A 144179-nucleotide genomic window follows, 5' to 3' on the forward strand; every position below is an offset into this window, starting at 1 on the left:
CAGTAGATCCGGCCATGGATCCCGCTGAGGTTCCCCTGCCAGTTGTCTCTGATATCGCCCGACAGATCGCCCATCTAACCCACCAGCTGTCGGAAGTGTCCACCATTTTGCACCAACATCCCCTGCCAGTTGCCTCTGATATCGCCCGACAGGTCGCCCTTCTAACCCACCAGCTGTCGGAAGTGCGCCAACATTCGCAACTTCTTCTGCAATCATCTCCTCCGCCAGCTCCTGCACCCCTTCCGCAGCGAGTGGCCACTCCTAGCCTCCGCCTGTCCTTGCCGGACAAATTTAATGGGGACTCTAAGTATTGCCATGGCTTTCTTTCGCAATGTTCCCAGCACTTGGAGATGATGTCGGACCAGTTTCCTACTGAAAGGTCTAAGGTGGCTTTCGTGTTCTGCCTTCTGTCTGGAAAAGCCCTGTCATGGGCCGCACCGCTCTGGGACCGCAATGACCCCGTCACTGCCTCTGTACACTCCTTCTTCTCGGAAATTCGAAGTGTCTTTGAGGAACCTGCCCGAGCTTCTTCAGCCGAGATTGCCCTGCTGAACCTGGCCCAGGGTGTTTCTTCCGTTGGCGAGTACGCCATTCAGTTCCGTGCTCTTGCTTACGAGTTGTCCTGGAATAGTGAGACTCTCTGCGCGACCTTTAAAAAAGGCCTATCCAGCAACATTAAAGATGTTCTGGCCGCACGAGAGACTCCTGCTGACCTACATGAACTCATTCATCTAGCCACTCGCATTGACATGCGTTCTTCCGGATGGCGTCTGGAGCTCCGCCTGGATATGGACTTTGTTCGCACGAAGCGTTTTTTCTCTCCGGCTCCTCTCTCCTCTGGTCCTCTGCAATCTGTTCCTGTGCTTCCCGCCGCGGAGGCTATGCATGTTGACCGGTCTTGCTTGACACCTCAAGAGAGGACACGACGCCGCATGGAGAATCTTTGCCTGTACTATGCCGGTACCGAACACTTCCTGAAGGATTGTCCTATCCGTCCTCCCCGCCTGGAAAGACGCACGCTGACTCCGCACGAAGGTGACACAGTTCTTGATGTCAACTCTGCTTCTCCACGCCTTACTGTGCCTGTGCGGATATCTGCCTCTACCTTCTCCTTCTCTACTATGCTCTTCTTGGATTCCGGATCTGCAGGAAAATTTTTTTTGGCCTCTCTCATCAACAGGTTCTACGTTCCTGTGACCAGTCTCGCCAGACCCCTCTACATCTATTGTTTTTACAATAAAAGATTGGACTGTCTTGTACGTTTCCACACTGAACCCCTCCTAATTTGCATCGGACCTCTTCACGGAAAAATTGAGTTTTTTTTCAGGTTCTTTGGCCCCAAGAAGAGGGGGAGACCCAAGGGGGGGGGTACTGTTACGCCGAGCGCTCCGGGTCCCCGTTCCTCCCCGGAGCGCTCGCCTCATCTTCGTTGTTGCAGCGCCCCGGTCAGATCCACTGACCGGGTGCGCTGCGGTCCCGCCTTCAGCCGGGGTGCGATTCGCGATGCGGGTAGCGCCCGCTCGCGATGCGCACCCCGGTCCCCGTACCTGGCTCGCTCTCCCTCGGTCCTGTCCCGGCGCGCGCGGCCCCGCTCCCTAGGGCGCGCGCGCGCCGGGTCTCTGCGATTTAAAGGGCCAGTGCGCCAATGATGGTGCCTGGCCCAATCTTCCCAATTAGCTTAATTGGTAATCACCTGTGCACTTCCCTATATTACCTCACTTCCCCTGCACTCCCTTGCCGGATCTTGTTGCACTTGTGCCTAGTGAAAGCATTCCTTGTCTGTTCCTAGTCCGTGTTCCTGACCTCCTGCCGTTGCCCCTGACTACGATCCTTGCCGCCTGCCCCCGACCTTCTGCTACGTCCGACCTTGCTTCTGCCTACTCCATTGTACCGCGCCTATCTTCAGCATCTTCAGCAGCCAGAGAGGTGAGCCGTTGCTAGTGGATACGACCTGGTCACTACCGCCGCAGCAAGACCATCCCGCTTTGCGGCGGGCTCTGGTGAAAACCTGTAGTGACTTAGAACCGGTCCACTAGCGCGGTCCTCGCCATCCCTCTCTGGCACAGAGGATCCACTACCTGCCAGCCGGCATCGTGACAGTTTCGCTTGAGTCTCAGTTTGTCTTTCCTTGTGGGTTCCTTCTGTTCGTGGTGGTATTCCGGAGGGTGATTCTCCTGTGCTCTACGCTTGTTGGGGTGTGGTTTGTTGCTGTCTTCCGCATGCTGCATTGGCCTGCAGCTTTCCTGTGGACAGGGAGTGATTGCGTTTTCTCTGTTTTGGTTTCCTCGGGGCTCGCCAGGTCCCCCTGTTCCGGTTCCTGTGGTTTACGGAATGTTCCACTTGGAATATGGTTCTGGGCGGAGTTTTTTCCTGCAGGTTGTCTCTGGCCACCGAGGGTGTGTGGTATCTGTGCCCCCGCATATGTGCCCCTGGTACGCTATGGGCTGACATTTCGGTTGGTTGGGGTTTTTCTGGAGTCGTGCAGTGGACAGGCCTGCTTTCAGTCCCCCATTGCAGCGCACAGGGAGCTCGCTCTGTTCTCAGATGTGGCTGGTTTGGTCGGTTGTTGGTGTGGTGGTTGGTTTTCCAGCGGTGCTGCGGGGTGGTTTACCCCTGGGTCTTGATAGTCAGTGGGTTTCTGCCATGCTTGGGGTTTTGTTTGCGCTTTTCCCTTGGTGTTGGTTGTGGGACTTTGGGTGCTTGCTTCGGCAGCTCATGTTCTGGAATTGTAAAGATACTGTGTGGGTTGGCATGGCCCCTGCGCTTGGTTGCGCGCTAATTTTGTGATGCTTTTCTTCTTTTCTAGGGTGTGATTTGAGTGATTGTGGGGCGTGTTGTCAGTGTGACATTAGGGGCGTTGTCACTGTTCATATCTCTTTCGGCTTTCTTCCTGTGCTTGGCTTGTTGCACCTAGTGCTTCGCTGTTTGGAGTTCCGATTTTTTTCAGGGCTACGCTCCCTGGGGTCGGCATGGGTTTTGACGCTTTGTCCCGCTCTTTTTCGTAGTAGTTCCGGATGTTGCTCCCTCGGGCGGAGTTGGAGGGTTGCTTGTGTGGCTGGCCCGTGGGTCATCGTGGAGAGTGGTGTAATTCTTGGTCCGCTTTGGTGGCTCCTGCGACTTGGTCGCACTCACGGTACGGCGCTTGCGAGTGGTTGGTGTGGAGGTTCCGGGATGTCTACAGTAGAGGAGTGTCCCGGAGGTTCCAAATGTGTCTGTGGATAGGTATTTGTTTTTTCATGCCTGGAATGCCCCTTGAAGTAACCTTAAAAGGCTCGGATGTTTTAATTTCCTTTTTCATTTTCATAGGATGTGATCACGGACGTTAACTTCTGTGTCAACTCTCCAAGGCGGTTTGAGATTTGGGCTGTGTTATCAGTACATCCAAATAACATTCTTAGTGTGTGACGCTGGGTACTCTTCCCCTGTTCATGTGAATAACCTACTAAACAATAAAAAATAAAAAATTAAGTTGGGTGGCTTTAAACCTGCTGTACTGCGATCCAGTGGGGTGCGGTTGCCGCACGGCGCATGGCGGTGGGGGGGGGGGGGGTGATTTTTTCTTTTCTGCTCTGCGGTTGGTGGGATGTGGGTGTATACTTAGGGGCTGGGCCCGGGAGTGGGTGGCCTTGCTGTCGGCGACCTGTTTTTCCTATCAGTTTTTGGGTCGCTTGTTGGCGGCTGCGGGTCGGATTTTTGGTCATCGCTTTTGCGTCGTTTTTTCTGATCCGAGGTTTTGCGCTGGCTTTTTTCGGGGCTATGTGGATGGGGCACTTCCTTTCTCCTCATCTCCTTCCATAGGACTGGGTGTGTGGTGTGTATTTGGGTGCCTATTTTCTGCCGTTGTAGGCCCGTCGGTCCGAGACTGCTTAGGCGATCCAGGACACGCAGCTTGTGCTGCATGAAGGTCCGCAAATGACTTTTTTACCGGTTGTCGTCCTATTGTTTGACTAGCCCCCCCCCCCCCTGTTTGATTTTTTGCTCCCGTCCCCGATTATTTCTTCGGGTTTTGGACTGTTTTGGATTTTTGCTTTTCTTTGATGGGATGGGGTGTTGTGAGTTCGGGATTCTCGCTCTTTTGTGTCGGGGTCGGCGGAGGTGGCTGGGTTTCCGGAGAGGGTAGTGCAGCGCGTGGGGAACTGGCGATCTGCATGTGGTGTTGCTATTTTTGCCCAGTTTGATGTTTCCCATTTGGTTTTTGTTTTGCGAGCGGCTTGCGCAAGGTGGTGTGAATGCTGCAGCACTCTTCGATGTATGGGTGAGTCAGAGAGATGAGTTCACGCAAGAGTTATTTAAAAGAAAAAAAAAAAAAAACACAAATAAAAAAAAAGGTCCTGGCGGCAGGTACCTCGGATTTCCTGGAGAGGAAATGTGTTGGGTGTATTTCCTGGAGAGGAAATGTGTTGGGTGTATTTCCTGGAGAGGAAATGTGTTGGGTGTATTTCCTGGAGAGGAAATGTGTTGGGTGGATTTCCTGGAGAGGAAACGTGTTGGGTGTATTTCCTGGAGAGGAAACGTGTTGGGTGTATTTCCTGGAGAGGAAACGTGTTGGGTGTATTTCCTGGAGAGGAAACGTGTTGGGTGTATTTCCTGGAGAGGAAATGTGTTGGGTGTATTTCCTGGAGAGGAAACGTGTTGGGTGTATTTCCTGGAGAGGAAATGTGTTGGGTGTATTTCCTGGAGAGGAAATGTGTTGGGTGTATTTCCTGGAGAGGAAATGTGTTGGGTGTATTTCCTGGAGAGGAAATGTGTTGGGTGTATTTCCTGGAGAGGAAATGTGTTGGGTGGATTTCCTGGAGAGGAAACGTGTTGGGTGTATTTCCTGGAGAGGAAACGTGTTGGGTGTATTTCCTGGAGAGGAAACGTGTTGGGTGTATTTCCTGGAGAGGAAATGTGTTGGGTGTATTTCCTGGAGAGGAAATGTGTTGGGTGTATTTCCTGGAGAGGAAATTTGTTGGGCGGATTTCCTGGAGAGGAAATGTGTTGAGCGGATTTCCTGGAGAGGAAATTTGTTGGGCGGATTTCCTGGAGAGGAAATGTGTTGAGCGGATTTCCTGAAGAGGAAATGTGTTGGGCGGATTTCCTGGAGAGGAAATGTGTTGGGTGTATTTCCTGGAGAGGAAACGTGTTGGGTGTATTTCCTGGAGAGGAAACGTGTTGGGCGGATTTCCTGGAGAGGAAATGTGTTGGGCGGATTTCCTGGAGAGGAAATGTGTTGGGTGTGTCCGGGGGGCTGAGGTGGCCCCAGATGTTGGCTGTCCGATATCTCTTGGGTGGGGGTCGGAGCCCAGTGTAGGGCTAACTGGTCTCCTCCGTGGCGGTAAGAAGACGGTGAAAGCGGGGTCAACCCGGGGTAGACCTCCACACAGGACAGTGTGGCAGCACCTCTCGGGTTGGTAAGAAGCCAATCGGTGTCCTTGTTACAGTTAAATTGTTAATTATATAAGTAATTTTATAAATAAAGCTGTGGCCGATCCCCACCCATGGAAAAGTTACATTGTTGATGTGTCAGTTATTATTTAATTATTTATTGTAGTAAAGGGGGAGGGGTAGTTATAGCCTGCTAGGAGCTAATTGTGTCTCAACAGTCTTACCTGTCCTCGGGGCTCCGGCACGTCCTCTTCGGGATCCCCTGCATCGTCGGCGCTCTCCATCGTCGTCATCACGTCGCTGCGCGCGCCGTCCCGTCATCCAATAGGAGCGAGGATGAGCGACGGAGAGCGAGGATGCCGGGGAAGCAGAGGCCTTGCCGGAGCGTCGGGGACACCCCGGGGACGCAGCGACAGCGATGGAAGGCGACATCCTGGGCAGCGGTGACGGTCCGGAGCGGCGGGGACACGTGAGTATAACCTCCAATACCAGTGGTCTTCAACCTGCGGACCTCCAGATGTTGCAAAACTACAACTCCCAGCATGCCCGGACAGCCGTTGGCTGTCCGGGCATGCTGGGTGTTGTAGTTTTGCAACATCTGGAGGTCCGCAGGTTGTAGACCACTGTCCTATACTTTACATTGCACGGATCCCTCAACATGCGATGGTTTCAACAAACGATGGTCCATTTGGAACGGATCACCATCGTATGTTACGGGATCACTGTATTGTGCCCATTTGCACCCAAAAAGGATCTTTTTAAATTAGGAAATTTTTGGTGGCACTAGGGTGATGACATAAACGTCCTATGACTATATTTCTAATCATTACACCTGACCTTATAGACCAGTGATTTTTCTCTTTTGGAATTGATTCTTTCGGGGTTAAATTGACACCGTGAACTTCTGATAAGTGAACGTCTGGAAACCTCAGACACCGAAGAGATGAAATGTAACCTTTGGCAGGAAAATATTTCTGTTTTCTTCCACCAAAACATAAAAGGCCGCGTCTCTCATCTCTGACAGAAGAGATTCCCAGGGGAACAAGAAGAAGAAATAAAAAAATTAAAAAAAATAAAAAGTACAGATACAGAAAAAATGCAAAAAGACTGAAATGTGTCTGGAAGACGTCAGGTGGCTGCCAGAAAGTCCGACTAATACTTCAGATACTTTCCCACTAGAGATGAGCGAACTTACAGTAAATTCGATTCGTCACGAACTTCTCGGCTCGGCAGTTGATGACTTTTCCTGCATAAATTAGTTCAGCTTTCCGGTGCTCCCGTGGGCTGGAAAAGGTGGATACAGTCCTAGGAGACTCTTTCCTAGGACTGTATCCACCTTTTCCAGCCCACCGGAGCACCTGAAAGCTGAACTAATTTATGCAGGAAAAGTCATCAACTGCCGAGCCGAGAAGTTCGTGACGAATCAAATTTACTGTAAATTCGCTCATCTCTATTTCCCACATTCAGTCAAAAGATGCACAAGAATTTTTCATATAATAATTGTAGTGTGATAAAAATTTGTGCAAAAACAGAGAAAATTACATAAATACATTATTATTATTATTATTATTATTACGATTATTATTATTAATATTATTACGATTATTATTATTATTAATATTATTATTACTATTATTATTACTATTATTATTATTATTACGATTATTATTATTAATATTATTACGATTATTATTATTATTATTATTATTATTAATATTATTATTATTATTATTACGATTATTATTATTAATATTATTACGATTATTATTATTAATATTATTACGATTATTATTATTATTATTAATATTATTATTATTATTACGATTATTATTATTATTAATATTATTACGATTATTATTAATATTATTATTACTATTATTATTATTATTATTACGATTATTATTATTAATATTATTACGATTATTATTATTAATATTATTATTACTATTATTATTATTGTTATTACATTTATCTTAACTTTTTAGTTTTTTCATCTTTCCCTATCCTGAGAAATAATATTTTCCTGCACCACTGACGGAGGTAAATTTTTTGCACAATAAGTATTTTTCGATGGCTCTATTGAATACCTGTTAAAACTTTTCGTGCGGTTTACCTACTTTTGCAAAACACAAAAAAAAACTTTTAAGAAAAGTTAACTGTGTGTCACCACATTTGAACCAAATTGTACCTGCCCTATCACAGAAAAAAAAAAAACAAGGCTTATACGTGTCACGCAGATTATTTACACGTCTATTCTATGTCTAGCTTCTGTATTGGGCTCACAAATCCCTCTGTTCTGCTGCTCACTCATTCTGACATCCACTGCTCAGGGAGGGGCGTGTCTAAAAACAAACACTGACCCGGCCCTGGTTCACCCTGCCTTCACTTCATCCCTGAGTCTGCTGTGCTGCGCTGGGTCTCTTCATCCAATCGCTGCAGGCTGCTCTGTAACCCCCTCCTTTCTGTTTTCATGCTGCAGTCTGATAGGACAGGAGTGAGCACAGAAAAGTGTTAGTCCACCCCTCACTTTCTGGTCTTTGTCCCGGGTCTGTGCTTCAGCTGGGACAAAGATAATTATTATTATTATTAGGATTATGTTCTGGATGGTATGGGGACCCCTTGTGGTCTTTTTTATTTATGATTTCTATAGTAAGGAGAGAACACTTTTTATGAAGTATATCAGAAAGGTGAATGTTTTGCCAAGATTTACAACATATAAAAAGTTTTTGATTCTCTCTGTGCCCATTTAAATGTTTCCCTCTATGGAGCTGTGTGAGGGCTCGTTTTTTGCGAGGCAAGTTGTAGTTGGTATTGGTACTATTTTGTGGGTAAAAACGACTTTTTGATAATTTTTTATTCCATTTTTAGAAAGCAAAAGGACAAAAAAATAAATAAACAACAACAATTCTTGCAATATTATTTTAATCATCTTTTAGGGTCTTAACCGCATAGGATATTTTTTATTTTTTCATTCTTATATTTTTTTTTATCACACGATGAATGTAAATAGTACTGTATTGTATTATGGACTACTAGGTGTACTAAAATGAGAAATGCCAGGGCATTTATAAGGCCCCCGACTGCCGGCAGATCATATCGGGAGAGACGTCAAAGGTGCGGTCGGGTGACAGACGGAGTCCCTGATTTAACCCCTTAAGGACGCAGCCCTTTTTCACCTTAAGGACTGAGCCCTTTTTCGCAATTCTGACCACCGTCGCTTTATGAATTAATAACGCGAAAAACGCTTTTACCGAATATTCTGATTCTGAGATTGTTTTTTCGTGACATATTCTACTTTATTTTGGTGGTAAATTTTCGGCGTTACTTGCATCCTTTTTTGGTGAAAAATCCCAAAATTTCATGAAAATTTAGAAAATTTAGCATTTTTCTAACTTTGAAGCTCTCTACTTGTAAGGAAAATGGATATTCCAAATAAATGTTATTTTTCTTCACAAATACAATATGTCTACTTTATGTTGGCATCATAAAATGGACATATTTTTGCTTTTTGAAAAAATTAGAGAGCTTCGAAGTAGAGCAGCAATTTTCAAAAAATTCATGAAAATTGCTAAATCTGAAGGGACAGATGTTACAGAACTATAACTCCCAGCATGCCAGGGCAGTCCAGGCATGCTGAGAGTTGTAGTTTGGCAACATCTGGAGGGCTACCGTTTGGGCACCACTGTAACAGTGGTCTCCAAACTGTGACCCTCCAGATGTTGCAAAACTACAACTCCCAGCATGCCCAGACAGCCTTTGGCTGTCTGGGCATGCTGGGAGTTGCAGTTTGGCCTTCCTAGTGGTTGCCACAGTAAAGATCGTTTTACTTTCACTTTCAATTCCCCCCCCACCGATGATTCCCTACCTGAGCCAGGATCTAGCAGTCTCTGAGCCAGGTCCCCAGGCATTTTTTCCAACCCCCTGTGCTGCGCTGCCATTGGACAGAACTCCGTTCTGCTAATGGCAGGGGATAGGAGGAGATCGCAGCTCTGCAACCTCATTCCTATCCCTTAGGCTGATCGGGGCTGTCGCTGACAACTCCGATCAGCCCTATTTTCCGGGTGATCGGGTTACCAGAGACCCGATCAGCCTGGAATTGGAGAAAATCGCATGTCTGAATTGACATGCGATTTTATCCGATCGCCGACATGGGGGGGGGGGGGGGGGGGTGAGGGGGACCCCCCGGGCGATGTGCCGGGATGCCTGCTGAATGATTTCAGCAGGCATCCCGATCCGGTCCCCAACCGGCTAGCGGCGGGGACCGGAATTCCCACGGGCGTATCCTTAAGGACAGGTTAAAGGGGTGCTCCGGTGGAAACATTTTTTGTTTTTGTTTTTTAATCAACTGGTGCCAGACAGGAACTGTCCAGAGCAGGAGAGGTTTTCTATGGGGATTTACTCCTGCTCTGGACAGTTCCTGACATGGACAGAAGTGTCAGCAGAGAACACTGTGGTCAGACTGGAAAGAACTACACAACCTCCTCTGGAGCATACAGCAGCTAATAAGTACTGGAAGGATTAAGATTTTTTAATAGCAGTAATTTACAAATCTGTTTAACTTTCTGGCACCAGTTGATTTTTTTCCACCGGAGTACCCCTTACATTTTTTTTTTCCTTTCTCTCTTTCTTTTTTTTTTGTATCTTTATGGGTGCTGCCATCTTGCCTGATATAGACAAGCTCCATGGACATGTGACCTTTTAGAAGTCATTCCACAGGGAGGGGCAGGCTGATCTGTGAGCCCTGTGGTGTCACCTTTTACTGTCATCATGACCAATTGTTGCATTTTTATTTTATTTTAAATGCAATGGTTGTTACACCTGGTCTTCTACGCATTTATTAGCCTTTTTCAAAAGTCAGAAACCTAGTGGATCCCACTATCTCTAACACAGGGCTGCTATGCCAGCCTTGGGGGCCTTGTGAGACCACTGACTGCAAACCATTGGCACCCAGAGGGGGCACAGATTGCTTCATAAAGGGAGGTGCCCCTCCCCTTGTTTACAATCAATACTGATGTCGTCTTTAAAGGGGTACTCCGGCCCTAAGACATCGTATCCCCTATCCAAAGGATAGGGGATAAGATGTCTGATCGCGGGGGTCCCACAATCTAGCATACAGCACCCACCTGTAAGCACTGCTGGAGTCTCTCCGTGTTATGCCTCCCGACCACGGGGACGGAGTATCGTGACATCACACATCCGCTCCCATGTGACGTCATGCCCTGCCCCCTCAATGCAAGTCTATGGGAGGGGGCGTGACGGCCGTCACGCCCCCTCCCATAGACTTGCATTGAGGGGGCGGGGCATGACGTCACATGGGGCGGATTCGTGATGTCACGATACTCCGCCCCCGTGGTCGGGAGGCATAAGACTTGGAGCCTCCAGCCCTTCCTGCAGTGCTCACAGGTGGGTGCTGCATGCTAGATTGTGGGACCCCCGCGATCAGACATCTTATCCCCTATCCTTTGGATAGGGGATAAGATGTCTTAGGGCTGGAGTACCCCTTTAAAGGTTCTAGAATTATCTCTGATTCTGGCTATTGCAGCATGATGTTGGCTGCCAATCCCATTTGGATCCTACTACTCCTGTGCCTGTGCCATCACGGCTTACCATAAAGTACTAATACATTGTGCAACACTGTGTAGATTGGTGCAACAGACAACATAAAGGCCAATGTAGCTTTAAAGGGGTTATCCAGGGAAAAACTTTTTATTTTTTTTTATTTTTAGATATCAACTGTCTCCAGAAAGTTAAACAAATTTGTAAATGACTTCTATTAAAAAAAATCTTAATCCTTTCAGTACTTATGAGCTGCTGAAGTTGAGTCGTTCTCTTCTGTCTAAATGCTCTCTGATGACACGTCTCGGGAACCGCCCATTTTAGAAGCCAATCCCCCCATAGCTAACCTCTTCTACTCTGTGCAGTTCCCAAGACAAGCAGAGATGTCAGCAGAGAGCACAGAAAAGAACAACTCAACTTCAGCAGCTGATAATTATTGAAAGGATTAAGATTTTTTAATAGAAGTAATTTACAAATTTGTTTAACTTTCTGGAGCCAGTTGATATATATATAAAAAAAAGTTTTTCCCTGGAATACCCCTTTAAGATAATGGTTCTATGTATGGGAAGAAATGTGTTTTTTTATGTTGGTTGGCATAGGTGGTAGATGTTATTGACCAATGAGTGATATGGGATTGTTCTGGATATCATGATCCGATAATGTGAGTATACCACGAAGATCAATACCCTGACATTGGCAAGGTAACATTCATAACCTACAGACTTTGATGTTAGATCAGTCATATAAAGAGGAGACAATTGCCTGGAATGCAGCTCAAGTGCAACACATTATAATGCTGAGCAGTAAAGCAGTAAGAGGTAAGTATATAATGTAAAACAATCCATACCTACATATGCAAAGGGGGAATCCACCCTTTGCGAACCTCCTTTACATCACTGATAGACATTGATAAATTTTACCTGCAATACCATGTCTTACCACTTGGTGTGCTGTTAGAAGGAAGTGCGTGTAGTACATTTCTCTACAGCTCCACCTAGTGCTGGAAAGTTGCAATACAGTAAAAAAAAATAAAAAAAAAATAAAAATACTGGCAAAATAGGAGACATTAAAAGGGGTACTCCGGTGGAAAACTTTTTTTTTATTTATTTATTTATTTTTTAATCAACTGGTGCCAGAAAGTAAAACAGATTTGTAAATTACTTCTATTTAAAAAAACTCTTAATCCTTCCAGTACTTATTAGCTGCTGAATACTACAGGGGAAATTCTTTTCTTTTTAGAACACAGTGCTCTCTGCTGACATCATGACCACAGTGCTCTCTGCTGACATCTCTGTCCATTTTAAGATCTGTCCAGAGTAGGAGGAAATCCCCATAGCAAACCTATGCTGTTCTGGACAGTTCCTAAAATGGACAGAGATGTCAGCAGAGAGCACTGTGCTCGTGATGTCAGCAGAGAGCACTGTGTTCCAAAAAGAAAAGAATTCCCTCTGTGGTATTCAGCAGCTAATAAGTACTGGAAGGATTAAGATTTTTTAAATAGAAGTCATTTACAAATCTGTTTTACTTTCTGGCACCAGTTGATTAAAAAAAAAATAAATAAATAAAGTTTTCCACCGGAGTACCCCTTTAATAGAGAATAGGGCAAACATATGCTGCTCTGGACAGTTCCTAAAATGGACAGCAGAGGTCAGCAGAGAGCACTGTGGTCATGACATCAGAGAAATCTAAAAAGTAAAGCCTTTCCTCAGTAGTATACAGCCCCTAAAAAGTACTGGAAGGATTAAGATTTTTTTTTTTAATAGAAGTAAATTACAAATCTGTTTAACTTTCTGGCACCAGTTGATTTAGAAAAACAAATATTCCACCGGAGAACCCCTATAACTAAATAAAATTGTTAAAAATTGTGCCAAAATGTGTAGTTCATGGCATAAACCAAACAAGGCTGGGTTCACACTACGTTTTCTCCCATACGGGAGCGCATACGGCAGGGGGGAGCTAAAACCTCGCGCTCCCGTATGTCACCGTATGCGCTCCCGTATGTCATTCATTTCAATGAGCCGGCCGGAGTGAAACGTTCGGTCCGGTCGGCTCATTTTTGCGCCGTATGCGCTTTTACAACCGGACCTAAAACTGTGGTCAATTTTACATGCAAGGTTTTAGCCCCACAGTTTGGTTCATGCTACATTTCTATGTTTTTTGTTACTTTTGTGTAGATGTTGGCGTGTCGTACATCATCACTTCATGGTCGGAGTTCCTTTTTGTTCTCTTTTGTTTTAGTTATCATCATGTGCATGCATTCAGTGCTGATCGGAGGCCAAGAACAAGCCACCTTTCTAATAAAGGCTCATGAGATGGGACTGACAGACGGGAGATATGTCTTTGTACCATATGACACTTTACATTACAGCCTTCCTTATAAAAACAACTCGTACCCCATCTTGGATCAAAACAGTAAACTGCAGGAAGCCTACGATGCGGTGCTGACCATCACAATGGACTATGAGGAAAAGTCATTTTATGATGCATTTGCCGAGTTCAAGGAGAAGGGAGAAATAAACACGTCTTTGGAGCCACAACAGGTGAGTTACAATAAGACTGTGCTGCCACCTAGTGAGCAAGTTATTGTGAGGATAAAGCTTAAAGGGGTTATCCAGGAAAAAACTTTATATATATATATATATATATATATATATATCTCAACTGGCTCCAGAAAGTTAAACAGATTTGTAAATTACGGTACTTCTGTTAAAAAATCTTAATCCTTTCAGTACTTATGAGCTTCTGAAGTTAAGGTTGTTCTTTTCTGTCTAAGTCCTCTCTGATGACACCTGTCTCGGGAAACGCCCAGTTTAGAAGCAAATCCCCATAGCGAACCTCTTCTAAACTGGGCGTTTCCCGAGACAGGTGTCATCAGAGAGCACTTAGACAGAAAAGAACAACCTTAACTTCAGAAGCTCATAAGTACTGAATGGATTAAGATTTTTTTTAATAGAAGTAATTTACAAATCTGTTTAACTTTCTGGAGCCAGTTGATATATATATATATATATATATATATATATATATATATATATATATATAAAAAGTTTTTTCCTGGATAACCCCTTTAAAGGGGTTCTCCACTGCCCTGTCTTCCGGAGCTCCGCTCGCAGCGTCCAGAAGTTTATTACTCCGGACGCTGTGTGCGGGCTTCCTTGTTCAAGGCCGCCCCCTCGTGACGTCACGCCCGCCCCCTCAACGAAAGTCTATGGGAAGGGGGCGCGACCGCTGTCGCGCCCCCTTCCCATAGACTTTCGTTGAGGGGTTGGGCGCGACGTCACGTGGGGTCGGGCGTGATGTCACGAGGGGGGCGGCCTCGAACACGGAAGCCAGCACACAGCTTCCGGAGTAATAAACTTTTGGACGCTGCGAACGGAGCTCCGGAAGACAGGGCAGTGGAGGACCCCTTTAAAGGAGTACTCCAAGGAACAAAACCCGTAGCCCATCCTTTCCCTCTCATCAACGTATTTAATTGTCTTAATATCATTCATTAGCTATATGGGGGGAGATTTGTCAAAACCCGTGCAGAGGAAAAGTTGCCCAGTTGCCCATAGCAACCAATCAGATCGCTGCTTTCATTTTTAAAAGGGCCTGTACAAAATGAAAGCAGCAATCTGATTGGTTGCTATGGGCAACTGGGCAACTTTTCCTCTGCACAGGTTTTGATAAATTTCCCCCATAGTGTAGTTTCCCCTCTTTCAGTTGTCACTTGCATGCAGGGAGTGAGGCAAATACGTCCTACAGTCATCCTCTGTGTCTCAAACCACTAGCTTAAAGCAGCCCCCACCCTCCTGAGAGACGCAGATGTGGTAGAGGGTCTGATGCAGGGTAGATGGAATTACCCTAGGGGCAGATGGCATTAACCACTTGTATTCGTGACGCCAGGGCGTGGTTTATCGTCAAGATCACCGGAAGGTATAACGCTAGATACTGGGCTAGGCACGGGGGCAATAATGACGCCGACGCCAAGTTACGGACAATGGTAGCTTTACTGAGTGACAGATGGAACAGTCTATACAGTTCAGCCAGGCCCACAGAGGTGACCAGTGACTTCAGAGACCTTAAGGGCTGGGGCTCGCAGTGGATTTGGACAATTTTGGTGCAGGCCACTCTGACTTGACAATAGATGACTGTGACTGACTTGACTTGAGACTGACTAAGCTGTGACTGAAGCTTACTCGTAGACTTAAAGGCTTGTGGCTGCTGGACTGACTTGAGGCTCCTATGGACTCCAAACACTCTCTAGGACTTGACTGCACTGGACATAAGCAAAAACCTAACTGGAAATCAAGAGAGTGAGCGAGCTCCTCCCAGGGCTTTTATGGGGAAGACTAGGAGGGGTCCCATAGGTCACCCTAAGGTCACATGGTCACTGGGTTACAATCACATGACGGATGTTCTTAAAGCTACAACATTTTATATACATTACATAGCATAACAATGACTGTACAATGGGAACAGATGTTTGGGGCCCAGGGGACACTGCAGGGAAGCTGCCTGACAGGGCAGCAAGGGTACAGGGGTACAACTCCTGTACCGGGCCACCACACAGACCACGTGGTTTCTATCCTGCACTGATGACTCATTCTCCTGCTAAGAGCTGATAGGTGTGTGTGCAGCCTCAGCCAATTAGACACTTAGTCTCTCTCTGCTGCTCAGAGCAGAAGGATGGGGGCTGCTCTCAGACATTATAGCCCCACCCCCTCATGACATCATGCCATGCCCCACCCCCTTAATGCAAGTCAATGGGAGGGGGCGTGACAGCCGTCACGCCCCCTCCCATAGACTTGCATTGAGGGGGTGGGGCGTGACATCATGAGGGGCCCGAGCTATGACGTCACGAGCTCCCGACACCGACTCCAGTGTTTGGAACAGTTTGTTCCAAACGCTGAGCAGCGGAGTACCCTTTTAAGCCTCCTCAGTACCCCATAAAATCTATCTAGTGTAAAACAGTAAATACTAGAGAAGGAGGAGGGGAGAGGAAGAGGGAGCAGCATCTTTTTCACCTTCCAGCAGCCTGTACTTCTCTTTTCCATGATTGTGAGTTCTCAGCGAGTGATCACAAACCACCGCAGTCTACGAAAAATCCACCTAGTGTAAAAAAGTAAACACTATACAGGGAGGAGGGGAGAGGTGGAGCGAGCAGCTGCAGCCTTCCTTTCTTTACTCGACAGGGAGGAGGGGAGAGGAGGAGCGAGCAGCTGCAGCCTCCCTCCCTTTTCATCAATCTGTAGTTATACTTTCCCCTTTTAGTGAGCTCTTTGTAAATATTCTTAAAGGAGTACTCCGCTGCTCAGCGTTTGGAACAAACTGTTCTGAATGCTGGAGCCGGCGCCAGGAGCTTGTGACATCATAGCCCCGCCCCCTAATAACGTCACACCCCCTGCCCCCTCAATGCAAGTCTATGGGAGGGGGCGTGACAGCCGTCACGCCCCCTCCAATAGACTTGCATTGAGGGGACAGGACGTGATGTCACGAGGGGGCGGGACTATGACGTCACAAGCTCCTGGCGCGGGTCCAGCGTTCAGAACAGTTTGTTCCAAACGCTGAGCAGCGAAGTACCCCTTTAAGCCTCCTCAGTACCCCATTAAATCTATATAGTGTAAAACAGTAAATACAAGAGCGGGAGGAGGGGAGAGGTGGAGCGAGCAGCTAAACCATTAGAAGGAGGGAAGAAGATCTACAATCTGCAGGTTATACACATTTCAGGACACTCTACCCATCTCTAGTGTTACTCTTATCCACAAGTATGGGGCTCAGCTGTAATAACACACACAGCACTCCTAGATGGGCGCTGTTCTTGGAGAGTAGCAGAGGTAATTTTGTCATTCTGAGGGTTCCTGGACAACATTACTAATTTTTTTCGCATTTCTACAGGTTTCCCCTCTATTTGGAACCATCTATAATTCCATATACCTAATGGCCAAAGCTATGAGCAGCGCATGGAAACAAGGGGCCTGGATCTCCGGAGCGAACCTTGTGACATACACCAAAAACTTGGATTATCCTGGATTTACTCACATGCTTTACACAGACGGGAAGGGGAACGGCCTCAGCAGCTTCGTGGTCCTGGACACAGATGGTACGATGAATCAGCTCTTCCCCACCTACTCGGTGGACATGGCCTCCAATATAGTGCGCTTCTTGGGAAAGACCATACGTTTTCCAGGCGGGACTCCTCCTGCTGCAGACTCCAGCTGTTGGTTTGATCCAGACACTTTGTGTATTGGAGGTAAGTCGTCCCAATGGGCATTCAGTGTATTTATGCAGACCAAGATGTGCCCATGCAGGGTTCTCCAGAGTGGGAACCTCCTTTATTTGCTTTCTGTTCTGACTCATGGAGGAGAAAACCTTGGAACCCATTTTAGGGTGGGTTCACACCCCGATTTGTCCCCACGGTTTCCGTGTACGGTTTCATAGTTGAAACCGTATGCAACTGTATAGGAAACCGTATTCATAGACAATGCATTGGAAACCGCGTGCAACCTGATGCATCCGGTTGCGTACAGTTTGTTTGTAATACATTTTTTAGTTATTTTTCCCCCATACTCGAATCCGTGTTCTACCACGGTTTTTAGTCCGGGTGAAAAACCGTATTGTAACCGTATACAGTTTTTGTAACATGGAAGTCAATGAGAACCGTAGTGAACCGTATGTGTCTACGGTTCAATCCGGTTTTCCCTATATGGTTTTTAACTTTGCACATGCGCATTTTGATTCTAAAGTAATCTAAATAGAACAATTGAAACTTTATTTAAAAAAGAACAAAAATCTTAAAACCGGAATTTGATTGAATTGTTAAAAACCGTATGAAACCGCATGCAACTGGGCACAAAATTTTCAAACCGTATACGGGTTCTTTTTATACACACAGTTGCATACAGTTTGGTCCTGTTTTTGAGGAATACGGTTTAGAGTAAAAAACCTGATAGAAAACCGTGGGGACAAACCGTGGTGTGAACCCACCCTTATGTCACCCTTGTACCCTAGAAGGAAATATGGAGTTGACTTAGGTGACCCTTATCTTTGAGCTGAAAAGAAGATGGCAACAAACACAACACTCACTGGCAACAAACACAACACTCACTGGCAACAAACACAACACTCAATGGCAACAAACACAACACTCACAAAAAAAGCAAAAACAAAAATTATGTACCATTGATTTAGAGCTGCTTAGTGGACAGGAGCAGGAACTTCTGTAGATACATTCCGTGGCTTCCTATGCCAATAGCGTAGCATGCCCCAGAAAGTATGTACAGGAGGAGCAGGGACACCTGTCATAAACAGGAGTCTTTAACCCTGTACACTATCTGAGGGACAAAACATACACTGTAGGAGCAGTAAATGTTGCTAATATGCACCTATGCATGAGGCATTATTGTTGACCTTTGGGCGGGCGCTCACAGGTGGTCTCAGTGGTCAGTACATTCACAGAGTGGTGAATCATGTAATAGGGGTAGAACAGTTACAGTGTAGGCTTCACTGCTTAGTGTACAGGAGCAGGGACTCCTGCCTTTGACAGGAGTTCCTGTTCCTGTACTAACGTTTTGGTTGAAATGAATGCCAATAGTTTTGGATTTGGACAGATCCAAATTATTTTGAAAGTTCAGAAGGAAATTGATTAATTCTGAACCACTTCACTCATCTCTAAATGGAACCTGTGCTGTCCAAACAGCTCCGCCATTGGCTTAGTTTCCATCGGTATTAAAGGGGTATTCCGGCTTTATAAATCTTATCCCCTATTCAAAGGATAGGGGATAAAATGTATGATCGCAGGGATCCCACCACTGGGGACCCCCACGATCTCGGCGCAGCCTCCGGCGTTCTGTGTCGGGCGCTGCCTCTGAGATGAGGACGTGACCCCCACATGAATGGAGGAGGCGTGGCGTCACGTCACTAGGGGCGTGGCGTGATGTCACATCCCTGTCTCGGAGGCAGCGCCCAGCACAGAATGCCGGAGGCTGCACCGAGATCACGGGGGTCCCCAGCAGCAGGACCCCTGCTATCCTTTGGATAGGGGATAAGATATATAAAGCCGGAATACCCCTTTAAGGATAAGGAATCTCAGTGAGTGGTGTGATTACATTTATCTGTGACTTACGTTTTTGTTTGCCCCCTGGTGAACCGAGACTGAATATCCCTATGCAAAAACCAAGGCGAAGCAGCACTTTCCAGATGATAAGCAGGTGCCCGCAGTTCAAACCAGCGGTACTGTATCAGGAACGTTGCGCCCTATGTGTGCCGGCGTATAACTCAGAGAGAAGAAATACATGGAGGGCCAATGAAAGGACCGTATGAGTAATGTGATCCTAACACGTCATGATGATCCACGTGCGCACTGAGGTGCAATGTCCATTGGCGGCCATGTTGGTTAAGGGCAAAAGTATGCCAATATCATAGAAGCAGCGAGAGCAAACAGTTTTAGTGATCGGTATACCTTTCCCATAGGGTTCTCTCAGCCCATGGATCACAGCAGTTTAATTGCGTTTTAGTACCTTCAAAGTCACCCGGGAACCATGGGAAACCCACAGTTCACCAGGGTTGCAAATTTTTATCGCAAATATCGGCACTTCGCGATTTCGCGAATATTTAGAATATGCTTTCATATATTCATTTTTTTGTGTTTTTTTCCACATGCAAATTTTTATGCGAATTTTCCATGCGAATTTTCGCATTGGAATAAAAAGTGAATGAATATAGCGAATATGCAAATTTCGCAGACATTAGACGAATAATCATCAATATATTCGAGAAATATCGCTACTTTGAATATGGCCCCTGCCGCTCATCACTCGTGCAATCAACATCCTCCAATCATGGATCAGGAGTGCGGGGAATAACTAGTATATAGTTTTAGGGACAGTGACCCCATTAGAGGCATAACCGCAAAAAAAAAAAAACGCAACACAACCGCGTAAATGTGAACAGGGGCAGATATTATACTGTAATATATATATTTAAAAAAAAAAAAAAAAAACAACATATCTGCTGAATAAAGACTGGCTCTGCTGCTTACCCCTGCTGCTTACCCCTCTCGGCAAAGTGTTTATCCATCCGCAAGTAAATCTATCCACTTTTTGCGGCTGGTGTATCTGTATTGATTAATAGTGTTGACCGCGAATATTCGCCATCACGCCCCCTCATTGAGGGGTCGGGGTGTGACATCATGAGGGGGTGGGGCTATGATGTCACAAGCTCCCGGTACCTGCTCCAGCGTTCGGAACAATTTATTCCAAATGCTGAGCAGTGGAGTACCCCTTTAAAAATATCTTGCTTGACATATTGCATTATGTGGACACAAATGCAATCCTAGGTTTAGTTTCTGTGTATTTTCTAACATGATGAATAAGAGTCTATCCAGAGATATAACCTTATTTTTACTATCATGGAGAAGATCCAGTGGGTATACCCTGTTGGAGAATGTCCATTCGATCAAGTGCCGCCTTAACTAGTGTTTCTGAGCCGATGATACACTTAGCCCGCATCATTTGGCTCCTAGGCAAAGACCTGATCATAGGTCTAGGATGACAACTATTAAAGGAGTACTCCCTTGGAAACTTTTTTTTTTTTAAATCAACTGGTGCCAGAAAGTTAAACAGATTTGTAAATTAGAAAAACTGTAGAAAAGCCAGCAAAAGCCAGCTGACGCGTTTCCGATCTATTGATCCTTACTCATTGATCCAGGCTATGAGTAAGGATCAATAGATCGGAAACGCGTTAGCTCTGTTTGGGACCCCTATCTTTTTGTGCAATATATTATATTTTTGATATGTGCATTGTTTGTCTGCCACCGTGAAGGTTTTTTAAGGAAGATACCTGAATAAAGATTTACAAATTTTTTACTTCTACTTGCTGGCTTTTCTACAGTTTTTCTACATGTCCGGAGGCAGCCGTGCAAGTCCCAGGTGAGCTGAGACTTTTTCTATTTTTCTAGATTTGTAAATTACTTCTATTAAAAAATCTTAATCCTTCCAGTACTTTTTAGGGGCTGTATACTACAGAGGAAATGCTTTACTTTTTAGAATTCTCTGATGTCATGACCACAGTGCTCTCTGCTGACCTCTGCTGTTCATTTTAGGAACTGTCCAGAGCAGCATATATTTGCTATGGGGATTTTCTCCTGCTCTGGACGGTTCCTAAAACGGACAACAGAGGTCAGCAGAGAGCACTGTGGTCATGACATCAGAGAAATCTAAAAAGTAAAGCATTTCCCCTAAAAAGTACTGGAAGGATTAAGATTTTTTAATAGAAGTAATTTACACATCTGTTTAACTTTCTGGCACCAGTTGATTTAAAAAAAAAAAAAAAAAGTTTTCCACGGGAGTACCCCTTTAAAGTGTAAAACCGAATTGATGTCCTTGGGTTTCACATATAACTATTAAGATCAGGAACAAGAAGGAGGTCCAGCGCAGCTTCTCACAGAAATGCGGCTTTATTGTATCATGCAAATAACACACAGTACATACACGGAGGTGGCGCGTTTCGGCCGGTGGCACCCGGCCTTGGTCAAGGCCGGGTGCCACTGGCCGAAACGCGTCACCTCTGTGTATGTCCTGTGTGTTATTTGCATGGTACAATAAAGCCGCATATCTGTGAGAAGCTGCGCTGGACCTCCTTCTTGATTACCACAAGGTGAATCCGCACCTGTCCGTGCTGCAGCGAGTCTATGCCGGGTGAGCTGATCCTACTCTTTCTTTACTATTGAGTATTAAGATGGTTACTTTCAATAGTCACTAAGGTGTCGAGGAATTGTACGGAAGTGTCAGAGAATGTCAAAGTGAACTTCATGTTAAATATTCATACTGTTCATGTTCCATGAATCTATACTGTTGAGAAAATGGTTAAAGGGTACCTCTCATCAAAAAAACTATTGATATATTATAGATTAATGTATGCAGAATAACTTCACAATTGCATGTTATTAAAAAATATGCTTCTTTCTATTTAATTTTCCACTTTGAAGAAATGGCCACTAGGGGTCTCCCTACCAGTCCTGGCAGCAAGCATTTCAGACTCATGCTGGAGTCCTAAACACTACGAGCTGCCAGTCTGCTTTGTTCACAAAGGAGAACACTCAGAGCTGCCAGCCTGCTTTGTTCACAGCCTGTTTGGCTGTGAACAAAGCAGGCTGGCAGCTCTGAGTGTTTAGGACTCCAGCATGAGTCAGAAATGCTTGCTGACAGGACTGATTGGGAAAAATACAATAGAATGAAGCATATTTTTCATTAACATGCTATTGGAAAGTTATTCAACATTCATTAATCTAAAATATATCAAAAGTTTATTTAATGAGAGGTACCCTTTAAATTCCTGTAGATCTGTGGCACTCTCTTAGATAAAATCAAGACGTGAAACAGCTGGACCAAATTAAAAAGAAATTATTATTTATTAATTAATTAGGCAAGATTACAATGAAACATGTGTATACATAGCATCTCCCAAATATCCTACCGGCATATGCCATTTGATCAGATAACAGCACTGTCTTTTATAGTGTAAATTGTCCATAGTTCAGCCAATCCGGAGACAAAAAAAACAACTTCTACCTTGTATAGTCTTCTTATCTTATCTACATATGGGTCTTGGCAGGGCGTGATGATATGGGCGTATTACACTCATAAGCAAAATTTAGAAGGAGTACATTTTGTAAGAAAGACAAAATCCTCATGACAAAGCAAAGTGTAATTGTTTAATTGTCTCTTAAGAATCAACTTGATATTATACTCGGGAAAGGTGGTAGAAATTCATTGATTTCTTTAACACTTTCCAGATGAGGAAGACATCGTCTATGTGTCTCCACAACCCCAGCAGAAGGCGTAGGTTGGGGCGAGGTTAGTCCCCATAGCGGTACCCGCTACCTAAAAAAAAAACTGATCATTGAATGAAAAGTAATTGCAAGTCAAGACAGTTCAGTGATCCCTCAACTTACAATGGCCTCAACATACAATAGTTTCAAGATACAATGGTCTTTTCTGGACCATTGTAACTTGAAACCAGACTCAACATACAGACAGTCCAGATCTGTGAAACGTGTCAATGACTGGAAGAACCAACCAATCAGAATGGGCATTTCACTGGTAAAACCCCTGTATTCTTAAAGTGCAAGCACTGACTGGTGTCTGGTAGCACCCCCTACAGTACAGGGAGGTATTACATGTTCTGTATTCTTTACCTATATTACTGAAGTGTATACACTGACTGGTGTCTGGTAGTGCCCCCTACAGTACAGGGAGGTATTACATGTTCTGTACTCTTTACCTGTATTACTTAAGTGTATGCACTGACTGGTGTCTGGTAGCGCCCCCCTACAGTACAGGGAGGTATTACATGTTCTGTACTCTTTACCTGTATTACTGAAGTGTATGCACTGACTGGTGTCTGGTAGCGCCCCCTACAGTACAGGGAGGTATTACATGTTCTGTACTACTATTTACCTGTGACAGGGATAGTTGCTCCAGATGAGGGCGGCTCCATTTAAACATTTTTGGGACACTGTGTGTACTGTACAGGACCCTGAAGAAGCTCCTGTCCTCTACATAGACAGTGATTACAGCTCCCAGCAGATCTTTCTTACTTTTATATATATAAGGATTTGCTTTATCTTAATTACTTATCTACTAATTTTTCCTTAATCCTCACTTTTACCTATTTTTGGATGACATTTTGGGGCTTCAGAACCAATTACCAGGTTTCCATAGAGTTATGGTATCAACAATGGTCGTCCTGGAACCGATTAATATTGTAACTTAAGGGACCACTGTATATAGCCTAGATAAGATGAAGTCTATTTTAGCTGGAGAAAAATCGTGCTGTGTGGCATCCCAAACCGCCTCAACACCTCTGTCCTTGGGATGAAATAAATTCAACTTTTTTCATCTTTAATTTTGTTTGGAGTGCTGCAGTCCTCTTTTGTTACTTGAATATCCCTATCAACATGTTTCATACACCCCGGGGAACTCTTGTATTGAATTTGTCAATTGCTCAGAAAAATGATTTATTATTAAAGGGGTTCTACCGTGCTGACAACTTATCCCCTATCTAAAGGATAGGGGATAAGTTGCCTGATTATGCGGGGTCCCGCCGCTGGGGACCCCCGCGATCTCGCACTCAGCACCCCGCTCTCATCAGGCCCCGGATCGAACATCGCTCCGGGTCTGATAACTGCTCATCACGGGGGCCGGAGAATCGTGTCGTCAAGCTTCCGCCCTCTCAATGTAAGTCTATGGCAGGGGGTGAGACAGCTGTCTCGCCCCCTGCTATAGACTTGCATTGAGGGGCGGAGCGTGACATCACACGGGGGCGGAGCTGTGACATCACGATCACCGACCCCGTCATCAGACCCAGAGCAGATGTTCACTCCGAGGCCTGATGAGAGCGAGATCGCAGGGGTCCCCAGCGGCGGGACCCCGATCGATCAGGCAACTTGTCCCCTATCCTTTAGATAGGGGATAAGTTGTCAGCACGGTAGTACCCCTTTAATGCATTTTGTAAATGTTAGGTTTTAGTAGGTTGTGTGGTTCTGTGATGAGATGGTTCTACTCATGGGCCTCTATGTTGAATTATCTTTAATCATTTGCTCTCTGATCATTTGCTCTCAGTGATAGATCTGGACTATTTAATTTTGGGGGAAATTCAGACCAAATCGGTTTCTAAACTGTTCTAAACTGATTTACTTATCTCTAAATAGATCCCGTCTTGTCTAGACAGCTTTGTCCAGGACTCCGCTGTTAGCGCCTCTGTTCATAGGACGGTATCTGATCAGTCATATTGCTGATTCAGGGTTGCATGGTGATGGTTCTGTGGTGAATATAGATGTTCCACCTGGATGTCTTGTTAGCCTTGCTACTCTTGCTTTTTTGTTTTGGACATTGACCTTACACAGAGAAGACTAAAGCTCTTACGAATTGTTCTGCAGCTTCTTGAATGAAATGTTGCAGTTTACTGTAGACCGACACCTCCTGCTAAGATTTGTACCAAGTCTGTTCAAAGTAGAAAAAAAGAACCTCAGAGACTCCTACAACCTTAGAGACTGTTAGCCAGCCCTTAGAGACTGTTAGCCAGTGTAGTGACTGGTATAGGGGGGAGACATCAGTGTAGTGACTGGTATAGAGGGGAGATATCAGTGTAGGGACTTAAAGAGGAGGAGACATCAGTGTAGTGACTGACACAGGAGACATCAGAGTAATGACTGACACAGGAGGAGACATGAGTGTAGTGACTGACACAGGAGGAGACATCAGTGTAGTGACTGACACAGGAGGAGACATCAGTGTAGTCACTGACAAAGGGGGAGACATCAGTGTAGTGACTGACACAGGAGGAGACATTAGAGTAATGACTGACACAGGAGGAGACATCAGTGTAGTGACTGACACAGGGGGAGACATCAGTGTAGTGACTGACACAGGAGGAGACATCAGAGTAATGACTGACACAGGAGGAGACATCAGTGTGGTGACTGACGCAGGGGGAGACATCAGTGTAGTGACTGACACAGGGGGAGACATCAGTGTAGTGACTGACACAGGAGGAGACATCAGTGTGGTGACTGACACAGGGAGAGACATCAGTGTAGTGACTGACACAGGAGGAGACATCAGTGTAGTGACTGACACAGGGGGAGACATCAGTGTAGTGACTGACACAGGAGGAGACATCAGTGTAATCACTGACAAAGGGGGAGACATCAGTGTAGTGACTGACACAAGGGGAGACATCAGTGAAGTCACAGGCTCAGGGAGAGACATCAGTGTAGTGACTGACACAGCAGGAGACATCGATTTAGTGACTGGAACAGTGGGAGACATCAGTGTAGTGACTGACACAGGAGGAGACATCAGTGTAGAGACTGAAAGAGGAGGAGACATCAGTGTAGTGACTGACAAAGGTGGAGACATCAGTGTAGCGACTGGCACAGTGGAGAGACATCAGTGTAGTGACTGACACAGGAGGAGACATCAGGGAAGTGACTGACACAGGGGGAGACATCAGTGTAGGGACTGAAAGAGGAGGAGACATCAGTGTAGTGACTGACACAGGAGGAGACATTAGAGTAATGACTGACACAGGAGGAGACATCAGTGTGGTGACTGACGCAGGGGGAGACATCAGTGTAGTGACTGACATAGGGAGAGACATCAGTGTAGTGACTGACACAGGGGGAGCAATCAGTGTGGTGACTGACACAGGGGGAGACATCAGTGTAGCAACTGACCCAGGAGGAGACATGTGTAGTGACGGACACAGGAGGAGACATCAGTGTAGCGACTGACACAGGAGGAGACATAAGGGTAGTGACTGACACAGGAGGAGACATCAGTGTAGTGAATGACACAGGGAGACATCTGTGTAGTGACTGACACAAAGGGAAGACATCAGTGTAGTGACTGACACAGTAGGAGACATCAGTGTAGTGACTGACACAGGAGGAGACATCAGTGTAGTGACTGACACAGGAGAAGACATCAGTATAGTCACTGACAAAGGGGGAGACATCAGTGTAGTGACTGAGAAAGGGGAGACATCAGTGTAGTGACTGGCAGAGGTGGAGACATCCGTGAAGTGACTGACACAGGGGGAGTGTCAGGGTTCGGCAGGCTGGAGGTGGATCCTCTGTGTCAGAGAGGGATTGGCGTGGACCGTACCGGTGGACCGGTTCTAAGTTGCTACTGGTATTCACCAGAGCCCGCCGCAAAGCAGGATGGCCTTGCAGCGGCGGTAGCAACCAGGTCATATCCACCGGTAACGGCTCAACCTCTCTGACTGCTGAGATAGGCGCGGTACAAGGGATTAGGCAAGAGCAAGGTCGGACGTAGCAGAAGGTCAGGGCAGGCAGCAAGGATCGTAGTCAGGGGCAACGGCAGGAGGTCTGGAACACTGGCTTGGGACATACACAAAACGCTTTCTCTGGCACAAGGCAACAAGATCCGGCCAATCAGTGAAGGGGAAGTGAGGTTATATGAGCAGGGAGCAGGTGGAGGCTAATTAGACTGATTGGGCCAGGCACCAATCATTGGTGCACTGGCCCTTTAAATCTTAGAGAGCTGGTGTGCGTCCTAGAGAGCGGAGCCGCGTGCGCCAGAACGTGACAGCCGGGGACTGGGACAGGTAAGTGGCTTGGGATGCGATTCGCGAGCGGGCACGTCCCGCTATGCGAATCGCATCCCCGTCATTAATGTCAGTGCAGCGCTCCCCCGGTCAGCGGGTCTGACCGGGGCGCTGCAGAGAGGAGAAGGCCGCGAGCGCTCCGGGGAGGAGCAGGGACTCGGAGCGCTCGGCGTAACAGGAGACATCAGTGTAGTGACTGACACAGGGGGAAGACATCAGTGTAGTGACTGATACAGGGGAAGACATCAGTGTAGTGACTGAGACAGGGGGAGACATCAGTGTAGTGACTGAAACAGGGGGAGACATCAGTGTAGTGACTGACACAGGGGGAGAAATCAGTGTGGTGACTGACACAGGGGGAGACATCAGTGTAGTGACTGACACAGGAGGAGACATCAGTGTAGTGAATGACACATGGGGAGACATCAGTGTAGTGACGGACAGAGGAGGAGATATCAGAGTAGTGACTGACACAGGAGGAGACATCAGTGTAGTGACTGACACAGGAGGAAACATCATTGTAGTGACTGACACAGGGGGAGACATCAGTGTAGTGACTGACACAGGGGGAGACATCAGTGTAGTGACTGACACAGGAGCAGACATCAGTGTAGTGACGGACAGAGGAGGAGACATCAGTGTAGTGATGGACAGAGGAGGAGACATCAGAGTAGTGACTGACACAGGAGGAGACATCACTGTAGTGACAGACATAGGGGGAGACATCAGTGTAGTGACGGACACAGGAGGAGACATCAGTGTAGTGACTGACACAGGGGGAGACATCAGTGTAGTGACTGACACAGGGGGAGACATCAGTGTAGTGACTGACACAGGGGAAGACATCAGTGTAGTGACTGGCACAGGGGGAGACATCAGTGTAGTGACTGGCACAGGGGTGGGGTCATTACTGAAGGTAACAGGTGTGGTGGATCACCGGGTGAATGGCGATACCACGGCTGTAGCAGTGAAAGTGGTGGGGTTGGATGGTATTAACTAGGGATCGACCGATTATCGGTATGGCCGATATTATCGTCCGATAATCACGATTTTGGGCATTATCGGTATCGGCAATTATCTTGCCGATAAGCCAATAATGCCCCGCCCCCCGCACCGCCCCCACCGCACCGCGACCGCCACCCCCTCGACCCGCCGCACCGCACCGCGTCGCACCCCCCACCGTGATGCTAGGCGGTATACCGTTATGGATTTTTTCCCATACCGCTATACCGGTCGGGCCCCTCCCCCACCCTCCGAGTGAATAAAAAAATTAAACTTACCCGTAATGGGGGTGGTCCAGGCCATCCTTCCTTCATGTAGTGTCCGGGGGCGTTCCGGGTGGAGGGTGGTCCGGTCCGGGCTGTCCTTCTTCTCCTACGGTCATCTTCTCCACTCCGGGCAGGCTCCGGCCTAGTACGCTGCATAGACGCCGCTACGCCGTGACGTCAGGTGCGTCGCTGCGCACGGGCGTCACTGCGCAGCGACGTCTATGCAGCGTACTAAGCCGGAGCCTGCCCGGAGTGGAGAAGAGGCCCACCGGAGAAGAAGGACAGCCCGGACCGGACCACCCTCCACCCGGAACGCCCCCGGACACTACAGGAACGATGGATGGATGGCCCGGAGCACCCTGGCAGGTAGGGGAGAGAAGCGGGTGGTGGCGGTGGCGGCCTATGGCCCCGCAAAAGCCACTGCAGATCATTGATTTAAAGCGCCCGCTTTAAATCAATGATCTGCAGCGGTGTCGCAGGGGGTTAAATAGCCGATAACTTATACCGGAATATCGGTATAAGTTATCGGCCCTAACCTGCACCGATTATCGGTATCGGTATCGGCCCTAAAAAAACGATATCGGTTGATCCCTAGTATTAACCCCTGGTGCAAAATGTTGTTAACCCCTAGTGTTCGTGACACCAGCATGTGGTTGTTTGGTGTAGGGCACCGCCGACAACATACCCAAAATGGCATATATAGTAAATGAGAGTCCAAAGCAGGTTTTGATGCAACTGGCACTTTACTGAAGAAGGCTCTATTGCATTTCTTACATTCCTTCCACAGAGGTGACCGGGACACAGGGAACCTCTCAGGTTTGCTAGGACGTATAGTGTTAATAATGATGATGCGGCCACTGTGCTACTGTTATGACTTTGGTAGGGACATTGGAGACTTGACTTGTAGACATAGAAGACTTACAGATTAGATGTGGCTGCAGGTTTGTAGGCTTTGGCCTAGCTGGACTGGACTGAACTTGTACAGGACTGATGCTTGATTTGCTTGCTGGAACTAAAGTGAGCGAATGTGGAGACTACAGCCCCTTATCTATCAGTGGGCTGGACTAAAGCCCATTGGTAGCTGGTTGCCTGTGTCTCTGGAACTCTGGGTATCATGTGATCACATCGCCCTCGATGTCTGTCCCCTTAGGGAGTGGAGCAAAATGGCCACTGGGCCGTATGCAGTCCTGAAGCATTACATACAATGTCCAATTCAAGGCTGATGAAACGAAGTTACACCTGCTGTGATCTCTCTATTAATGCTGGTACTACAGCTCCCAGCATGGAGCAGAGTGTGCTCCATGTTGGGAGTAGTAGTACCTGCAGATAAGGACACATAACAGTGGGTGTCACTCCTGACACCCGATGCGATCGTCCTATCTATTGCAGAGATGGAGCGGCTCTATACAGCGCTCGCATCTGTGCACTATACTCCGGCCAGTCATGTGAATAGAACATCACTCATTCATATTTCCCTCAGAGTTGGGATTGGCTGCAACCATCCGGCCAATCACAACTCTGGGCGGAAAATATGAATGAGTGATGTTCTATTCCCATCACTGGAGTATAGTGCAGAGGTGTGAGCGCTGTATAGAGCCGCTCCGCATCTCTGCTATATTAAGGACGATTGCATCGGGTGTCACGACTTACACCCGGGGCGATCTGTCTATTAGTACAGGTACTACTACTCCCATAATGGAATAGTGTGTTCCATGCTGGGAGTAGTAGTACTACCTAAAAAATGGGAAAAAAAAGTGAAACACACACACTTTATCAAACATGTATTAAAATTTCATTATAAAAAATATTAATTTCATTAAATACATTTTTTTTTCATCACCACTGCATTCTTTTTTTTTTTTTTTTTTTTTTTTTGGTACTCAACAAATTTTGGGTACCAAAAATACGCCAAAGGGGCCAAAAATGTAATTTCCACTCAAATTTAAAAAAACGCCAGAAAAAACACAAGAAAAAAAATGCTGTGGCGTTTTTTTTGGCGTTTTTTTTCTTGCATTTTTTTGGGCCACAAAACAGCATCATAGTCTTGTGCAGGGCCGGACTGGAAATGAAAACCAACCCTGGAAGTGATTGCATACCAGCCCCACAGCCAGATTTATCCCTTTACAATAGACTATATATCTATCAAGGAAATAAATCACTACTGTATTTAACTATATTGGAGCCAAATTACTTATATTTACATATATATGTGTGTGTGTGTGTGTGTGTGTGTGTGAATATTATCACTATACATATTACCATCATACTGTTACTGACCAAATCCTGTATACTGAGATCAATAATACCAATAATACCAGTAAACAAGGGGGAATATTATTACCATACATATTACCATCATACTGTTACTGACCAAATCTTGTATAACAAGATGAATATTACCAATAATGCCAGCATACAAGGAGGAACGTTATTACCATACATATTACAATCAAACTGTTACTGACCAAATCCTGTATACTGATACCAATATTGCCAATAATACCAGAAATATGCCCTCTATACAGTGACCATATAGTGGTAGATATCAGCTCTACACAGGCTCTGCAGACCATATAAGTGATTGCATACTGTTACATCCTGTGATATCTTATCTGATCGGTGTTGGTCACTTTCCATCCGGCTCAGACTGTCATGAGGATTTATTCTAGCCACAACTCGTCTCGGCCTCACAAATATTTTAGACTCCCACTTTTCCAGCACCTGTAGAGCGCTATACAATAATAATAACCTAATTAGTGTCCTACACAGTAGAGTAGGTAGATATGTGGGTTGGGTAGGTAGGTAGGTAGGTCCCCCCCCCCCCCCTCATTAAGTACAGTGCTCAAAATAAATAAATAAAGGCAACACTTAAACAACACAATGTAACTCCAAGTCAATGACACTTCTGTGAAATCCCACTGTCCACTCAGGAAGAACACTGATTGACAATCAATTTCACATGTTGTTGTACAAATGGAACAGACAACAGGTGGAAATTATAGGCAATTAGCAAGACACCCCAATAAAGGAATGGTGGTGGCCACAGACCACTTCTCAGTTCCTATGCTTCCTGGCTGATGTTTTGGTCGCTATTGAATGCTGGCGGTGCTTTCACTTTAGTGGTAGCATGAGACGGAGTCTACAACCCACACAAGTGGCTCAGGTAGTGCAGCTCATTCAGGATGGCACATCAATGCGAGCTGTGGCAAGAAGGTTTGCTGTGTCTGTCAGCGTAGTGTCTAGAGCATGGAGGTGCTACCAGGAGACAGGCCAGTACATCAGGAGACGTGGAGGAGGCCGTAGGAGGGCAACAACCCAGCAGCAGGAGCGCTACCTCCGCCTTTGTGCAAGGAGGAGCACTGCCAGAGCCCTGCAAAATGACCTCCAGCAGGCCACAAATGTGCATGTGTCCACTCAAATGGTCAGAAACAAAGGGCCCGATGAGGGCCCGATGTCCACAGGTGGGGGTTGTGTTAACAGCCCAACACCGTGCAGGACGTTTGGCATTTGCCAGAGAACACCACATTGGCAAATTCCCCACTGACGCTCTGTGCTCTTCACAGATGAAAGCAGGTTCACACTGAGCACATGTGATAGATGTGACAGAGTCTGGAGATGCCGTGGAGAACGTTCTGCTGCCTGCAACATCCTCTAGCATGAGCGGTTTGGCGGTGGGTCAGTAATGATGTGGGGTGGCATTTCTTTGGGGGCTGCACAGCCCTCCATGTGCTTGCCAGAGGTAGCCTGACTGCCATTAGGTACCGAGATGAGACCCCCCAGACCCCTTGTGAGACCATATGCTGGTGCGGTTGGCCCTGGGTTCCTCCTAATGCAGGACAATGCTAGACCTCATGTGGCTGGAGTGTGTCAGCAGTTCCTGCAAGAAGATGGCATCGATGCTATGGACTGGCCCGCCCATTCCCCAGACCTGAATCCGATTGAGCACATCTGGGACGTTTCGCTCCATCCACCACAGACTGTCCAGGAGTTGGAAGATGCTTTAGTCCAGGTCTGGGAGGACATCCCTCAGGAGACCATCCTCCCCCTCATCAGGAGCATGCCCAGGCGTTGTAGGGAGGTCATACGGGCACGTGGAGGCCACACACACTACTGAGCCTCATTGGGACTTGTTTTAAGGACATTACATAAAGTAGGATCAGCCTGTAGTGGGGTTTTCCACTGTGATTTTGAGTGTGACTCCATATCCAGACCTCCATGGGTTCATACATTTGATTTCCATTGATAATTTTTGTGTGATTTTGTTGTCAGCGCATTCAACTATGTAAAGATGAAAGTATTTCATACGATTAGTTCACTCATTCAGTTATCTTAGTGTTCCATTAATTCTTTTGAGCAGTGTAGATAGTTCGCTCCAGTAGGTACACAGGTCCCTTCATGTGGTTTCCCCCATTATAGAGGTGCCCGAAATAGGTAGATCGTTTTCTACTGTAGGTGGTTACTCCGTGTACGCTGTAGCAGTCCCCCATAAGTAAGGGTTACTCCCAGTAGGTAGGGCCCACTGTAGATAGTAGCCCCCTGTAAATAGGTTTTAGGAAGTAATAGAAGGCACCTTTAGGTAGTAGTAGCAGCATCCGACTTCAGGTAGTAGAAGTAGAAGCCCCCCCCCCCCCTTTAGGTAGTGGTAGTAGCATTCCTTCTTCAGATAGTAGCAGCAGCAGTCCCCTTAAAGTAGTACTCCGATTAAAAAATGTATACCTTCCAAATGTTCCCCATGGCTGTACCTCTCTGCGCATGTACTTATTTCTTAAATTGGTCCAGCCATTCTCCCACTGCGGGGCCCTGTATTTTCTGCCACTTCCTGGTTGTGGTGGTGAGGAGGACGACGTAAAAATCATCATTCCCCATGTTGCAATGCTACAATTTCCTGTCCCTCCGTGCCTCCCTCCTCCTCAACCCCTCCTCTCTCTCCTGCTCTCTCTTACCTAATAATTTTAATAAAAACGCAAAAAAATCCTATTGACATCCACTGTTTGTAATCTGTTTACAAGCAGCAAGAACAGAACCTAATTGGGGAAAAATAAAACGGGGACACATGGGGCAGCGTTGTCAAAATAATAAAATACAAAAACTGTAGGAGTTGGAAAACAGCTGGAGGCACACAAACTAAGGCCCCTTTTACACTACCATTGGTCACCTGTAAAAACTCCCGTCATGAACTCCTGTCTGAAAGTCCCTAAAATGGCCGTCAAAAATCCCATTCATGTCAATGGGATTCTTTGACCATCCTTCAGCACTAGTTATGTCCCGTCGTGACTAACGGCCATTATTTTTGATGGCACAAAAGACGGTGCATCCACTAATTTTTGTGCCGTCAAAAATAATGGTGGAATAACGGACGCTGAAATTTTAACATTGAAGTCTATGGGTGCCGGATGTTCACAATTGACATCTGTTAGTGCCCGTTATGAGCCGTTATTTGTACTGCGCATGCTCAGAACATGGAAATAAAATAACAGGCATAAAATAATTGACTATAACGGTGCATGACGGATGAAATAACGGGTGATAACGGATGGAACATGTTAGTTATTTAGACAGAATCCCTGTTAAAATAACGGACATTGGTCATCCGCTATCATCCGTTATCATCCGTTATCATCCGTTACGTTCAGTTATTTTGTCTATTTTTTCATGACCTCTTTTTTTTTTTAAATCAACTGGTTGCAGAAAGTTAAACAGATTTGTAAATGACTTCTGTAAAAAAAAAAAAAAAATTAACCCTTACAGTACTTTTTAGCAGCTGTATGCTACAGAGGAAATTCTTTTCTATTTGAATTTCTTTTTTGTCTTGTCCACAGTGCTCTCTGCTGACACCTGATGCCCATATCAGGAAGTGTCCAGAGCAGAAGAAAATCCCCTTAGCAAACCTATGCTGCTCTGGACAGTTCCTGACACGGACATCAGGTGTCAGCAGAGAGCACTGTAGACAAGACAAAAAAGAAATTCAAATAGAAAAGAATTTCCTCTGTATCATACAGCTGCTAAAAAGTACTGTAAGGGTAAATATTTTTTTTTATAGAAGTCATTTACAGTATCTGTTTAACTTTCTGGCACCAGTTGAATAAAAATAAAAAAATAATAAAAATGTTTTCCACCGAAGTACCACTTTAAGGACCACTACCTTATATGGGCACTGTCAGACACAAAAACTCTTCATATGTTGTAAAGCATGTATAACCAATAGGTTTTGCAATTGCTTTCATTAGAAAATTTTCAGTATTTCATAGTGAAAAAGCCAGTCAAACAACTGCCCCCCCCTGCCTGCTTGGACACATCCTAGTCCTGCTGTGTCCATGCATCTTCACCTATGTCATGGACACACTTCCCTGATTGACAGCTGTGAGCGCAGTGCTCAGAGCTGGAGGAAAACTCCTCCCACTGTCAGCTTGGGTCCAACTACTGTCAGTGAGGACAAGCTGGGAGTTGTAGTTTTGCTAATGCTAAGGGAGATGTGAGCAGACAGCATACTGAGGGAGGGGGCGGAGACCTGCACAGTGAGGCCACGCCCCCTCCCTTTGAGAGGAAATCAGACTAGTGAGCTAAATTAAAAGTGTAATAAAAAAATAATAAAGGTGCTAGACACATTAAATTAGATGTACATGGTCAGGATTAGGTACTGAGTGATATATTTAAAAAAAATGTTTTTTGGTTGGATCTGACGGGTAGGCTTTAAGGAAACTGCTGCTGTTACTACCTAAAGGGGAATTCTGCTATTACTATTACAATAGCAGAAGCCCCCTTTAGGTAGTAACAACAAGCAGTCCTCTTTAGGTAGTATTAAAAGCACCAGCCCCCTTTAGGTACCCCCCCCCCCCATAGGTAGGTAGGGAGATAGGCAGGTAGTCCCCCCTTTACTTCTATATTAGCTAAGTAGGTTTCTTTATAAAAATAAAACAACAAAATAAAACTCACCTTCCCACCGCGCTCACGCAGAATCATTCCATCTGGGTCCAGGCCGCACGTACCGTATGTCATGGCACCGGCGGCACCATGATGTTACGAGCAGACCTCTCCCGATGTGCAGGTACTGGAATGAGTGGCAGGGGGGTGAGCTGATAGCTCTTAGCTCCACCACTCTTCAGCCGCTGCACACAAGGTCCTGACACTAAAGTCAGGACCTTGTGTGCTAGTGTGAGGGAGTGGCCGCCTGGTGGCCTCATACGGCCAGCCCCTGGCGGCCCTCTGGGCAGCCGGCCTACTGGGAGTTTTCCCGATAGCCTGGTAGGCCAGTCCGGCCCTGGTCATGTGACTTGAACTGCCAGTGTCCTCAGGCCTCTGCAGGCTTCAGTAGAGTTACCACCAAGACCGTTATTTGGGTGCGGGGTGCTTCTTTTTAAGCAGGCTTCCAAAAATAAGACTGAGCATCATCTTTGCGTGCCCCACCCTCATGACACATCGTTTTTTTGTTCCAGCTGGATTGTTTACAGCCATTGGGCCTCATTGATCAAAACCGTCCAAAAAATTAATTGACTTTGTTGCCCGTTGCCCATAGCAACCAATCAGAGCACAGCTTTCATCTCTTTAAAGGAAATCTCTCACCAGTGTCACCTGCACGGGAGAACAGCAGCGGTGACGTCAGTAAGCTCCACCCATTCCCGGAGCGAAGCTAATGAAGAGATTACAGGAGATCCCCGCCACGGAACGGGACAAGGTAAGTACCATTGTCACCAGTGTCAGCTGCACTACCTGTCGGTACTGACAGGTTAGTGCAGGTGACGACACTGGTGACAGTTTTCCTTTAAATGTTCTGGCAAAATAAAAGTTTTATTGTGATTGGTTGCTATGGGCAGCAATTGTTTTTACAGTTTTTATTTTCGGCTATGTTCACATAGTATAAAATGAGTTGTTGTATTTATATATATATATATATATATATATATATATATATATATACTTTTTTTTCTATAAAATGAGTTTAAAAATGCTGTATTTTGGTACATTTTTGTTTATTGTTACAAAGTGTATTGAAAAACAGTCAGTGCACACATTGGGGTGAATTTACCATTAGTGCAGATAGGTTTTTATGCAGTGCAGCACAAGTGTGTGGTGTTTCCAAGCGGCTGCACAAAATTCATCCCTGCCATGGAGCAGTGCTGAGCTTGTCTGTGTCCCGGCTGCAGTCTGAGATTTAGGACTCCAGCATGAGTCTGAAATCTATAAAAAAAAAAAAAAGGCTTGCGGCCAGGACTGGTAGGGAGACCCCTAGTGGTATTTTTTTCAGTGGAATATTAAATAGAAAGAAGCATATTTTTTAATAACATGCTATTGGAAAGTTATTCTGCATACATTAATCTATAATATATCAAACCCTTTGAAGGGGTACTCCAGGTAAAAAATAATTATATATAAATAACAAAAAGCTCTAAAGCCACCATACTTCCTGTAAATGATCCTGTCTGACACGCATGGCTCCTGTGGCCCTGGTCTTCTCTGGCTGCTTGATATTCTTCATATCCCACCCTCCAGCTCTGAGCAGCAGGGAGAAGTTCAGTGTGTGATTGGCTGAGGCTGCACACACCTCCCAATTCTCAGTACTAAAGAGAGAATGAGTCATCAGTGCAGGACAGAGAATACATGGTCTGTGTCTCTCAGGAGGGTGGGGGCTGCTTTCAAAGAGGGACTTGGACAGAGCCAGAGAGGATGGCTAAATGATGTATTTTCCTCACTCCCTGCATGCAAGTGACAACTGAAAGAGGGAGAACCGCTCTATATAGCTGTTGAATGATACTTAGACAACGGGATCACAGGTGTGTGGGAGGGGAGGGAAAAGGTAAAGGCTCACCCTGCCAGGTTGTGTGCACTCCCACACAACCAGGATATGCATTTGATAAGATGATCCCGGTCTGCAGCCTTCCAAAAAACAGTAAGGAGATGTATGGCAAACTTCAAGAAGGATAGGAATTCCGGCGCTGACCAAGGAGGAGACAATGGAGCCAGGTGTGTAATGAACAGATTTAGTCCAATGTAACGCGTTTCACCGTGCTTGCGCGGTTTCATCAGGCCTGATGAAACCGCGCAAGCGCGGTGAAACGCGTTGCATTGGGCTAAATCTGTTCGTTACACACCTGGCTCCATTGCCTCCTCCTTGGTCAGCGCTGGAATTCCTATCCTTCTTGAAGTTTGCCATACATCTCCAAACTTCTAAATATGACGCTGAACATGTGCACTCAACTTTGGTCGACCATGGCAGGGCCTGTTCTGAGTGTCACCTGTCCTGTGAAAGTGCTGTATGGTCTTGCCCACCGTGCTGCAGCTCAGTTTCAGGGTCTTGACAATCTTCTTATACCCTAGGCCATCTTTATGTAGAGCAACAATTGTTTTTTTTAAATTCTCACAAAGATTGTTGCTATGAGGTGCTATTTGAACGTCCAGTGACCAGTATTAGAGAGTGTGAGAACGATAACACCAAATTCAGGACACCTGCTCCCCATTCACACCTGAGACCTTGTAACACTAAGTCACATGACATCCAGGAGGGAAAATGGTTAATTGGGTCCAATTTGGACATTTCCATTTAAGGGTGTAGTCACTTTTGTTGCCAAGGTTTAGACCTTAAAGGGGTACTCCGGCCCTGGACATCTTATCCCCTATTCAAAGGATAGGGGATAAGATGTCTGATCCCTGCTGCCAGACTCCCTGTGATCTCTGGGCTCCACCATTTCTGTTCAGAACGCTTAGTTTGAGCCTCCTGTGGTTGTGACATCACACCATACTCCCTCCATTCATGTTCAATGGGGGGGGGGGGGGGGGGTTGGTAGCAACTTTGGCTGCTTGTCACACTTCCTTCCATAGACAGAAATGGAGGGAGCGTGGCGTGAAGTCACAACCACAACCACCGAACTTAGCGTTCTGAACAAAAATATTCAGAACACCGAGGTGCGGCTCGGAGATAGCAAGGGGTCCCAGCGGTCAGACCCCCTAAGATCAAACCTCTTATCCCCTTTTCTTTGGATAGAGGATAAGATGTCCAGGACCCCTTTAATGGCTGTGTTGAGTTATTTTGAGGGGACACAATATTAAACACTGTTATACAGGCTCAGCCAAAGTGGAGAGGTTATGCAATTTGCCTAACTCCCATTGACTTGAGAGTTGCACAAATGGCATAGCTCCAATAGCTACGCTGATTACGTCACTTCGGACAACCCCTTTAACTCCTTATAATCGATGGGCCAAGTTCTCTGTGCCCGGCCCAGTGAGTAGACCAACTAAACCTGTGGCTATATAGCTATGTGTTTCCAACTCTGGAGCGGAACTTGCGCCACAAACTTGCTCACCTTGTGGTTGAAAGCCAGTATAAAGCAGGGACTCCTGTCCTTTTGACAGGTTCCCCTATTTTTACAGAGTAAACAAGAGGTACGCTTTGCATCCCTGTCTACTGTGTGGAGGTTAGTCGAAATGTTATGCACCTTCCCATCACTCCTAACACTTCATGGCCCTGCCGACCAAAATCATGGATTGTAGGGCTCGATCTGAACCAACCGTTGAATCAGAAACAAATTTGATGGTCGTTTATAGTATAACCTCTAAAAACAAAACCCAAGACATCAGTCCCACAAATAATTAGGATGTCGTCGATATACCAACCATACCAAGCCACAGAAGATGAAAAAGATTTCTAGTAATCCATGAGGGATCCAGTGATCAGATCATCAATCGAACATTTTTCTAGTTGACTGATCCATTTTATTAAATTCTTATATGAATCCATATCTTTTTTTATTTATTTGCCTTCTACGGCAAGAATACAGATCTTTAATAAGGACCCATATCTCCTCTCAAAGATAATAACGTCTATAATATTAAATTTGAAACTTTTTGTATTTATATTATATTGAATATTTCAGGGATTGAACCATCTATTGTCATCCTGGTGTTCGGCTTGGTGTTCGCCTTGGCTTTATGTGGCGTTGGTGTCTCTTACCTCATCAGGTAAATATTTATCCTTTTTGTAATATTTATATTGTTCCGTCGAACCTAAAAAAGAAAACAAAGCAAATAACCTAGCTAAAAAAATGTCCTGCCGTTTTGTGCTTACAGCTCCAATGCAGGCCTTTATGTCTCCATGGTTACAGTGGGATGAGCCTGCAGTCATGAGTTACTCTACTCCTTTCTTTTAAGGGCTACTCCCATGGCCCGGCCTTCTGAACATCCGGCTCAGAAGGTCTGGAAGAGCGGCCGCGATGTCATGGCCAGGGCCCCTCCCATAGACATCAATGGAGGTGGCATGGCGTGACGGTACGAGGGGGCCAGGCCATGACGTTGCGGCCGCTGCTCCAAGCCTTCTGAACCGGATGTTCAGAAGGCCGGGTCACGGGAGTAGCCTTTTAATCTACAAAGAATAGAAGAAAAGGAGGCAGTACATAAATAGGATCAGACTACACAGGGTTTGTTTGTAGTCTGTAACCATGGAGACACAAAGGTGTACAGAGATTTGTATTCAAGATTATTCACATTCATCTAGATTAGATATTTTAAAGGGGTACTCCGGTAGAAAACTTTTTTTTTTTTTTTTTTTTTTAAATCAACTGGTGCCAGAAAGTTAAACAGATTTGTAAATTACTTCTATGAAAAAAATCTTAATCCTTCCAGTACTTATTAGCTGCTGAATACTACAGAGGAAATTCTTTTCTTTTTGGAACACAGAGCTCTCTGCTGACATCATGACCACAGTGCTCTCTGCTGACACCTCTGTCCATTTTAAGAACTGTCCAGAGTAGGAGAAAATCCCCATAGAAAACATATGCTGCTCTGGACAGTTCCGAAAATGGACAGTGATGTCAGCAGAGAGCACTGTGCTCGTGATGTCAGCAGAGAGCACTGTATTCCAAAAAGAAAATAATTTCCTCTGTAGCATACAGCTGCTAATAAGTACTAGAAGGGTTAAGATTTTTTAATAGAAGTAATTTACAAATCTGTTAAACTTTCTGGCACCAGTTGATTTAAAAAAAAAAAAAAAAAAAGTTTTCCACCCGAGTACCCCTTTAATGATAGGTTCTACATGTCCTTATATTCTCTCTATGTTGTTTCTTCTCTGAGAGGACCACACTGTGGAACACCATTTTTTTTTTTTACTGCATTTTTTTGGGTGGTTCGCTCAGAGAGGATTCACTATGTTTACTGGGGGGCAATTCTTTCTGATAACACCGAGGGCCATCTGACTCTTGATCATTGGGCCTGTGTAATTCTGCTACATTCATGACAGCTCTGTAAATCCATCTCTTACACACGATTTAGCCCCTTTGACACTCATAGGTCCAGCTGGGCCGGTGGCTCATCTGTGATTGACGACACAATGAAATAATCTGTGGGGTTGAATCTGGAATCATTGTTTTACTTGTTCCAAATCCTCAAAACATGAAAATCTAATGGACTGTTTTTTTTTTTTTTTCAAGATTAAAGGGGTACTCCTGCCCTAATACATCTTATCCCCTATGCAAAGGATAGGGGATAAGATGTATGATCACAGGGAATCTGCTGCTGGGGACCCCCACAATCTGTCATTGCGCACCCACCTTTGGGAGCTCTCCGCAGCGCCGGAGGCTCCATGTGTGTAGCGTGATGACCACGGGGCCGAAGTATCGTGATGTCACAACTCCGCCCCCATGTGATGTCACGACCTCGCCCCCTCAGTGCTAGTCTATGGGAGGGGGCGTGACGGCCAGTGTACCCCGGGTGTGGGTTTTGGGGGATATAGCAATGGTAATACACAGGATTTAATGTCAGTATCTATAAGACATTGTACAGTGTCACTGATCCCATAACATTACAGGCACAGCCTCCTGCAGATACAGCTGGTGAAGGGGCCCAACAGAATCCTATTGTCTCTGGACGACCTGACCTTTATCAACCCCAAGCTGAGTATAAAGGTGAGATGGGGGCAGCCATCTTCTTATCATTCTTCTCATCTTCTTCCCTTTTCCTGATTAGTTCTTCTTCTCCATCATCTGATTCCTAACTTTACTTTTCTTCTTCTTCTTCATCATCATTTTTTAATTCTTATTCATGATCCTTATCTTTCTTCTTCTCCATCTTCATTCTCTGTCCTTCTTACATCTTTTTTTTTAAATTTATCCTCTTTGTACTTCTCGTCCTCCCTTCCTTTTTACTTTTTTCTTTTTCGTCTTTTCTCCCCATCTCTCATTCTCTTCCTCCTCGTCTTTTTCTTCTCCTTTTTTTCCTCCTTCTCCTCTTCCTTCTTTTCCTCCTTCTTTTCTTACTCCATTTCCTCCTTCTTTTTCTCATCTTCCTCTTCTTTCTTCTCCTCCTCTTCCTCCCCATCACTTCCTCCTCCTTTTCCTTTATTTCCTCTCATCTCTTCCTCCTTCTTATCTTCAGCTTCTTTTTCTCCTCTTTCTCCTCATTTCCCCCCTTTCTTTACCTGCACCATCTCATCTACTTTTCCCTCCTTTTCCTTTATTTACTCCTCCTCTTCCTTCTCTTTCCCCATCTCTTCCTCCTTCTTTCACCATCCTTCTCTTTTTCCTCCTCCTCCTCTCCTTTTTATTTCCACCTTTACAATTGTATATAGATTGTTACTTAATGGATACAACGTTTCAGACAGATACTCTACTTCTGCGTATTATAATGTGTGGTGTCCTGGAGTGGAACACCCTTGTCTACTTGCCCTGTCAGGTGGATGTCACTATATGGTGCCCGCTTCTGCCACTCCAGCTCCATGTCTAAATGTTTTATGCCATGAAAAATGCCGGTATTGTGTTTCTCACTTTCTACTGTCATTGTACCTTTCATGTCTTGTAAAAAGTTAAAGGGGTTATCCAGGAAAAAACTTTTTTATATATATCAACTGGCTCCAGAAAGTTAAACAGATTTGTAAATTACTTCTATTAAAAAATCTTAATCCTTTCGTACTTATGAGCTGCTGAAGTTGAGTTGTTCTTTTCTGCTCTCTGATGACATGTGTCTCATGGAACCGCCCAGTTTAGAAACAAATCCCCATAGCAAACCTCTTCTACTCTCGAGTTCTCGAGACAAGCAGAGATGTCGGTAGAGAGCACTGTTGCCAGACAGAAAACAGCAACTCAACTTCAGCAGCTGATAATTATTGAAAGGATTAAGATTTTTTAATAGAAGTAATATACAAACCTGTTTAATTTTCTGGAGCCAGTTGATATTAAAAAAAAAGTTTTTTTCCTGGAATACCCCTTTAATGTTATTTCTTTGTGAGGATGGGTAAGAAACAACATGAGCAGTCCAGCCAATCAGGGCCCTCCTGCCCTGCCTCCACCTGGGTCTGACCAGACAGGGAGGAGTTTAGTCCAGTCAGTTGAGGGTTTAGTGTGAAAAAGGAGAGAGATAAGTAATCTTCTGTGTGACCTGTCCCTCCCCTCATGGGGACAGGCCCAAGAGCGACTACTCTCTTCACACAGATCCCACCAACCAGGTCATCAGTCCAGTCTTGTCAAGCTTTGGGGACAATAGAAGTGTCTGACAGGCCCCATAGCACCCAAAGGATAGAGGTGTGAAAATCCTTAGGCCGCACCTGTCCATTATAGTCCACACTGGCGGTAAGCACCAAAATAGGAATTCCTATTGTGAAGCAGCACAAGTCAGTGTTAGTCGGCTCCCAAAGACAAGTCTAGTCAAGTCAGAGTTGGTCAACAAGTCCCAGCAAGCCCTTGAATGCAACTGTGACTTCTTGCCTCTGCAATTGTTCCAAGCAAAGTTGCACGTGGTTTCCCTAACCTGGCACTTGAGGAATCATTTTCCTGGTGGTTTACCTTGGAGTGTGGTGGGTGTCCTGGCGTCACGAACATTCTCTAATAGCCACATCATTCACAAGTCTACACTATACGCCAGTCATAATTTACCATAAATATATTAATATTCTGAATACTCAGTAACAATTCTATGAATCCCTTAAATAAAAGCGTCTTGTGTAGAGCCTTTTCCAGACTGAAGAGATTATGAGGCTGTCATATGTCCATCCGCATTAGGCCGGAATTATGTCTGTATTTGTATCATAAGCCCTGAGACATGGATTAAATCCTAATGGATCCTAAAGGAGACTTGTGTAATAATAATAATATTAATATGTTCATGGAAAGGGCTCATAACTGTGCATTTCTTCTGTCTTCACTGTGGACGCTTTAGGGGTGTATTCACATGTACAGTATCTGCGCAGATTTGAAGCTGCAGATTTCAATGTAGACTAAATGATTGAACACAGCTTCAAAGCCGTAGCATTAAATATGCGCCAGATCCTGCACGTGTGAATAGACCCTTATGGTGGGGGTCACACGTAGTACATCCGCAGCTTATTTCCCGCTGCGGATGCGCCGATGACTGTTCCCCAAAGTGAGCCCCCTGCTGGGCCCATGTGTCCTGCGGATGCACTACTACTATTTAAGGGGTACTCCACTGGCTAGCATTTGGAACATTTAGTTCCGAATGCTGTGTGCGCACTGCATGGGTTGGACACGCCCCCTCAAAGCAAGTCTATGGGAGGGGGCGTGGCGGCTGCCACGCCCCCCTCCCATAGACTTGCATTGAGGGGGCATGGCCAGATGGCACAAGGGGGCGTAGCCGACACCTGCAAAGCGTACACAGCGTTGGCAACTAAATGTTCCGAACACTGGCCAGTGGAGTACTCCCTTAAGTGGAGTTTTTGTATTCTTAGTGATACAGATGCTTTCTATTTGCCCTACAAGGACATATGGTTATCACAGAATCTGCATAAATATGTCATGTGACTTACCGCCATGTAATTTTACATTTGACCTGGACCTGGACTCACATTTCCCTTTATTCCTATCCATAGAAGCTGAATATTGATAACTTAAGTGACACCAAAAGTGTTTCTGACTGCAAAAGCCTGAAATCTATCACTCGCTCGCTGTCTGTCAACTACGAGAACTCCAACGTGGCCGTGTATGAGGTGAGGTGCTGAAATCAATGTACGCTCCGCCCCCTAAAGGTGAAATAAAGAATATACACAGAAGTCACATAACCAAACAAAAACTCACAATGGACCCCATCTCCAAACATAGAGCTCCACCAATACCTCCAAACATAGAGCTCCACCAACACCTCCAAGCATAGACCTCCACCAACACCTCCAAACATAGAGCTCCACCAACACCTCCAAACATAGTGCTCCACCAACACCTCAAAGCATAGAGCTCCACCAACACCTCCAAACATAGCGTTCCACCAACACCTCAAAGCATAGACATCCACCAACACCTCCAAATATAGAGCTCCACCAACACCTCCAAGCATAGACATCCACCAACACCTCCAGACATAGGGCGCCACCAACACCTAAAAACATAGAACTCCACCAACACCTCCAAACATAGAGCTCCACCAACACCTCCAAACATAGAACTCCACCAACATCCCAAACATAGAGCTCAACCAACATCTCCAAACATAGACCTCCATCAACACCTCCAAACATAGAACTCCACCAACACCTCCAAACATAGGGCGCCACCAACACCTCCAAACATAGGGCGCCACCAACACCTCCAAACATAGAGCTCCACCAACACCTCCAAACATAGAACTCCACCAACATCCCAAACATAGAGCTCAACCAACACCTCCAAACATAGACCTCCACCAACACCTCCAAACATAGAACTCCACCAAAACCACCAAACATAGAGCTCAACCAACATCTCCAAACATAGACCTCCAATCACTCCTCCAAACATAGATCTCCACCAACACCTCCAAACATAGAACTCCACCAACACCCCCAAACATAGAGCTCAACCAACACCTCCGAACATAGAACTCCACCAACACCTCCAAACATAGACCTAAAACAACACCTCCAAACATAGACCTCCATCAACACCTCCAAACATAGATCTTCACCAACACCTCCAAACATAGACCTAAAACAACATCACCAAACATAGAGCTCCACCAACATCCCAAACATAGAGCTCAACCAACACCTCCGAACATAGAACTCCACCAACACCTCCAAACATAGACCTCAACCAACACCTCCAAACATAGACATCCACCAACACCTCCAAACATAGAGCTCAACCAACACCTCCAAACATAGAACTCCACCAACACCTCCAAACATAGAGCTCCACCAATACCTCCAAACACAGACCTCTATCAACACCTCCAAACATAGACCTCCAACAACACCGCCAAACATAGACCTCCACCAACACCTCCAAACATAGAACTCCACCAACACCCCAAACATAGAGCTCAACCAACACCTCCAAACATAGACCTCCACCAACACCTCCAAACATAGAACTCCACCAAAACCACCAAACATAGAGCTCAACCAACACCTCCAAACATAGACCTCCATCAACACCTCCAAACATAAATCTCCACCAACACCTCCAAACATAGAACTCCACCAACACCCCCAAACATAGAGCTCAACCAAAACCTCAAAACATAGAGCTCAACCAACACCTCCGAACATAGAACTCCACCAACACCTCCAAACATAGACCTCAACCAACACCTCCAAACATAGACCTCCACCAACACCTCCAAACATAGAGCTCAACCAACACCTCCAAACATAAACCTCCACCAACACCTCCAAACATAGAGCTCAACCAACACCTCCAAACATAGACCTCCAACAACACCTCCAAACATAGAACTCCACCAACACCTCCAAACATAGACCTCCAACAACACCTCCAAACATAGACCTCCAACAACACCTCCAAACATAGAGCTCCACCAACACCTCCAAACATAGAGCTCAACCAACACCTCCAAACATAGAACTCTACCAACACCTCCAAACATAGAACTCTACCAACACCTCCAAACTTAGAGCTCAACCAACACCTCCGAACATAGAGCTCAACCAACACCTCCGAACATAGAACTCCACCAACACCTCCAAACATAGACCTCAACCAACACCTCCAAACATAGAGCTCAACCAACACCTCCAGACATAGACCTCCAACAACACCTCCAGACATAAAACTCCACCAACACCTTCAGACATAGAGCTCCCACAAAACTACAAAACATACAGCTCCACCAAAACCTCCAAACGTAGAGCTCCCACAAAACTACAAAGCATACAGCTCCACCAAAACCTCCAAACATAGAGCTCAACCAACACCCCTGAACATAGAGCTCAACCAACACCTCCGAACATAGAACTCCAACAACACGTCCAAACATAGAGCTCCACCAACACCTCCAAACATAGACCTCAACCAACACCTCCAAACATAGAGCTCAACCAACACCTCCAGACATAGACCTCCACCAACACCTCCAAACATAGAGCTCCACCAATACCTCCAAACATAGACCTCTATCAACACCTCCAGATATAGACCTCCAACAACACCTCCAGACATAAAACTCCACCAACACCTTCAGACATAGAACTCCACCAACACCTCCAAACATAGAGCACCACCAATACCTCCAAACATAGAGGTTGGTGGACCTCCCAACATAGAGCTCCACCAACACCTCCAAACAGAGAGCTCCACCAACACCTCCAAGTATAGAACTCCACCAACACTTCCAGACATAGAGCTCAACCAACACCTTCAAAAATAGAATTCCACCAACACCCCCATACATATACCTCCAAACATAGAGCTCCACCAACACCTTCAAACATAGAACATCACCAACACTTCCAAATATAGAGCTTCACCAACACTTCCAGACATAGAATTCCACCAACACCCCCATACATAGAGCTCCACCAACATCACCAAACATAGAGCTCCACCAACATCCCAAACATAGAGCTCAACCAACACCTCCGAACATAGAACATCACCAACACTTCCAAATATAGAGCTTCACCAACACTTCCAGACATAGAATTCCACCAACACCCCCATACATAGAGCTCCACCAACATCACCAAACATAGAGCTCCACCAACATCCCAAACATAGAGCTCAACCAACACCTCCGAACATAGAACTCCACCAACACCTCCAAACATAGACCTCAACCAACACCTCCAAACATAGACATCCACCAACACCTCCAAACATAGAGCTCAACCAACACCTCCAAACATAGAACTCCACCAACACCTCCAAACATAGAGCTCCACCAATACCTCCAAACACAGACCTCTATCAACACCTCCAAACATAGACCTCCAACAACACCGCCAAACATAGACCTCCACCAACACCTCCAAACATAGAACTCCACCAACACCCCAAACATAGAGCTCAACCAACACCTCCAAACATAGACCTCCACCAACACCTCCAAACATAGAACTCCACCAAAACCACCAAACATAGAGCTCAACCAACACCTCCAAACATAGACCTCCATCAACACCTCCAAACATAAATCTCCACCAACACCTCCAAACATAGAACTCCACCAACACCCCCAAACATAGAGCTCAACCAAAACCTCAAAACATAGAGCTCAACCAACACCTCCGAACATAGAACTCCACCAACACCTCCAAACATAGACCTCAACCAACACCTCCAAACATAGACCTCCACCAACACCTCCAAACATAGAGCTCAACCAACACCTCCAAACATAAACCTCCACCAACACCTCCAAACATAGAGCTCAACCAACACCTCCAAACATAGACCTCCAACAACACCTCCAAACATAGAACTCCACCAACACCTCCAAACATAGACCTCCAACAACACCTCCAAACATAGACCTCCAACAACACCTCCAAACATAGAGCTCCACCAACACCTCCAAACATAGAGCTCAACCAACACCTCCAAACATAGAACTCTACCAACACCTCCAAACATAGAACTCTACCAACACCTCCAAACTTAGAGCTCAATCAACACCTCCGAACATAGAGCTCAACCAACACCTCCGAACATAGAACTCCACCAACACCTCCAAACATAGACCTCAACCAACACCTCCAAACATAGAGCTCAACCAACACCTCCAGACATAGACCTCCAACAACACCTCCAGACATAAAACTCCACCAACACCTTCAGACAAAGAGCTCCCACAAAACTACAAAACATACAGCTCCACCAAAACCTCCAAACGTAGAGCTCCCACAAAACTACAAAGCATACAGCTCCACCAAAACCTCCAAACATAGAGCTCAACCAACACCCCTGAACATAGAGCTCAACCAACACCTCCGAACATAGAACTCCAACAACACGTCCAAACATAGAGCTCCACCAACACCTCCAAACATAGACCTCAACCAACACCTCCAAACATAGAGCTCAACCAACACCTCCAGACATAGACCTCCACCAACACCTCCAAACATAGAGCTCCACCAATACCTCCAAACATAGACCTCTATCAACACCTCCAGATATAGACCTCCAACAACACCTCCAGACATAAAACTCCACCAACACCTTCAGACATAGAACTCCACCAACACCTCCAAACATAGAGCACCACCAATACCTCCAAACATAGAGGTTGGTGGACCTCCCAACATAGAGCTCCACCAACACCTCCAAACAGAGAGCTCCACCAACACCTCCAAGTATAGAACTCCACCAACACTTCCAGACATAGAGCTCCACCAACACCTTCAAAAATAGAATTCCACCAACACCCCCATACATATACCTCCAAACATAGAGCTCCACCAACACCTTCAAACATAGAACATCACCAACACTTCCAAATATAGAGCTTCACCAACACTTCCAGACATAGAATTCCACCAACACCCCCATACATAGAGCTCCACCAACATCACCAAACATAGAGCTCCACCAACATCCCAAACATAGAGCTCAACCAACACCTCCGAACATAGAACTCCACCAACACCTCCAAACATAGACCTCAACCAACACCTCCAAACATAGACATCCACCAACACCTCCAAACATAGAGCTCAACCAACACCTCCAAACATAGAACTCCACCAACACCTCCAAACATAGAGCTCCACCAATACCTCCAAACACAGACCTCTATCAACACCTCCAAACATAGACCTCCAACAACACCGCCAAACATAGACCTCCACCAACACCTCCAAACATAGAACTCCACCAACACCCCAAACATAGAGCTCAACCAACACCTCCAAACATAGACCTCCACCAACACCTCCAAACATAGAACTCCACCAAAACCACCAAACATAGAGCTCAACCAACACCTCCAAACATAGACCTCCATCAACACCTCCAAACATAAATCTCCACCAACACCTCCAAACATAGAACTCCACCAACACCCCCAAACATAGAGCTCAACCAAAACCTCAAAACATAGAGCTCAACCAACACCTCCGAACATAGAACTCCACCAACACCTCCAAACATAGACCTCAACCAACACCTCCAAACATAGACCTCCACCAACACCTCCAAACATAGAGCTCAACCAACACCTCCAAACATAAACCTCCACCAACACCTCCAAACATAGAGCTCAACCAACACCTCCAAACATAGACCTCCAACAACACCTCCAAACATAGAACTCCACCAACACCTCCAAACATAGACCTCCAACAACACCTCCAAACATAGACCTCCAACAACACCTCCAAACATAGAGCTCCACCAACACCTCCAAACATAGAGCTCAACCAACACCTCCAAACATAGAACTCTACCAACACCTCCAAACATAGAACTCTACCAACACCTCCAAACTTAGAGCTCAACCAACACCTCCGAACATAGAGCTCAACCAACACCTCCGAACATAGAACTCCACCAACACCTCCAAACATAGACCTCAACCAACACCTCCAAACATAGAGCTCAACCAACACCTCCAGACATAGACCTCCAACAACACCTCCAGACATAAAACTCCACCAACACCTTCAGACATAGAGCTCCCACAAAACTACAAAACATACAGCTCCACCAAAACCTCCAAACGTAGAGCTCCCACAAAACTACAAAGCATACAGCTCCACCAAAACCTCCAAACATAGAGCTCAACCAACACCCCTGAACATAGAGCTCAACCAACACCTCCGAACATAGAACTCCAACAACACGTCCAAACATAGAGCTCCACCAACACCTCCAAACATAGACCTCAACCAACACCTCCAAACATAGAGCTCAACCAACACCTCCAGACATAGACCTCCACCAACACCTCCAAACATAGAGCTCCACCAATACCTCCAAACATAGACCTCTATCAACACCTCCAGATATAGACCTCCAACAACACCTCCAGACATAAAACTCCACCAACACCTTCAGACATAGAACTCCACCAACACCTCCAAACATAGAGCACCACCAATACCTCCAAACATAGAGGTTGGTGGACCTCCCAACATAGAGCTCCACCAACACCTCCAAACAGAGAGCTCCACCAACACCTCCAAGTATAGAACTCCACCAACACTTCCAGACATAGAGCTCCACCAACACCTTCAAAAATAGAATTCCACCAACACCCCCATACATATACCTCCAAACATAGAGCTCCACCAACACCTTCAAACATAGAACATCACCAACACTTCCAAATATAGAGCTTCACCAACACTTCCAGACATAGAATTCCACCAACACCCCCATACATAGAGCTCCACCAACATCACCAAACATAGAGCTCCACCAACATCCCAAACATAGAGCTCAACCAACACCTCCGAACATAGAACTCCACCAACACCTCCAAACATAGACCTCAACCAACACCTCCAAACATAGACATCCACCAACACCTCCAAACATAGAGCTCAACCAACACCTCCAAACATAGAACTCCACCAACACCTCCAAACATAGAGCTCCACCAATACCTCCAAACACAGACCTCTATCAACACCTCCAAACATAGACCTCCAACAACACCGCCAAACATAGACCTCCACCAACACCTCCAAACATAGAACTCCACCAACACCCCAAACATAGAGCTCAACCAACACCTCCAAACATAGACCTCCACCAACACCTCCAAACATAGAACTCCACCAAAACCACCAAACATAGAGCTCAACCAACACCTCCAAACATAGACCTCCATCAACACCTCCAAACATAAATCTCCACCAACACCTCCAAACATAGAACTCCACCAACACCCCCAAACATAGAGCTCAACCAAAACCTCAAAACATAGAGCTCAACCAACACCTCCGAACATAGAACTCCACCAACACCTCCAAACATAGACCTCAACCAACACCTCCAAACATAGACCTCCACCAACACCTCCAAACATAGAGCTCAACCAACACCTCCAAACATAAACCTCCACCAACACCTCCAAACATAGAGCTCAACCAACACCTCCAAACATAGACCTCCAACAACACCTCCAAACATAGAACTCCACCAACACCTCCAAACATAGACCTCCAACAACACCTCCAAACATAGACCTCCAACAACACCTCCAAACATAGAGCTCCACCAACACCTCCAAACATAGAGCTCAACCAACACCTCCAAACATAGAACTCTACCAACACCTCCAAACATAGAACTCTACCAACACCTCCAAACTTAGAGCTCAACCAACACCTCCGAACATAGAGCTCAACCAACACCTCCGAACATAGAACTCCACCAACACCTCCAAACATAGACCTCAACCAACACCTCCAAACATAGAGCTCAACCAACACCTCCAGACATAGACCTCCAACAACACCTCCAGACATAAAACTCCACCAACACCTTCAGACATAGAGCTCCCACAAAACTACAAAACATACAGCTCCACCAAAACCTCCAAACGTAGAGCTCCCACAAAACTACAAAGCATACAGCTCCACCAAAACCTCCAAACATAGAGCTCAACCAACACCCCTGAACATAGAGCTCAACCAACACCTCCGAACATAGAACTCCAACAACACGTCCAAACATAGAGCTCCACCAACACCTCCAAACATAGACCTCAACCAACACCTCCAAACATAGAGCTCAACCAACACCTCCAGACATAGACCTCCACCAACACCTCCAAACATAGAGCTCCACCAATACCTCCAAACATAGACCTCTATCAACACCTCCAGATATAGACCTCCAACAACACCTCCAGACATAAAACTCCACCAACACCTTCAGACATAGAACTCCACCAACACCTCCAAACATAGAGCACCACCAATACCTCCAAACATAGAGGTTGGTGGACCTCCCAACATAGAGCTCCACCAACACCTCCAAACAGAGAGCTCCACCAACACCTCCAAGTATAGAACTCCACCAACACTTCCAGACATAGAGCTCCACCAACACCTTCAAAAATAGAATTCCACCAACACCCCCATACATATACCTCCAAACATAGAGCTCCACCAACACCTTCAAACATAGAACATCACCAACACTTCCAAATATAGAGCTTCACCAACACTTCCAGACATAGAATTCCACCAACACCCCCATACATAGAGCTCCACCAACATCACCAAACATAGAGCTCCACCAACACCACCAAACATAGAGCTTCACCAACACTTCCAGACATAGAACTCTATTAACACCTCCAAACATAGAGCTCCACCAACACCTTCAGACATAGAACTCCACCAACACCTCCAAACATAGAGCTCAACCAATACCTCCAAACATAGAGCTCAACTAACACCTCCAAACATAGAGCTCCACCAACACCTCCAAACAAAGAGCTCCACCAACAACTCCAAACATACAGCTCCACCAACTCATCCAAACATAGAGCTCCACCAACACCCCCAGACATAGAACTCCACCAACACCTTCAAACATAGAACACCACCAAGACCTCCAAACAAAGAGCTCCACCAACACCTTCAAACATAGAATTCCACCAACACCCCTATATATATATACCTCCAAACATAGAGCTCCACCAACACCTTCAAACATAGAACATCACCAACACTTCCAAATATAGAACTTCATCAACACTTCCAGACATAGAATTCCACCAACACCCCCATACATAGAGCTCCACCAACATCACCAAACATAGAGCTCCACCAACACTTCCAGACATAGAACTCCATTAACACCTCCAACCATAGAGCTCCACCAGCACCTCCAAACATAGAGCTTCACCAACACCTCCAGACATAGAACTCCACCAACAACTCCATCATAGAGCTCCACTAACACCTCCGAACATAGAGCTCCAACACCTTCAAACAAAGAACTCCACCAACATCTCCAAACATAGAACTCCACCATTTCATCCAAACATAGAACTCCACCAACACTGCCAAACATCAAACTCCACCAACACCTCCAGACATAGGACTCCACCAGCACCTCCAAACATAGAGCTTCACCAACACCTCCAGACATAGAACTCCACCAACACCTCCATCATAGAGCTCCACCAACACCTCTAAACATAGAGCTCCAACACCTCTAAACATAGCGCTCCACCAACACCTCCAAACATAGAACTCTACTAACACATCCAAACATAGAACTCCCCAAACACCTCCAAACATAGAACTCCACCAACACCTCCAAACACTGAACTCCACCATTTCATCCAAACATAGAGCTCCACCACCACCTCCAGACATAGAACTCCACCAACACCTCCAAACATAAAGCTCCACCAACACCTTCAAACAGGGAACTCCACCAACACCTTCAAACATAGAGCTCCACCAACTCATCCAAACATAGAGCTCCACAACACCCCCAGACATAAAACTCCACCAACCCATCCAAACATAGAGCTTCACCAACACCCCCAGACATAGAGCTCCCCCAACACCTCCAAATATAGAGCTTCATCAACACCTCCAGACATAAATCTCCACCAACACCTCCAGACATAGAGCTCCCACAACACTACAAAACATACAGCTCCACCAAAATCTCCAAACATAGAGCTCCCCCAACACCTTCAGACATAGAACTCCACCAACACCTCCAAACATAGAGCTCAACCAATATCTCCAAACATAGAGCTCAACAAACACCTCCAAACATAGAGCTCCACCAACACCTCCAAACAAAGAGCTCCACCAACAACTCCAAACATAGAACTCCACCAACACCTCCAAACATAGAGCTCCACCAACTCATCCAAACATAGAGCTCCACCAACACCCCCAGACATAGAACTCCACCATCTCATCCAAACATAGAGCTCCACCAACACCCCCAGACATAGAGCTCCACCAACACCTTCAAATATAGAGCTTCACCAACACCTCCAGACATAAATCTCCACCAAAACCTCCAAACATAGAGATCCACCAACACCTTTAGACATAGAACTCCACCAACACCTCCAAACATAGAGCACCACCAATACCTCCAAACATAGAGCTCCACCAATACCTCCAAACATAGAGCTCAACCAATACCTCCAAACTTAGATTTCCACCAACCCCTTCAAACAAAGAGCTCCACCAACAACTCCAAACATAGAACTCCACCAACACTTCCAAACACAGAACTCCACCAATACCTCCAAACATAGAGCTCCACCAACACCTTCAGACATAGAACTCCACCAACACCTCCAAACATAGAGCACCACCAATACCTCCAAACATAGAGCTCCACCAATACCTCCAAACATAGAGCTCAACCAATACCTCCAAACTTAGATTTCCACCAACCCCTTCAAACAAAGAGCTCCACCAACAACTCCAAACATAGAACTCCACCAACACTTCCAAACATAGAACTCCACCAATACCCCCAAACATAGAACTCCACCAACACCTCCAAATGTAGAGTTCCATCAACACCTCCAAATGTAGAGCTGCACCAACATCCTCCAAACAGAGAGCTCCGCCAACACCTCCAAATATAGAGCTCCACCAACACTTCCAAACATAGAACTCCACCAGCACCTCCAAACATAGAACTCCACCAACACCTTTGAACATAGAACTCCACCAACACCTCCAAACAGAGCTCCACCAACGCCTCTGTACATAGAGCTCCACCAACATCTCCAGACATAGAACTTCACCAACTCATCCAGACATAGAACTCCACCAACACCTCCATCATAGAGCTCCACCAACACCTCCAACATAGAGCTCCAACACCTCCAAACATAGCGCTCCACCAACACCTCCATAGAACTCCACCAACACCTCCAAACATAGAACTCTACCATTTCATCCAAACATAGAACTCCACCAACACCGCAAATATCGAACTCCACCAACACCTCCAAACTGAGCTCCACCAACAACTCCAAACATAGTGCTCCACCAGCACCTCCAAACTTAGAACTTCACCAACACCTCCACACATAGAAATCCACCAACACCTCCAAATATAGAACTCCACCAACACCTCCAACCATAGAGCTCCACCAACTCATCCAAACATAGAACTCCACCAACTCATCCAAACATAGAGCTCCAACAAAACCCCCAGACACAGACCTCCACCAACTCCTCCAAATATAGACCTCCACCAACACTTCAATCCACCAACACCGCCAAATATAGAGCTCCACCAACACTTCAATCCACCAACACGTCCAAATATAGAGCTCCACCAACACCTCTTAACATAAACCTCCACCAACACCTCCAAACATAGAGCTCAACCAACACCTCCAAACATAGAGCTCCACCAACACCTCCAAACATAGAGCTCCACCAACACCTCCAAACATAGAGCTCCACCAACACCTCCAAACATAGAGCTCCACAAACACCTCCAAATATAGAGCTCCACCAACACCTCCAAACATAGAGCTCCACCAACACCCCCAAACATAGAACTCCACCAACAGCTCCAAACATAGAGCTCCACCAACACCCCCAAACATAGAACTCCACCAACAGCTCCAAACATAGCGCTCCACCAACACCTCCAAACATAGAGCTCCACCAACCCCTCCAAACATAGAGCTCCACCAACACCTCCAAACATAGAGCTCCACCAACACCTCCAAACATAGAACTCCACTAAGAGCTCTATGTTACTCCGCTGGCCTTTTTTAAAAGAGTTCCATTCAATACATATTTTGTCTTCTGCCTTTGCATATAATTCTGAGTTTACATTATCATTTTGTAGGGAGACTGGGTTTGGCTGAAGAAGTTTGAGCCTGGTGTGTACCACGAACTACGGCCTAGCACGACCAGCACACTGCGCAAGGTGAGATTGGTGCGACAACCATGTCCAGACACTCTACGCAGCTTGTAATCATGTACTGTATTGCACGCACAATGAAATAGCATACTGAACCATGCTAATAATCATGTATTGTGCCGTACAGTTTTTGTAATCGTATAGTGTACTGTATGGCGGTTATAACATGTAGTGTACTGTGCATCACTTATAGTCATGCCCTATATTTTATAGTTAATTATACACTATGGGGGAAATTTATTAAACCTTATGTGTGGTAGTAGTTCTGGGTGTAAAGATGGTTATGGTGTAGCTGAGAGTTGTAGTTCTTTAAAGGGGCACCACCACACTACCTGAATATGTTCCCTGTAAATGATTCTGCCTGATATGTATGGCCCCTGTGGCGCCTGTTGTCTTCTCTGGCTGCTTGATATTCTTTGCCATCCTTCCTTCCCCTTTTCTACATCTCCCAGCAATCATTGCAGCCCTGCTCTGTCAGCTCACTCTCTGAGAGCAGCCCCCAACCTACTGCTCTGAGCAACAGAGTCTGATCGACTGAGGCTGCACACATGTCCCAGTTCTCAGCACTGAAGAGAGCATAACTCATTAGTGCAGGGCAGAAACCACGTGGTCTGTGTCTCTCAGGAGGGTGGGGGCTGCTTTTAGAGAGGGATTTGGACAGAGAAAGAGCAGGTGACTGTATGATGTAATTCTCTCACTTCATGCATACAAGTGACAACCGAAGAGGGGGAAACTGCTATATAGCTAATTAATTATATTTGGACAATTAAATAGGTTGATAAGAGGGAAAGGAATGGGCTATGGGTTTAGTCCTGTGCGATTCTAATACAATACAGTTACTTTGTCACAGCTCAGAACGGTACAGCTTCTTTGCCAGATGAATTGATATTTGGGGATCGCCCCTTCAAATGATGCTTTTAGCAGCGATACTGTAACAATCTTTATGGTTCTTTTAGTATGTATAATGACTAATACAGATGTAATATGTTCTCAGTCCAATCCTACTGAAACCACTGATGGGGATCATCACAGGTTGTCTCACTGTGGTGTGATATGTAGATTTCTCTTTACTCACAACTCTGGTCTGTGACACTATACCTGGAAGGTCGTGGCAGAAAAGCTTCTCATTATGTGGTAGCCAAGCAGTAAAGAGCAAAGAAGAGATTAGTGTATTGTGGAGAGGTCCTTGTTCAGCCTTCTTCTCTCTGATGTAGATGATACACTTTTCTGCACTTTAATCCTCACAGTAAGAGCAAGAACACAAGCATGAACAGTCATCTAGATTAAAGACATGTGGTTTTGGTGTTAGAATGCCTAACCAATCAGGAGCTGAGCTGAGAGACATGTGGCACTGGCCTCAACTGAACTAACAGGTTTGGGTCCACCTCTTCTCCTGGGATAGGGAGGTTGAACTAGGGACTTCTCCTGCAATAATTGGCTAGTAGCATCATGTGACCAAGGCATCATTCGTCTGTGTACAATAATGCAGAAATATTAACCATTTACACACTGTAAGCCCTCAGTGTTCGCAATAAAAAAAAGGTGCAACACACATATAAACATTTGTAAGAACTTTCTGGTACCACATACACATTGATGCACTGTGCAAAACGTTTTACCCTCAGCCACACGACAACTTTGTGGGGAAAGTATCTGGAACAGTTGTACTGGGACACCGCATATGCAACAGTGGAGCCATTGCGCATAACAGCCAATCAGATTCCAGCTTTCACTCTTTCAAAAATTAAAGACACAATCTGATTGGTTGCTATGGGCCCCTGCTCCACTGTTCCCAGGCAAAAGGCTTGATAAATCTCCCCCTATATGACCGAACAAGATATAAGTGTCCATCGGGTCCTGCGTGTTATTGACCCATCCGGTTGTGTCTACAGATGAAGGATTTGAGAAATGAAAATGTCAATCCCTTTCTGGGCTTCTTTTCCGACTGCGGCATTTTTGCCATTGTGACCGAACATTGTTCCCGAGGAAGTCTGGAGGACCTGCTGAGGAACGAGGACGTCAAGCTGGACTGGATGTTCAAATCTTCTCTACTCTTAGATCTGATTAAGGTATGTGTGATGTGTATAACATGTATATAATGTAAACAAGAAACTGGATGTCCAGCGCCAGGATTCGTGCAAAACAGATTCTTTAATGCTTAAAAAGCCATAACAGGGGTCAATGTGACGCGTTTCAGGTACGATTAAGGGTGCTAACGCACCTGAAACGCGTCACATTGACCCCTGTTATGGCTTTTTAAGCATTAAAGAATCTGTTTTGCACGAATCCTGGCGCTGGACATCCAGTTTCTTGTTTGCCTAAGTGGTGCTGCCTCGCACAGTCCGTGCGCCTGGGGCCCTGGAGGGTGAGCTGAGAATTCCATTACTTCTTATGTATATAATGTGTATTGTATATGATGTGTATGTATAATGTGTATGTATGTATAATGTGTCTGGGGTCTCTGGGGTCCCTTACCCTAGTTACCTCCCTATGTCTGACAGGCAGATCCTGAGCCTCCGCTAACTGGGAGCTGGGGTACATGTCTGGGGCAGTGCCTCCACCCAGTGGAGCATCCGGGGTAGGGATGTGGGGTCTCACTGGAAACATACTTGGTACAATAAGACAGACACAACCTATAATGAATTAACTTTATATAGTAAGTAGCAAATGAACAAACATACATAGGATAATACAATAGTTTAACACCGATAACAATGCCTTGTGGATTTTCTTCACCCACCCACCTGCGGCCCACCCCCTTATCTTCGCCATAATGGCTGTTGGTGCACATAGGAGTGTTGGGGCCCTTATAAGTCCTGCTCTGCAGCGTCACTGAAGCAGCCTGAGCTGTGTAACATCCGCCACTGGACCTCAGAGTCTTTACTTTGAGTAAGGAGACAGGTGCCTGGTGGTGGAACAGGGAAGAGGCTTTAGCTTACCCTCACAACACCATTAATCAGGTCAGTTCAGCAGCAGTCTCCTCTCTGCATTCACCAGACTTAGTGCTTGTCTCTCCAGCTCTGCCAGCAGGTCTCTCTCTCAGCTGGTGTGGTCCCGTGTGAAGAAAGTTCTCTCAGCTAGGTGCTGTCTCTGTGGTGCAGTCTCTCACAGCTAGAAGCACATCCCTTCTCTGGCTGGGCTTGTGGTAGTCTGAGCAAATCCTCAGGGCACAGGACCTGTGTGATGTCACATTCATGTGACTGAAGTCTCCACCAATCTGAATCATCTCTCATGAAATGGCTGCTAATCATGTGATCACAGCTCCAGTCTTTATACAGCATACTAAGTTCATTTTTTTGGTCTCCATCCGCCATCTACTGGGCATTTCAGATAATGCAGCCAACTCCATAGAGGTTACATGAATGATGTGTATATATGTATGTATAATGTGTATGATGTGTATGTATGAATAAAGTATATGATGTGTATGTATAATAGGTATGATGTGTATGCATGTATGAATAAAGTATATGATGATGATGTGTATGTGTAATATGTATGATGTGTATGTATGTATGAATAAAGTATATGATGTGTATGTATAATAGGTATGATGTGTATGCATGTATGAATAAAGTATATGATGTGTATGTATAATATGTATGATGTGTATGTATGTATGAATAAAGTATATGATGTGTATGTATAATAGGTATGATGTGTATGCATGTATGAATAAAGTATATGATGTGTATGTATAATATGTATGATGTGTATGCATGTATGAATAAAGTATATGATGTGTATGTATAATATGTATGATGTGTATATATGTATGTATAATGTGTATGATGTGTATGTATGAATAAAGTATATGATGTGTATGTATCATATGTATGATGTGTATGTATGTATGAATAAAGTATGTGATGTGTATGTATAATATGTATGATGTGTATGTATGTATGAATAAAGTATATGATGTGTGTATAATATATATGATGTGTATGTATGTATGAATAAAGTATATGATGTGTGTGTATAATATGTATGGTGTGTATGTATGTATGAATAAAGTATATGATGTGTATGTATCATATGTATGATGTGTATGTATGTATGTATGAATAAAGTATATGATGTGTGTATAATATATATGATGTGTATGTATGTATGTATAATGTGTATGATGTGTATGTATCATATGTATGATGTGTATGTATGAATAAAGTATATGATGTGTATGTATAATATGTATGATGTGTATGTATGAATAAAGTATATGATGTGTGTGTATAATATGTATGATGTGTATGCATGTATGAATAAAGTATATGATGTGTATGTATAATATGTATGATGTGTATATATGTATGAATAAAGTATATGATGTGTATGTATAATATGTATGATGTGTATGCATGTATGAATAAAGTATATGATGTGTATGTATGTATGAATAAAGTATATGATGTTTATGTATAATATGTATGATGTGTATGCATGTATGAATAAAGTATATGATGTGTATGTATAATATGTATGATGTGTATGTATGTATGAATAAAGTATATGATGTGTATGTATAATATGTATGATGTGTATATATGTATGTATAATGTGTATGATGTGTATGTATGAATAAAGTATATGATGTGTATGTATCATATGTATGATGTGTATGTATGTATGAATAAAGTATATGATGTGTATGTATAATATGTATGATGTGTATGTATGTATGTATAATGTGTATGATGTGTATGTATGAATAAAGTATATGATGTGTATGTATCATATGTATGATGTGTATGTATGTATGAATAAAGTATATGATGTGTATGTATAATATGTATGATGTGTATGCATGTATGAATAAAGTATATGATGTGAGTGTATAATATGTATGATGTGTATGTATGTATGAATAAAGTATATGATGTGTGTGTATAATATGTATGATGTGTATGTACATAGAACAATGAGACTTGGCATTCAAAAATTGCAATTTAGAGGATTTATTTCATATGCAATCCATAAGGTAACTAGATAATGTTTCGGTCAAACACTGACCTTCATCAGATCTAGAATCATACAACATGGATGTCATTCATTATACATATGTCCAAAATTGTGTATAGAACAGATGTCATATAGTGACAATAGGTAAACAAATAAATAGATAGACAGTGCCCTGTTATAAATCAAAGGAAATCGAATTATAGCATATGAAGCAATGGGGATAGGGTAATATCTGGAATAAGTTGTCAAGGAGAAATGTGGACATCGTGACTGTAATGAGTGTTATAGCAGAACTACTGCAAGAAAATGTACAAAATGTGTGATGAACATGTTATAGAAGAGATAGCATGTAGGAAATAACCAGTGTGTCTCAATATAATCATGTATGTATATCTGAGTGCAGAGTAGAAGGTGTATGATATGGAGGGGAAAAACAGAATTATGTAACAATGGTATTTGATATCTAAAAGTCATCATGTGTCTCTATAAATAATAGTATAGAAATATGCAGAGTTATGAATGATGAGAAAATGAGAAAAAAATTAGAAAAAATGAGAAAAAGAGTAAAAATGGGCATACAATGAAAATGAGTGGAAAATAGGCATTAACACATTGTAGGATAATGATGGTAATGTGCAACATTATATGCATCAGGTGAGATATGAATATTAGTGTTGAGCGGCATAGGCCATATTCGAATTTGTGAATATTCGCGAATATGTGGACGGATATTCGTCATATATTCGCGAATATTCGCATATTCGTAATATTCTCGTTTTATTTTCGCATATACAAAAAAATCGCAAATGCGAAAATTAACATATGCGAAAATTAGTAGATACAAAATTAGCATAAGCGACACCAGTCTCACACAGTAGTATTAGAGCCTTCTTTACACCACACAAGCTGGAAGCAGAGAGGGGTGATCACTGTGATGTGAACTGGGAAAAAAAAAACAAAAAAACCCCGAATATTCGTAATTACGAATATATAGTGCTATATTCGCGAATATTCGCGAATTCGCGAATATACGATATTCGCGAATAAAATTCGCATTGCGAATATTCGCGAGCAACACTAATGAATATCAAGGTAGGTATTATATGTCAGGTAAGATATAAATAGCAAGATAGATATTACATATGGAACATAGGACACATAGCATGTTAAATTGTGCATCAGGTAAGATACGGGTATCCAAGTAGGATAATGCATATAGGACATAGGATATACAGGTAACAGATTCTGCAGTCTTAATGCACCTAAGGTCTATGCCGTGCAGGTCATGTGACGCATAGTAACGTAGCGAATGAAATGATAAACAGAATCCTATAAAACTCATTACAGTCACAATGTCCACATTTCTCCTTGACAACTTATTCCAGATATTACCCTATCCCCATTGCTTCATATGCTATAACTCGATTTCCTTTGATTTATAACAGGGCACTGTCTATCTATTTATTTGTTTACCTATTGTCACTATATGACATCTGTTCTATACACAATTTTGGACATATGTATAATGAATGACATCCATGTTGTATGATTCTAGATCTGATGAAGGTCAGTGTTTGACCGAAACGTTATCTAGTTACCTTATGGATTGCATATGAAATAAATCATCTAAATTGCAATTTTTGAGAGCCAAGTCTCATTGTTCTATGAATTTAAGGAGTGGGATCCTACTTGTGCACCTACGTTGATCAGGAGCGCCATATTCTACTAGCTGATGTGTATGCACAGTCGTGGCCAAAGGTTTGAGCCTGGGAAGTTTTTTGGCCGTGGACCCAAAATGGCACCGAATGTTTTGTCACTTGTGACATGGTCTCCATCATGCTGGAGAATACATTGTTCCTCATGAATCGCTCCTGGATGGTTGGGGGAGAAGATGCTCTTGGAGGATGTTTAGATACCAGTAAGTGCCCGGACCGTCTCCTAAAGAGGATTCAGCTCCGGGATGGGATCAGTACCAGTGCCGAGCTCGGGAATGGCAACGGCCGCTGTTATCTGCACGTACAGTGGGGAGAAGGCATTTGGAGGTACATGGTGGCAAGAAGGACGGAAAAGAAGCCACTTATCTCCAAGAAAACCATCAAGGAACGACAGATGAGATTCTGCAGGAAATATAGGGACTGGACAGCAGAGGACGGGGGGGGGGGGGGGGGGGGGGGAGTTATCTGACTCTACCATGAATCCTGTGTCATGTCTACAGAGAAGACTCCTGAGACCATCATGTGTGGGGCGGCTTCTCATCCAGGGGAGCAGGATCACTAATAATGTTACCTAAGAACACGGCCATGAATAAAGAATGGTATCTGGGCTTACTCCAAGAGTAACTCCTCCCAACAATCTCGGAGCAATTTGGTGATGAACAAGACTTTTCCCAGCATGATGGAGATCCTATCACGAGGCCAAAGTAATAACTAAGGGACTCAACAAGTGTTGGGTCCATGGCCAGAAAACTCCCCAGATCTCAATCCCATTGACAACCAGTGGTAAATACTCATTAAGTAGATGGATGAAGAAAAAAACACAAAAATTGAAAAAACACAAAAATTGGAAGAAGAAGAATGGTCAGTACTGGAAATATTAAGTCTTTTCATAAACTTGATGTATTTGTCAATTAAAGTGTAAAAACTAATATTGTCCCTCAGTAACCATAGAAACATCTGACTTAAAGGGGTACTCCGCCCCTAGACATCTTATCCCCTATCCAAAGGATAGGGGATACGATGTCTGATTGCGGGGGTCCCACTGCTGGGGACCCCACAATCTCCCTGCTGCACCAGCCGTTCATTTAGAGCATCGGGTGCAGCGCCAAAGGCTCGTGACGTAGACTTGCATTGAGGGGGCGTGGCCATGACATTACGGGCGAGGCATGGCCGTGACGTCACGAGCCTCCGCCCTGCATTGCCAATCAGCCGACATGGAGCAAAGTTCGCTCCGTGCATCGGATGTCTGGGGTGCTGCAGCCAAGATCTCGGGGGTCCCCAGCGGCGGGACCCCCGCGATCAGACATCTTATCCCCTATCCTTTGTATAGGGGATAAGATGTCTAGGGGTGGAGTACCCTTTAAAGATCTAAAATCACTGAATCAGTAAAAGCTAAATTTGTGTCAGTCTCAAATCTTCTCACTCTCACATGGCGCCCTCTTGTGGCCGGATATGGTTATATAGTTTTTCATGTTATTTTTTGTTTATATCAGTTGAATAGTTTACTCTCTCCATCACAGGGAATGAGATATTTACATCACAGAGACTTTCCTCACGGACGGCTGAAGTCACGGAATTGCGTGGTGGATGGCAGATTCGTCCTGAAGCTCACAGATTATGGTTATAACGAAATTGTGGAAAATCAGAAAGCCCCCCGCAGCACTCTTCCCCCTGTAGGTGAGAACGGCACTTGTCAATATCAGGAGCCAAGAGTCACACAATAGTCATTTCACCTGATCTTCCCGAATTTTAGCTACAGTATTTTGCAAATAGGTCCACAAAGGGTCTATTGTGACTCCATGGTAGACAGGAGGGACAAACCTACGGAGGTAAAGACACGGTAATAGCAGTACAACAGATACATGTCAGTGTATAGATGAGTGTCCACACCCCATGATCCCATGTGGTTATTAATTTTTGGTGACCAGGACCAGTAAAATACCTGTAAAATACCATCTACTGTCCCTCATGCAGTATATACCTAAAAAATCCTATACAGTGCCTAATGTAAGTGCCATAGGGTACTGTGTCCAAATAGTGTCATACTGTTATCTAGACCAACATGTCATAGAATGCTCACACCACCATATTCTGCAAAATTATAATACTGCAGCAGTGCCCCACAAAATAAATACAGCCACACAGTGCTCACATATTACCACCATCTCATACTCAAATAATACCACTACACAATGCTAAAATAATGCCACCATATAATGCTCTAATAATTTCACCACACGGTGCACAAATAATACCAACGCATAATACTCAAATAATACCAGTATACAGTGCTAAAATAATGCCGCCATATAACACTCTAATAATACCACCAAACAGTGCTCAAATAATACCAATATATAGTACTCAAATAATACCACTATACTGTGCTTAAATAATACCAACATCTAGCACTCAAATAATACCAGTATACAGTGCCGCCATATGACACTCTAATAATACGACCAAACAGTGCTCAAATGATACCAACATATTGTACTCGAATAATACCACTACACAGTGCTCAAATAATGCCACCATACAATATTCTAATAATACCCCCAAACAATGCTCAAATAATACCAACATATAATACTCAAATAATACCACTACACAATACTAAAATAATGGCACCATATAATATTCTAATAATACCACCAAACAGTGCTCAAATAATACCAACATATAGTACTCGAATAATACCACTACACAGGGCTAAAATAATGCCACCATATAATTTTCTAATAATACCACCAAACAGTGCTCAAATAATACCAACATATAGTACTCAAATAATACCACTACACAATACTAAAATAATGCCACCATATAATATTCTAATAATACCACCAAACAGTGCTCAAATAATACCAACATATAGTACTTAACTAATACCACTATACAGTGCTAAAATAATGCTGCCATATAATACTCTAATAATACCATCACACGGTGCTCAAATACCAACATATAGTACTCATATACTTTCACCACACAGTGTGTAAGTAATATCACCATATAGTACTCAAAATATCACTCAAATAATACCACCATATAGTGCTCAAAAAACATCACTACACAGTAGACATGTGCAGAACCAAAAATTGGTATTTTTTTTGTTTTGTTCGTTTTCATTTTTTTAAAAATTTTTGGTTCTGTGAATATTCGGAATGCTGTGCATTCGTCATATTCGGTCTTCGGATGCATCCGCAAAAATTTTTTCGTTTCCGGATGCATTCGTTAATAACATCGAATGCATTCGTTAATTCGGATCTTTCATTATATCTGTAGAATTCGTTGAATTTAGCATTCATTACTAAACGAAATGCACATTAGTTTCACTTGCTGATCCTCCTTTGTAATAAATAGCAGGTGTTACCTTAGGATTCTTGTTGTTTTTGCCTTTTTTTGCAGTTTTCTCTGTGTAGGAAGACAAGTGTTCCTCAGGTAAACCCAATGAAAAAAATCAAATTCATTCCTTACATTCAGTTTACTGATAACGAATGCATTCTTTATTCGTTAACATGCATTATTCGTTATGCGTTACTTAACGAATGCATTCGTTAACTGTATATTTGTATTCGTATTTTTTTTCGGAAATATTCGATTTTTTTTTTTTCGTGCATTCGGATTGTAACGAACACCCGAAAACGGGAACATTCGTTAAGTTTAGTATTCGTTCCGAAACGAATTGCACATGTCTACTACACAGTATTAAAGGGGTACTCCGGTGAAAAACTTTTATCTTTTAAATCAACTGGTGGCAGAAAGTTAAACATATTTGTAAATTACTTCTATTAAAAAATCTTAATCCTTCCAGTACTTATTAGCTGCTGAATGCTACAGAGGAAATTCCTTTCTTTTTGGAACACTGATGACATCACGAGCACAGTGCTCTCTGCTGACATCTCTGTTCATTTTAGCAACCATGTATAGCAGATGTATGCTCAGTGCAGCATGGTGGCTCAGTGGTTAGCACTCAGTGGTTAGCACTGCTGCCTTGCAGTGCTGGAGACTTGGGTTCAAATCCCACTAAGGACAACAATAAATAAAGCGTTATTATTATAACGTCAGCAGAGAGAACTGTGCTCGTGATGTCATCAGAGAGCATTCCAAAAGTACAGGAAGGATTAAGATTTTTTAATAGAAGTAATTTACAAATATGTTTAACTTTCTGCCACCAGTTGATTTAAAAGAAAAAAGGTTTTCACCGGAGTACCCCTTTAAAATAATGTCACCATACAATACTGAAATAAGGCTATGTTCACATATAAGTTGGAGGTTCTGTTCAGGGCCCTCCGTCACAGATTCTACCTACACATCTGTGCGCCCTCCAGCTAGGGATTATTTGCCATTTTTTACCGTTTTTAACATTGTACACAATGTAAATCCCTCCCATAGTGCTTAAAAGGGGTACTCCGGCGAAAACCTTTTTTTTTTTTTTTTTTTTTTTTTTAAATCAACTGGTGCCAGAAAGTTAAACAGATTTGTAAATTAAGTCTATTAAAAAATCTTAATTCTTCTTGAACTTATTAGCTGCTGAATACTACAGCGGAAATTCTTTTCTTTTTGAAACACAGAGCTCTCTGCTGACATCACGAGCACAGTGCTCTCTGCTGACATCTCTGTCCATTTTAGGAACTGTCCAGAGTAAAAGGAAATCCCCATAGCAAACATATGCTGTTCTGGACAGTTCCTAAAATGGACAGCGATGTCAGCAGAGAGCACTGTGCTCGTGATGTCAGCAGGCAGCTCTGTGTTTCAAAAAGAAAAGAATTTCCGCTGTAGTATTCAGCAGCTAATAAGTACAGGAAGGATTAAGATTTTTTTTAATAGAAGTAATTTACAAATCTGTTTAACTTTCTGGCACCAGTTGATAAAAAAAAAAAAAAGTTTTTCACCGGAGTACCCCTTTAAATATTACCTCCATACAATGGTCACAGCAGTGCCACAGAAAGAAAATACCACCATACAGTACTCAAATAATACTACAATACAGTGCTCTTAGCAACACCACCAAACTGTGCTCAAATAATATCACCGCACAATGCCAATAGCAATGCTTTACAAATCAATATCGTCATATAGTACGTAAACAATACCATAATACATTGCATCCCCTTCCCCCCATCAAAGAGATTGGATTACGATTGGTCTGGTGTAACCTTCAACAGGCACCTGGTGGTGGGATCCTGATCATGTCATGTGCACCAGTGACATCACAAAATCAGGCCCCTCCCCCTCCTCATGTGTTATCTGTGACATCAGCTCTGCGGGGGAGGAGCTAGATATTTTGCTAATAATAAGCTTCCTGTGATTCTCTCATGCAGAATTGTTTTGGACGGCTCCAGAACTCCTACGAGATCAGAACCTGGCCCGGAGGGGAACCTTTAAAGGCGACGTCTTCAGCTTTGCCATCATACTGCAAGAGGTGGTCGTACGGGGTCCGCCATACTGCATGTCGGGGCTCTCAGCTGAGGGTAAGGACCCTAATCTGTGCCCGAGGTGAAAGGCTAGCCATGTATATTCTCCCTCCATATTGTAATATATAACATTTTCTGTACATTGTGAGATCACCAGATCTCCGGAACGGCACCACGGCGCCCTAATGTTCCGAACATAAATGTTGGCTGTGCTAGGCTTCAGGCAGCCGTGGTCTTAAAGGGATAATCCACACCTAGACAGCATATCCCCTATCCAAAGGATAGAGGATAAGATGTCTGATCACGGGGGTCCGATGCTGGGGCCCCCCTCGCAATCTCCCTGCTGCACCTGGTGTTCGTTTGGAGCGTTGGGTGCAGTGCCGCAGGGTCATGATGTCACGGCCACGCCCCCTCGTGAAGTCATGGCTACGCCTCCTCAATGCAAGTCTATGGGAGGGAGTGTGACGGCCGTCACACCCCCTCCCATAGACTTGCATTGACCGGGCGTGGCCGTGACGTAATAACTTTGTGATGCTTATACTGAGCGACGCCATTCCGAGATAGTTTTTTCGTGACATATTGTACTTTATATTAGTGGTAAGTCTTTGTTGATACATATGCAGCATTTTTTTGTGAAAAACTATAAAATACCGTGAAAAATTGGTAAATTTCCATTTTTTATGGCATTCACTGTGCGATAAAAATGATGTACCCTGTATTCTGTGGGTCGGTACAATTATGGCGATACCCAATTTCTAGAGCTTTTTCTTTTCTTTTTCCTTTTCACAACAAAATCCCTTTTTTTCCCCTTTTTTTGTGTCGCCATGTTCCGGCAGCCATAACTTTTTAATTTCTCGTCCTTCCCCATTGTGTGAGGGCTTATTTTTTTGTGGGACAACCTGTACTTTTTATTGGTACCACTTTTTCCATACATGCTACCTTTTTGATCATTTTTATTCCACTTTTGTTGTTTTGTTTAGTTTTTATGACATAAATAGAATTATTGTTTTATTACGAACGTGGCAATAACTATTATATCTATTATGTCTTGTGTATATATATATATATATAAATATATATATATATATAAATATATATATATATATATATAAATATATATATATATATATATATATATATATATATATATATATTGTTTATATATTTTTTTGTTTGATTGTTTTTGTGATAATACAGGGCTTTAATGGGAAGGGGGTGTTTATTTATTTATATTTATTTAGTATTATATTTTATTTATTACCGGTATGTCTTGTGTGTATGTATATGTATATATACAGGGGGACATGTATGAAAGATTTTACCCCTGTTTTGGGTGTATTTTTTTGCGCATTTTTTTTGCGCACGTTTTGGTAGAGCATGTCCTCCAGATGTGGCCTAATCAGGGTACCTTGGAGTGACATATATAGTACACATGGATTTATTAACTGTGTACTTTTCCTTTACACCAAAAATTTTGCCGCAAGAGCTTTTTTTGGGGCGAAAATATACCGGGTAAGCCGTCTTGGACTTAACGTAGCAAGATGCTCTAAATCATCGATTCTATTTTCCAAAGAGTGGATTGAGGCGATTACTATATTTACCCGCAATTTATGAAGCTCATTGTGCTTGGTTGATAAATTTAGCGCTTCTGCGCATAATTTAGAATAGGGAAAAGGGGTAAACTGCTTCTACCATACACAAATAATGATACATACCCCCATATTGTTTATATATTGTTTATATATTGTATATATATATATATATATATACATATATATATATATCCGTACTGGTGCATAGTATAACTGTCGTATAACTGTCAGTATTACGCTGAGACTTAGCCTGTGAGATTCCGCCTACGGCTGGACCTCACAGGCTTCCGTACTGTTGCCATGACAACCATCGGGACCCCACGATCGCATCACGGGGTTGCCGATGGGGGATGACGGGGGGAGCCCCTTGTCCTGTCAATCCTATAGATGCCGTGGTAATTACTGACCATGGTATCTATAAGTCTAATACTGCAGAGACTGGCGCAGTTTTGGTCTCGGCAGTTATGGCGGGATCCCAGCTGTGGTTAATAGCCGAGTCCCGTTTTTGATATTCCGCGCCATATTCGTAATATGCAAAACGCATGGGTACATCCGGGTGGTGTGATGGACAGTAGTTACAGTACATTTACTTAAGTTTTCTTCGTAATGCCTGCAAGCAGAGATCTTGAAAATCATAATGTGAATGTGCTTAATGGGGGGTTGTTACCCAGGAATTGAAAAGCAGAGCTTATTTCTCCCAAAAAACAGCGCCACACCTGTCCTGGTTGTGTGCGGTATTACAATGTGGCCCCATTCACTTCAATGGAACTGAACTGCAATCCAACACACGACCTGAGGACAGGGGTGGTGCTGTTTTTTAAGAAAAAGAAATCAGCTCTTTTTTCTAATCCAGGATAACAAAGCAATAGAGGCCCATTCACACTACGGAGATATATTTCTGAGTGGAATCCGAAATTTAAAAATTTCACCACGGAAATTCCGCGACTTGCACAATTGAAGAAGATGGGAGGCTGCTGCACTGGAATTTCTGTGCGGAGTAAAATCCTGTAGTGTGAATGGGTTCTAAGATTTTGACACCATTTATGTATTTCAGAAATCATCAGGAAGGTAAAGAAGCCACCCCCCTTGTGTCGCCCGACTGTGGCCCCTGACCAGGCCCCGCTGGAGTGCATTCAACTCATGAAGCAGTGTTGGAGTGAGTTAGCGGAGAGGAGGCCGACGTTCGATGAAATCTTCGATCAGGTAAGTGGTCTCCAGTGTGCCTCCAGATGTTACAAAACTACAACTCCCAGCATGCCCGGACAGCCGTTGGCTGTCCGGGCAAGCTGGAAATTGTAGTTTAGTAACATATAATGGGAATGGAGGGGTTAAACATTTAAGCAATTCAAGAGACTCAAAGTAGTCAAAAGAGCATAAGAAAAAAAAAAGGAAAAAGAAAAATTGCTTTATGTTGCCATCTGCTGGCCATAAGGTGGTATTGCAATTCTGCTAAATGAATTTGAAGCGGGAGCCATTCTGATCGGTCCTCATTCAGTGCATTTTAGCCTTAAAGGGGTACTCCAGTGGAAAACTTTTTTTTTTTTATCAACTGGTGCCAGAAAGTTAAACAGATTTGTAAATTACTTCTATTAAAAAAAATCTTAATCCTTCCAGTACTTATTAGCTGCTGAATACTGCAGAGGAAATTATTTTCTTTTTGGAACACAGAGCTCTCTGCTGACATCATGAGCACAGTGCTCTCTGCTGACATCTCTGTCCATTTTAGGAACTGTCCAGAGTAGGAGAAAATCCCCATAGCAAACATATGCTGCTTTGGACAGTTCTTAAAATGGACAGAGATGTCAGCAGAGAGCACTCTGCTCGTGATGTCAGCAGAGAGCTCTGTGTTCCAAAAAGAAAACCATTTCCTCTGTAGTAGTTCGCAGCTAATAAGTACTGGAAGGATTAAGGTTTTTTAATAGAAGTCATTTACAAATCTGTTTAACTTTCTGGCACCAGTTGATTTAAAAAAAAATAAAGTTTTCCACCGGAGTACCCCTTTAAGGAGGGTTTATTTTTGTATTTTCAAATTTTTTCTAGGCTGCATTGTATATATGGCTGTCCCCCTAATAGCTCCGGGCTCAGGAATAAGGGTTTGACATATTTTTTTTTTTTTTTATTTCAGTTTAAAACCATCAACAAAGGAAAGAAAACCAACATCATCGACTCCATGCTGAGGATGCTGGAGCAATACTCCAGTAACCTAGAGGATCTGATCCGGGAGAGGACTGAGGAGCTGGAGGTGGAGAAACAGAAGACGGAAAAACTTCTCTCGCAGATGCTGCCTCCGTGAGTAGACACCGCGCTATTGTGCAAATGTTCAATCACTAGACCTACGTTCACACTAGTATAATGCAAAGCAATTGGAGGAGTCCCGGACTGGCAGCTGTCGGCTCAGGTCATCAGGCCCTTGGTGGGGCCAAGACTCCCACATAAAGGTCCCACATAAAGGTCCCACATAAAGGTCTGTCCACTAGAAACAACCCTGTCCAAAGGGCACGAGTCACAAACTATTAGCTGATCCCGAGGGGCCCACTGCCTGGGCCAGTCGGCTGACACAAAGACTTCTGTAGCAAGGGTTTTGGAAGAAGACTTCTGTAGCCAGAGTTTTGGAAGAAGACTTCTGTAGGGGGGGATTTTGAAGAAGACTTCTGTGGCCAGGGTTTTGGAAGAAGATTTCTGAAGCCAGGGTTGTGGGAAAAGACTCCTGTAGGCAGGGGTTTGGGGAAAAAAAAATCCTGCAGCCAGGGTTCTGGAAGAAGACTTCTGTATCCAGGGTTTTTGAAGAAGACTTCTGTAGGGTTTTGGAAAAAGACTTATGTAGCCAGGGTTTTGGATGAAGACTTCTGTAGGGTTTTGGAAAATTACTTATGTAGCCAAGGTCCAGTTCTTCAGAATACAAGGTTAAACTCAAGAAGTAATATTTAGTCACTGTCCCTTTATAATTGTGTGTTATATGCAGACTTTGTGCAGATCTGCTACTTTAGTGCAGTGTTTTCCAAACATTGTTCCTCTAGCGGTGGCAAAACTACAACTCCCAGCATGCCTGGACAGCCGAAGGCTGTAGACTTCTGTAGACAGGTTTTGGGGAAAAGACTTCTGCTGGGAGGGTTTTGGAAGAAGACTTCTGTAGCCAGGGTTTTGGAAGAAGACTTATGTAGGCAGGGTTTTGGAAGAAGACTTATGTAGGGAGGGTTTTGGAAGAAGACTTCTGAAGGCAGGGTTTTGGGGACATGACTTCTGTAGGCAGGGTTTTAGAACAAGACTTTTCTAGGCAGGGTTTTTGAAGAAGACTTCTGTAGGCAGGGTTTTTAGAAAATACTTTTGTAGCCAGAGTTTTGGAAGAAGACTTCTATAGGCAGGGTTTGGGGAAAAGACTTTTGTAGGCAGGGTTTTAGAAGAAGACTTCTGTAGGGAGGGTTTTAGAAGAAGACTTCTGTAGGGAGGGTTTTGAAAGAAAACTTCTGTAGGGAGGTGTTTTGGATGAAGGCTTCTGTAGGGAGGGTTTTGAAAGAAGACTTCTGTAGGGAGGGTTTTTGAAGAAGACTTCTGTGGCCAGGGTTTTGGAAGAAGACTTCTGTAGCAAGGGTTTTAAAAGAGGACTTCTGTAGCCAGGGCTTTGGAAGAAAACCTCTGTAGACAGGGTTTTGGAACACGACTTTTGTAGGCAGGGTTTTTTAAGAAAATTTCTGTAGACAGGGTTTGAGGAAAAGACTTCTGTTGGGAGGGTTTTGGAAGAAGACTTCTGTAGCCAGGGTTTTGGAAGAAGACTTCTGCAGGCAGGGTTTTAGAAGAAGACTTCTGCAGGCAGGGTTTTAGAAGAAGACTTCTGTAGGGAGGGTTTTGGAAGAAGACTTCTTTAGGCAGGGTTTTGGGGACATAACTTCTGTAGGCAGGGTTTTAGAACAAGACTTTTCTAGGCAGGGTTTTTGAAGAAGACTTCTGTAAACAGGGTTTGGGGGAAAGACTTCTGTTGGGAGGATTTTAGAAGAAGACTTCTGTAGCCAGGGTTTTGGAAGAAGACTTCTGTAGACATGGTTTGGGAAGAAGACTTCTCTAGGCAGAGTTTTTGAAGAGGACTTCAGTAGGCAGGGTTTTGGAAGAAGACTTCTCTAGGCAGGGTTTATGAAAAGGACTTCTATAGGCAGGGTTTTGGGGGCATGACTTCTGTAGGCAGGGTTTTGGAAGAGGACTTCTCTAGGCAGGGTTTTGGAAAAGACTTCTAAAGGCAGGGTTTTGGGGACATAACTTCTGTAAGCAGGGTTTTGGAATAAGACTTCTCTAGGCAGGGTTTTGGAAGAGGACTTCTAAAGGCAGGGTTTTGGGGACATAACTTCTGTAGGCAGGGTTTTGGAAGAAGACTTCTGTAGACAGGGTTTTGGAAAAAGGCTTCTGTAGCCAGAGTTTTAGAAGATGACTTCTGTAGGCATGGTTTGCGAAAAAGACTTCTGTATGCAGGGTTTTGGGGGACATGACTTCTGTTGACAGGGTTTTGGAAGAAGACTTCTGTAGGCAGGGTTTTAAAGAAAAGACTTCTGTAGGCAGGGTTTTAAAGAAAAGACTTCTGTAGGCAGGGTTTGGGGAAAATACTTCTTTAGGCAAGGTTTTGGAAGAAGACTTCTGTAGGTAGGGTTTTGGAAAAAGACTTCTGTAGACAGGGTTTTAAAAGAAGACTTCTGTAGGCAGGGTTTGGGGAAAAGACTTCTGTAGGGAGGGTTTTGGAAGAAGACTTCTGTTGGGAGGTTTTTTGAAGAAGACTTCTGTGGCCAGGGTTTTGGAAGAAGACTTCTGTAGCAAGGGTTTTAGAAGAAGACTTATGTAGGGAGGGTTTTTGAAGAATACTTCTGTTGGCAGGGTTTTAGAAGAAGACTTCTGTAGGGAGGGTTTTTGAAGAAGACTTCTGTGGCCAGGGTTTTGGAAAAGATTTCTGAAGCCAGGGTTGTGGGAAAAGACTCCTGTAGGCAGGGGGTTGGGGAAAAAAAAAATCCTGCAGCCAGGGCTCTCTAAGAAGACTTCTGTAGCCAGGGTTTTGGAAGAAGACTTCTGTAGGGTTTTGGAAAATTACTTATGAAGCCAAGTTCCAGGGTACAGTTCTTAAGAATACAAGGTTAAACTCAAGAAGTAATATTTAGTCACTGTCCCTTTAGAATTGTGTGTTACATGCAGACTTTGTGCAGATCTGCCACTTTAGTGCAGTGTTTTCCAAACATTGTTCCTCTAGAGGTTGCAAAACTACAACTCCCAGCATGCCTGGACAGCCGAAGGCTGTCCAGGCATGCTGGGAGTTGTAGCTTTGCAACAGCTGGAGGCACACTGTTTGGGAAAACACTAATTTAGTAAAATTCTTGTACTTGTAGTTCTACTTTAGTTCTTTTTGGTCAATATCTACTCTAATACTCTCTCTATACTAGGACCTGAGAATGTCCCTTGAGGATGTAGACCGACTTTGTGTTACGTTAGCTTGTGTCCTATTAGGAGCCCCATACACACCTGGCAGATCCCCATTAACCCTTCAGTCTGCGTCTTCCAGATCTGTCGCTGAAGCTCTGAAGACCGGAGGTACGGTGGAGCCGGAATATTTCGATCAGGTCACCATCTACTTCAGTGATATCGTCGGCTTCACCACCATATCGGCCCTGAGTGAGCCCATCGAGGTGGTCGACCTTCTCAATGACCTTTATACTCTATTCGATGCAGTTCTGGGAAATCATGATGTATATAAGGTAAGGGAAGGATGAGGACCATTCAGGGTAACCACTGCAATACCCAACATTCTGTAGACTCTGCATGGCTCGGCATAGTTACCTGTAGTTGCCTCCGTAGGTATGAGGAAAAGTTGAGGAAAAGTTGCTGAGTTGCCCATAGCAACCAATCAGATCGCTGCTTTCATTTTTAACAAGGCCTCTGTAAAATGAAAGAAGCGATCTGATTGGTTGCTATGGACAACTGGCTCCAGAAAGTTAAACAGATTTTTTGAGAAAACACTCGACAATTATACTAGATGTAAAATTAAATGCATGATTTAAAAAAGTCTTTTGTTTTTACTTTTTTTTTTATAAATTTTTATTTTTTTTTGCATTTCTGGCACTTTTTTTTTTCTGTTTGTAAACATTATAAAACCATTAAAGGGGGTATCCAGGGGAAAACTTTTTTTTATATATATATCAACTGGCTCCAGAAAGTTAAACAGATTTGTAAATGACTTCTATAAAAAAATCTTAATCCTTCCAATTATTATCAGCTGCTGAAGTTGAGTTGTTCTTTTCTGTCTGTCAACAGTGCTCTCTGGTGACATCTCTGCTTGTCTCGGGAACTGCACAGAGTAGGAGAGGTTTGCTATGGGGATTTGCTTCTAAATTGGACAGTTCCCGAGACAGGTGTCATCAGAGAGCACTTAGACAGAAAAGAACAACTCAACTTCGGCAGCTCATAAATACAGAAAGGATGAAGATTTTTTTTATTTTTTTTAAAAGTAATTTAAAAATCTGTTTAACTTTCTGGAGCCAGTTGATATATATAAAAAAAAGTATTTTTCCTGGATTAACCCTTCAATGGTTTTATAATATTTACTAACAGAAAAAAAAGTGCCAGAAATGCAAAAAAAAAAAGGAAAAACAAAAGACTTTTTAATCATGCATTTCTTTTTGCATCTAGTATACCGTAATTGTTGATTGTTTTCTCATAAATTTAAATGCAAATATTTTCGCTTTTTTTTTTTTTTTTTTACACACATGTTTTTGCATGTAAATGCTTTAAAACACTTTGAAATTGTGTGGTGTAAAGTGTAACTACAATATTGTTGTGGCGACACAAACTCCCAGCGACTATGCTGCGACAAGTGAGCAATCTGCGGATTGTCTATGGGACTGCCGGAAAATGCCGGGAGCTTTAAAAGTGTATCCTGCCACCACAACAGCATTGTAGTTTCAATTTGATTTGCACAGAATGCCCAAAAAACACCCAGAAGAACAAAAAAAAAGTGAAAAAGTTATAAAAAAAATAAAAATAAATAAAAAAGATCAAAAAAGCAATAGAAAAAAAAAGTTTACAAAAATTTGAGGCTCAGTTTCCTCGTTTGAGCCTCAAGATTAGTTAATTAACTAATTAAATAAACAAATAAACAATACAGAATTGAGAATCCACTGATCGCCCCAGGTTTCGGCTCGGCAGGTTCAGCTGATGTATTTGTCCTGCAGCGGCCACTACTGGAGAAATTTGGTGTTACATGCTGTCCATAATAGAGAGGGATTCAGGGTGTAACATCCCTTCTATAATTACTATATTTATATATCGCCAACATATTCTGCAGCGCATCTCAACACTCAGATCAATCCCAATCTCTACTGGGGCTCAGAAGCTAAATTCCAAATTACCCACCATAAGACCTAATAGCGTATAAGGACAGACTATCCTTATGGGACAACCCCCTTTACAAAAATTACCATATGATGTCTTCCTGTCATGAGAAGTAGAGATGAGCGAACTTACAGTAAATTCGATTAGTCACGAACTTCTCGGCTCGGCAGTTGATGACTTTTCCTGCATAAATTAGTTCAGCTTTCAGGTGCTCTGGTGGGCTGGAAAAGGTGGATACAGTCCTAGGAGACTCTTTCCTAGGAATGTATCCACCTTTTCCAGCCCACCGGAGCACCTGAAGGCTGAACTAATTTACGCAGGATAAGACATCAACTGCCGAGCCGAGAAGTTCGTGACGAATCTAATTTACTGTAAGTTCGCTCATCTCTAATGAGAAGCTTTCTGTCAATGACCAGAAGTCAATGTTCCCCAGCCTATGGCTGTCAGAGTACTATGATAGTTTTGCACTGGCTGGGTCTAGGTTGAGGAACACTGCTTTAAGTAATAGGCAAAAAATGAAAAGAAGGACAGTGGCTGGCACTCACCAATCAGGAGACTTTATTTTCTAATGCGGTGCATGGATGAAGTAGCAGTGGGCAGGGGTCAGAGGCAGGGGTCTAGAGACCCCTGCCTCTGACCCCTGCCCACTGCTACTTGATCCATGCACCGCATTAGAAAATAAAGTCTCCTGATTGGTGAGTGCCGGTCACTGTCCTTCTTTTAATTTTTTGCCTGCATATGTACCTATTTGGCTACGTGCACCACCGCTAACAGGATAGGTGCCTGAAGTGGATTGACTATTGGGACTGCTTTGTATACTTATAGTGGTGTCAGTGCCGGTGCCATTTGCATCTCATTGAACTGCTTTAAGTAATAGGACTACTGTACTAAGACCCCATGTACTGTCTCCTCGTAGGTGGAGACCATTGGTGACGCCTACATGGTGGCCTCAGGGCTTCCCAAGAGGAACGGAAACAAGCACGCGGCCGAAATTGCCAACATGTCTCTAGACATCCTGAGCTCTGTGGGCACCTTCCAGATGAGACACATGCCGGACATACCGGTCAGGATCAGGATAGGTTTGCACTCAGGTATAGAATTCTCTACGGTTACAGTGGTAATAGTGGACTATCCAGGAAAGTAGAATGTCCTCAAGTAAAATGGTCTTGTCTCTGTCTTCTCCTCCAGGGCCTTGTGTAGCTGGAGTGGTCGGCCTCACTATGCCACGATACTGTCTATTCGGAGACACTGTTAACACGGCTTCACGGATGGAATCCACCGGACTGCGTGAGTTGCAAGAACTCTTTGAGAGATATATATAGGAGATGTATAGGATCCCTGGAGGTCTAGGGGGATAACTGGGTTAATAAGGATATGTTTATATGTTTTCTATAGCAGGCTATGATTATGTGTTATTATCTAATATCCCTGGAGGTCTAGGGTGATAAAGGGATCATTTTGATATCTATTACTCATGGTGGTCTAGGATGGGTCTGGGATAACATCTTACATCCCTGGTGGTCTTGAAGACTCCAGAAGCCATTAAAGGGGTACTCCACTAGCCAGTGTTCCGGCTGCGTTCGGAACATTTAGTTCCAAATGCTGTACGCGCGCTGCGGGGGTTGGACATGCCCCCTCGTGATGTCAGGCCACGCCCCCTCAATGGCCTGTGGAGTACCCCTTTAAGTGCCAAGAAATACTTGACTGATCTGATCTTTTATCCTTCTACAGCTTATAGAATCCATGTCAACCAAAGCACGGTGGCCACGCTGCGCACCCTCAAGGAGAACTACCAAATACAGCTTAGAGGAAAAACGGAACTGAAGGTGAGATACAGAGCGGATACAGTTTGCACCGTATGGGGTAATCCAGCCAACATCACCGATGGCGGCAAACAAAACTCCGTCCGTTATGGGTGACTCAGATTCATGACTGGACTTGTCTACTTGCCATTAGATGACAATGGGCCAATACTGTAAATTGTATTTGGATAATAAAACTTTAAGTTTTCAAATATAAAGAAGCACTCTGGAACATATTTCTTATGTATGCCTTGTTAGGTGATGTGGTAGGCATGGGTTTCCAGCCAAACAGATCCCTATTCAGGGCTGGTGCAAGGATTTTTGCCACCCTAGGCGAAAGCTTATTTTGATGGCCCTTGACCCCACCCATTGGCTCCACCCTTTGACACACCCCAACTTACTACTGGGGTGACACACTGTAACAAACCTCCTCCTCATATAATCACCTACTACTGGGGTGACACACTGTAACAAACCTCCTCCTCATATAATCACCTACTACTGGGGTGACACACTGTAACAAACCTCCTCATGTAATCTCCTTACTACTGGGGTGACACACTGTAACAAACCTCCTCATGTAATCTCCTTACTACTGGGGTGACACACTGTAACAAACCTCCTCCTCATCTAATCTCCTTACTACTGGGGTGACACACTGTAACAAACCTCTTCCTCATATAATCACCTACTATTGGGGTGACACACTGTAACAAACCCCCTCCTCGTGTAATCTCCTTACTACTGGGGTGACACACTGTAGCAAACCTCCTCCTTATATAATCACCTACTACTGGGATGACACACTGTAACAAACCTCCTCCTCATGTGAAGGCGGTTCTGGCTTGGCTGTTGCTTCGGATGAGCGGTGGATGCTTCAGATCCTGGCTGGTTACCAACTTTCTTGCATCAAAGGGCGCTCTAGGCGGCTGCCTATTTTGCCTATAGGCAGAACTGGCCCTGTCTCTATTCCATCTCCAAATGGCTTCTCATGAATTCCTCTGGCTTTGCAGAGAGAGGGAGGGGAGTCTGATCACTGCCCCTGGTAATCTCATTATGCTGCTGGTGCTGCTGGTGTGAACACAGCCTCTGCTGATGTGTATAACTACTATGTATCGTAATTTCATAGTAGCAGCAGTATACAGATAGAGCTAGAGGGGGAGTTGTATACCTACTATATATCCTGATCCCATAAAGATAACAGCAGCAGTATACAGATAGAGCTGGGGGGAGGTGTATAACGACTATATATCCGGAACCCAAAGAGATAACAACAGCAGTATACAGATAGAGCTGGGGGGAAGGTGTATAACTACTATAAATCCTGATCCATTGAGATAGCAGCAGCAGTATACAGATAGAGCTGGAGGGGAGGTGTATAACTGCTATATCCTTATCCCATAGAGATAGCAGCAGCAGTATACAGATAGAGCTGGAGGGAAGGTGTATAACTACTATATATCCTGATCCCATAGAGATAGAATCAGAATGCAGATAGTGCTGGAGGGGAGGTGTATAACTACTATATAGCCTGATTTCCTATATAGATAGCAGCAATATGCAGATAGAGCAGAAGGGGAGGGGTCTGGGAGCTATCGGGAGGGATCTGGGAGGTAATGATATTTTGTAGTTCATAGGAAGTCAGCTGCCCCGGGACTGACCATCTCTATGACACATTAAACACTGTGATTTTCTGTGGGTCCGACTGGTGATCACATGACCCAGTTAGAGTTATGGAATTCATGGATGCAGCGGTGCTGTAATAAAAAAGATGGCGCTGTAGAACTAGTAATGGTGAGTGTGCAGGAGTGCTTGTTGTTTCCTTATGTGAACTTTACAAGGGCGACCACCAGATGGCAGCATACTAAAATAATGTTATCATCTGGGAACATAGCCACGCCCACTTGTCGACTATATCTGGAGTAATTGATCTGAAGTAAATCCATGAAAACCATCCCTATCTGCTCTTACATTTCTATATTTTTTCCTTTAGGGTAAAGGTATAGAAGAAACGTACTGGTTAGTAGGAAAAGATCATTTCACCAAACCATTACCGATACCGCCAGATATAAAGCCGGGGTATGTATATTTTATCTAGTACCAATACATTATATATTTTTCTTCTGGGAGTTTCAGTCAGCCCATGGGATGTGTGATATGCCATCAGCGGTGTCTGGCAGCGGCTTTCTATTCTGTCCCTATTTAGTGCACACGCACACTCAGGGGATCTAAGCATGCATATACATATGGGGGAATCGGGCGATCTGAAATGTTTGTCCAGCCTGCGTCCTAGTCATGTTTTATGCTCTTAGATCGCACAGAAGGGATCCCATAACATACTGTGCCTATGAAAACCATACTGTATGATACTCAAATAATACCGCAACTAGATAACAATGCTATACAGTGCACTAGATAACAGTGCACCACCGCCATGTGCAAAACAGTGCTATGTAAATATGAATCTATTGTCTAACACACCCTTAGAGAGCCATACAGTATCTAAATAATACCGCCATACAGTTATTATAAAAAGGGTTGTCCCACTATCAGCACTTATCGCCTGTCTACGGGATAGTATATATGTATTTGATCGTTGCGGCCCCAGTGATCTCAAAAACAGGGCGCTCTTACCATTCCATACGTTGTTTATTGGACAGTGGTCTCCAACAGCCTCCAATAGAGAATGCATTTGTGGTATGGGGGTGTGATGCAGGGCAGATGGAATTACCCTAGGGGCAGATGGCATTAAAGTGGTACTCCGCTGCTCAGCGTTGGGAACAAACTGTTCCGAACGCAGGAGCTGGCATCGTGAGCTTGTGACGTCATAGCCCTGCCCCTTCATGACACCACGCCTCGCCCCCTCAATGCAAGTCTATGGGAGGGGGCGTGACGGCTGTCACGCCCCCTCCCATAGACTTGCATTGAGGGGGCGGGGCATGGTGTAATGAGGGGGTGGGGCTATGATGTCACGAGTTCCCAACGCTGGCTCCAGCGCTTGGAACAGTTTGTTCCGAACGCTGAGCCGTAGAGTACCCCTTTTAAACCCTTGTATTCGTGACGCCAGGGCGTGGTTTATCCTCAATACCACCCGAAAGTATACCGCTGGATCCTGGGCTAGGCACAGGGGCAACAATGACTCCGACACCAAGTTACGGACAACGGTAGCTTTACTGAGGTTGGACAGGTGGAAAAGTACAGTGTAGCCAGGCCCACGGAGGTGACCAGTGACTTCAGAGACCTTAAGGGCTGGGACTCGCAGTGGATTTGGACAATTTTAGTGCAGGCCACTCTGACTTGATAAAAGATGACTGTGACTGACTTGACTTGAGACTGACTAAGCTGTGACTGTAGCTTACTCATAGACTTGTCCCAACAAGCCCTAAAGCCTACAAGTCTACAAGTAAGCTACAGTCACAGCTTAGTCAGTCTCAAGTCAAGTCAGTCACAGTCATCTATTGTCAAGTCAGAGGGGCCTGTACTAAAATTGCCCAAATCCACTACGAGTCCCAGCAAGCACTTAAGGTCTCTGAAGTATAGATACTGTATAGATACTGGAGGACTGGAGGCCTCCTATGGACTCTAGACACACTCTAGGACTCGACTGTACTGCCACTCAGCAGGAAGCATAAGAGAGTGAAGAGACTCCTCCCAGGGCTTATATAGGGAGACTCTGGTGGGGTCCCATAGGTCACCCTAAGGTCACATGGTCACTGATACCTCCTTGGTTACACTCACATGACAACTCACATGCCAACATGACAACTGATGATCACATGATCACACTTTCTATATGCATTATACAGTATAACACATAGCAAACAAACAGGTGACCCTGCAGGGAGGCTGCCTGACAGGGCAGCAAGGGTGCGGTGTAACAACTCCCGTACTGGACCACCACAAATGGAGCAGCAGAGCCCGGAGAGAGCCAGGGTCCCGTACAGAAGATCGTGGGTGTCCGACCGCTGGTCTCCTGTACGCCACCCTGGCTCTCTTCAGGAATGGGGCGTGTCAACCCCGCACAAAGCAGCGGCCGACATGCCCCCTCCATCCTGCGCATAGGAGATATCTTTTTGTTCATGATACTTCTCCTTTAAGAATTTTATATTGAAAATTCAATAGAATACGGTTGCTTTGGCACAGCCAGATGAATGGTTATTTGGTCACTGTTCCTTTAAAGGCTGCTTTGTTTTCAGCAGCTTTACTGAATTTGGCAATCTCTCTGATGCTTTTTAGCTAGTGTATGTGTAATAACTAATATAGATGTAAATGTTCACAGTCCAAATAACTAAAACTACTGATGAGGGTCTTCACATGACGCTCGTTTGAGACACGATACCTGTAGGAAAGTTATCGATGACGTGACAAACATCCAACACTTACTCCGACCATAGAAAACTGAAGACATAAGAATTTTGCAGAGAGGTCCTTGTACATCCTTATTCTCTCTGACAAAGATGAAGAAAACTCCTTCTTGGAGATGTAGAACTTGAGCACTTCATCCTCACAACCTGGACAGGAACAGGGACTTGGTAGTAGAACAGGACATGTGGTCTAGATGTATGTATGGCGAGCAGGAACATCAGCTAGTAGAAGTTTCTCTGGCCAAAGCCAAGCCTAGCCTACTGACTTAAAGGGGTACTGTGGTGGAAAATTTTTTTTTTTTTTTTTTATCAACTGGTGCCAGAAAGTTAAACAGATTTGTAAATGACTTCTATAAAAAAAATCTTTATCCTTCCAGTACTTTTTAGCAGCTGTAGGCTACAGAGGAAATTCTTTTCTTTTTGAATTTCTTTTTTGGCTTGTCCACAGTGCTCTCTGCTGACACCTGATGCCCGTTTCAGGACCTGTCCAGAGCAGGAGAAAATCCTCATAGCAAACCTATGCTACTCTGGACAGTTCCTGACACGGACAGAGGTGTCAGCAGAGAGCACTGTGGACAAGACAAAAAAGAAATTCAAAAAGAAAACGATTTCCTCTGTAGTATACAGCTGCTAATAAGTACTGGAAGGATAAAGATTTTTTAATCGAAATAATTTACAAATCTGTTCAACTTTTTGGCACCAGTTCATTTAAAAAAAAATATTTTTTTACACCGGATTACCCCTTCAAAGGTTTTGGGTCCACACCTTCTCTTAGGAGCAGGAGGTTTGGCAAGGGATTTCTCCCACAACATGACTTAAATCGGATTTAAAGGGGTACTCCACTTTCCAAGCGTTTGGAACATTTTGTTCCAAATGCTTGGAGCAGGCAGTGGGGTCGTGACGTCATGACCATGCCCTCTCAATTCAAGTCTATGGGAGTGGGCATGGCGGCCGTCATGACCCCACCGCCGCACCCAGCGCTCTAAACGAACGCCGGGTGCAGCACAGAGATCGCGGGGATCAACTGGGACATCTTATCCCCTATCCTTTAGATAGGGGATAGGATTTCTAGGGGCGGAGCATCCCTTTAAACAAGATTTGAACTGCCCAATCCTTTCGCTCCTTTCATTCTTGGGAAATAAGCCCCCACCAGAGCACCAGAGGAGTCTGGCATTGGATAGGAGCATCACGTGACCAAGGCATTGTTAACTTGATACATGAAGATAAGTGTTAACGCTCAACTCTCTCAGGCACACAACTTCTGAAGGATAGTAGCTAGACCATTGTTACTGGGACACTACACAAGCATGGGCAGTGGCATTCCCCTAAGGCCAATATTCAGGTCTATATGGCGGCATTAAAATCGCAACATTACCATGACACAACTTCATTCTTCCATGTTTGAGACTGCCCATTGCACAAAATCTTAAAAGGCCAGACTTGCCATGATTTTAGCGCAACTAGCAAATGGGTTACCACCTATCTCTAGTTTAAAGGGGTCATCCAGGAAAAACCTTTATATATATATATATATATATATATACTAGCTGAGTACCCGGCGTTGCCCGGTTTTTCCTTCCTCATCCTTGTTGGGGAGGAAAATCAACAGAGGAGGAAGCTTTTGACTTCAAATCCCATCCCCATATATTGTTTTCATATCCAAACCCCATATCCCGTCCTCATACCCCGACCTCCTATCCCGACCTCCTATCCCGTTCTCCTATCCTGTCCTCCTATCCCGTCCTCCTATCTCGACCTCCTATCTCGACCTCCTATCCCGTCCTCCTATCCCGACCTCCTATCCCGTCCTCCTATCCCATCCTCCTATCCCGTCCTCCTATCCCGACCTCCTATCCTGTCCTCCTATCCCGACCTCCTATCCCATCCTCCTATCTCGACCTCCTATCCCGTCCTCCTATCTCAACCTCCTATCCCGTCCTCCTATCCCGACCCCCTATCTCGTACTCCAACCTCAACCCCATATCCCATCCTACTATCTCCACCTCCTATCTCGTCCTCCTATCCCGACCTCCTAGCCCGTCCTCCTATCTCAACCCCCTATCCTGTCCTCCTATCTCCACCTCCTATCCCGACCTCCTATCCCGACCACCTATCCAGACCTCCTATCCCGGCCTCCTATCCCGTCCTCCTATCTCCACCTCCTATCCCGTCCTCCTATCCTGACCTCCTATCCCGTACTCCTACCTCAACCCCCTATCCCATCCTACTTTCTCCACCTCCTATCCCGTCCTCCTATCCCGTCCTCCTATCCCGACCTCCTATCCCGTCCTCCTATCCCGACCCCCTATCCCGTCCTCCTATCTCAACCCCCTATCCCGTCCTCCTATCTCCACCTCCTATCCTGTCCTCCTATCCCGTCCTCCTATCTCGACCTCCTATGCCGGCCTCCTATCCTGTCCTCCTATCCCGACCTCCTATCCCGTCCTCCTATCTCCACCTCCTATCCCGTCCTCATACCCTGAAGTCCTAACTCGACCTCCTATCCCGACCATTCCGTCCTCCTATCTTGACCTCCTATCCCGACCTCCTATCCCGACCTCCTATCCCGACCTCCTATCCCGACCTGTAATATGTGTACCAGGTATTGAAATATCTCCAGCCAAACAGAAGTTATGTGAGAACATACATTTCCCATTGATTTGCATGGGACTTTAAACAAAAACACCAACCCTCACAAATGGGGGTAGTTAAGGGTTAAATTAACTATTCTATATTTTAAGTGGACGTATAAGTAACATGTGACCAAGTATTATGGAAATATCTCCAGACGTTTGGAAGTTATGCAGTAACATATATTTCCCATAGACTTGTATGGGACTTTAAACATAAATCCCGCCTCTGGCAAATATGGGTGACTAAGGGTTAAATCACCTATCCTATGTTTGTTGGTGACATATAAGTAACATGTGACCAAGTTTCATGTTAATATCTTTAGCCGTTTGGAAGTTTTTGTGGAACATACATACATACATACATATATATATATACACACACACACACACGTTGAGTTTTATATATATCAACTGGCTCCACAAAGTTAACAGATTTGTACATTACTCCTATAAAAAAAATCTTAATCCTTTCAGTACTTATGAGCTGCTGAAGTTGAGTTGTTCTTTTCTGTCTAAGTGCTCTCTGATGACACCTGTCTCAGAAACTGTCCAGAGTAGAAGCAAATCCCCATAGCAAACCTCTTCTACTCTGTGCAGTTCCCGAGACAGACAGAGGTGTCAGCAGAGAGCACTGTTGCCAGACAGAAAAGAACAACTCAACTTCAGCAGCTGATAATTATTGGAAGGATTAAGATTTTTTTTATAGAAGTAATTTACAAATCTGTTTAACGGTGTTGAGCCAGTTGATAATATATATATATATATATATATATATATATATATGTAGTAAATTTGAGTAGCCGCATTAGTCCAGTGATGCAGATGCAAATCATAAAATGTTGCAGTATCTTGTAATACCTTTTTTTATTGGACTAACAGCATTTTGTAGAGACAAACTTTCGGAATTCCTCCCTTTATCAAGTCCAGGACATGCTGTGAGTTGTAGTTTTGCAACGGCTAAATGCACCTCGTTGGGAAACACTGGTGTATACATAAAAATTATTGGCTAAAATCACCGATTTGTGTATGGGGACTTCTCAACCAGAACTGCTCAATCCTTTCATTCTCGGAGAAAAAAGCCACCACCAGAGGAGTCTGGCAGCAGCTTACCCCTCCTCACTCCATTCAGAACACATGAGCTGAACATCATGTAAAGAAGAATTATCTATAGACCCAATGACAGGGACTTGCGTAGACATTTTGGAGGGCAGGGGCTCAAGTAAAGGAAAAGGACACAGTACAGTACAGTAGTGATGAGCGGCAGCGGCCATATTCGAATTTGCGATATTTTGCGAATATATTTACGATTATTCATCCTATGTTGGGGAAATTTGCATATTCACTATGTTCGTTCACTTTTTGTGTATAAAAACTTTTTGCATAAAAATTTGTGAACTGCATGTGAAGAAAAAAAAAAGAATATCCCTCATTACGAATGTATAGCACTATATTCTAAATATTTGCGAAATAGCGAAGTGCCGACATTCACGATAAAAATTCGCATTACAAATATTCGTGCTCAACACTATAGTACAGGGATAATACACGCAGTGATGAAAAGAGTTTGTGCTGCTCCATGGGCGGGGGGGGGTTAAATTTCAGTAAATTCCGCTTTTTTTTTTTTCGTGCCCTCAGAAAATATTTGTGTTTGTGATTCCTGTTTACACAGATAAATATTTAAAGGGGTACTCCGGTGAAAAACTTTTTTTTTTTTTTTAAATCAACTGGTGCCAGAAAGTTAAACAGATTTGTCAATTTCTTCTATTAAAAAATATGAATCCTTCCTGCACTTATTAGCTGCTGAATACTACAGAGGAAATTCTTTTCCGTTTGAAACACAGAGCTCTCTGCTGACATCACGAGCACAGTGCTCTCTGCTGACATCTCTGTCCATTTTAGGTACTGTCCAGGGTAAAAGGAAATCCCCATAGCAAACATATGCTGTTCTGGACAGTTCCTAAAATGGACAGAGATGTCAGCAGAGAGCACTGTGCTCGTGATGTCAGCAGAGAGCTGTGTGTTCCAAAAAGAAAAGATTTTCCTCTGTAGTATTCAGCAGCTAATAAGTGCAGGAAGGATTAATATTTTTTTAATGGAAGTAATTTACAAATCTGTTTAACTTTCTGGCCCCAGTTCATTTAAAAAAAAAAAAAAAAAGGTTTTCACCGGAGTACCCCTTTAACATTATTGGCGGATTCTAGAGAAGCGGTATTTCAGCAGTTTGATTTGCATCTCAAACACCTTCTTAGGTAAACGTGTCTGAACAGCTTATGGGCCGCCATAAAAAATAAATAAATAAAAAACACACCACACACCGAGTGTATTCTGATTCATGGCCGCCTCTCAGAGGTATCGGCTTTTTATAGAACACAATAAATTCTCTTTAATAGTGTAATATCTCGCAGCCGCCTCAGGAGCCGCTCGCCTCGCCCTAAGCAGATAATTACAATGAAAAAGATGTAAAAAAAAAAAACACAACTGGAGCAAATGAATCCAACGATCAGCATAACAAGAGGAATGATTCAGCAAAGTGCGGATTGTGAGGAGCCGCCGGATATGTAAATAAACTGACAAACATTTCATTGTTGGCGCTCGCTCATAATAACGGACGGGGCTCGCTCGCTGAACCGCTGCAGAATATTAATGAGAAAGTTGCGGCAAAACTTTTTGAAAGTCTGTGATGGAGCCGAAAAATCATCTGATAATTGACTTCTAAAAAATGACCACAAGGGTAATACTTACCTGCTAAGAAATGGTCCCAAGGGTAATACTTACCTGCTAAGAAATGGTCCCAAGGGTAATACTTACCTGCTAAGAAATGGTCCCAAGGGTAATACTTACCTGCTAAGAAATGGTCCCAAGGGTAATACTTACCTGCTAAGAAATGGTCCCAAGGGTAATACTTACCGGCTAAAAAATGGCCCCAAGGGTAATACTTACCTGCTAAGAAATGGTCCCAAGGGTAATACTTACCGGCTAAAAAATGGCCCCAAGGGTAATACTTACCTGCTAAGAAATTACCTCAAGGGTAATACCTACCGGCTAAAAAATGGCCCCAAGGGTAATACTTACTAGCTAAGAAATGGTCCCAAGGGTAATACTTACCGGCTAAAAAATGGTCCCAAGGGTAATACTTACCGGCTAAAAAATGGTCCCAAGGGTAATACTTACCGGCTAAGAAATGGTCCCAAGGGTTATACTTACCGGCTAAAAAATGGTCCCAAGGGTTATACTTACCGGCTAAGAAATTACCTCAAGGGTAATACTTACCGGCTAAAAAATTGCCCCATGGGTAACACTTATCGGCTAAGAAATGACTCCAAGGGTGATACTTACTTGCTAAAAAATGGTCCCAAGGGTAATACTTACTTGCTAAAAAATGGTTCCAAGGGTAATACTTAACTGATAAAAAATGATCCCAAGGGTAATACTTACCTGCTAAAAAAAAATGACCCCAAAGGTTATAACTGATAAAAAAAAAAAATGACCCCAAGGGTAATGCTTACCTGCTAATAAACGACCCCCAAAGGTAATTCCTGCTAAAAGTGACCCCAGGGCAATACGTACCTGCTTAAAAATTACCTCAAAGGCAATACTTAACTGGTAAAAATGACCCCAAGGGTAATACTTAACTGATAAAAACTGACCCCAAGAGTAATAGCTAAAAAATTACACCAAGGGTAAAAATTACCTCTGCTAAAAAATGTATACTTGCATGCAAAAAAATGAGCCTATAGGTCATATTTACCTGCTAAAAATGTATTCAAGGGTAATACTTGCCTGCTAAAAAATGCTGCCAAGGGTAACACTTACCTGCTGAAATATGACTTTAAGGGTAATACTTAACTGCTTAATAAGGACCCAAGGGTAATACTTACCTGCTGAATAATGACCCCAAGGATAATACTTACCTGCTAAAAATTGGCCCAAGGGCAATGCTTACCTGCTAAAAATGGCCCTATAGGTAATACCTGCTAAAAAAAAAAAAAATGACCCCTGGGGTAAAAAAAAATTACCCGAGGAGGTAACAGAATACCGGATGCCTCCAGTATCCTGCTCCCCGTCTCCACTGCGGTCTCCTTCCTGCTTCTGAGCCACAGTGTAAAGAGTCAACCACAAGAATTGGAAAAAGGATCGCTGCAGAGGCCTGAGGCATCGGGGGAGCCAGGGGAGGAAACAAAAAACATTTTTTTGTTTTTTTTAAAGGCCACCATTCTGGACAAGCTGAGTAAGAAAATGTTTCTGGGAGAACTCCTGTACTATCAGCATCCCTGGTGGTCTAGGGTAGTGAATAAGGTTATTGTCCAGATCCCTTGTGGTCTAGAGTAGTGAAAAAGGTTATTGTCAGCATCCCTGGGGGGTCTAGAGTAGTGAACAAGGTTATTGTTAGCATCCCTGGTGGTCTAGAGTAGTGAACAAGGTTATTGTTAGCATCCCTGGGGAGTCTAGAGTAGTGAACAAGGTTATTGTTAGCATCCCTGGGGAGTCTAGAGTAGTGAACAAGGTTATTGTTAGCATCCCTGTTGGTCTAGAGTAATGAACAAGGTTATTGTGAGCATCCCTGGGGGTCTAGAGTAGTGAACAAGGTTATTGTTAGCATGCCTGGGGGTCTAGGTTTGTGAAGAGTGTAATGTCAGCAGCTATGGTGGTCTAGAGTAATAAATGAGGTTAATGACAAAATCCCTGGTGATCTAGGATAGTGATATGGTTTAATCCAGCTTCCTTAGTGGTTTAGGGTAGAAGAAGTACAACCTGTCGTTCAGTGGTTTACTCACCTCCCAGCATTGTCTCTCTCTCAGGAAGCTGAACACTGTATGCCAATAGTGTTCAGCTTCCCCTTCTGCCATTCTCTGTTGTGATTGATTGCCATACAGTTTCCTATATCACTGGGCCGAGGATTTTATCAGTGTTCTGCCTCATGACTAAGGGAGAATGTGTTACTCCCTCCCCAATTAAAGGGTGGCTGCACCCAGGGCTCACGTCCTCCAGGAACGCATGGGAACTGAGTTCCTGCACATTTTCCACAGCAAGAACACCATTCCCATTAGCAGGAGTCCTGCAGGAGCAGCCATTGAGTGGAAATCTTGGGTGAGTTCCCACACTTTTTTTCTCAGGACTTGACCCCTGGCTGCACCCCTCTATAACCCCTGGAAACAACATTGACAATATGGTTAGAAAGAACATAAACAAAACAAAAAAAACAACAACACTAAACACGGATGACGGACCCATATACATTGTGGGGGAGGAGTCTTGATAAGAACAACCCCTTGAATTTGTTGTCCAGCATAGGAAACCTAACATATCTATGTTTCTTATTAGGATTTTGTGTTTAAAGGGGTAATCCACAAAATGTTCTGAATGCTGGGGCAGTGGAGCACCCCTTTAAGGGGAGGGTAATCTGTTCAGGATCCTCATCTCGACTTGTTCTATCCTGTATTACACTTGTGACCCAACTTTTTGAGACTGACGTAAATTTTGGTTTTCACGGAGTTTGCTGCTTTAGTGTTGTTGGATCTTTGATGTTTCTATGGTAACTGAAGCAGAATTATAAGCTTGTCATATGTTTTTACACTTTTATTGACAAATAGTATAAAATTTATGTAAAGATTCAACATTTCTTGTGTTGACCCTTACCGGTTAGGATTGGGCCCAGAAGCTGATATCCAGCATGAGGGAGAACTGCAGAAGACTTGGTAAAGAAGAAGAAAAAGGGTCAACGCAAGAAATATTGAATCTTTACATAAATTTTATACTATTTGTCAATAAAAGTATAAAAACATACCTCATCACTGGGCGGAGTTTATCACAATATAGGTGTTTTTGTTGTCCATCTTTTTTTTGAGGATTGGCCACAGGTTCTCAATGGGATTGATAGCAAGAGAGTTTCTTGGCTGTGGACCCAAAATGTTAATGTTTTTAGCCCCTTAGTTATCACTTTTGCCTTGGGACATGGTCTCCATCATGTTGGGCCAAAAGCCTTGTTCATCACCAAATTGTTCCTGGATGGTTGAGGGAGGACATTTAGATACCAGTAAGTGCCAGGACCGTCTCCTAAAAAGGATTCATCTCCGGGATGGGTTCAGTCCCGGTGCAGAGCTCAGGGATGGCAGCGACCGCTGTTATCTGCACGTACAGTGAGGAGAAGGCATTTGGTGGAATCTGGTGGCAAGAAGACCAGAAAAGAAGCCACTTCTCTCCAAGAAAACATCGAGGACAGATGACATTCTGCAGGAAGTACAGGGATTGGATAGCAGAGGACGGGGGGAGGGTAAATGTAACTTCTCAGATGAAACCTTCATTTAGGAGAATGGGCTCCCTCACAATGTTACCTAAGAACACCGACATGAATAAGGAACGGTATCTAACATCCTACAAGAGCAACTTCCATCAACCATCCAGGAGCAATTTGGTGATGAACAAGACTTTTCACAGCATGATGGAGACCATGTCACAAGGCAAAAGTAATTACTAAGGGACTCAGTGCACAAAACATTAACATTTTGGGCCCATGGCCAGAAAACTCTCCGAATCTCAATCCTATTGAGAACCTTTGGTCAAACCTCCAAAAGTGGGTGGACAAACAAAAACACAGAAATTGTGGTAAACTTTTCCCAGTGATGAGGTAAGAATGGGAGGTCATCACACTAATATTTCCACAACACTGGAAATATTGAGTTTTTGCAGTTTAAAAACTTATGAAAAGCTTCTAATTGTTTTTCAGGAACCATAGAAACATCTGACTAAAAGATCTAAGAACACTAAGGGTGGTAGAGTCACACATAACGGGGCATGTTATGCTGCAGATGGCCGGTGACCCGACCCATAGCGTGCCTCCAGCGGATTGCCGCTGCTAGCAGGCCAGAGGTGGGGCAAGGTGGGGGGGGGGGGTCGTCAACAGCTGGAGACACATTATGGGTCGGGTCACCGGCTGATCCGCAGCGTAAAATACCCTGCAAATCCATTATGTGTGACCCGACCCTAAAGAGGCAAAATTTGTGTCAAGTCTCAAAACTTCTGACCATGACTGTACACAGACAGCACATTGAATGGACAATGTGTAATACCTCATTTCACCTGCGGCTGCGCTGCATGGAAATGAAATGCTTACTGTCAGAATTGTCCCCTAAACTGAAATTACAACCTGATACATTATATGATATAACTAATGATACAAATACTATAGAAAAAGAAAACAGTTTCAGGTATTAGGGATTTCTGTGGCCCAGAATATGAGAAAAGAAAAGGCCAAAGGCCCTTCTGCCTAATAGTGTTGAGCGTGAATATTCGAAATGCTAATTTTTACCACGTATATCGGCACTTTGTGATTTCGCGAATATTTAGAATATAGCGCTATATAGTCATAATGACGAATATTAGCTTTTTGTTTTTTTTCTTCACAGTACACATCACAACAATGACGTGTACTGTGTAAAAAAAGAAAAAGGGACCGTCCCTCTCTGCTTCCAGCTTGTGGTCCAAAGAAGGCTCCAATATTATTTACGGTGTGAAGCGCGAATATTTCATATAAGCAAATATTCAAATATTCGCGAATATCGGCACTTCCAGAGGACACTGATCCCTCCCTTCGTTTAGCTTTCTATACGGTAGGTTAGTTTAGCAGATAGGTTCTATTGTAGGGTATAGTGTTCGTTAGTTGAAAGATATAATCGCGCATGCGCGCTATCCGAATTTCATTACGATTTTCGCATGGCAAAAAAAGGCAATGAACATAGCGAATATGCGAATATCGCGAACATAGGATGAATATTCGTCCATATATTCACAAAATATCGTGAATTCGAATATGACCCCTTCCGCTCATCCCTACTGCCTATTACGAGACATGACACATGGTAGATTGGGGGGGGGACTTGTTACATGTTTTGCATTGGGGACTCCAGAGCTTCGAGATCACTCTATGTCTGAACCATAAGTATAGAAACACATTGATTTATAACTTGATGATTTTAACCCTTAGGTTTCCCTTGTTGCACGCCAATAACTAATGCCGTATATATATATATATCTACTGCAGGTGTAATTCCCACGGGTTAACAGCGGATGAAATTGCAGAGTTCAGAAGGAGAAAAGCGGAAAAGCTGCTTTCTAAACAGGAGTAGAGATGAGGTAGAGGCGAAATTTTTGTACTGTCTGGTCGTTCTGTGTGCACGATTGTCACGATGCCGGCTGGCAGGTAGTGGATCCTCTGTGCCAGAGAGGGATTGGCGTGGACCGTGCTAGAGGATCGGTTCTAAGTCACTACTGGTTTTCACCAGAGCCCGCCGCAAAGCGGGATGGTCTTGCTGCGGCGGTAGTGACCAGGTCGTATCCCCTAGCAACGGCTCAACCTCTCTGGCTGCTGAAGATAGGCGCGGTACAAGGGAGTAGACAGAAGCAAGGTCGGACGTAGCAGAAGGTCGGGGCAGGCAGCAAGGATCGTAGTCAGGGGCAACGGCAGAAGGTCTGGAATCACAGGCAAGGAACACACAAGGAACGCTTTCACTGGCACTAGGGCAACAAGATCCGGCAAGGGAGTGAAGGGGAAGTGAGGTGATATAGGGAAGTGCACAGGTGTAAACACTAATTGGAACCACTGCACCAATCAGCGGTGCAGTGGCCCTTTAAATCGCAAAGACCCGGCGCGCGCGCGCCCTAGGGAGCGGGGCCGCGCGCGCCGGGACAGAACTGACGGGGAGCGAGTAAGGTACGGGAGCCGGGGTGCGCATCGCGAGCGGGCGCTACCCGCATCGCGAATCGCATCCCGGCCGGAGGTGGTAACGCAGCGCCCCGGGTCCGTGGAACCGACCGGGGCGCTGCAGTGAGGGAAGTGTAGCGAGCGCTCCGGGGAGGAGCGGGGACCCGGAGCGCTCGGCGTAACAGTACCCCCCCCCTTGGGTCTCCCCCTCTTCTTGGGGCCTGAGAACCTGAGGATCAGACTTTTGTCCAGGATATTGTCCTCAGGTTCCCAGGACCTCTCTTCTGGACCACAACCCTCCCAATCCACTAAAAAAAAAGTTCTTCCCCTGACCTTTTTAGAGGCCAAAATCTCTTTGACAGAGAAGATGTCCGAGGAGCCGGAAACAGGAGTGGGAGGAACAGATTTAGGAGAAAAACGGTTGAGGATGAGAGGTTTAAGAAGAGAGACGTGAAAGGCATTAGGGATACGAAGAGAAGGAGGAAGAAGAAGTTTGTAAGAGACAGGATTAATTTGACACAAAACTTTAAAAGGACCAAGATAGCGTGGTCCCAACTTATAGCTCGGGACACGGAAACGGACATATTTAGCGGAGAGCCATACCTTGTCTCCAGGGGAAAAAATGGGAGGAGCTCTTCTTTTCTTATCTGCGAATCTCTTCATGCGAGAAGAAGCCTGTAAGAGAGAATTTTGGGTCTCTTTCCATATGGTGGAAAGATCACGAGAAATTTCATCCACAGCGGGCAGACCAGAGGGCAAGGGGGTAGGGAGGGGGGGAAGAGGGTGACGGCCGTACACCACGAAAAACGGAGATTTGGAGGAAGATTCAGAGATTCTGAAATTATACGAGAATTCGGCCCAAGGTAGAAGATCTGCCCAGTCATCCTGGCGGGAGGAAACAAAATGTCGTAAATAGTCACCCAAGATCTGGTTAATTCTCTCTACTTGTCCATTGGATTGAGGATGGTATGCAGAAGAAAAATTTAATTTAATCTTGAGTTGTTTACAGAGAGCCCTCCAGAATTTAGACACAAATTGGACGCCTCTATCCGAGACGATCTGTGTAGGCAACCCGTGAAGACGAAAAATGTGTACAAAAAATTGTTTAGCCAACTGAGGCGCTGAAGGAAGGCCAGGAAGAGGGATGAAATGTGCCATTTTGGAGAATCGATCAACGACCACCCAAATAACAGTGTTGCCATGGGATGGGGGTAAGTCAGTAATAAAATCCATACCAATCAGAGACCAAGGTTGTTCGGGGACAGGTAGAGGATGAAGAAAACCAGCGGGCTTCTGGCGAGGAGTCTTATCCCGGGCACAGATAGTGCAGGCTCGCACAAAGTCCACCACATCAGTCTCTAGAGTCGGCCACCAATAGAAGCGAGAGATGAGTTGCACAGATTTCTTGATGCCCGCATGACCTGCGAGATGGGAGGAGTGACCCCATTTGAGGATCCCAAGGCGTTGGCGTGGAGAAACAAAGGTCTTTCCTGGAGGAGTTTGCCTGATGGAGGCTGGAGAAGTGGAAATCAGGCAGTCAGGAGGAATGATGTGTTGAGGAGAGAGTTCAATTTCAGAGGCATCTGAGGAACGAGAGAGAGCATCGGCCCTAATGTTTTTATCAGCAGGCCGAAAGTGAATTTCAAAATTAAATCGGGCAAAGAACAGAGACCACCTGGCCTGACGAGGATTCAGCCGTTGGGCAGACTGGAGGTAGGAGAGGTTCTTGTGATCGGTGTAAATAATAACTGGAAATCTTGATCCCTCCAGCAGATGCCTCCACTCCTCAAGTGCTAATTTAATGGCTAGAAGCTCTCGATCCCCGATGGAGTAGTTCCTCTCCGCCGGAGAGAAGGTCCTGGAAAAAAAACCACAAGTAACAGCATGCCCGGAAGAGTTTTTTTGTAGAAGGACAGCTCCAGCTCCCACTGAGGAGGCATCAACCTCCAATAGGAAGGGTTTAGATGGGTCAGGTCTGGAGAGCACGGGAGCCGAAGAAAAGGCAGACTTGAGTCGTTTAAAGGCGTCTTCCGCTTGAGGAGGCCAGGACTTGGGATCGGCATTTTTTTTTGTTAAAGCCACAATAGGAGCCACAATGGTAGAAAAATGTGGAATAAATTGCCTGTAATAATTGGCGAACCCCAAAAAACGTTGGATGGCACGGAGTCCGGAGGGGCGTGGCCAATCTAAGACGGCAGAGAGTTTATCTGGGTCCATTTGTAGTCCCTGGCCAGAGACCAAGTATCCTAGAAAAGGAAGAGATTGGCATTCAAACAGACATTTCTCTATTTTGGCATAGAGTTGATTATCACGAAGTCTCTGAAGAACCATACGGACATGCTGGCGGTGTTCTTCTAGATTGGCAGAAAAAATCAGGATATCGTCCAGATATACAACAACACAGGAGTATAGTAGATCACGAAAAATTTCATTAACAAAGTCTTGGAAGACGGCAGGGGCGTTGCATAGACCAAAGGGCATGACCAGATACTCAAAGTGTCCATCTCTGGTGTTAAATGCCGTTTTCCATTCATCCCCCTCTCTGATGCGGATGAGATTATAAGCACCTCTTAAGTCCAGTTTGGTAAAAATATGGGCACCTTGGAGACGATCAAAGAGTTCAGAGATGAGGGGTAGGGGGTAGCGGTTCTTAACCGTGATTTTATTAAGACCGCGGTAGTCAATGCAAGGACGTAGAGAGCCATCTTTTTTGGACACAAAGAAAAATCCGGCTCCGGCAGGAGAGGAGGATTTACGGATAAAGCCCTTTTTTAAATTTTCTTGGACGTATTCAGACATGGCAAGAGTCTCTGGGACGGACAGAGGATAGATTCTGCCCCGGGGTGGAGTAGTGCCCGGGAGGAGGTCAATGGGACAATCATAAGGCCTGTGAGGAGGTAGAGTCTCAGCTTGTTTTTTGCAAAAAACGTCCGCAAAGTCCATATAGGCCTTAGGGAGACCGGTTACATGAGGAAGCACAGGGACACGGCAAGGTTTACTGGGAACCGGTTTTAAGCAGTCCTTGGAACAAGAGGGCCCCCAACTCTTGATCTCCCCAGTGGACCAATCCAGGATTGGGGAATGGAGTTGAAGCCAGGGAAGTCCAAGAAGGATTTCAGAAGTGCAATTGGGGAGGACCAACAGTTCAATCCTCTCGTGATGAGATCCGATGCACATTAGAAGGGGCTCCGTGCGGAAACGTATAGTACAGTCCAATCTTTCATTGTTTACACAATTGATGTAGAGGGGTCTGGCGAGACTGGTCACCGGGATGTTGAACTTGTTGACGAGAGAGGCTAAGATGAAATTTCCTGCAGATCCAGAGTCCAAGAAGGCCACAGCAGAGAAGGAGAAGGCAGAGGCAGACATCCGCACAGGCACAGTAAGACGTGGAGAAGCAGAGTAGACATCAAGGACTGTCTCACCTTTGTGCGGAGTCAGCGGACGTCTTTCCAGGCGGGGAGGACGGATAGGACAATCCTTCAGGAAGTGTTCGGTACTAGCACAGTACAGGCAGAGATTCTCCATGCGGCGTCGTGTCCTCTCTTGGGGTGTCAGGCGAGACCGGTCGACCTGCATAGCCTCCACGGCGGGAGGCACAGGAACAGATTGCAGGGGACCAGAGGAGAGAGGAGCCGGGGAGAAGAAACGCCTCGTGCGAACAGAGTCCATATCCTGGCGGAGCTCCTGACGCCGTTCGGAAAAACGCATGTCAATGCGAGTGGCAAGATGGATGAGTTCATGTAGGTTAGCAGGGATTTCTCGTGCGGCCAGAACATCTTTAATGTTGCTGGATAGGCCTTTTTTAAAGGTCGCGCAGAGTGCCTCATTATTCCAGGATAATTCTGAAGCAAGGGTACGGAACTGTACGGCATACTCGCCAACGGAAGAATTACCCTGGACCAGGTTCAACAGGGCAGTCTCAGCAGAAGAGGCTCGGGCAGGTTCCTCAAAGACACTTCGAATTTCCGAGAAGAAGGAGTGTACAGAGGCAGTGACGGGGTCATTGCGGTCCCAGAGCGGTGTGGCCCAAGCCAGGGCTTTTCCAGACAGCAGGCTGACTACGAAAGCCACCTTAGACCTTTCAGTGGGGAACTGGTCCGACATCATCTCCAAGTGTAATGAACATTGGGAAAGAAAGCCACGGCAAAACTTAGAATCCCCATCAAATTTATCCGGCAAGGATAGTCGTATTCCAGAAGCGGCCACTCGCTGCGGAGGAGGTACAGGAGCTGGCGGAGGAGATGATTGCTGGAGCTGTGGTAGTAACTGTTGTAGCATAACAGTCAGTTGAGACAGCTGTTGGCCTTGTTGCGCAATCTGTTGTGACTGCTGGGCGACCACCGTGGTGAGGTCAGCGACAACTGGCAGAGGAACTTCAGCGGGATCCATGGCCGGATCTACTGTCACGATGCCGGCTGGCAGGTAGTGGATCCTCTGTGCCAGAGAGGGATTGGCGTGGACCGTGCTAGAGGATCGGTTCTAAGTCACTACTGGTTTTCACCAGAGCCCGCCGCAAAGCGGGATGGTCTTGCTGCGGCGGTAGTGACCAGGTCGTATCCCCTAGCAACGGCTCAACCTCTCTGGCTGCTGAAGATAGGCGCGGTACAAGGGAGTAGACAGAAGCAAGGTCGGACGTAGCAGAAGGTCGGGGCAGGCAGCAAGGATCGTAGTCAGGGGCAACGGCAGAAGGTCTGGAATCACAGGCAAGGAACACACAAGGAACGCTTTCACTGGCACTAGGGCAACAAGATCCGGCAAGGGAGTGAAGGGGAAGTGAGGTGATATAGGGAAGTGCACAGGTGTAAACACTAATTGGAACCACTGCACCAATCAGCGGTGCAGTGGCCCTTTAAATCGCAAAGACCCGGCGCGCGCGCGCCCTAGGGAGCGGGGCCGCGCGCGCCGGGACAGAACTGACGGGGAGCGAGTAAGGTACGGGAGCCGGGGTGCGCATCGCGAGCGGGCGCTACCCGCATCGCGAATCGCATCCCGGCCGGAGGTGGTAACGCAGCGCCCCGGGTCCGTGGAACCGACCGGGGCGCTGCAGTGAGGGAAGTGTAGCGAGCGCTCCGGGGAGGAGCGGGGACCCGGAGCGCTCGGCGTAACAACGATATATATCATTCTTATGTATCTCAGACAGGAACCAGCCAAAAAAAAAAGATGGCAAGATTTTGGGCAATCTGTTTATATAATTTCCAACTGTGCTAAGAACATGTGTGCCATAACCAGGTAAAGACAGTGGTGGTCTATCCTACCGGTAATCGGTAGACAGAGACATAACTTGAAGCTTCTGGGCCCCCAAGCAAAATGTGTCTACCATGTGCCAATCTGAATTTCTTGTGAGAAAGAGGTGATTTGGGGCCCTGTTAGACACCAGGGCCTTTATGCGACTGCTACCTCTGCACACCCTATAGTAATGCTACTGACTTCTGGGATCCCCACCGATCAGAAGAATGTAGGGCCAGATAAGCACCGTGGAACTTTATTTTTTATCCAAGCACAGTAGCTCATGCAATTGAGCTCCATTCACTGCATGCATAAAATAACTGCTATATCTAAATAAACATGGAAAGAACCCCCTTCATACTGTACACTGGGGCTCTTTGGGGGCGGTACCTTCACTAATATGCATTACAGGCCTAAAATCCCTTAAAAGGGTACTCCGGTGCTCAATGTTTGGAACAAACTGTTCCGAACACTGGAGCGGGCGCCTGGAGCTTGTGACGTCATAGCTCCGCCCCTCATGATGTCACGCCCCGCCCCCTCAATGCAAGCCTATGGGAGGGGGCGTGACAGCCGTCACGCCCCCTCCCATAGACTTGCATTGAGGGGGCGGTGTGTGACGTCATGAGTGGGCTATGATGTCACGAGCTCATGTCACCGGCTCCAGCATTCGGAACAGTTTGTTCCAAACGCTAAGCACCGGAGTACCCCTTTAACTCTGGTCATATGTGTTGTTTTTTTTTTTTGGAATAAGGCTTTGAAGTACCTAGAAAACTAATAAGCATACTAACCAACTGCACAGGAACCCACCTGGTGTAGTCGGATGCCACACGATCTGACACTTATCCCCCATACTGTTTATAGGAATAAAGATCAATTTGGAATACCCCTTTAACAATTCTATTCTATTCTATACATTACTGTTCTATACCAAACCATACTATATTATACTATACTATACTAGGCGATACAATAGTGTACTAAACTGTTCTTTCCTATGCATGGACAGGCACAGGATTTTCTCAAAGGGGGGGGGGGGGGGGAATACTGCCACATTGGGACCACGTACTACCATATTGTTAGTACTAAACATAAATAAATAAAACATACTAGGGCAGATTTTAAAAATTGTATAAAAGAAAAACTATTTTTTTTAGACTTTATCCTCCCCATACAGTGGTACATACCAGCATTACATAGGATCTGTACATTATATAAGTAATTACAGTGCAGTTACATCAAGTGACTCAAAGTGGGCGTCTTCTTTGACCTCAGTCGCTCTCTTTTCTCTTCCATCGGCAGAGGCTGTCATGCAGCTATGACTACTCGGCTCTGCATTTTTCGCCCCCCTCCCTACTTTTTTTTTCTTACTCACAGTGCCCCAAACAATAATAGTGCAACCCCTTGGTGCCCGCAGTAAAAATGGTAAGGGAGGTGGGTTAGGGAGGTGGTGGGGGGGTTGTGTGGGGGAGGGGGATGGGTCCTCACCATTACTACGGTAAGTTCCCCCAGTAAGTAGGTATGTCCTCACAGTAAAAAAGGTAGCTCCCCGGTAAGTAGATAGCACCTTCCCCAGTAGGTAGGCAGTTTTTCCCTTATGTAGGTCCCCTCAGTAGGTACACAGGTTCACCCAATAGGTAGGTAGTTTCCCCTTATTAGGTAGGTCTCCCCCTACAATAATACAAGGTGGGCATTGCTAGATTGAGTTCTAAAGCTCAAATAACTGGAAAAAATGACATATTTCGTACAAAAGACAGTAAAACTCCTCTCCGCAGACCAACATGTTATACTGTAAAGTACCACACCATATTATACAATTTTATAAAATGCTTTACAATGCTATATTACATTATACTGTCCAATACAATACTATACTTCACAATTCTATGCTTTTCAGTGCAACTCTAACCCATCCTATACAATGTAATACTGCACAGTGCTATGTTGTATAATATTGCACTATACTACTATATACTATACAATTCAATGTTATAATATACTATACAATGTAATAATGTACTATATTATTTTATCATGTACTTTACCATACTATTCTGTCCTGCTCTACACTGTTGTACATTGCATCACTTTATACTTTGTACTACATAATCTATACTAAGCTATAGAATGTCATACAATACTATGAACTACACAATGTTGTACAATACAAATTTACTCTTACTATTCTTCACAGGGAAGACTGGCAGGAATTGATCAACAAGGAAATTAAATCAATATTTTGGAGAAAAAGAAGGAGCGTGGTGGTGTGAAATATTGGTGTGTTTTTTTTTTTCGAAACTTGACAACTTTCCTCCATCTTGAATTTGGTGGATAGTCCTACACTTGTCTGGAGGACCACACTACTTGGTGATTATTTTGATTGGACTCTCGGCCCAAGAGAGCAAGACTGGAAGATTTTACTACTGAGATCGATTGAGATGAAGGCGATCAATGATGGTCAATGAAAGTCAATGAATGTTTTTGGTTCTGAGAGTTTAGTAGCACGGTAGATGATGTAGCCGTTCTGTAGAAAACTTTGTTATCCTGATAGATGGGTGTAGCCTATATCAAAGCTGCAATATGTACTCTGATTTTTAATGCAGTAACGTGAGCAATATGGACTCTAAAGGGTCTTATTAACAGATCAAAAAATTTTGGTGAAGTGGAATTTTCTTATCTGCACTAAAATTGCTAACAAAATCTAATGTAGCTAGAGGAACATTTTCAGCTAAGTATATTAAAATGCTGCCAAGGTGACTGGTAATATCTATAAGATAAAAAAAAACTAAAATGGAGTAGGTTTTGACAGTAAGAAAAATTTCCAAAATTGAAATCCAATTTTGATAACTACGTCTATGACCATTGTATATTTGTAGTTCGGAAAAATATCATTTCTAACAGGGAAGTTAAAGGTTTTTTCTAAAAAATTAATTACAAAAACATTACACAAATGCAAAAAATCTTTAATACTAGTAAACTAAAAATGAAAAACTGATTAATAAATAATAATATTAAGAAGGTCAAAGACGTAGAGGAGCAAATGGAGAATTAACTATTTATTCCTCAATAAATGAAGGCACTTGTATGATAGCCAGACAGCAGGAGAATAATGAAGAACATAGAATTGTGTTTTAATATATTGTATTAAAGGGGTTATCCAGGAAAAACTTTTTTTTATATATCAACTGGCTTCAGAAAGTTAAAGTAGGTTGTTCTTTTCTGACTAAGTGCTCTCTGATGACACGTGTCTCGGGAAACGCCCAGTTTAGAAGAGGTTTGCTATGGGAATTTGCTTCTAAACTGGGCGTTTCCCGAGACACGTGTCATCAGAGAGCACTTAGACAGAAAAGTGCAACCTTAACTTCAGAAGCTCATAAGTACTGAAAGGATTAAGATTTTTTAATAGAAGTAATTTACAAATCTGTTTAACTTTCTGGAACCAGTTGATATATATTTATATATATATATATATATATATATATATATATATATATATATATATATATCTAGGAAGGATGCCGCAGCACACGGAAGATTCAAAAGTGTAAACAGTGGTTTATTCCATGATAATACAAATTAGCAACGTTTCTGCTGCCAATGCAGCCTTTGTCAAGCAACAAAATGGTGACCATACAAAATATTTATATGCAAATGAACAAACAAATCAATCAAGTCAATTAATGTGAATACAGTGTAAAAAATACATTTACGATATAGGGTAATTAAAACCACTATAATATACATATTGCACAAGTGCTCTGCAGTGGGTTAAAATCAATGTACATATGCAAGGACTGCAAATAAAGTTATAAACAGTATGACAGTAAATAGTCTTAACAAGATTACATGTGTACCTCATAATTAGAAACGGGGGCTGAGTGGTCACATGTTCCCGACTCGTCTCCATGTAAACCGCCGTTGCTGTGGGTAACAGCAGAGCTGTGGTGTGTGTTGGTAATCGCAGGACGCCAGGAGCGGCCGCGCGGCTCCACCGTGTCAGCTGACCAGGGTGTCACGTGACCGCTCCTCCGTCCGAGCATGCGTACTGAAGAAAATGAACGTTGTACTGCCATGGTGGTTAAGGGAGAAAGGAAAGGGAAATCTAATCTACCTAGCTGAAGTCTATCAGGGCAAAAAACAAAAAGATCCTATGTATGTATATAGTGAATAGAAGGTCAGGTGTATAGACATTAATACCCTAGGTGTATCATCAAAAGGAAGGGTATATATAGAAAAAAAGAAAGTGCAGGTTGAAGATAAATAGAAAATAAATACATATCAGATGATAAAATTAAAGAAATATGCAAAAATGAAAAAAATACAAAAATAAAAATAAATGATAAAAATAAAAATAAAAAGATATAGAAAAATGAGTAAAAATAAATAAAAAAATAGAGAGATATGAATATAAAGAATATAGAATAAAATAAATAATTTTTAAATGAATTTGGGTATAAATAAAATTAAAAGTAAAAATAAATAACGGTGATTTTAGACTGTAATCTAGCCCGGCTCCATACATGATTAACACGCACATCGGACTATAAAGGCCCAACACCTCAGTTGCCCGTGCTCACCCCAATATTATGGAGGAGTCACTCTGGGGTACCCAACGGCGTCAACCGTAAAATTTAGGTCCCCAGTAACAGGCCTATGGAGGTGGGAATCCACCAAGGGCAGCCCCGCATTCGTTTTCTCACACACTGAGCACGGGTATGTTATTGATTACTGTTATCTATAGTAAGTATGAGGGTACTCCATATATATGGATTTATTCCTTGCACAAGTAAAGGGATAATAAATGAAAACAATAATGACAAAAATAACAAATAAATACTTAAATAAGAAGGATAAGAATTAATAAAATGCGGAGGTGAAAATAATAATAATAAAAAATAGAAAAAGAATGAAGGGAATTGGAAAAAGGTAAGCAAATTAAATGAGAAAAGGAAAATAATAAAATAAAAAGCATAATAAGTGTGTGAATGTGTGAACGGATGGAGAAAAATGTGTGGACTGAATGAAATGTGCCTAAGTTATTACTTCACCATGGCAGAGTTAGTCACCAATCAAATCATTATACAGTTTATTCAGAAGGGCGGCAACTGACAAGCAGGGACATTGATGACCACCCTCTGCCCGCGTATATCTGTAAGAAAAAATGCGATAAAAAAGAATTAGGGATAAAATTATGTCATAGTAAATATGATTATTACATACATAAAGGTCACCTTTCCTACTATAGGGTTACATCGAGATATTCTATCATCATAATTATGCATTATAAATTTGAGGTGTAATGCTAAAGTCAACATTAAGTCCTTTAGGCCGAAGTGCCTGTGTCTCAAAAATCCATTTGAGTTCCAGTTTTCTCAGTTTGTTAATGCGGTCGCCCCCCCTCTTTAATGGGGGGATATGGTCCACAAGAGCAAACTTGAGATCCCATTCCGAGTGGCCTTTTTCTGTGCAGTGTTTAGACACCGGTAAGTCTAGTCGTTTTTTGCGAACAGTATATCGATGATGATTGATGCGAGTTTTAAAATCCCATGTGGTCTCACCAACATAGATGAGACCACATGGGCACACCAAAATATAAATAACAAATGAAGAGGTACATGTTAGATAGTGTTTTAAGTGATAGACCTTGCCATTGTACGGGTGTACAAATTTAGGTCCCTTCAACATCTGTGGACAATTAATGCATTGGCAACAAGGATAAGATACTTTATTCTGTACTGTTAAGTATCGTTGTGTAGAGAGTTGTCTCGATATGTCTGTCTTCACAAGTCTATCCCTGAGGTTGCTCGACCTCCTGTAGGACATCAGAGCGGGACCGGCAAACTCAGGGATATCTGGAAAACTTTCTTGTAGAATTTTCCAATGCCGATTAATGGTTTTGGCAATCTGGCTGGAGTGTGATCCAAATGTGGTCACACATGCAACTCTAGAATTGGATGTCTGATTCCTGGATCTGTGAATAAGATCCTGTCGTTTCATGTCCATCACTTTTTTCTTACTTTCTCTCAATAGTCGTGGGGGGTAGCCACGTTGTAGGAAGTTTTTTGTCATTTGGTCTAATGCTGCTTCTGTTTCATCCTCTCGCTCAATGATGCGTCGTGCCCGCAGCATTTGGCTTGTTGGCAAAGCACGCACCATGGGGCGAGGATGATTACTTTTGTAATGTAATGTAGAGTTGGTATCAGTAGGTTTAACATATAGATCCGTAATGATCTTGTGGTCTTGAATAGATACAAGTGTATCCAAAAAATTTACAGAATTGCGTGAATGTGTGAAGGTAAATTTAATGTGCTCATTAATGGAATTCAAAAAGTGATGAAAAGAAAGCAAAGAGTCCTCAGTGCCCTTCCAGACCAGGAAGACATCGTCTATGTACCTCCACCACCCCAACAAATTGTCGGAGTGGTGGGACACATAGACGAGGTCCTCCTCCAGCACCGCCATGTACACGTTGGCATACATAGGTGCCACGTTCGTGCCCATGGCGGTGCCGGTGGTCTGGAGGTAAAAGGTGTCGTTAAACATAAAGTAGTTATTACATAGGATGGTGTACAGTAACTCAATGATAAACTCAACTTGTGCTGGTGAATAATCTGATGCTATCATGGACTTGACAGCCTGTACACCCCCATCATGTGGGATGGAGGTGTACAGGCTGACCACGTCCAGAGTGGCCACGAAAGCCCCCTCAGGGACATGTATATCTGCAATTTTACTAAGAAAATCAGAAGTATCTCGCAGATAAGACTTTGCGGACATGGCATATGGTCGCAAAACCTGATCTGCAAAGATTGAAAGATTACTGGTAATAGAGCCCCGCCCGGACACAATAGGTCGTCCGGGGGGGGTTCTCTAAAGATTTGTGTATTTTAGGTAAAAGGTATAACATAGGTATGACAGGATGTTCTATGTATAAAAAGTTGTATAATGTTTTATCAATCAAGCATTGTTCCAAAGCACGGTCCAGCATGATCTTAACACCGGCAGAAATGCGTTTGGTTGGATCACAGGTTAAAGTTTGATATGTATTAGTATCATTTAATTGACGATTGGCTTCCTCAATGTACTTACTCCGGTCCATAACCACAATGGCTCCGCCTTTGTCAGCAGGCTTCATCACCAGATTGTGGTTATGGACTAGTTCATTGAGGGCATGTATTTCAGCATTTGTTAAATTAGTATTAGAAGAGTTTGTCTGAGTAGTTTTGAATTGTTCAATATCACGTCTAACAAATTGGCAATATGTTTCAAAACTGCAGGAGTCTATAGAAGGCTGGAACCGGCTTGGTATACATAAGTCAAAATCCGAAAAGTTGAAACATTCAGATTGCGGTGCATTAGAGGGTACAAATATATTATCTCTAACTGGATGTTGAGAAAACCAGATTTTTTATTTAATTTTCCTAAAAAATTGCAATAAATCAAGTTCCAATTGGAACCAGTCAGTCTGACTCGTTGGACAATAATTAATAATTTTCCTGTGCTATATATATATATATATATATATATATATATATATATATATATATATATATATAAAAGTTTTTTCCTGGAATACCCCTTTAAATTAACCTTGAGCATCTTAAAAGGATCATGTATTTACTTTAGGGAAAATTTTTTTTTTTTTTAAATGTAAACATTTTAAATGAGCATTGCTTATATATATAAATATATACATATATATATATATATATATATATATATATATATATATATATATATATTCTACAGAGATCTAGGGAGAATATAGCATCTGTTTTAGAAATACAATTTACTTACCGTATATCAAAAGATGAAAAATAACTCACCAGACCATAAAATAAAAATGGAAATAAAAATATTAAATAACCTTTAATTCAATATTCTATTTACTGTAGAAATTGTTAAAAATGAAAACTCAATAAAAACATTTCTATATTTGTTAAATTACAAAAATTATAATTTAAAGGATGTAATAAATAATGAAATGAATTAATTCATCTGTTATGTTGTTTAATTGACCTGAGAAAATAATTTTCTATAGTGTAAATTTATTGCAAAAAAGAGAGAATAAAGAAAATATGTGATAAAAAAAAAAAAAGCTGTTAAAAAAATATGTGATAAAAAAAAACTATTTGGATTTGAATCTAAAGTTTTACTGAGATTTTTTAGAAACACATATGATCATATATATTTGATCTCTGATGCACCAAATAAGCGTCAATTTATATCTGCTCCAAAATTTAAACTAGGACATTGTTCTCGTTGTTTTTCTTACATATTCTTAAGTAACCACCTATGAAGATTTTTTCTCTCTTTTTTGTGGTCCAAATTTGAATTAATTTTGATTCTTCTTGAGTAATTTTCACATGTTTTTGACCGAAATTAATAGTATTTACAAATTAATGTATAGTAAAAAATAACTTATGTTGTTCTGAATAATATTTTTGGTTGGGGAATGGAGAGACTTTTTTTTCTTGAATATTCCATAATTTATCCATTAAAATTGAAACTGTTAACTTTTATGTCTATCTTTAAACCTCAATAAACAAAAATAGATAAAAAGCTAATAATCATTTCATTTCTTTTTTTTTTTTTTTTTTTTTTTGTTTACCAAATTTGTTATAACTTATTTGGCTGAAATGTAAAAAATTTTTACAGATAAATAAAATTCTGTATATAAATTTCTCCAGGGGGTTACAGCTGGCTCCATTTACTGACTCACTAATGTTTGAATCGTGTGATATAAAGGGGTATGTAGAATTATGCAATGTATATTCTATTTTATGTAGATAGATTGTAGATAGCGCTGTAAAAAAATTTATGTGCAATATTTTTAGATTTGTAAAATATATTTCTGTAAATAAATATTCTTTGCTAAAATGTCATGTCTGGTTAACTTATTGAAGTAAAATGTGTTTAAACAAATACAAAGAAGACTAAATCCTCACAGTAGAGGATTAGAATAAAAATAGGGGGGACCCCTATGTGTTTTTTTTTCAATATTTAATTATTTATTTTAAAAAAATGCATAGGGTCCCCCCTATTTTTATTCTCAGCCAAATACCAACCAAACAGTAACAGCCTGACATTACCAGGGTGGACGAGGACCATTGTTACTGGCCCTCTCCAGCCTAAATAACGCCAGCCTGTTACCGCTTAGGCCCAGGAGCGCCATTTTTGACACTCCGGGCCTGTTGGTACCGGCTCTTCCCGGCACCCCTGTGGCGTTGGGTAACGGGGTGATAATTGGGGGTTAGCGCTAGCTGTTTTTGTGGCTAACGCTAAGCCCAGCTTAGTAATGGACTCCGTCTATAAGACAGCTTCCACTACTAAGCCTGTCAAGTAAAGTAAGGAAAAAACACAACAGGCTTTAAAAAATTTTTATTACAAATAACACTCCCCCACAAGCCCTCGTTAACCATTTTATTAAAATCAAACAAAGAAAAACGCTGGTCATCGAATCCGAAGGAGTCCACAGGATACACGGATCTGAAATGAGAAAAAAAAATAATGGGTTAGTACATTTATTATCACCTGCTCACACATCTCCCGCCCCGCACGACTACAACTGCCAGCATGCCCTTACGGTAAGGACATGCTGGGAGTTGTAGTTGTGTGGTGCAGGAGATGTGTGGGCAAGTGACAAGCTTGTCCCCTGCCCCCAGCTGCAGGACTACAATTCCCAGCATGCCCTTACAGTAAGGTGGGGAGGAGGCCGGGCACAGTGTTTCCCAACCTGGGAGTTGTAGTTTTGCAACATCTGGAGGCACCCTGGTTGGAAAACACTGTTTTAGGCCGGTGTTTCCCAACAGGGTCCCTCCAGATGTTGCAAAACTACAACTCCTAGGATGCCTGGACAGCCAAAGGCTGTCCAGGCATGCTGGGAGTTGTAGTCTTGCAACATCTGGAGGCACCCTGGTTGGGAAACACTGTTTTAGGGCTTGGGCATCTTACCAGCTTCCGTAGGATCCAGCGCCGCACGACATTGCCGCAAGATACTGCCGCGTGACAGTGCCGCCCGACGATCTCCATCACCGATCGTTGCTGGAGCCTCGGAAGGGTAAGTGAACGTCTTCGCCGGTCCCCTTCAGCTGTTTAGTTTTGCAACAGCTGGAGGACTACAGTTTACAGACCACAAACCAGTCGTCTGCAAACTGTGGCCCTCCAGCTGTTGCAAAACTACAACACCCAGCATGCCCTGACAGCCAAAGCCTTTGGCTGTCAGGGCAGGAGCCCGGGCTGACATTACAGTGCAGCCGCCCGGGCTCCTCATACGGCCTCCCCGCTACCCTCACTTATGGGGACACTGATATCCCCCCCCCCCTTGTCTCCTGCCCGCGCCACTCAGCTCCCGCTGCTACAAGACTGCAACTCCCAGCGTGTCCTCACTGTAAGGGCATGCTGGGACTTGTAGTCTTGCAACAGTTAGCAGACAGATGGGAGTTGTGTGGCGCTGGCAGGTGAGGGGGAGGGGGAGGTAAATCACTGCAGTGTCCATGTAGCGAAGTGAGGGTAGCGGGGAGAAAGTATGCCGGAGCCCGGGCGGCAGTAGCTTTTCCTGCTCCATGTTGGAGCTGGAGTAAATTTAGTAAATTTTTACGGCCGTTGCAACTGTTTATTGCGCAGCTGCAACTGTCGCAGTTAATAAATACCTGATCACTGCAAGTCAAAAATGCAAACTAGCGTAAATCAAGCGGGAATTTTTTTTTTTACTTTCTAGCTCTTGCTAGAGAAAGTCGCACAAAAAAAAGGTAGGCGCAATTGCGACAATTTAGCGCCAAAAATTGTCAGAAAAAAATGACTAAACCCCTTAGTAAATGCCCCTTATTATCTTTAATAGAAAAAAATGTAAGAAACGTGTAATACAGGTATATACACCACCAGAGGGCAGCAGAGATATTCCAATACTTTTTCATTTCAGTCTATATTATATATACACTGCTCAAAAAAATAAAGTGAACACTAAGATAACACATCCTAGATCTGAATGAATTAACTAATCGTATGAAATACTTTCGTCTTTACATAGTTGAATGCGCTGACAACAAAATCACACGAAAATTATCAATGGAAATCAAATGTATCAACCCATGGAGGTCTGGATATGGAGTCACACTCAAAAAGGAAAACCGCACTACAGGCTGATCCAACTTTATGTAATGTCCTTAATACAAGTCCCAATGAGGCTCAGTAGTGTGTGTGGCCTCCACGTGCCCGTATGACCTCCCTACAACACCTGGGCATGCTCCTGATGAGGTGGAGGATGGTCTCCTGAGGGATGTCCTCCCAGACCTGGACTAAAGCATCCGCCAACTCCTGGACAGTCTGTGGTGGATGGAGCGAGATGTTCCAGATGTGCTCAATCGGATTCCTCTTGTAGCATCAATGCCTTCCTCTTGTAGGAACTGCTGACACACTCCAGACATATGAGGTCTAGCATTGTCTTGTATTAGGAGGAACCCAGGGCCAACCGCACCAGCATATGGTCTCACAAGGGGTCTGAGGATCTCATTTTGATACCTAATGGCAGTCAGGCTACCTCTGGCAAGCACATGGAGGGCTGGGCGGCACCCCAAAGAAATGCCACCCCACACCATTACTGACCTACCGCCAAACCGGTCATGCTGGAGGATGTTGCAGGCAGCAGAACGTTCTCCACGGCATCTCCAGATGTACTGTCACATGTGCTCAATGTGAACCTGCTTTCATTTGTGAAGAGCACAGGGCATCATTGGTGAATTTGCCAATCTTGTTGTTCTCTGGCAAAGGCCAAACGTCCTGCACGGTGTTGGGCTGTAAGCACAACCCCCACCTGTGGATCTCGGTCCCTCATGGAGTCTGTTTCTGACGTTTGAATGGACACATGAACATTTGTGGCCTGCTGGAGGTCATTTTGCAGGGCTCTGGCAGTGCTCCTCCTGCTCCTCCTTGCACAAAGGCGGAGGTAGCGGTCCTGCTGCTGGGTTGTTGCCCTCCTCCAACGTCTCCTCCATGTAGAAGCGCAACAACCTAGCAGAAGTGTGATTTGACTTGGAGTTATATTGTGTTTTTTAAGTGTTCCCTGGTTCATACGACACTAGAGGAAATCTGAGTACAGCGCACACTTCTATAGAACATTAAAGCATTGAATGACACCATATGATGGTAGTTGTATCCACTGATTTCTCATATGGCTCTTATTTGACTCCTGTTTTTGTGGATAGATAAAAAGATAGATAAATATGAGATAGATATGGGATAGATAGAAGATAGATAATAGAAAGTTATTAGATAGATATAAAATAGGTAGATAAATATGAGATACAGTGGGGATCAAAAGTTTGGGCACCCCAGGTAAAAATTTGTATTAATGTGCAGAAAGAAGCCAAGGAAAGATGGAAAAATCTCCAAAACGCATCAAATTACAGATTAGACATTCTTATAATATGTCAACAAAAGTTAGATTTTATTTCCATCATTTATACTTTCAAAATAACAGAAAACAAAAAAAATTGTATCTGCAAAAGTTTGGGCACCCTGCAGAGATAATATCTTGTACTGCCCCTTTGGCAAGTATCACAGCTTGTAAACGCTTTTTGTAGCCAGCCAAAAGTCTTTCAATTGAGGTATCTTTGCCCATTATTCCTTACAAAAGTCTTCCAGTTCTTTGATATTTCTGGGCTGTCTGTCACGCACTGCTCTTTTAAGGTCTATCCATAGATTTTCAATTATGTTGAGGTCAGGAATTTGTGAAGGCCATGGCAAAACCTTCAGTTTTCCCCTGTGGATTTCGAGGTGTATTTAGGATCATTATCCATTTGTAGAAGCCATCCTCTCTTTAACTTCAGCATTTTCACAGATGGCATCAAGTTAGCATCCAAAATTTGCTGAAATGTTATTGACTCCATTTTTCCTTCTACTTGTGAGATGTTCCCTGTGCCACTGGCTGCAATACAACCCCAAAGCATGATTGATCCACCCCCATGCTTAACAGTTGTACAGAGGTTCTTTTCATTAAATTCTGTTCCCCTTCTTCTCCAAACGTACCTTTTCTCATTCCGGCCAAAAAGTTCAATTTAAACCTCATCAGTCTACAGAACCGACTCTTCCATGAAGACCATATTTGTACAAGTATCTCTTTATAGTTGAATAGTGTACCACAACACCAGTGTCTGCCAGATCTTTCTGGAAGGATTGTGCAGTCAAACGTGGGTTTTGAATAGTTTTTCTCACAATCCTGCGAGCTGTTCTGTCTGATATTTTTCTTGGTCTTCCAGATCTTGTTTTAACTTCCACTGTTCCTGATAACTGCCATTTCTTAATTACATTCCGAACAGAGGATATTGACATCTGAAAATGTTTTGCTATCTTCTTATAGCCTTCTCCAGCTTTGTGAGCATCAACTATTTTCAGTTTCAGATTTCTAGACAACTGCTTAGAAGAACCCATGGTGCTGATTGTCGGGGCAAAGTCAGATGAGTCTGGGCATTTAAAACCTTTGAGATTGACATCACCTGGTCTTCCCAGATGATGATTGAGAACAATCCATGACACTGGCAGGTCTCAGCTTTGCAAAGGGGGCAGTGCATGCTATAAATTCTCCAGGGAGCCCAAACTTTTGCAGATGCCATTTTTTTGTTTTCTGTTATTTTGAAAGTGTAAATGATGGAAATAAAATCTAACTTTTGTTGACATATTATAAGAATGTCTAATCTGTAATTTGATGTCTTTTGGAGATTTTTCCATCTTTCCTCGGCTTCTTTATGTACATTAATACAAACTTTTACCTGGGGTGCCCAAACTTTTGATCCCCACTGTAGATAGGTAGATAGATAGGTACAGTCATGGCTGTAAATGTTTCAAGAAAATGAAGTAATTCTCACAGAAAAGGATTGCAGTAACACATGTTTTGCTATACACATGTTTATTCCCTTTGTGTATATTGGAACTAAACCAAAAAGGAAGGAAAAAAAGCAAATTGGACATAATGTCACCAAACTCCAAAAATGGGCTGGACAAAATTATTGGCACCCTTAACTTAATATTTGGTTGCACACCCTTTGGAAAAAATAACTGAAATCGGTCGCTTCCTATAACCATCAATAAGCTTCTTACACCTCTCAGACGGAATGTTGGACCACTCTTCCTTTACAAAACTGCTCCAGGTCTCTTATTGGACGGCGCCTTTTCCCAACAGCAATTTTAAGATCTCTCCACAGGTGATCAATGGGATTTAGATCTGGACTCATTGCTGACACTTCAAAACTCTCAAGTGCTTTGTTGCCATCCCTTTCTGGGTCTTTTTTGACATATGTTTGGGGTCATTGTCCTGCTGGAAGACCCAAGATCTTGAATGCAAACCCAGATTTCTGACACTGGGCTGTACAGTGTGACCCAAAATCCATTGGTAATCCTCAGATTTCATGATGTCATGTACACATTCAAGGCACCCAGTGCCAGAGGCAGCAAAACAACCCCAAAACATCATTGAACCTCCACCATATTTCACTGTAGGTACTGTGTTCTTTTCTTTGTAGACCTCATTCCATTTTCAGTAAACAGTAGAATTGTCACGAACCGGCAGGACTAGTAGTGGATCCTCTGGACCAGAGAGGCGATGGCGCGGGTTGTACTGGAGGAAAGGTTCTAAGTAGTTACTGGTCTTCACCAGAGCCTGCCGCAAAGCGGGATGGATTTGCTGCGGCGATAAGTACCAGGTCGTATCCCCCAGTAACAACTCGACCTCTAAGGCAGCTGATATGGCGAGGTACACAGGGAGCAGGCAGGAGCGTAGTCGGAAGTAGCAGAGGTCCGGGCCGGCGGCAAAGGTTCAAGAGCGAGTAGTCGGTAGCAACGGGTTCGGCAACAGGCAAGGCAATATAACACAATAGGGAACGCTTTGTCAAAGGCACAAAGATCCGGCAAGGGCAGGAAGGGGCAGGTTACATTTATAGGGGAAGTGGCCAGAGGTCAGGGACCAGCGCACCAATCAATGGCGCTAGAGAGTGGGTCCGCACGCGCCGGGAGCCAGAGACAGACGGCGCAGGGAGCGGGGAGCCAGATAAGGCAGATAGGGATGCGGCGCGTGAGCGGGGACCAGCCGTCACGGCAGCCGCGTTTCCGACACAAGGGCACCGGGATCCCGAGGAGGGATTCTGAGGGAGCGGGCGCTCCGGTCCGGGAGAGGAGACCGGAGCGCACGCTGTGACAAGAATTATGTGCTTTACCAAAAAGCTCTATCTTGGTCTCATCTGTCCACAAGATGTTTTCCCAGAAAGATTTTAATTACTCAAGTTCATTTTGGCAAAATGTAGTCTTGCTTTTTCATTTCTTTGTGTCAGCAGTGGGGTCCTCCTGGGTCTCCTGCTACGGCGTTTCATTTCATTTAAATGTTGACGGATAGATGGCACTGACACTGATGCTCCCTGAGCCTGCAGGACAGCTTGAATATCTCTGGAACTTGTTTGGGGCTGCTTATTCACAATCTGAACTATCCTGTCAACGCCCAGGGAGATTACCTACAGTACCATGGGTTGCAAACTTCTTGATAATGTTGTGCACTGTGGACAAAGGCAAATCTAGATCTCTGGAGATGTACTTGAGATTGTTGATATTTTTCCACAATTTTGGTTCTCAAGTCCTCAGACAGTTCTCTTCTCCTCTTTCTGTGGTCCATGCTTAGTGTGGCACACACAGACACATAAGGCAAAGACTAAGTGAACTTCTCTCCTTTTAATCTGCTTCCAGGTGTGATTTTTATATTGCCCACCCCTGTTACTTGCCCCAGGTGAGTTTAAAGGAGCATCACATGCTTGAAACAATCTTATTTTTCCACAATTTTGAAAGGGTGCCAATAATTTTGCCCAGACCATTTTTGGAGTTTGGTGACATTATGTCCAATTTGATTTTTTCCTCCCCTTTTTGGTTTAGTTCCAATACACACAAAGGGAATAAAGATGTGTATAGCAAAACATGTGTTACTGCAATCCTTTTCTGTGAAAAATACTTCATTTTCTTGAAAAATTTCAGGGGGGACAACATTTACGGCCATGACTGTAGATAGATCTTCCAAGAGGAGTTTCTTATCCTAAATAATAGTCTTTGAAAGTGCCCACATAATACCACCATAAAGTGCCAGCATAATACCACCATAAAGTGCCAGCATAATACCACCATAAAGTCAACACATAATACCACCATAAAGGGACCACATAATACCGCCATAAAGTGACCACATAGTACCACCATAAAGTGCCCACATAATACCACCATAAAGTGCCAGCATAATACCACCATAAAGTCAACACATAATACCACCATAAAGGGACCACATAATACCGCCATAAAGTGACCACATAGTACCACCATAAAGTGCCCACATAATACCGCCATGAAGTGCCTGCATAATACCACCATAAAGTGCCCGCATTATACTTCCATAAAGTGCCCTCATGATACTTCTGTGGTAGCCCTTGGGGGGTATAGTGTATTTGGGGTGTTGCTGTGTTGGAATATGAGGGGTTAATTTAACCCTTGTCACTCGTGACGCCAGGGTGAGGGTTAATACGCTGATGTAGTTGCTAGGCCTATCGCCACCCTTCCCAGAAACGATAGGTGCATGTAGAAATAAATGATTGTCCACGGCAGTGCTGAACTTGAACTTGCAGGAACTTTACTGATGAATTGCGGTACATTCAGTAACAGTAACAGTCTCAGTAACAGAGTCTATTATCAGCACAGCAGTGGCTGACAGTTACTTAGGACCGATAAGTTATCCTGAGATTAGAAGAATTAGGTTTTGCAGAGATCTGCTGGATTTAGGGGTCTGTTTAGGTCCAGTGAACTTGCGGAATAACAGGGAATTGAAGTAACTCACAGTTTTGGAATGATGGCCGTTGCCACAAGGCTTTGGCCTAGTGGTTGCCGATGACAGCTGCGCAGATCCGTCCTCATCAGCAGCCCACGAGGAAAGAGCGAGATTAATGGCCACCACTCCCTTATATGGGCAGGGGCAGGGCCGTTTTGGATTGGTCGATGTCAGCTGTCACTCACCGTTACAAAGCATGGTGGGTGATCACCTGACTACCTCCAAAGGTCCTTGAGTAAAAATCATAGAGTTCTGGAATGCATCACATGACCAGCAGGTCCTGCGACACTTCAACAAGGTAAGTACACTTTATATACATATCTACAATTAGAATTTGAATAATTTTAATTATTAAAGGGGTGACTAGGGGCTAACTATAGATGAGGATCCCACTGGTACCTAGGGACTCTGACTTTGGGGACCTCACCACAAGGTAACGGATGCAATCCGGTACCGGGACACCACACTTTCATAAAGTGCCCCCATAATACTGCTATAAAGTGCCCACATAATACTGTCATAAAGTGCCCACATAATACCGCCATAAGGTGTCCACATAATACCGCCATAAAGTGTCCACATGATATCACCATTTAGTGCCCATAAAATATCCCCATATAGTGCCCACATAATACTCAGGGCCGGATTAAGAGCATCATTGGCCTGGTGCTGAAGATTGTGATGGGCCTTTTAATCAAAGAATATATATATGTTCCCCTCACATATAGTGCCCCATGTCCTGCCCCCTCAGGGGGCATTATATGTGAGGGACACAGGACATGGGGCATTATATGTGAGGGGCACAGGACAGGGGGGCATTATAAGTAAGGGGAAAATGTCAGGGGGGCATTATAGGTGCATTATATGGGCACATGACAGGGGGGGGGACTGTCATGTGCCCCTCACATATAATGCCCCCTGACATGTGCTCCTCACAAATAATGCCCCCCTGTCCTGTGCCCATCACATATAATGCCCCCCTGTCATGTACCCCTCATATATAATACCCCCTGTCCTGTGCCCCTCACATATAATGCCCCATATCCTGTGCCCCTCATATATAATACCCCTAGGATAGAGCTCTGGCTGTGTAAACATTTATCTTTCATATCAAAATCCCAGGAGAACTATGGGGGAGACTTATCCAAACCTGTGCAGAGGAACAGCGGTGCAGTTGCCCATAGCAACCAATCAGATCTCTTCATTCATTTTTCACAGGTCTCGTTAAGGGTCTATTCACACGTACAGTATTCTGCGCAGATATGAATGTACATTCAGTTTACATTGAAATCTGCAGCAGAAAATCCTGCGCTTCAAATCTGCTCCGAATACTGTACGTGTGAATAGACCCTAAGAATGAAAGACGCCATCTGATTGGTTGCTATGGAGAACGCTACCACTTTTCCTCTACCCCGGTTTTGACAAGTCTCCACCTATGTCCTGATTCCATCCTGGGAAGACATAGATAAAGCTCCAGGAGTTGGAAGAGTAATGGTCACTCCATTGGGGCCTAAAGACTCCTCCAAGTGCCTTATAAATGTCACATGGTAAGTGGGGTCCCCTTACAGATTCCGTATTGTGGCCCTCATGTTCCTCCTCAGATCAGCTGCTCCTCTATTCGGCCATGTTCTTCTCATTCAGAATTTACGGCTTATGCTAAAGGTATTTAGGGGGAGATTTTACGGGCACAGTTTTGCTGACGCTCGGAAACTTTATATTATGGATATAGCAGGTCAGGAATTTAGGAACTGAGGAAGCAAAATCCTGTTTTTTTTTCCAACTTTTAAGAGATTTTGGCTTTTTTTTTTTTTTTCCGTATCAGTACAGAATTAACTTCAGAGAGCAGAACTATGGAAGGTTCCAAGAAGGTAACAAAATGCAGCTTATTGGGGGAGATTTATAACACTTGTGCAGAGGAAAGGTTGACCAGTTGCCCATAGCAACCAATCCGAGCGTTACTTTCATTTTGAAAAGGGCCTCTCAGAAATGAAAGTAGTGATCTGATTGGTTGCTATGGGCAACTGGCCATATTTTCCCTATACACAGGTTTTGAGAAATCTCCCCCATTGTGCTCAAATGTGGGGCCCCCTAGTGACCACGGCTGTATGTCTGTGACCTATGGGTAGGGGAGATGTCTGAAGACGATGGTGGGGGCGCAAACGCCAATGTTACTAGAAGAATGCCAATGGCACCGCCATCAAAAACGTGCTTCTATAATATCCCCAGCCTCAGAGGTTAGGTGGGTTCATACCACGTTTTTCATGTTTCCCGTATACGTTTTCACTATGGAACCCTATTGAAAACCATATACATAGACAAATAATTGAAAACCGTATACACCCGGATGCATCCGGTTGCGTACGGTTTGCTTGCAATACGGTTTTCTCCCGAACTCAAAACCGTGGTTGACCACGGTTTTGTCTCCGGTTTAAAAACCGTACGGCAACCGCATACGTTTTTTTTAACATGGACGTCAATGGAAAGCGCACATGTATACACTTCCATACGGGAAACCGTATACGGTTTTTACTTTGCACATGTGCTCCCATTAAGAATGGACAAAATTTTCAAAAACTTATGTTTTAAAAAAAAATAAAAACGGACGGAACTGTATGCACTTTTAAAAACAGTATATGATTTAAAAACGCATACGGTTTACTTTTTCCCATACTATTATGTCCGTTTTTTTGCCATTCGGTTTTCTTTAGAAAAACGGATTGAAAACAGTATGGCAAAAACATGATGTGAACCCAGCCTTGCATAGAGACACTCTCTAGAGCAGTGGTCTACAACCTGTGGACCTCCACATGTTGCAAAACTAAAACTTCAAGCATGCCCGGACAGCCGTTGGCTGTCCGGGCATGCTGGGAGTTCTAGTTTTGCAACATGTGGAGGTCCACAGGTTGGAGACCACCGCTGTAGAAAATCTGTCCAGTCCTGCTTTACATCATTACACATACATTTACACCACTGAAGTGAATGGGCCCTGTGTAATTCCTAACTTCCCCAGTGGTGGTGCTGCAGTAAAACTTAACACTTCCTACGAGGTTTCCCCACAGATTACAGTAGATCACTGGGGTTCCCAGCAAGAAGACACTTTGTGATCAACTAATCCCCATCTAACTGGTGAGTTCCCGGCTAGAGTGTGCAAAGGAACAGGAAGTCTGCCACAGGATAGACTCTAGACAGGAAGTTGGGCCAGTATAGGCAACATAGAAGACATTTTGGACCAGAAGCAGAAGTAAGCATGAATTAGGTACACCAGTTCAATTGCTTAACCTCCTGAGCGGTAATCCCGAGCGTGACTCGGGGTTAATTTTCCCTGCCAGGATCGGTAACCTCGAGTCACGCTCGGGGTAGAATTGCAGAGTTCCCGGCCGGGCTGCACGATATATCGCAAAAGCAATGCGATATAGCGATGCGGCCCCCGGGAAAACATGCGATTATCTGCTCGGGTCGGCTCCCGTTGCGGGGGCCGGCCAGAGCAGGTAAAGTAAAATACTAAAAGTCAGTGTTTCCCTACCAGGGGGCCTCCAGCTGTTGCAAAACTACAACTCTCAGCATGCCCGAATAGCTAAAGGCTGTCCGGGCATGCTGGGAGTAGTAGTTTCACAACAGCTGGAGGCACCCTGTTAGAAAAACACTGAGCTAAGTGTAAAAGGAAAATGTAGTAAAATAAAAAAAAAACTTTTGCTCACCTAATCCCGGTCCCTGCAGATGCCGTTCCCCTCCGTGCGCTCTGGTCCCTGCTCTGTTCACTATTCATCTTACAGGACCTTTCACTTTTCAGCCAATCACAGGCCGCAGTGATGTAAAGCCTGTGATTGGCTGAAGGGGAAAGGACTTGTTCTGCAGCAAATACACTAGGTATGAAATGTGCCCGGCAAACCCAGTGTATTCTGCTGCAGGACAAGGTGAGGAGGGGGGGGGGGGAGGGGGGGAAGAATGTGACAAAGGGGGGGGGAATGTGACAGAGGGGGGATGTGACAAGGGGGGGGGATGTGACAGAGGGGGGGAATGTGACAGGGAGGGGAATGTGACAGGGGGGGAAATGTGACAGAGGGGGGGATGTGACAAGGGGGGGGGGAATGTGACAAAGGGGGAAATGTGACAGAGGGGGGGATGTGACAAGGGGGGGAATGTGACAGGGGGGGGGAATGTGACAGGGGGGATGTGACAGGGGGGATGTGACAGAGGGGGGAATGTGACAGAGGGGGGAATGTGACAAGGGGGGGAATGTGACAAAGGGGGAAATGTGACAGAGGGGGGGATGTGACAAGGGGGGGAATGTGACAGGGGGGGGGAATGTGACAGGGGGGATGTGACAGGGGGGATGTGACAGAGGGGGGAATGTGACAGGGGGGGGAATGTGACAAGGGGGGAGAAAAATGTGACATGAAGGGGGGGGATGTGACAGGGGGAGGGGAATGTAACATGAAGGGGAGAAGGTGACAAGGGGGGGAATGTGACAAGGGGGGGAAGAATGTGACAAGTAGGTGGGAGAATGTGACAAGGGGGGGGGGGGATGTGACGGGGGAGATGTGAAATGGGCGGGGGGAGATGTGAAATTCAGTGCAAAAAATTGTACCACTTTTGGTACAAATTTCCAGACAGAATCATACCGCCAGGGAGGTTAATAACACAAATGGCTGATCAGCCAATCACATGGCAGCGACTCAATGCATTTAGGCATGTAGATGTGGTCAAGACAATTTGCTGAGGTTCAAAAGGATTTAAGTGACTGTGGTGTGATTGTTGGTGTCAGACGGGCCGGTCTGAGTATTTCCCAATCAGCTGATCTACTGGGTATTTCACACACAACCATCTCTAGGGTTTACAGTGAGTGGCAGTTGTGTGGAGAAAAATGGCTTGTAGGTGAATGGGCAGACTGGATCGAGATGAAAGAAAAGCAACAGTAACTCAAATAACCACTGGTTATAACCAAGGTCTGCAGAATACCATTTCTGACCATACAATACGTCCAACCTGAAGCAGATGGGCTACAGCAGCAGAAGATCACACCGGGGTCACTCCTGTCAGCTAAGAACAGGAAACTGAGGCTACAATTCACACAGACACCAAAACTGGACAATGGAAGATGGAAGAACGTATCTGGTCTGAGGAGCCTCCATTCCAGCTGTGACATTCAGATGACAGGGTCAGGATTTGGTGGAAACACTATGAAAGCATTAAACCATCCTGCCTTGTATCAGGTTCAGGCTGGTGGTGTAATTTTGCAGGGTTATGAGGTCACTGGACTCCAATGGCCTCCACAGTCACCAGATGTCATCCAATAGATCACCGCTGGGATGTGGTGGAACCAGAGTTTTTCATCATGGATCCGACAAATCTGCAGCAACTGTGTGATGTCATCATGTCCATATGGAGGAACTGTGTGATGTCATCATGTCCATATGGAGGAACTGTGTGATGTCATCATGTCCATATGGGGGAACTGTGTGAAGTCATCATGTCCATATGGGGGAACTGTGTGATGTCATCATGTCCATATAGAGGAACTGTGTGATGTCATCGTGTCCATATGGACCAAAATCTCTGAAGAATGTCTCCAGCACCTTGAAGTATGCCACCATGAGTCTTTCTTTCTTTTTTCTTTTGTTTCTTTTTTTTTATAAAGATATGCTTAAACTTTTCTACTACATTTTTAAAATCCCATAAATACAATATATATGGTGCTGGGTGCTATGTACTGTGGCCCAGCTCAGCTCTCTTCTCAATTGGTCACAATTTTGGGTTCCAGTAAGGCTAAGTTTCCACTTGGTTTTTTTTCTGGCAGTTTTTGGAAAACTGTCGCTACACTTTTTGAGCCAAAGCCAGAAATGTATTCAAAAGGAATAGGACATATAAAGGAAGGACTTACACTTCTCCTCCCTTATGGATCCACTTCTGACCTTGGCTCAAAAACTGCAGTGGCAGATTTCCAAAAACTGCCAGAAAAAAAACCAAGTGGAAACTTAGCCTAATAGTTTGGTCATCCAGGTTATCTGATTTAATCTCTGGTTCCTCATCATAAATTAAGTAAACTTTTCCCTAATATCTGATACTTATAGGGTAATGTATATAGATCTGTCAGTACCATCTAAGGCTCTTCCTATCCCAGAGGATGCCCAGAGATGCACACACCGGAATACCAGCTCATTTCCTGTCTGAGACGCGTCGGCCGCGCAGATGAAAGACAAATGTGTCACCGGAGAATCACGCGGAGGCAGCAGAGAGTCTCCTCATAGTAAGCTGCATTAGATGAGACTTCTGTTTTTCCTAATAATTTCTTTCTTATTTTTAATTCCCGAGGTTCTGACCACATGACAGAAGTCCAGACATTGAAGACATCTCATATCTACAGTTTCACCTCTTTATTTTTTTAACCCCATTAACTTGATGGACTCTGTTGGCAAAGGAAGTGGTGGTGGTCAGTTCCTGAATTTGATTCCCAAAAATGTCATGAGCAGAGGTGACTGGAGCAGAGATCTGATGCCTTAGTGAATTTGAAAACTACTTTTCTATAGAAGGGGAAGTAGAAGCCACCCTCAGTCACCCTACAAATGGTACATGGCAGGCAGAGACTCTGTTAGAGATTCAGCATTGGGGCGATGAAGATGAAGTTCTGTCTCTACCCATCAACAAATGGCTTCTCCACAGACATCAGTGACTCCCTGCACTGGTGGCCACATTATGTGTAGCTGTGGTCAGTGGTCACAGTGATTATCCTTCTCAGAGCAAAGACCGTCCAATAGTGCAGTCAAAAAGTATTAAGATGGTGCCTGGATATCTTCCCATAGTACACACAAAAAGTATTAAAATGGTGTCTAGACATCCTCCAATAATATCGACAAGAAGTATCGGCAAGATGATGCCGGGACATCCACCCATCCTCCCATTCAACAGACAAGAATTAGTAACATAGCACCTGGACATACTCCCATAGTACAGGTAAGAAATAGTAGGATGACGCCTGGACATCCTCCTAGTACAGACATGAATAAGTAAAATGGTGAAGGGACATCCTCCCATAGTACCAGCAAAAGTTTGTAAAATGGCACCTGGGAAACCTCCAATAGTACAGACAAGAAGTAGTAAAATGGCACCTGGACATACTCCCAAAGAGCAGACAAGAATTAGTAAGATAATGCCTGGACACACTCCCATAATACAGACAAGAATTAGTAAGATGGTGCTGGGACATACTCCCATAATACAGACAGGATTTTAGTAAAATGGCGCCTGGGCATACTCCCATAATACAGACAAGAATTAGTAAGATAACGCCTGGACATCCTCCCATAGAACAGACAAGAATTAGTAAGATGGGGCTGGGACATCCTCCTATAGTACAGGCAATATAAGATGGCGTCTGGATATCCTCCAATCATACAGACAAGAAGATTTTGCTTGAACATTGTAAAAAAAACTCATGGTGTCTGATCCTATTTTGTACTTTTCAGCATTCTGTCCCCACAGATGAAAGAATTACAGGAATCTTCTATCACCCTTGGTTTAGCCTCCCAACGTTGCACTCTTCATGGGTGGAGCCTCTTTCCTCATGAGTGCAACCTCCTAGCCCTATCCTATTTTGTATGTGGAGCCTACCTGTTCTGTACTATTTATGGATCGAGCTTCATTGCTTTGTTCTCCTCCTAGGTAGAGGTCCCTATTCTGTGTTTTTTCTTTTATAAGTGGAGCTCTTCTATCCTGTACTTTTCATGGACAGAGCTTCTTTGCCCTGTTCTGTTTATAGGTGAAGCCTCCCTACCCTGTATTCTTCATGAGTGGTGCCTCAGTACTCTGTAGTCTTCATTGGTTGTGCCTCCCTCCCCTGTAGTCTTCATGGGTGGTAAATCACTACCCTGTACTCTTCATGGGTGGGACTTCAGTACTCTGTAGTCTTCATGGGTAGTGCCTCCCTCCCCTGAGGTCTTCATGGGTGGTGACTCACTACTCTGTACTCTTCATGGGTGGTGCCTACCTACCCTGTATTCTTCCTGGGTGGTGCATCAGTACTCTTTAGTCTTCATTGTTGGTGCCTCCCACCTCTGTAGTCTTCATGGGTGGTGCCTCCCTCCCCTGTAGTCTTCATGGATGGTGCCTCCCTCTCCTGTAGTCTTCATGGGTGGTGCCTGCCTCCCCTGTAGTCTTCATGGGTGGTGCCTACCTACCCTGTATTCTTCACGGATGGTGCCTTCCTACCCTGAATTCTTCATAAGTGGTACCTCAGTACTCTGTAGTCTTTATGGGTGCTGACTCCCTACTCTGTATTCTTTATGGGTGGTGCCTCACTACTCTGTACTCTTCATGGGTGATGCCTCCCTACCCTGTATTCTTCATGGGTGGTGCCTCAGTACTCTGTAGTCTTCATTGGTGCTGCCTCCTTCCCCTTTTGTCTTCATGGGTGGTGCCTCAGTACTCTGTAGTCTTCATGAGTGGTGCCTCAGTACTCTGTATTCTTTATGGGTGGTGCCTCAGTACTCTGTAGTCTTCATGAGTGGTGCCTCAGTACTCTGTATTCTTTATGGGTGGTGCCTCAGTACTCTGTAGTCTTCATGAGTGGTGCCTCAGTACTCTGTAGTCTTCATGAGTGGTGCCTCAGTACTCTGTATTCTTTATGGGTGGTGCCTCAGTACTCTGTAGTCTTCATGAGTGGTGCCTCAGTACTCTGTATTCTTTATGGGTGGTGCCTCAGTACTCTGTATTCTTTATGGGTGGTGCCTCAGTACTCTGTAGTCTTCATGAGTGGTGCCTCAGTACTCTGCAGTCTTCATGAGTGGTGCCTCAGTACTTTGTATTCTTTATGGGTGGTGCCTCAGTACTCTGTAGTCTTCATGAGTGGTGCCTCAGTACTCTGTAGTCTTCATGAGTGGTGCCTCAGTACTCTGTAGTCTTCATTGGTGGTGCCTCCCTCCCCTTTAGTCTTCCTGGGTGGTGACTCACTACCCTGTACTCTTCATGGGTGTGGCATCCCTACCCTGTATTCTTCACGGATGGTTCCTTCCTACCCTGTACTCTTCAATGGCGGTGCCTCAGTACTCTGTAGTCTTCATGAGCAATAACGCCCTACTCTGTATTCTTCATGGGTGGTGTCTCACTACCCTGTATTCTTCATGGGTGGGGCCTTCCTGTTCTTTCCCAGGCCCTTATGTGTAGTGTAGTCTTTGTGACTATAACAGTTATAGCACTCTTGGGATATGAGACTCTGTGGTCAGGAAGTGATTTCATTTGACAAGACGATGGAGCAGATTAGATGTGTCATAAAGTAAACAGACCAAACCATGGGAAAACAACAACAAAAATAGGTAATCACCACCATGAATGGAGTCTGAATATCAATTGTCATCTACCTGTAGAATCAACTGTTATAAATGGCCCACTTCTTTCTCTAAAGCTTTCTCTAAAACTACAACTCCCAGAATGTCCGGACAGCCAACGGCTGTCCGGGCATGCTGGTAGTTGTAGTTTGGCAACATCTGGAGGACCACTATTTGGAGACTACTAGTCTAAAGGAACATAGCTAGATAGGTGAGATATAATGACCTCAAGCTTTTTGCCACCTAGATGTCTTTCATGATCTGGAGGAACAGCTGTCGGAGGACTCCAGTTCTCAGGATAGATGCGGATGTGCCATGAAGCTCTAAAGACCAAAACACTCAGGAGATTGATGTTACCTGTTCAGGATACAAAAAACAATGTTACTCTCTTCCAAAAACAGTGCCAAATCTTTCCTCAGTTCTGCAAAGTTTTTGTCCCCTGATGAACCCGGAACCATCTGTGTGAAACACGTAGGGGCATGTTTGTCTATTACATAGTCTTGTGTATTTTACCTGTTATTTTGTATCAGTTTACATATGTCTAAACAAAAGTTATTGTCACGATGCCGGCTGGCAGGAGGTGGATCCTCTGTGCCAGAGAGGGATTGGCGTGGACCGTGCTAGTGGACCGGTTCTAAGTCACTACTGGTTTTCACCAGAGCCCGCCGCAAAGCGGGATGGTCTTGCTGCGGCGGTAGTGACCAGGTCGTATCCACTAGCAACGGCTCAACCTCTCTGGCTGCTGAAGATAGGCGCGGTACAAGGGAGTAGACAGAAGCAAGGTCGGACGTAGCAGAAGGTCGGGGCAGGCAGCAAGGATCGTAGTCAGGGGCAACGGCAGGAGGTCTGGAACACAGGCTAAGAACACACAAGGGAACGCTTTCACTGGCACAATGGCAACAAGATCCGGCGAGGGAGTGCAGGGGAAGTGAGGTATAAATAGGGAGTGCACAGGTGAACACACTGATTAGAACCACTGCGCCAATCAGCGGCGCAGTGGCCCTTTAAATCGCAGAGACCCGGCGCGCGCGCGCCCTAGGGAGCGGGGCCGCGCGCGCCGGGACAGGACCGACGGAGAGCGAGTCAGGTACGGGAGCCGGGGTGCGCATCGCGAGCGGGCGCCACCCGCATCGCGAATCGCATCCCGGCTGGAGGCGGTATCGCAGCGCACCCGGTCAGTGGATCTGACCGGGGCGCTGCAGAAACGAGAGTGTAGCGAGCGCTCCGGGGAGGAGCGGGGACCCGGAGCGCTCGGCGTAACAGTACCCCCCCCCTTGGGTCTCCCCCTCTTCTTAGAGCCTGGGAACCTGAGGAGCAGACTTTTGTCTAGGATGTTGTCCTCAGGTTCCCAGGATCTCTCTTCAGGTCCACAGCCCTCCCAATCCACCAAAAAGAACCTTTTTCCTCTGACCGTCTTGGAGGCCAGTATCTCTTTCACTGAGAAGACGTCAGAAGAACCGGAGACAGGAGTGGGAGAAACAAACTTGGGAGAGAAACGGTTGATGATGAGAGGTTTAAGAAGAGAGACATGAAAGGCATTAGGAATACGAAGAGAAGGAGGAAGAAGAAGTTTGTAAGAGACAGGATTAATTTGGCACAAGACTTTGAAAGGACCAAGATAGCGTGGTCCCAGTTTGTAACTGGGGACACGAAAGCGGACATATTTAGCGGAGAGCCATACCTTGTCTCCGGGAGCAAAAATGGGGGGAGCTCTTCTCTTCTTATCGGCAAACTTTTTCATGCGAGATGAAGCCTGTAAAAGAGAATTTTGGGTCTCTTTCCATATGGTGGAAAGATCACGAGTCACTTCATCTACAGCGGGCAAACCAGAGGGCAAGGGAGTAGGGAGGGGGGGAAGAGGGTGACGGCCGTACACCACAAAAAATGGGGATTTGGAGGAAGATTCAGAGACTCTGAAGTTATACGAGAATTCGGCCCATGGTAGAAGATCTGCCCAGTCATCCTGGCGGGAGGAAACAAAATGGCGTAAATAATCACCCAGGACCTGGTTAATTCTTTCCACTTGCCCATTGGATTGAGGATGATATGCAGAGGAAAAGTTTAATTTAATCTTGAGTTGTTTACAGAGAGCCCTCCAGAATTTTGACACGAATTGGACGCCTCTATCCGAGACGATCTGCGTGGGCAAGCCGTGAAGACGAAAAATGTGTACAAAAAATTGTTTTGCCAACTGAGGCGCTGAAGGAAGACCAGGAAGAGGAATGAAATGTGCCATCTTGGAGAATCGATCAACGACCACCCAAACAACAGTGTTGCCACGGGATGGAGGTAAGTCTGTAATAAAGTCCATACCAATCAGAGACCAAGGCTGTTCGGGGACAGGCAGAGGATGAAGAAGGCCAGCGGGCTTCTGGCGAGGAGTCTTATCCCGGGCACAGACAGTGCAGGCTCGCACAAAATCCACAACATCCGTCTCCAGAGTCGGCCACCAATAGAAACGAGAGATGAGTTGCACGGATTTCTTGATACCCGCATGACCTGCGAGATGGGAGGAGTGACCCCATTTGAGGATTCCGAGGCGTTGGCGTGGAGAAACGAAGGTCTTCCCTGGAGGAGTTTGCCTGATGGAGGCTGGAGAAGTGGAGATCAGGCAGTCAGGGGGAATGATGTGTTGCGGAGAGAGCTCTACTTCCGAGGCATCCGAGGAACGAGAGAGAGCATCGGCCCTAATGTTCTTATCGGCAGGCCGAAAGTGAATTTCAAAATTAAATCGGGCAAAGAACAGAGACCACCTGGCCTGGCGAGGATTCAGCCGTTGGGCAGACTGGAGATAGGAGAGGTTCTTGTGATCGGTGTAAATAATAACGGGAAATCTTGATCCCTCCAACAGATGCCTCCATTCCTCAAGTGCTAATTTAATGGCTAGAAGCTCTCGGTCCCCGATGGAGTAGTTCCTCTCAGCCGGAGAGAAGGTCCTAGAAAAAAAACCACAAGTAACAGCATGCCCGGAAGAATTTTTTTGTAGAAGGACCGCTCCAGCTCCTACAGAGGAGGCATCAACCTCCAATAGGAAGGGTTTAGATGGGTCAGGTCTGGAGAGCACGGGAGCCGAAGAAAAGGCAGACTTGAGCTGTTTAAAGGCATCTTCCGCTTGAGGAGGCCATGACTTAGGATTGGCAATCTTTTTGGTTAAAGCCACAATAGGAGCCACAATGGTGGAAAAATGTGGAATAAATTGTCTGTAATAATTGGCGAACCCCAAAAAACGTTGGATAGCACGGAGTCCGGAGGGGCGTGGCCAATCTAAGACGGCAGAGAGTTTGTCTGGATCCATTTGTAGTCCCTGGCCAGAGACCAAGTATCCTAGGAAAGGAAGAGATTGACATTCAAAGAGACATTTCTCCATTTTGGCATAAAGTTGATTGTCACGAAGTCTCTGAAGAACCATGCGGACATGCTGGCGGTGTTCTTCTAAGTTGGCAGAAAAAATCAGGATATCGTCCAGATATACAACAACACAGGAATATAAGAGATCACGAAAAATTTCATTAACAAAGTCTTGGAAGACGGCAGGGGCGTTGCACAGGCCAAAGGGCATGACCAGATACTCAAAGTGTCCATCTCTAGTGTTAAATGCCGTTTTCCATTCATCCCCCTCTCTGATGCGGATGAGATTATAGGCACCTCTTAAGTCCAGTTTGGTAAAGATGTGGGCACCTTGGAGGCGATCAAAGAGTTCAGAGATGAGAGGTAGGGGGTAGCGGTTTTTTACAGTGATTTTATTAAGACCGCGGTAGTCAATGCAAGGACGTAGGGAGCCATCTTTTTTGGACACAAAGAAAAATCCGGCTCCGGCAGGAGAGGAGGACTTGCGGATAAAGCCCTTCTTTAAATTTTCCTGGATATACTCAGACATAGCAAGAGTCTCTGGGACAGAGAGAGGATAAATTCTGCCCCGGGGTGGAGTAGTGCCCGGGAGGAGGTCAATAGGACAGTCATAAGGCCTGTGAGGAGGTAAAGTCTCAGCTTGTTTTTTGCAAAAAACATCCGCAAAGTCCATATAGGCCTTAGGGAGACCGGTTACAGGGGGAACCACAGGGTCACGGCAAGGAGTACTGGGAACCGGTTTAAGGCAGTCCTTGGAACAAGAGGGGTCCCAACTCTTGATCTCCCCAGTGGACCAATCCAGGGTTGGGGAATGGTGTTGAAGCCAGGGTAGTCCAAGGAGAATTTCGGAAGTGCAATTGGAGAGGACCAAAAACTCAATTTTTTCGTGGTGAGGTCCAATGCACATTAGGAGGGGTTCCGTGCGGTAACGCACTGCACAGTCCAATCTTTCATTGTTAACGCAATTGATGTAGAGAGGTCTGGCGAGACTGGTCACTGGGATGTTGAACCTGTTGATGAGAGAGGCCAAAATAAAGTTTCCTGCAGATCCGGAGTCCAAGAAGGCCTTAGTGGAGAAGGAGAAGGTAGAGGCAGATATCCGCACAGGCACAGTAAGACGTGGAGAAGCGGAGTTGACTTCAAGGACTGTTTCACCTTTGTGCGGAGTCAGCGTACGTCTTTCCAGGCGGGGAGGACGGATAGGACAATCCTTCAGGAAGTGTTCGGTACTGGCACAGTACAGGCAGAGATTCTCCATGCGGCGTCGTGTCCTCTCTTGAGGTGTCAGGCGAGACCGGTCAACTTGCATAGCCTCCACGGCGGGAGGCCCAGGAACGGATTGCAGAGGACCAGAGGAGAGAGGAGCCGGGGAGAAAAAACGCCTCGTGCGAACAAAGTCCATATCCTGGCGGAGCTCCTGACGCCTTTCGGAAAAACGCATGTCAATGCGAGTGGCAAGATGAATGAGTTCATGTAGATTAGCAGAGATTTCTCGTGCGGCCAGAACATCTTTAATGTTGCTGGATAGGCCTTTTTTAAAGGTCGCGCAGAGGGCCTCATTATTCCAGGATAGTTCTGAAGCAAGAGTACGGAATTGTACGGCGTACTCGCCAACGGAAGAATTACCCTGGACCAGGTTCAACAGGGCAGTCTCAGCAGAAGAGGCTCGGGCAGGTTCCTCAAAGACACTACGAAATTCCGAGAAGAAGGAGTGTACAGAGGCAGTGACAGGGTCATTGCGGTCCCAGAGCGGTGTGGCCCATGACAGAGCTTTTCCAGACAGAAGGCTGACTACGAAAGCCACCTTAGACCTTTCAGTAGGAAACTGGTCCGACATCATCTCCAAGTGCAGGGAACATTGAGAAAGGAAGCCACGGCAAAACTTAGATTCCCCATCAAATTTATCCGGCAAGGATAGTCGTATGCCTGAGGCGGCCACTCGCTGTGGAGGAGGTGCAGGAGCTGGCGGAGGAGATGATTGCTGAAGCTGTGGTAGTAGCTGCTGTAGCATCACGGTCAGTTGAGACAGCTCGTGGCCTTGTTGCGCTATCTGTTGTGAGTGCTGGGCGACCACCGTAGTGAGGTCAGCGACATCTGGCAGAGGTACTTCAGCGGGATCCATGGCCGGATCTACTGTCACGATGCCGGCTGGCAGGAGGTGGATCCTCTGTGCCAGAGAGGGATTGGCGTGGACCGTGCTAGTGGACCGGTTCTAAGTCACTACTGGTTTTCACCAGAGCCCGCCGCAAAGCGGGATGGTCTTGCTGCGGCGGTAGTGACCAGGTCGTATCCACTAGCAACGGCTCAACCTCTCTGGCTGCTGAAGATAGGCGCGGTACAAGGGAGTAGACAGAAGCAAGGTCGGACGTAGCAGAAGGTCGGGGCAGGCAGCAAGGATCGTAGTCAGGGGCAACGGCAGGAGGTCTGGAACACAGGCTAAGAACACACAAGGGAACGCTTTCACTGGCACAATGGCAACAAGATCCGGCGAGGGAGTGCAGGGGAAGTGAGGTATACATAGGGAGTGCACAGGTGAACACACTAATTAGACCAACAGTGGCGCAGTGGCCCTTTAAATCGCAGAGACCCGGCGCGCGCGCGCCCTAGGGAGCGGGGCCGCGCGCGCCGGGACAGGACCGACGGAGAGCGAGTCAGGTACGGGAGCCGGGGTGCGCATCGCGAGCGGGCGCCACCCGCATCGCGAATCGCATCCCGGCTGGAGGCGGTATCGCAGCGCACCCGGTCAGTGGATCTGACCGGGGCGCTGCAGAAACGAGAGTGTAGCGAGCGCTCCGGGGAGGAGCGGGGACCCGGAGCGCTCGGCGTAACAGTTATGTTTTAATGCATTTTTGTAAGCTGCAATACAAAACACAACCTGTGGACAGATGTGGCGCTGTTTTTTTTTTTTTTTTTTTTTAAAGTTGCATATCTACAAACACTATTAAAACAGACAGACATTGTGCCTAGACTGCAAGTCAGCATAAGGCTGCCAGAAGACAATGGATGGATAAAAAGTGGATACATTGAGTATAGACCGATGACAAGTTAATGGCTTTATAGAAGCAGACGGAAGTGACTGGCTCCTGACCTGTGCAGCTGAATGATGGGTAATCGTAGGATCTGTCACCACCTAGTGGAAGTAGCTGGAAGAGGACACACTTCCTGTCATGTGCTCTGCAGGGCATGCCCACAACTTCCCCAGGATGACAAACAATAAAACATTTCCTAGAAACTGTACGGCCAGAGGAGAGAAAAGCAGCAAATAATAACTATTAATTACTCAATATTATTAGTATTTTTATTTAGAACTGTCTCTGATATATACAGGATATAACTCAGGATCAGTACAGGATAAGTAATGTAATGTATGTACACAGTGACCCCACCAGCAGAATAGTGAGTACAGCTCTGGAGTATAATAAAGGATATAACTCAGGATCAGTACAGGATAAGTAATGTAATGTATGTACACAGTGACCCCACCAGCAGAATAGTGAGTACAGCTCTGGAGTATAATACAGGATATAACTCAGGATCAGTACAGGATAAGTAATGTAATGTATATACACAGTGATCTCACCAGCAGAATAGTGAGTACAGCTCTGGAGTATAATACAGGATATAACTCAGGATCAGTACAGGATAAGTAATGTAATGTATGTACACAGTGACCTCACCAGCAGAATAGTGAGTACAGCCCTGGAGTATAATACAGGATATAATTCAGGATCAGTACAGGATAAGTAATGCATGTACACAGTGATCTCACCAGCAGAATAGTGAGTACAGCTCTGGAGTATAATACAGGATATAACTCAGGATCAGTACAGGATAAGTAATGTAATGTATGTACACAGTGACCTCACCAGTAGAATAGTGAGTACAGCTCTGGAGTATAATAAAGGATATAACTCAGGATCAGTACAGGATAAGTAATGTAATGTATGTACACAGTGACCCCACCAGCAGAATAGTGAGTACAGCTCTGGAGTATAATACAGGATATAACTCAGGATCAGTACAGGATAAGTAATGTAATATATGTACACAGTGACCTCACCAGCAGAATAGTGAGTACAGCCCTGGAGTATAATACAGGATATAATTCAGGATCAGTACAGGATAAGTAATGTATGTACACAGTGATCTCACCAGCAGAATAGTGAGTACAGCTCTGGAGTATAATACAGGATATAACTCAGGATCAGTACAGGATCAGTAATGTAATGTATGTACACAGTGACCTCACCAGCAGAATAGTGAGTACAGCTCTGGGGTATAATACAGGATATAATTCAGGATCAGTACAGGATCAGTAATGTAATGTATGTACACAGTGACCTCACCAGCAGAATAGCGAGTACAGCCCTGGAGTATAATACAGGATATAACTCAGGATCAGTACAGGATAAGTAATGTAATGTATGTACACAGTGACCTCACCAGCAGAATAGTGAGTACAGCCCTGGAGTATAATACAGGATATAACTCAGGATCAGTACAGGATAAGTAATGTAATGTATGTACACAGTGACCTCACCAGCAGAATAGTGAGTACAGCTCTGGGGTATAATACAGGATATAACTCAGGATCAGTACAGGATAAGTAATGTATGTACACAGTGACCTCACCAGCAGAATAGTGAGTACAGCCCTGGAGTATAATACAGGATATAACTCAGGATCAGTACAGGATAAGTAATGTAATGTATGTACACAGTGACCTCACCAGCAGAATAGTGAGTACAGCCCTGGAGAGCAATAAACAACAAAAAAATAGCCTTCAAAAAATTCAAATCTGATGGGTCAGCTATAACATTTAAACAGTACAGGCTGTAGAAAATAGAAAAAAGGGGAGAGCAGAGCTTCCTCTAAGGGTAGACTGTTTGTACAATAGGTGTTTTGTCATATGGCAGGTACACATGTGTAGATGTGAGCTCACCTGGCCGGGTTGTGTGTCAGACACAACCACCATGCAGCGCTTGTTAAAGCAGATCAGCGGAGCAGCCTCCCGGGAATCAAGCTAGGATTCCCCTAGTCGATCTGGAACGTCAGAGAGGAGTAAGGAAAATACTGGGTTATTCCAGGTGCATACCTCAGTGATGTGATGTAGTCAAGATGAATTAAAAGTTTCTTTATTTGGAGCCAATATCAGACGCGTTTCGAGGCTGTTGCCTCTTTTTCAATGAAAAAGTACAAGGAGCTTAATAAAATCTGTAAAAATGTAATAAAAACAGCAAAAATTCAAAATGAGAGACAGGTGGCCAAAGAAAGCAAAACTAATCCTAAATATTTTTTAGATATATAAATACTAGACTTGTGCACTAGAAAAATTTTCGTTTAATTTCGTTTCGTTTTTTCGTTTTGGAAAAAAATTTCGGTTCGGCAATATTTTCGGTTTAGATTTTTCGGATACATTCGGTATTCGGGTATTCGTGTTGTTTTTTTTCGGATACATTCGGTATTCGGGTACATTCGGTGAATCTTTTTAGTCTTTTTTTGGACTTTAGCGATCCTAATAAATAATGGAGATACCTTTTTTATTAAAATTTCGCAGGGTATCATAAAAAATCATAATAAAAAAGATACAGTGGTGATGAAAAAAATTGTATCTAACGAAATGTATCTTTTTTATTATGAAATGTTTATTCATTTTTAAACAGGGATCAATTTATGTGAGCGGGTAAAGCACAAAAAATGTAGCCGACAATAATGAAAATGTAGTGTGTGCTTGTTTTTCACTTTTTTTTAAAACATTTTTTAGGTAGTACTACTACTCCCAGCATGGAACACACTCTTCCATGATGGGAGTAGTAGTTACCTGTACTAATTGACAGATTGCAGGGGTCCCTTGCGATCATCTTGTATAATGTATAGATGCGCCGGCTGCTCTTCTATGGTCCCCTGCACTCACGTATATATACACATATTCATATTTCCCGCAGAGCTGTGATTGGCCAGATGGTTCCAGCCAATCACAGCTCTCTGTGAGAAATAGGAATATGTGTATATATACGGCCGTGCAGGGGACCATAGGAGAGCGGCCGCCGCATCCATACATTATACTGGAGGATCGCAGCGGTTGTCAGGAGTGATACCTGCAGTGATCTTCCCTTTACTACAAGTACTAATACTCCCAACATGGAGTACACTCTGCTCCATGCTGGGAACTGTAGTACCTGTATTAATAGACAGATCGCAGCGGGTGTCAGAAGTTACACTCGCTGCCATATGTCTATTAATGCAGGTACTACAGCTCCCAGCATGGAGCAGAGTGTGCTCCATGTTGGGAGTGTTAGTACCTGCAGTAAGGGACAGATCCCAGGGATGTCACTCCTCCTGACACCCGCTGCGATCCTCCTGATGTGAATGTCGGGATCAGCTGTTCTCAGGGCTACAGAGCCAGGAGAACAGCTGACGCTGAGCCGTAGGTATACATCGTATATCTACTGCCCAGCAAGAACTTACAGTGAGCCTGCAATGTGTATACAGTATACATCGTATATCTACTGCCCAGCAAGAACTTACAGTGAGCCTGCAATGTGTATACAGTATACACATTGCTGGCTCACTTAACCCCTTGCTGAGCTGTGCGCTATGCGCAAGCCCAGCAAGGGAAGAGTTAACTTACACTGCTGGACAGTGTAAGTTAACCCTTTGTGCGGTATACACTTTATACAGCTATCTATAGATAGCTGTATACAGTGTATACAGAAGATGAAGTCCAGCTTACTTCCCTCGAGTCCCGGGCGGGTTCGTGTAGCTCCGCCCCCTAGTGATGACGTCATTAGGGGGCGGAGCTACAGAAGGGAACAAGGCTAATTAATCTGAAGCTCTGTTCACATTGTACGTTTTGTATAATGTGAACAGACCCTTCTGGCAGTGTCTACCCAGACAGGGAGACTCCAGCTGTTGCTAAACTACAACTCCCAGCATGCCCAGACAGCTAAAGGCTGTCTGGGCATGCTGGGAGTTGTAGTTTTGCACCAATTGGTGGCTCCCTGTTTGGGTATACATTGCATCATGGGTGCTCTCCCCAGCGGACAGCGCCAAAAATGTCATAACCAATTTTTTGTGTTTTTTTTTCTTCTCGTTTCAGATCCGTGTATGCAGAGGATTACTGCGGATTCGATGGATTACGGCGGATTATTTTTTTTCCCTTTAATAAAATGGTTAACGAGGGCTGTGGGGGAGTGTTTTTTTAAATAAAATAATTTTTCCAATGTGTTGTGTTTTTTTTTTATTTTTATTAAATTTTCAGGGTTAGTAGCGGAAGCTGTCTTATTGACGGAATCCATTACTAGGCCAGGGCTTAGTGCTAGCCCCAAAAACAGCTAGCGCTAACCCCCAATTATTACCCCGGTACCCACCGCCACAGGGGTGCCGGGAAGAGCCGATACCAACAGGCCCGGAGCGTCAAAAATGGCGCTCCTGGACCTAGGCGGTAACAGGCTGGCGTTATTTAGGCTGGTGAGGGCCAGTAACAATGGTCCTCACCCACCCTGGTAACGTCAGGCTGTTGCTGTTTGGTTGGTATTGTGCTGAGAATGAAAATACGGGGAACCCTATGCGTTTTTTTTTTTAAATTTAAATAAAAAAAAAAAAAAAAAAAAAATGCATAGGGTTCCCCGTATTTTCATTCTCAGCCAGATACCAACCAAACAGCAACAGCCTGACGTTACCAGGGTGGGCGAGGACCATTGTTACTGGCCCTCCCCAGCCTAAATAACGCCAGCCTGTTACCGCCTAGGCCCAGGAGCGCCATTTTGACGCTCCGGGCCTGTTGGTACCGGCTCTTCCCGGCACCCCTGTGGCGGTGGGTACCGGGGTAATAATTGGGGGTTAGCGCTAGCTGTTTTTGGGGCTAGCACTAAGCCCTGGCCTAGTAATGAATTCCGTCAATAAGACAGCGTCCACTACTAACCTTGAAAATTCAATAAAAAAAAAAAAAAACACAACACATTGGAAAAATTATTTTATTTAAAAAAACACTCCCCCACAGCCCTCGTTAACCATTTTATTAAAGGAAAAAATAAATAATCCGCCGTAATCCATCGAATCCGCAGTAATCCTCTGCATACACGGATCTGAAACGAGAAGAAAAAAACACAAAAAATTGGTTATGACATTTTTGGCGCTGTCCGCTGGGGAGAGCACCCATGATGCAATGTCTACCCAAACAGGGAGCCACCAATTGGTGCAAAACTATAACTCCCAGCATGCCCAGACAGCCTTTGGCTGTCTGGGCATGCTGGGAGTTGTAGTTTAGCAACAGCTGGAGTCTCCCTGTCAGGGTAGACACTGCCAGAAGGGTCTGTTCACATTATACAAAACGTACAATGTGAACAGAGCTTCAGATAAACTAGCCTTGTTCCCTTCTGTAGCTCCGCCCCTAATGACGTCATTACTAGGGGGCGGAGCTACACGAACCCCGCCCGGGACTCGAGGGAAGTAAGCTGGACTTCGTCTTCTGTATACACTGTATACAGCTATCTATAGATAGCTGTATAAAGTGTATACCGCACAAAGGGTTAACCTACACTGTCCAGCAGTGTAAGTTAACTCTTCCCTTGCTGGGCTTGCGCATAGCGCACAGCTCAGCAAGGGGTTAAGTGAGCCAGCAATGTGTATACTGTATACACATTGCAAGCTCACTGTAAGTTCTTGCTGGGCAGTAGATATACGATGTATACTGTATACACATTGCAGGCTCACTGTAAGTTCTTGCTGGGCAGTAGATATACGATGTATACTGTATACACATTGCAGGCTCACTGTAAGTTCTTGCTGGGCAGTAGATATACGATGTATACTGTATACACATTGCAGGCTCACTGTAAGTTCTTGCTGGGCAGTAGATATACGATATATACCTACGGCTCAGCGTCAGCTGTTCTCCCGGCTCTGTAGCCCTGAGAACAGCTGATCCCGACATTCACATCAGGAGGATCGCAGCGGGTGTCAGGAGGAGTGACATCCCTGGGATCTGTCCCTTACTGCAGGTACTAATACTCCCAACATGGAGCACACTCTGCTCCATGCTGGGAGCTGTAGTACCTGCATTAATAGACATATGGCAGCGAGTGTAACTTCTGACACCCGCTGCGATCTGTCTATTAATACAGGTACTACAGTTCCCAGCATGGAGCAGAGTGTACTCCATGTTGGGAGTATTAGTACTTGTAGTAAAGGGAAGATCACTGCAGGTATCACTCCTGACAACCGCTGCGATCCTCCAGTATAATGTATGGATGCGGCGGCCGCTCTCCTATGGTCCCCTGCACGGCCGTATATATACACATATTCCTATTTCTCACAGAGAGCTGTGATTGGCTGGAACCATCTGGCCAATCACAGCTCTGCGGGAAATATGAATATGTGTATATATACGTGAGTGCAGGGGACCATAGAAGAGCAGCCGGCGCATCTATACATTATACAAGATGATCGCAAGGGACCCCTGCAATCTGTCAATTAGTACAGGTAACTACTACTCCCATCATGGAAGAGTGTGTTCCATGCTGGGAGTAGTAGTACTACCTAAAAAATGTTTTAAAAAAAAGTGAAAAACACGCACACACTACATTTTCATTATTGTCGGCTACATTTTTAGTGCTTTACCCACTCACATAAATTGATCCCTGTTTAAAAATGAATAAACATTTCATAATAAAAAAGATACATTTCATTAGATACAATTTTTTCCATTACCACTGTATCTTTTTTATTATGATTTTTTTATGATACCCTACGAAATTTTTATAAAAAAGGTATCAGCATAATTTTTTAGGATCGCTAAAGTCCAAAAAAAGAATAAAAAGATTTACCGAATGTACCCGAATACCGAATGTATCCGAAAAATCAAACAATCTATATTCGGTCGTTTACGGATAACGAATGCATTCGTTATTTACAGCATTATTGTCGGGAAATAACGAATGTATTCGTTACTTTGCTATTCGTATTATCGTGGCTATTCGGGAATGTTCAAAATATGTTTTCGTGCATTCGGATCGGTCCGAATGCACGAAAACGGTAAAATTCGTTAATTTAGACATTCGTGCCGAACCGAATTGCACATGTCTAATAAATACCAAACAACCAAGGACAGAGCATGTAGGACCCCTTAATAATGATAATGGGGAGGTTGTCACGGGCAATCAAGAGAAGGCGGAGCTACTGAATGGTGTTACGCCGAGCGCTCCGGGTCCCCGCTCCTCCCCGGAGCGCTCGCTACACTTCCCTCACTGCAGCGCCCCGGTCGGTTCCACGGACCCGGGGCGCTGCGTTACCACCTCCGGCCGGGATGCGATTCGCGATGCGGGTAGCGCCCGCTCGCGATGCGCACCCCGGCTCCCGTACCTTACTCGCTCCCCGTCAGTTCTGTCCCGGCGCGCGCGGCCCCGCTCCCTAGGGCGCGCGCGCGCCGGGTCTTTGCGATTTAAAGGGCCACTGCACCGCTGATTGGTGCAGTGGTTCCAATTAGTGTTTACACCTGTGCACTTCCCTATATCACCTCACTTCCCCTTCACTCCCTCGCCGGATCTTGTTGCCCTAGTGCCAGTGAAAGCGTTCCTTGTGTGTTCCTTGCCTGTGATTCCAGACCTTCTGCCGTTGCCCCTGACTACGATCCTTGCTGCCTGCCCCGACCTTCTGCTACGTCCGACCTTGCTTCTGTCTACTCCCTTGTACCGCGCCTATCTTCAGCAGCCAGAGAGGTTGAGCCGTTGCTAGGGGATACGACCTGGTCACTACCGCCGCAGCAAGACCATCCCGCTTTGCGGCGGGCTCTGGTGAAAACCAGTAGTGACTTAGAACCGATCCTCTAGCACGGTCCACGCCAATCCCTCTCTGGCACAGAGGATCCACTACCTGCCAGCCGGCATCGTGACAGTAGATCCGGCCATGGATCCCGCTGAAGTTCCTCTGCCAGTTGTCGCTGACCTCACCACGGTGGTCGCCCAGCAGTCACAACAGATTGCGCAACAAGGCCAACAGCTGTCTCAACTGACTGTTATGCTACAACAGTTACTACCACAGCTCCAGCAATCATCTCCTCCGCCAGCTCCTGTACCTCCTCCGCAGCGAGTGGCCGCTTCTGGAATACGACTATCCTTGCCGGATAAATTTGATGGGGACTCTAAGTTTTGCCGTGGCTTTCTTTCCCAATGTTCATTACACTTGGAGATGATGTCGGACCAGTTCCCCACTGAAAGGTCTAAGGTGGCTTTCGTAGTCAGCCTGCTGTCTGGAAAAGCCCTGGCTTGGGCCACACCGCTCTGGGACCGCAATGACCCCGTCACTGCCTCTGTACACTCCTTCTTCTCGGAAATTCGAAGTGTCTTTGAGGAACCTGCCCGAGCCTCTTCTGCTGAGACTGCCCTGTTGAACCTGGTCCAGGGTAATTCTTCCGTTGGCGAGTATGCCGTACAGTTCCGTACCCTTGCTTCAGAATTATCCTGGAATAATGAGGCACTCTGCGCGACCTTTAAAAAAGGCCTATCCAGCAACATTAAAGATGTTCTGGCCGCACGAGAAATCCCTGCTAACCTACATGAACTCATCCATCTTGCCACTCGCATTGACATGCGTTTTTCCGAACGGCGTCAGGAGCTCCGCCAGGATATGGACTCTGTTCGCACGAGGCGTTTCTTCTCCCCGGCTCCTCTCTCCTCTGGTCCCCTGCAATCTGTTCCTGTGCCTCCCGCCGTGGAGGCTATGCAGGTCGACCGGTCTCGCCTGACACCCCAAGAGAGGACACGACGCCGCATGGAGAATCTCTGCCTGTACTGTGCTAGTACCGAACACTTCCTGAAGGATTGTCCTATCCGTCCTCCCCGCCTGGAAAGACGTCCGCTGACTCCGCACAAAGGTGAGACAGTCCTTGATGTCTACTCTGCTTCTCCACGTCTTACTGTGCCTGTGCGGATGTCTGCCTCTGCCTTCTCCTTCTCTGCTGTGGCCTTCTTGGACTCTGGATCTGCAGGAAATTTCATCTTAGCCTCTCTCGTCAACAAGTTCAACATCCCGGTGACCAGTCTCGCCAGACCCCTCTACATCAATTGTGTAAACAATGAAAGATTGGACTGTACTATACGTTTCCGCACGGAGCCCCTTCTAATGTGCATCGGATCTCATCACGAGAGGATTGAACTGTTGGTCCTCCCCAATTGCACTTCTGAAATCCTTCTTGGACTTCCCTGGCTTCAACTCCATTCCCCAATCCTGGATTGGTCCACTGGGGAGATCAAGAGTTGGGGGCCCTCTTGTTCCAAGGACTGCTTAAAACCGGTTCCCAGTAAACCTTGCCGTGTCCCTGTGCTTCCTCATGTAACCGGTCTCCCTAAGGCCTATATGGACTTTGCGGACGTTTTTTGCAAAAAACAAGCTGAGACTCTACCTCCTCACAGGCCTTATGATTGTCCCATTGACCTCCTCCCGGGCACTACTCCACCCCGGGGCAGAATCTATCCTCTGTCCGTCCCAGAGACTCTTGCCATGTCTGAATACGTCCAAGAAAATTTAAAAAAGGGCTTTATCCGTAAATCCTCCTCTCCTGCCGGAGCCGGATTTTTCTTTGTGTCCAAAAAAGATGGCTCTCTACGTCCTTGCATTGACTACCGCGGTCTTAATAAAATCACGGTTAAGAACCGCTACCCCCTACCCCTCATCTCTGAACTCTTTGATCGTCTCCAAGGTGCCCATATTTTTACCAAACTGGACTTAAGAGGTGCTTATAATCTCATCCGCATCAGAGAGGGGGATGAATGGAAAACGGCATTTAACACCAGAGATGGACACTTTGAGTATCTGGTCATGCCCTTTGGTCTATGCAACGCCCCTGCCGTCTTCCAAGACTTTGTTAATGAAATTTTTCGTGATCTACTATACTCCTGTGTTGTTGTATATCTGGACGATATCCTGATTTTTTCTGCCAATCTAGAAGAACACCGCCAGCATGTCCGTATGGTTCTTCAGAGACTTCGTGATAATCAACTCTATGCCAAAATAGAGAAATGTCTGTTTGAATGCCAATCTCTTCCTTTTCTAGGATACTTGGTCTCTGGCCAGGGACTACAAATGGACCCAGATAAACTCTCTGCCGTCTTAGATTGGCCACGCCCCTCCGGACTCCGTGCCATCCAACGTTTTTTGGGGTTCGCCAATTATTACAGGCAATTTATTCCACATTTTTCTACCATTGTGGCTCCTATTGTGGCTTTAACAAAAAAAAATGCCGATCCCAAGTCCTGGCCTCCTCAAGCGGAAGACGCCTTTAAACGACTCAAGTCTGCCTTTTCTTCGGCTCCCGTGCTCTCCAGACCTGACCCATCCCATGGCAACACTGTTATTTGGGTGGTCGTTGATCGATTCTCCAAAATGGCACATTTCATCCCTCTTCCTGGCCTTCCTTCAGCGCCTCAGTTGGCTAAACAATTTTTTGTACACATTTTTCGTCTTCACGGGTTGCCTACACAGATCGTCTCGGATAGAGGCGTCCAATTTGTGTCTAAATTCTGGAGGGCTCTCTGTAAACAACTCAAGATTAAATTAAATTTTTCTTCTGCATACCATCCTCAATCCAATGGACAAGTAGAGAGAATTAACCAGATCTTGGGTGACTATTTACGACATTTTGTTTCCTCCCGCCAGGATGACTGGGCAGATCTTCTACCTTGGGCCGAATTCTCGTATAATTTCAGAATCTCTGAATCTTCCTCCAAATCTCCGTTTTTCGTGGTGTACGGCCGTCACCCTCTTCCCCCCCTCCCTACCCCCTTGCCCTCTGGTCTGCCCGCTGTGGATGAAATTTCTCGTGATCTTTCCACCATATGGAAAGAGACCCAAAATTCTCTCTTACAGGCTTCTTCTCGCATGAAGAGATTCGCAGATAAGAAAAGAAGAGCTCCTCCCATTTTTTCCCCTGGAGACAAGGTATGGCTCTCCGCTAAATATGTCCGTTTCCGTGTCCCGAGCTATAAGTTGGGACCACGCTATCTTGGTCCTTTTAAAGTTTTGTGTCAAATTAATCCTGTCTCTTACAAACTTCTTCTTCCTCCTTCTCTTCGTATCCCTAATGCCTTTCACGTCTCTCTTCTTAAACCTCTCATCCTCAACCGTTTTTCTCCTAAATCTGTTCCTCCCACTCCTGTTTCCGGCTCCTCGGACATCTTCTCTGTCAAAGAGATTTTGGCCTCTAAAAAGGTCAGGGGAAGAACCTTTTTTTTAGTGGATTGGGAGGGTTGTGGTCCAGAAGAGAGGTCCTGGGAACCTGAGGACAATATCCTGGACAAAAGTCTGATCCTCAGGTTCTCAGGCCCCAAGAAGAGGGGGAGACCCAAGGGGGGGGGTACTGTTACGCCGAGCGCTCCGGGTCCCCGCTCCTCCCCGGAGCGCTCGCTACACTTCCCTCACTGCAGCGCCCCGGTCGGTTCCACGGACCCGGGGCGCTGCGTTACCACCTCCGGCCGGGATGCGATTCGCGATGCGGGTAGCGCCCGCTCGCGATGCGCACCCCGGCTCCCGTACCTTACTCGCTCCCCGTCAGTTCTGTCCCGGCGC

The 144179-nt window shown here is 44.6% G+C and overlaps 1 protein-coding gene across 1 annotated transcript; it reads left to right on the forward strand.

The window, feature by feature from the left end:
- The first annotated feature begins 7379 nt into the window (after window positions 1-7379).
- Window positions 7380-103283, forward strand: LOC130358232 (retinal guanylyl cyclase 2-like). Its single transcript, XM_056561165.1, has 18 exons — window positions 7380-7407; window positions 13162-13463; window positions 16801-17155; window positions 39167-39251; window positions 41092-41188; window positions 44101-44217; window positions 56261-56341; window positions 58228-58404; window positions 64533-64689; window positions 68340-68489; window positions 71079-71227; window positions 72150-72313; window positions 75555-75747; window positions 78297-78471; window positions 78569-78667; window positions 79112-79206; window positions 81176-81261; window positions 102298-103283. The coding sequence occupies exons 2-18, from the start codon at window positions 13170-13172 to the stop codon at window positions 102371-102373; spliced, it is 2550 nt and encodes an 849-aa protein (XP_056417140.1). The 5' UTR covers window positions 7380-7407; window positions 13162-13169; the 3' UTR covers window positions 102374-103283.
- Window positions 103284-144179: the final 40896 nt, after the last annotated feature.

This window comes from Hyla sarda, chromosome 2 (assembly GCF_029499605.1).
Source record: "Hyla sarda isolate aHylSar1 chromosome 2, aHylSar1.hap1, whole genome shotgun sequence".
NCBI classification, from domain to species: Eukaryota; Metazoa; Chordata; class Amphibia; order Anura; family Hylidae; genus Hyla; species Hyla sarda.

Coding starts and splice junctions, on each gene's coding strand:
- LOC130358232 (XM_056561165.1), top strand. CDS start 13,170: ATGTGCATGCATTCAGTGCTGATCGGAGGCCAAGAACAAGCCACCTTT. Junction 56,342..58,227: donor CGACCAGCACACTGCGCAAG/GTGAGATTGGTG, acceptor TTGTGTCTACAG/ATGAAGGATTTGAGAAATGA. Junction 78,668..79,111: donor GATGGAATCCACCGGACTGC/GTGAGTTGCAAG, acceptor ATCCTTCTACAG/CTTATAGAATCCATGTCAAC.